Source organism: Carya illinoinensis, chromosome 8 (genome assembly GCF_018687715.1).
Source record: "Carya illinoinensis cultivar Pawnee chromosome 8, C.illinoinensisPawnee_v1, whole genome shotgun sequence".
In the NCBI taxonomy this organism is placed as follows: domain Eukaryota; kingdom Viridiplantae; phylum Streptophyta; class Magnoliopsida; order Fagales; family Juglandaceae; genus Carya; species Carya illinoinensis.
The window spans coordinates 34,874,135-34,998,049 of record NC_056759.1 but is presented as its reverse complement, the minus strand read 5'-3'; the positions used below and the strand labels follow the sequence as shown (position 1 = coordinate 34,998,049).

At 35.1% G+C, this 123,915-nt stretch overlaps 15 protein-coding genes across 30 annotated transcripts; 9 read left to right on the top strand and 6 right to left on the bottom strand.

The window, feature by feature from the left end:
- Positions 1-2,468: 2,468 nt before the first annotated feature.
- On the bottom strand, positions 2,469-11,447 carry LOC122274138 (39S ribosomal protein L45, mitochondrial). 2 transcript variants are annotated; one of them, XM_043083106.1, is made up of 12 exons: positions 11,218-11,447; positions 10,857-10,897; positions 10,595-10,695; positions 10,297-10,377; positions 9,215-9,297; positions 6,048-6,099; positions 4,856-4,945; positions 4,456-4,524; positions 4,265-4,366; positions 3,834-3,902; positions 3,290-3,346; positions 2,469-2,920 (listed from the first exon to the last, which is right to left on the bottom strand). In XM_043083106.1, the coding sequence occupies exons 1-12, from the start codon at positions 11,286-11,288 to the stop codon at positions 2,825-2,827; spliced, it is 912 nt and encodes a 303-aa protein (XP_042939040.1). In that variant the 5' UTR covers positions 11,289-11,447; the 3' UTR covers positions 2,469-2,824. The 2 variants fall into 2 exon arrangements, with proteins under 2 accessions (XP_042939040.1, XP_042939041.1); XM_043083107.1 differs by lacking the exon at positions 10,857-10,897 and having other exon boundaries at positions 11,218-11,432.
- A 2,805-nt stretch (positions 11,448-14,252) lies between these two features.
- LOC122274749 (sodium/hydrogen exchanger 1-like) lies at positions 14,253-20,918 on the bottom strand. The gene is made up of 14 exons (XM_043083768.1): positions 20,613-20,918; positions 20,394-20,512; positions 19,895-19,992; positions 19,677-19,736; positions 19,541-19,587; positions 19,259-19,453; positions 18,523-18,569; positions 17,530-17,596; positions 16,859-16,959; positions 15,988-16,089; positions 15,573-15,711; positions 15,430-15,492; positions 15,266-15,349; positions 14,253-14,706 (listed from the first exon to the last, which is right to left on the bottom strand). Exons 1-14 carry the CDS (start codon positions 20,796-20,798, stop codon positions 14,386-14,388), a joined length of 1,629 nt encoding a protein of 542 aa, XP_042939702.1. The 5' UTR covers positions 20,799-20,918; the 3' UTR covers positions 14,253-14,385.
- Positions 20,919-28,293: 7,375 nt separating this feature from the next.
- LOC122274736 lies at positions 28,294-32,559 on the bottom strand. Of its 7 annotated transcripts, XR_006228324.1 has the most exons (9): positions 32,111-32,559; positions 31,659-31,738; positions 31,314-31,374; positions 30,787-30,844; positions 30,596-30,653; positions 30,151-30,223; positions 29,896-30,010; positions 28,881-28,924; positions 28,294-28,543 (listed from the first exon to the last, which is right to left on the bottom strand). XR_006228324.1 is itself a non-coding variant. In XM_043083746.1 (8 exons), the coding sequence occupies exons 1-7, from the start codon at positions 32,435-32,437 to the stop codon at positions 29,918-29,920; spliced, it is 750 nt and encodes a 249-aa protein (XP_042939680.1). In that variant the 5' UTR covers positions 32,438-32,559; the 3' UTR covers positions 29,021-29,609; positions 29,896-29,917. The 7 variants fall into 7 exon arrangements, 6 of the variants coding, with proteins under 6 accessions (XP_042939680.1, XP_042939681.1, XP_042939682.1 ...); XM_043083746.1 differs by lacking the exons at positions 28,294-28,543; positions 28,881-28,924 and adding an exon at positions 29,021-29,609; XM_043083747.1 differs by lacking the exons at positions 28,294-28,543; positions 28,881-28,924 and adding an exon at positions 29,021-29,513.
- A 759-nt stretch (positions 32,560-33,318) lies between these two features.
- Positions 33,319-36,316, top strand: LOC122318926 (UPF0603 protein At1g54780, chloroplastic). The gene is made up of 3 exons (XM_043136684.1): positions 33,319-33,843; positions 34,280-34,472; positions 35,935-36,316. Exons 1-3 carry the CDS (start codon positions 33,397-33,399, stop codon positions 36,180-36,182), a joined length of 888 nt encoding a protein of 295 aa, XP_042992618.1. The 5' UTR covers positions 33,319-33,396; the 3' UTR covers positions 36,183-36,316.
- A 1,018-nt stretch (positions 36,317-37,334) lies between these two features.
- On the bottom strand, positions 37,335-40,462 carry LOC122318925 (GDSL esterase/lipase At1g54790-like). 4 transcript variants are annotated; one of them, XM_043136683.1, is made up of 7 exons: positions 40,103-40,462; positions 39,914-39,932; positions 39,322-39,560; positions 38,953-39,153; positions 38,711-38,877; positions 38,317-38,587; positions 37,335-37,882 (listed from the first exon to the last, which is right to left on the bottom strand). In XM_043136683.1, the coding sequence occupies exons 1-7, from the start codon at positions 40,335-40,337 to the stop codon at positions 37,614-37,616; spliced, it is 1,401 nt and encodes a 466-aa protein (XP_042992617.1). In that variant the 5' UTR covers positions 40,338-40,462; the 3' UTR covers positions 37,335-37,613. The 4 variants fall into 4 exon arrangements, with proteins under 4 accessions (XP_042992617.1, XP_042992616.1, XP_042992615.1 ...); XM_043136682.1 differs by lacking the exons at positions 39,322-39,560; positions 39,914-39,932 and having other exon boundaries at positions 40,214-40,460; XM_043136681.1 differs by lacking the exons at positions 39,322-39,560; positions 39,914-39,932 and having other exon boundaries at positions 40,103-40,459.
- A 3,412-nt stretch (positions 40,463-43,874) lies between these two features.
- LOC122319128 (cytoplasmic tRNA 2-thiolation protein 2) lies at positions 43,875-56,132 on the top strand. Its single transcript, XM_043137048.1, has 8 exons — positions 43,875-44,078; positions 46,215-46,602; positions 47,113-47,461; positions 47,545-47,631; positions 54,026-54,147; positions 54,395-54,473; positions 54,939-55,336; positions 55,824-56,132. The coding sequence occupies exons 2-8, from the start codon at positions 46,301-46,303 to the stop codon at positions 55,870-55,872; spliced, it is 1,386 nt and encodes a 461-aa protein (XP_042992982.1). The 5' UTR covers positions 43,875-44,078; positions 46,215-46,300; the 3' UTR covers positions 55,873-56,132.
- Positions 56,133-61,020: 4,888 nt separating this feature from the next.
- Positions 61,021-62,723, bottom strand: LOC122318234 (transcription factor bHLH94-like). The gene is made up of 3 exons (XM_043135438.1): positions 62,061-62,723; positions 61,522-61,950; positions 61,021-61,291 (listed from the first exon to the last, which is right to left on the bottom strand). The coding sequence occupies exons 1-3, from the start codon at positions 62,538-62,540 to the stop codon at positions 61,187-61,189; spliced, it is 1,014 nt and encodes a 337-aa protein (XP_042991372.1). The 5' UTR covers positions 62,541-62,723; the 3' UTR covers positions 61,021-61,186.
- Positions 62,724-78,646: 15,923 nt separating this feature from the next.
- Positions 78,647-80,300, top strand: LOC122318601 (E3 ubiquitin-protein ligase ATL6). The gene has a single exon (XM_043136116.1). The coding sequence runs from the start codon at positions 78,727-78,729 to the stop codon at positions 79,855-79,857; it is 1,131 nt and encodes a 376-aa protein (XP_042992050.1). The 5' UTR covers positions 78,647-78,726; the 3' UTR covers positions 79,858-80,300.
- A 1,930-nt stretch (positions 80,301-82,230) lies between these two features.
- LOC122318600 (probable serine/threonine-protein kinase PBL7) lies at positions 82,231-87,044 on the bottom strand. Its single transcript, XM_043136115.1, has 6 exons — positions 86,465-87,044; positions 85,906-86,150; positions 83,866-84,254; positions 83,345-83,477; positions 82,874-82,963; positions 82,231-82,779 (listed from the first exon to the last, which is right to left on the bottom strand). The coding sequence occupies exons 1-6, from the start codon at positions 86,784-86,786 to the stop codon at positions 82,618-82,620; spliced, it is 1,341 nt and encodes a 446-aa protein (XP_042992049.1). The 5' UTR covers positions 86,787-87,044; the 3' UTR covers positions 82,231-82,617.
- Positions 87,045-91,922: 4,878 nt separating this feature from the next.
- LOC122274659 lies at positions 91,923-94,297 on the top strand. The gene is made up of 4 exons (XM_043083675.1): positions 91,923-92,063; positions 92,314-93,045; positions 93,144-93,600; positions 93,723-94,297. Exons 1-4 carry the CDS (start codon positions 91,923-91,925, stop codon positions 94,295-94,297), a joined length of 1,905 nt encoding a protein of 634 aa, XP_042939609.1.
- A 1,034-nt stretch (positions 94,298-95,331) lies between these two features.
- Positions 95,332-95,853, top strand: LOC122274658. Its single transcript, XM_043083674.1, has 2 exons — positions 95,332-95,523; positions 95,614-95,853. Exons 1-2 carry the CDS (start codon positions 95,332-95,334, stop codon positions 95,851-95,853), a joined length of 432 nt encoding a protein of 143 aa, XP_042939608.1.
- Positions 95,854-96,004: 151 nt separating this feature from the next.
- LOC122318598 (signal peptidase complex subunit 3B-like) lies at positions 96,005-99,241 on the top strand. The gene is made up of 6 exons (XM_043136114.1): positions 96,005-96,374; positions 96,481-96,528; positions 98,129-98,191; positions 98,492-98,545; positions 98,760-98,846; positions 98,935-99,241. The coding sequence occupies exons 1-6, from the start codon at positions 96,249-96,251 to the stop codon at positions 99,058-99,060; spliced, it is 504 nt and encodes a 167-aa protein (XP_042992048.1). The 5' UTR covers positions 96,005-96,248; the 3' UTR covers positions 99,061-99,241.
- A 1,669-nt stretch (positions 99,242-100,910) lies between these two features.
- LOC122319314 (nuclear transcription factor Y subunit C-3) lies at positions 100,911-103,907 on the top strand. 3 transcript variants are annotated; one of them, XM_043137327.1, is made up of 3 exons: positions 100,911-101,012; positions 101,208-101,249; positions 102,826-103,907. In XM_043137327.1, the coding sequence occupies exon 3, from the start codon at positions 102,861-102,863 to the stop codon at positions 103,620-103,622; it is 762 nt and encodes a 253-aa protein (XP_042993261.1). In that variant the 5' UTR covers positions 100,911-101,012; positions 101,208-101,249; positions 102,826-102,860; the 3' UTR covers positions 103,623-103,907. The 3 variants fall into 3 exon arrangements, with proteins under 3 accessions (XP_042993261.1, XP_042993263.1, XP_042993262.1); XM_043137329.1 differs by lacking the exon at positions 100,911-101,012 and having other exon boundaries at positions 101,026-101,249; positions 102,766-103,907; XM_043137328.1 differs by lacking the exon at positions 100,911-101,012 and having other exon boundaries at positions 101,026-101,249; positions 102,703-103,907.
- A 1,548-nt stretch (positions 103,908-105,455) lies between these two features.
- On the top strand, positions 105,456-117,757 carry LOC122318872 (alpha-crystallin domain-containing protein 22.3). 4 transcript variants are annotated; one of them, XM_043136583.1, is made up of 6 exons: positions 105,456-105,705; positions 106,844-106,936; positions 107,630-107,793; positions 109,458-109,564; positions 116,255-116,649; positions 117,076-117,757. In XM_043136583.1, exons 4-6 carry the CDS (start codon positions 109,545-109,547, stop codon positions 117,309-117,311), a joined length of 651 nt encoding a protein of 216 aa, XP_042992517.1. In that variant the 5' UTR covers positions 105,456-105,705; positions 106,844-106,936; positions 107,630-107,793; positions 109,458-109,544; the 3' UTR covers positions 117,312-117,757. The 4 variants fall into 4 exon arrangements, with proteins under 4 accessions (XP_042992517.1, XP_042992516.1, XP_042992518.1 ...); XM_043136582.1 differs by lacking the exon at positions 106,844-106,936; XM_043136585.1 differs by lacking the exon at positions 106,844-106,936 and having other exon boundaries at positions 105,460-105,705; positions 116,255-116,625.
- Positions 117,758-120,081: 2,324 nt separating this feature from the next.
- On the top strand, positions 120,082-122,538 carry LOC122318184. The gene is made up of 2 exons (XM_043135372.1): positions 120,082-120,168; positions 120,424-122,538. Exon 2 carries the CDS (start codon positions 120,533-120,535, stop codon positions 122,111-122,113), a length of 1,581 nt encoding a protein of 526 aa, XP_042991306.1. The 5' UTR covers positions 120,082-120,168; positions 120,424-120,532; the 3' UTR covers positions 122,114-122,538.
- Positions 122,539-123,915: the final 1,377 nt, after the last annotated feature.

Here is a 123,915-nt window from a genome sequence, read left to right as displayed (position 1 = left end):
CATCCTTGGCGGTGCTTCAAAAAATAACCATAGGCTAGCAATTACCTAAACAAAACATAGACTAGATTCTTTGTAGCACTAGGTGGCCGGCCCAACTTCAAGATTGGACATGGCATATACTACAATTGTAAAGTTCCTGCTATCCCATTAACCTCTATAGAGCTCTCAACTTTTAATGGTAGATCAAATTAATAGAAATACGTATCTACGTCAAATAACTAAAGAGGTGACATTTGATTATAAAAGAGAAAAATAGAAAAGGTGATGGATAGATTGCGAGGGAATTCAGTTCTACACCATGAATCCTGTTTGGCTCTTTCCCTCTGGTGGATATCATACTGCATGAGTTGAACATGGTTAGGTCGTGATTCCACATCCTGATAAACTTTTCTTGAGTGGTTGGCAAATCCCAAAAAAATGTTAGGTTCTTTGGTCCAAAATCTCTCAGAATGACCCAACTAATGATCGAAGTTGCAAACTCATGAATTTGAAGCTTGTAAAACGAAATAAGAACCTTAATATCTGTATATATAATTCATTTGTGCTGCAATTTTTCAATTGAACGTAATCATATTTGTAAGTTGCAATCAAATCCATATAGTTCATAGTCATATCAGCCAACGCATTATATTCAAATAACATGCATGAAGAACATTGAGTACTCATCCCTCCCTACTATGATTCATAAACGAATCGGACTTTTGATTTAGCTTAGACCCCACCTTCAATCGATCGCAAAGGCTTTGGATCATCTTCCTCACGCTCTAACGAAGTTAAATTTTTGGTATTCTTATTCATTTTCTTGTTCTTCTTGGGTGTGCTCATCTCCTCCACCACGTCATTCATGCTAACCATTTTCTTTGGAGCTTTGGGTTGTGCTACAGCTGCAGATGACATTCCTTCTTCTTCTTCTGACCTTTTTCCAGAATTCACGGAAGAATCAGCGTATTGGACTGGTGGGAACTCCCTGCCATGGGAACCAAAAGGCCCTAAATTCCCTGAAGCATTGCCTTGCTCGAGCTCAGCCTTAACTCCGGAAAGTGCAGCTTCACAGGGTCTTCTTCCTTGAGCCATTGGATGGTCACTCTTTGAGCCAGCTCCATCATGTGCAGCACTGGAAATAGGCACTTGGGGTGAACCGGGGTTCAGAGGAGGGCCCAAAGTCACGATCTTGAAGGCTTGTGATGCAAAGCTTTTCAAGATGAAGTAGAACAGCCTCTGGCAAATGCTCAAAGATTGCATCTGGTGTTCTCTTTGATCCATCCTGTTAAATTACGTCCAAAAATGTATACGGGTGGTATGTCAGGGGTATTATCGGTGGGAGAGGTTACTTTGGAATCGACGCTACAGATAAACGAGTAGAAGCAACTGAAAACTTGGAGTGAAGGGTTTCTTTGGGAGACATCTATCCCTTGCTTTTATTAGAGGAGATGTTAGCCTAAAGTTTTCTGCACCTTTTATATCGTTGTGGTGAAGGTAAAGAAGCTCTAAAGAATATTACTAGACTTTGCCTTGGAAAAATGGCATCATTCATCCTCAATCACACCTACTGTTGTGACAAGTTTTAAGATCTGTCTATTTAAGTGGTTGCTATGTTAAACCACTTAAATATGTGAATAGTAACATTGTTTTTTTTTTTTTTTTGAAGAAAATGAAAAAAAACAAATTCAAAAGGTCCCACTTAGATTCTTACCCATTTTCAATTCTTGAGAGGGACATTCAATATCAACAACAACAATAACAATAATAATAATAAAAGTGTGGCTCGAGGAAATTGTGTGAAGGACAAAATGGAAATACACACACACGAGACAAAACGGAGCTTTGGCGTAGGTGGTAAGGGAGGTGATTCTCCAGTTTATTCTAATAGTTCTTTGGCATTAGTGGTAAGGGAGGTGATTCCCAAGTTTATTCTAATAGTTCTTTCTGTTGGCATTGTCAGGTAAAGCTCCAAGCCATTTCGGTTGACATTAGATGCTTTCCACATCTTTATGTCCCGGAAAATTCCTCACCGGGCATCGACCACTGAATGTACAACCACCAATCTGAGATTCCCTGTAGGCACATTGAGAGAGAGAGAGAGAGAGAGAGAGAGAGAGAGAGAGAGAGAGAGATGGAAACTTCCTTCTACATACACTTCCTTCTTTATGTTGCCCAATGACTAGCTGTTTGATAGGCCCCATCGCAGACCTATCCCTGTTAAACACATTCAGACGCACATCTTTCCAATATATATATATATATATATATTTTCTTTTGCTGAATACATCCTTCCCATATTGCACACTCACTCGGGAAGCATCTGCCCCAGCTAAGGATAGAGACCAAAGAAGTAGTTCCACATAAAACGATAACTAATGCTAATGCCACCAATGCAACTTCAATTGATCATTTAAAGCTAACCACGGATGAAATTTGGAATGAATAATGATCAGTGGCAATTCTTGATGGAAAGGGCATCCATCCTATGAACATAGAAAAATTCTTGTGTATGTAACCTTTCCATTTGTACTGATGAATCTCGACATTCTGCCAAAGGATTGTCTATACATTCCCTACAACACAAAAGGATTCCTTGTTTGGAAGTATTACATTGCTATGAATCTCATAGCTTTGAAAACAACTAACTAACTGTGGCGAAGACAGATGTGGCCTATGTCCTCATTTCATTTATTCCTTGCTGAGTTTTTCTGATAAAACGAATTCATTAAGCAGGGAATTCCATCTGTTTAATAGACCCCATAGATTTTTAATAAGTTCAGAGAACAAAATTGAGTAGCATCAGTTAATCATCCTTATCAGCACGGTCGATCTCAGACTTCAATCAAGGAGATTTTTGTGAAATCCTCCCACAGAGACGCCAATAAGCTCCAGAATGAAAGAGAGATTTCTCAAATATCCAGATATCACGGACAAGGACCTGAATAACATAAGTATTGGAGAGTGTCGGGAATGGATACTAAAAATGTTAAAAAAGGAAACGTGACATAATAAGTGAAAAGATTATATAAATAGAAAATGATGAATTTATTCATTTTATAATGTTCTAACATGTGTTAATACATGTGTACAAGGGTTGCCTGCAATGGATCAATTGACCATCTATTAATGCTTTGTAATTATCACAAACTGTGCTGCGATAAAAAATTTGTAGTTATCATTGCTCAATTTAATATATGTTAGACATAGCGTGTCTGAGCCCAGGATGCTTAGCCACTCTACAAACTACAAGAGAGCTAAAATGAGGGATTGATACATAAATTTGGCAGGACCACTTTATTAATATTACCTCCTTAGATTTATCTCCAGCGACAACAGTGCCTCCTGAATCATAGGCTTCAAACTTCTGTAGGAACGCACACGTAATTGAGAATTTTACATAGTTCTTGATAGATCAATGTATATCAACAATCTAGGCAAAATATATATGGATGGTGAAACCAAACCACAGATTGTGTAAAACTCGGTTGGACTATTACGTATGATTTACCTCTTGTGGGAATATTGTCAGACAAAGTATATATTATGTTATAACACAAAAAAAACAGCATAGATATAGCACCATTAAGTTCGGAATAACAAGTGATTAGACTTCATACACCAAACCGATTTGTATGCCTCATATATTTTACACTTTAGTCACCCCAAACTCACATATCAGCACCTGCTTTGCCAACAACAAATGGTCACAAACTTGCACAAAACTTAATGGACCAGAACTAAGGTGTTTCTCACATAGGTTAGATTACAACCACATGATGCATATAGATTATAGAATACAGACTTCAGTAAACAACAGACTTATACAACATAATAAAATGCATAAAGTTCACCTGCTTTGTAAGAAACTCGAGTGTAAGTTGAATGAAAACCTTGTTGACGTCATTTCGATCAACGCCAATCTGTAATTAAAATTTTTAAAAAAAGGCAACCTATAAATTTAATGTAAAATAACATGTTTAATTTACCACAGCATCTAATATTTAGCTTCATCATTATCAGTTCACACATGCAGGTGGTAAGTAGCCATAAAATGGTCAACACAAATTGGATAAGATTTACCAAACAGGATCAAGCTTTAATATAAAAGATGTCATTGGTGTGTCACCATTTGCAAGTGACCACGCACCACTGTGTATCTAAATACAAATATCTGTGGAAAAGGCAGTTGGGGCAGCTTTTGTCCTGCCAGCCTGATGTTTGAAATCCTCTTCAATCAGAAGTAAATTAAACTGTCCTAAAAATCAAAAAAGAAAGTACTTGCCAGACGAGCTCGCAAAGTTCGTATCTTAATGACTGGTTCAACCATTTCCCAATAGACCTTACTCCACATGGATTCTCTTTGCTTGATTTCAGTCTTGAGTGCCTAAAACAAATATTGGAAATTACATCTCAAGTTTAAATTTATAATTCATGTGATAATCGTTATAGCAGGTCATTGGAAAAGAAGCTTACAGAGTACATTTTCTCCGTAACTGCTTTCCTTAATGATGTTTTGTCACCATTTGCCATTAGAGTGTTTATCTGGGAAAAAATCAGCATTGGGCACAGAAAATTCAATAAGCAGATATATGAGAACTCAAATTATTTGCCTATATCTTCTGAATTAAACACTGGAGTAATGGATCACATTCCCATGTTAGTTTCAGTTTGCAACAAACATTCTTTTTTTGTTTGCCTTCTTCCAAACCTTTCTTTTTAAGAAGTATTTTTTTTTATAAAGTCCTTTCTTTCTAAAAAGCATGCCTACCATAAACTTTCTAAATTGCAAAGACTCGAATATTTTGACTAGAATTGCAGAAAAAACTAGAAATGTAATGGCAAGTCAAAAGTCAAGAACATAACAAAACCATACCTCCTTGTACAAATTTACGGCCTCATTATAAAACTTCTGCTTTGAATATCCAGACTTCCTTAATTTGGAAATGGCATAGGCACTTTTAAGCTGAGAATAAAAAAAAAAAAATCGACAATGCACTTCAGTTGACAGCAAATGCTCACCCATGGCCTTGCATAATCTGCTTTCTTACTCATAACTAATTCAAATTTCCATAACTAGACATTACATAAAAATCAAATCCAAATAAAGAAACTTGTAAGCTGCCACCCATGGTGCAAAGATCATCATAACTTTGTGGAACACACATGCCATTGAAAAGGGAGTGCAAGGGTTTATATTAAACTCTTCCTCTAGACCCAAGATTAGAGGGGGCGGGGTGGACTTAAAAAATCAATTCAAAGAACACGTGATATTTAAGTGGATACAAACTCCAGCATGTTAGAAGGAAAACAAGTAGCCTCAACAGAACTTCCAAATAAATTGAAATATAACTTAAACAAAGTACAAATAACTCACTATAAGCAGACATGCATGAGTTTCAACTCTAAAAGAATATCCTCTTCTGGGGCATGTTTGGGTAATGAGATGAGATGAGAATTTTGTGAATAGTAGTAAATGGTTTGTGAATAGTAGTAAAATGATTTGAGTTCAGATGTTTTATTGAATTTTGGGAAATGAAAAAGAAAATGTTAAATAAAAATATTATAATAAAGTTAAAAAATTGTTTAAATATTATTTTTGTTTTGAAATTTGAAAAAGTTGTATTGTTTTTTGTATTTCGTTTGGAAGTATGGGAAAGTTGTAATGATTAGATGAAAAAGTTGAAAATTTGAAATTGAAAAATGTTTTATATTTGAGTGATGTTTGGGAAGGAAACTATGAGAAGATTTAGATGAGATGAGATGTTCTCAACTCATCTCACTTCCCAAACATGACCTAGTCTTCAACTGGTTTTGTAACCAGTACAAGGTACAAAAACCATTGCATCTAGCAGATGGGACCAAAAGGAGGATTGCATCCAAGGCTATTATTGCATAACACTAAACAAGAAAATGGATAGAAAGGAAACAACAGAACATGGCAATCTTTTATGGTCACACCTGTTTACTACGATAGAAACATGTAGCAAGCATAAATCCAGGAGAAAGGTTGAAATATATGACAGGCAAAGTCTCAACTAATTAGAAGCGGCCCATGATAATGTCACCTCTAGAATAATGTCCTCTTTTGTTCTTTTCCAGCCACTTCTTGTGAACCATCTGATGCATGAAAACATGAAAAGTCTGAACAGGAGGGAAATATAAGCTTTATGATTACTAGAATAACTACAAAATATAAGCCACCAGAAAGAAAACATAAATTAGGGTGTCGAACCAAGTATGATTAATGTAGTAAAAAATAATAGCTACAAAAGTACCATACAAATGGAAGCACCCACATGAAACATTAAATGTGAAAAATCCCAGAAAAAAGTTGTAAATGGGAATCTCCTACATGTCCTCTTTACCCAAGTCTTAATCCCAAGTAAGCAGGAGTCAGCTCAGTGGATCTTTTTCAACTAATTGAGGCCACACTGGTTTGCCCATTCTAATGCCAGACTTTTTGTTACCTTCCTATTGAGGGTGAGTACCAACTGAGTCGGAGTCGGTCCCCTAAATGCAACTCCGACTCCGACTTGCATAGACTCCGATCCGACTCCGCCTCCGACATATCGGAGCATAGTTGGATTTGGGCTTTTTTTTTTTTTTAGCTTCATATTTAGCCCATTTTTAAACAAGACTTTACAGATCTTTTTTGTGGGCTTTAAAATTTCAAGTTTACTAAAAACATAACCAAAACTAAATCACTGCTGATTTACATGTCTAATTACATGCTATTATACTATAATATTATGTGTTATTAACTTATTTCTATGCTAGACTTATACTATAGTATCTAATTACATGTTATTATATTATAGTATTACGTGTTATTAACTTATTATACTAGACTTATTTCTATACTAGTGTATAACTCATTTCTATACTTGATTATGTATAGTAGTAATACTATGATATTTATATATACTAAACTATTGGTCTATTTATATTATAGTATATTATTTTATAATAATTAGCTCAAACTAGTATATTATTTAATTTAACTATATAAGTTCTAGTTATATAATTATATAACTATACTAGTATATATAATCAATATATAAATAATATATATTTTTATAACATATGTACAATATTGGAATCAGAGTCGGAGGGTAAAGTCAGAGTTGGTTAGACAACACGTCTGACTCCAACTAGAAAATTCAAAAAAAAAAAAAAATCCAACTTTGACTCCGTTTTGTCGGAGCTCTAACTTTGACAGTGCGAAGTGGGATTCGGAGTCGGATTTTCAGATTTTTGCTTAGCCCTACTCATGTCCTTCTTTACTAAGGCCTCCCGATATCTCTATGCACTCATTGAATTTGTATAAATTCACTTATGTTGTAAATCTTATGTCTAACTGATCCTTTTTTTTTCAATTCATAATTTGTTAACAAAAGAAGAAAACTTCAGCACAGTAGAATCCAAAAACAGTATGGGTGATTTCAAATTCATGATCACGTTAAATGCTTGACACCTGAACTTTATTACAATAATTTCGTTTTATACTTTTTTTATATAGGTAATCAAGAAATTTTATTCATAGAAGTAGGCAGAGCCCAAGTACATAGGGAGTATACATGAGAATTACCTAATTAGAGTTTACAATCGAAAAAAGAAGATCATGGACATTTAGTCCATTACAAACAATAACCCCACCCATAAGAACAAGTTTTAAAAAAGAAAGCTTTGAGCTCATTCATTGTTCTCTCATGATCTTCGAAGCTTCTATCATTTCTCTCCCACCCAATGCACCAACACATGCATATAGGAACCATTTTCCAGATCGCTACCACTTGTGAGTTGCCTCAGAGGCCTATCCAACTTGCAAGGAAATCCACCAGTCTAAGAGACATGACCCATAACAATTTAGTTCTTGTGAAAAAATCATCCCACCTGGTCTGGCCGCCTCGCAATGTAAAACAAGTGATCTACTAATTCACCATGCTTCTTACACAAATAAGTTGAATAACACCAATCCAACATCATACCCAACAGTTCCTTAAGTTATCTATGGTAAGGATTTTGTCCAAAGATGTTGTCCATACGAAAAAAGCTACTTTTGAAGGAGATTTCTTCTGCCATATGCTCTTCCATGGGAAAAGTCATTCCAGGGCTCATTAGAACGTAAAACGATATGACTGTGAATTTACCTTTCTTGGAGGGGCACCAACTCATCTTATTTGTGGTACCCTCTATCATGCTTGCAGAATACAATGCCTCATAGAACTCTATGATAGTCTCCATCTCCTAGTCATGGGCAGCCCCAATGAATTATACATTCCATTGAGGGGAGCCACTAGAAAAGACCAAGACATCGCCTATCGCGACATCCTTTTCTCATGCGATCTAAAAAATATCAGGGAAGGTATCTTGTAGGCTACATTCACTCCAACATTTTTCATACCAAAATCTGATACGTGAGCCATCACCCACCAAAATATGTTCATGTCTTTGGAAGATCTTCCAATGTCTACTAATGGACTTACCCACTCCGTATGTGCCACGTACCTCATTCGAGAAGCATCCTCCCTAAGCCTCCCCAAACTATGTATCTATAACAGACTTCCATAGCCCCCCCCCCCCCCTTTCCTTTCTCCTCTTTCATTTTGATACCTCCAAAACCATTTACTCAATAAGGCTTGGTTGAATTTCGTCAAGTTACGAATCCCCAAGCCACCCCCAGAAATTGGGGTACATACAAGTGACCAATTAACCAAATGAATTGTGAACTCTTCCCCCAATCCACTCCACAAGAAGTCCCATTGCAGCTTCTCTATACGGTTGGCCACCTGTATGAGGAGCAGGAGCAGGGACAAAATATAGGTGGATAAATTAGAAAGAGTGCTTTTAATCAGAGTAAGTCTGCCACCTTTATACTTTCACCTTGACTATGATATGTCATTCATATATATACTTTTTGATAAGCATTTCAGTATATAAACGCCCAGTTCTCCTTTAGGGTAGAGCCTTTAGGTTTCCTTTCCATAAGCAGATTTTACCTTAAATAACTAGTGTATAATGAAATTTGTAATTTATCGCGTGCACACTCGAGTGTGCAGGTGCACACAAATATCATGAAAACTCACAAGAACTATCTAGAGTTGCTACCAAGTCATTTGTTAGTTCTATAGATTAGATTCAAACATGTACCATAAACAATCTACATTCTGTTTCACAAGAGTTTTTAGAGCTATAAGCTTGATCAAAGTTTTAAAACACTTTCAAATCTGACCTCTTCCAAAATGACATTGGTTCACGTGGCGCATAAGGTTCATAAATGATTCCAGGACTCAGCATTGATACTTTAAGAGCTCCCTACAAAAGCAATACCATAAGCATGTCATCAAATTTGAATTGCATGTTAGAAGAATGAAGGCAGTTATCTTAAAAGAATTTTTATTATGATTTTTAACTGACAAGTAAACCTGTAACCAGTTGATGAGTTGCCGAGACCCAACAAAAAACTAACAAAAAATCAACTCAAATCCTATCCTTGCACTTGCAATGTCAAAAAATTGGGAGAGAAATATATGTCCAGCCATACTAATTGGATTTAAGAGGATGTCATAACAACATTTGGGATTGAAAAGAAGTGACATTTGTGCTCACTGAAAGGGGAGCACCATTGATAAGGTTTTTCATCTCTTAGTTACAACAGCATAGGGCATAATCACTCAATCTGATTGCTAAGATGCTAAGCCTAAAAGTGATAGATATTAAGAAAGCAAATTTCAAAACGATATGTATGTTCAAGAAAAAACTTGAGAGAAATTTGTATGTAAGCAAGGAAGAAAAGTAGTCAGGGACTCCTAATATACAACTACAATTCTACACTCAAGTCCATGGATTTTTATTTTTTTTTGATCGGTCACTTAAGTCCATGGCTTTTTAAAAATCTCTTATACTTACGTTTAGGAAATCATTTTTTCATCTAAAAAGGTAAATAAAATTAATCAAATTTTAAATTTATTTAGCTTGAGAAATCCAAACCAAACAGGCCATAAAAGAACCACTTGAGGATTCACATCTCCTACCCTTAAGGTGCAGGGAAAATGCTACAACTTAATTTGCACACACTTGTTCTCATGAATTTGATGTTTCCTTCCTGATATTTTATTCTTTCTCTGCAGTTTTGTATATCTTGCATGTCCAACCAGTTTATCCTTTGTCCAGATTTAGATCAAATTTAATTTTTACAAACTATAACTTTGAGCATAGCAGTATTGTAATCAAATAAGAACTAGCCACCATTTTGCAATCGCACCAAGAAGAATGAATTAAACTATGAATTTCTAAAGAGTAAAGAAAACACACCATCTGTCGTGCTTGTGGAGGGGCTTTTGTTTGTGTCGATAACAACCTCGTGATGTTGGAGACTGTCAAAAATTCAGCAGCCTAAAATAAACAAAAAAAGATACTTGATGAATACAAACAGACTCTCATTTAGACACCATGACCTCATCCCACAATCCTTGTGGAAGGACGAGATACAGTCTTACACTTTTTTCTTAATATAAGTAGTCTTAAACATCTTTACGCTTGGATTATAGATGTAACAGCCGATGTGTAAGTTACATGTTGAAATCTATACTATACATTTTCAAAAGGTTACCATTGTAGAACGAAGAATCATTGTGTTTCCACGAGTAAACGGGAGAGCATTGTGGGACATATGAAAGGGAGAAGAAATGCTCCGCGGAATAAGTTCAGGAGCTGATCACACACCAAAAAAGAAAAATGCGAGCTGTTAGATGCAAGTGTTGCCACCCATTAAAGCTACAAATAAATTTAAGAAAGAACATGTTCTAGGAAAGAACTGTTGTAAAATAATGTCTCAAGCAACAAATGAAAAATGGCACTAATAAAAAAGTTACCGCGAAAGATAGTATTGGAATAGCTTCTTGATCTTATAAGCCTGAAAATTAAAGAAAAATGCACCTTTCAAAACATATTTCCACCCAAAAATAGAGGCAAAATTTATAGAAAAATATTTATAAATTCTTCCGAAGCCAAGAAAATGCAGGAAGAGAAAACAGGTGGCAGTAAAACTTCAATGTCCAATTTCCCTGTTTATATTTGGGGAAAAGAACCGAAATCTCAAAACCACGAAGCCAAATGTTCGAACGGGTATCTTTTTACAGGCCAACAAAGCGAAAATGTAAAATCCGGCACCGTGATTTCTTTCATTTTCCCAGTAACAAAGTGGAGCATCAATAAAAGATTTTTGGTACTTACAAATAAGAAGATTCCCTAATCCCAACCGTCCTATATACAGCACGAAGCGTTTGCAAACTTCTCAATGCCATCTCTGCTAAAAGAATACGAACTTTCTCCAATCATGAAAACTGAGAAAAACATGCACACGAGGTTTTGGTTCTCAAGGGTTTAAGGTGATGCATCGTCTTCGATACTTCATCAAGTACTGGGCTTGGTGACTGGGTCTGTATTTTGGGCTCAGTTGGTCCCAAACGACACTGCTTACTGGCTGTAAACCAGAAGGATATGTTCCTAAATTTCGAAAACAACACCACCTAAGCACTGTCGCTTACTGGCTATAAACACTGTATTTTGGGCTCACAACGTCATTTATTTTTTAGTGATTAAGGAAGTTTTTTAAAATGATATTATAAATTTTTTCAAAAAAATTATTTAAAGATATAAATAAAATGTATGGATAAATAAATAAATAAATAAAAATAAATTTAAAAGTCTCGTTTGTTTTCAAAGATGAGTTAAAATTAAAGTTGGAAGTTAAATAAAATATTATTAGAATATATTATTTTAATATTATTTTTGTATTGGAATTTGAAAAAGTTGAATTTTTTATTTTATTTTGTGTGAAAAATTGAAAAAATAGTAATGATGAGATGAGATGAGATGAAAAGTTTTATGAAATTGAACATATTTGGTGGCCACCGAATTCATCTGTGGACTTAGCAGCGTCCTTAAATAAATAATTAAAAAAAAAAAGTTTACAAATTGTGTGACTCATTATGATCATTACAATAATAAAAGTTTTATAAATTGACATGTCTTGTTACTTAGGCTACTACCTTAAGTCACTCACTTGTAGGCCTAGCATTTCTTAATCACTAAATTACTAATATAATTATGAATTATATAGAGTATTTATGAATTCGATCAAATTGGATGAGCCAGTACTTCGAGGCGCTCGGATTGTTTTATTTTTTATAAGTAAGAAGATATTTTATTGATATAAAGATAGACATAGTCCAAATATACAGAAAGTATACATACGAAGGCACTCAAACTGTTTTTTGAGCAAGAAATGTATATGTCTTAACTTCACCTGGTTATAAACTCCAAGTTTTTAGGAGAACATAAGTCAATATTAGACTAGATTGATGATTCTAATCTATTTGATTAAGGGTCATAGTAACCTACTTCAAAGGTAAGGAAGGATTATGCAAACAAGGCTTGTTGGTTGGCATTCTTTCTTCTTTTTAATCTTAGATGGAGTGTTCTCCTTTGAACTAAGAAAACATCCTTTTTTAGTTTTCAGATGGTGCATCATAATTAATAATTATTGAACAAGTATTTCATTATTTGTTGTGTTAACACTATCATATAGCTCAATCATAACTAAAATGTTTCTGAAGTTTCGAAAAAATTAGTTCCATTTCGTGATCTCCATTTCATTCAAATTTGTATCATATTTCTCTAATCAGAACTATTACATTTCAATTATATCTTTGGCTCTGAGATGTAAAAGCTACTTAAATGACTGTGACATCTTTAAGGTAAAAAAAAAAAAACATAATTTGTCATGCAGCATGTGGTTCTAGATGTATGCTTTGATTCACATACCTCACTTGTTAGGAAGGCCTTGTTTGGTTACACATATGAGATGAAATAAGATGATAAATTTATAAATACCAGTGAAATAATTTATAAATAGTAGTGAAATAGTTTAAGTTATATTTTTATAGGATTTTGGGAAAGTAGTGAAAAAAAGTTGAATAAAAAAATTATAAAGTTAAAAGAGTATTAGAATATAATTTTTTAATATAATTTTTGTTTTGAAATATGAAAAAGTTGAATTTTTTTGTGTTTTGCTTAGAAATTTGGAAAAATTGTAATGATTAGACAATAATTAGATGAAAATGTTAAAATTAAAAAAAAAAAAAAAAAAAAAAACATATATTTTTCATGCAGCATGTGGTTCTAGATGTACCTTTGATTCATACACCTCAACAAATTGGACCTGTGGGATGAAAGTTCTTAAATGTTTATTTTAAAAACAAAACAACAAAAAGTTGCATTTAAATGCCATCAGGAAAACTGATAATTGAGTACCTTTCTTAGAAAGGCACCTCTCTCTCTCTCTATAGGCAATAAAAACCTTAGCCCACCACTCAGGTATTTCTTTTCGTTCACTAGCTAGAGGGGCTTGAAGCTTCGGCTCCACCCACCCTCCCTTTGTCATCCCTTTGCTGGACTTGTTCTACTGTTGCTTTCTTTGTTTTTATTTAATTTTCCGTCCATAGCATAGAAATATATTGATATGCTGTCTTCCGGCCTCCTTCGACCGACACACGCCCCCACTATCAGATTCTCCAACTACCGATCTACCAGAAGGCAGAAGAAAAGAGTTCAAAAGTGAGACGCATATGTCTCACGGACAGTCGCGCCTCGGAGAGCCTAATGGCGCCACGCATGGCGCCACGCGTGACACCCTTGGGACTAGCGGCATCGAATCTTTTAGATCTGACCTATACTTTCAGTCCTAGTGGGGCGCATGAGTTGCACATGCTGTTACAGCTAACGACAGTCTTTTTATCGGCGATTCAACACAATTTCTAGTTACTACTACCCTATTTTCCGCTTTCCTTAACTAAGGATCAAGTTAAAGTAGTCGTGAAAGTCTCATTCAGCCAGTCCAGACCAATAAAATGCAGCACACAACTCTCCACTGCAACTTATAGCCGTAGTTTTATAATCTATTTATCAAACTATGTAAAAACCATTTCAAGAGGCTTCCCCTTACGAGAAATGGGTGAGAGCCAACGTTTTGGCTCCAAATTCCTCTTTTTTTATTTCTCTTGTATTGTCTATGTTGGCTTTGAGAAGATTGTAGGGGGCTTCCACCCTATCAAACCTTGTGTCCTGTAATCCTTTAGTTCTTATGATATGCTTGCTTAAAGGAAGAGGAAAAAAAAAAAAAAAAGGGCCATTAGGGACATTATCAATCAACCTATTTACTTTGCGCCTATAGCCCTTTATCTGTTAAAACTGGAGAGGTAAAAAAAGAGAACAAAAATCTTGAGCAAATCTCTCTAGAAATATACATCATCCAGCTTATTTAAATCTTGCAGGTTCATTATACATTTATTGTACTGCAAGATAACAACGAATAAAAAATTATATGATCAACATTTGAATTCAAGAAGTTTCATCTCTCGCACCAGAGGGGGAACTAGGAACAAATGGAACAAAACCCCGTCCTCCAAATACTGGTCTCATGCACTTGTCATCAAATTTTCTCCACCAATAATGAACAGTGTAAGTGGGGTTTGTTATTAGCAACCTTAAGCTGTTCTTGCGAGTGGGTGGACTGTTGATTTGCTCACTTGGATCTCCACTTTCAAGGAACAATATGTTCAAGTCTTCTAGACTTGGAATATCAGTTGCATCTGAGATTGTAGGCTTTGCATGACGTAACAGCACTGCTCCTATCAGTGGCTTTGTTATGGAACCAAACACCTGTTTTGCAAAAAAATTATTCTTATTATAATCTCTTATGATGTTGGAGAATATGATAAGTTCAATAAAATATGCAGCCCAATTTGGCGAAGATAATCCAAAAATGAAATAAGAGATTGGACTCGTCATTGTGTGTTTTTCCTTAGAAACTGATGCATAAATGTTTCTGTTCTGAGTAAATTATTTTGTGTAAAATACATGAAGAACGAGTGCCAGATTATTGGACAAGGAGTATAGAGTTTTATTGAATTACCAGACAGACAATTACAAGAAAAAGTTCTTTTTCTTGACCCCAAGGAAAAACTTTTTAAGATTTCTTACACAAATTGAAATGGCCTTTTGAAATTCATTTCCTTAGTTATTTTTTTTTTCAGGGCAATTTGTTTCCTTAACGGCTGTTTTCTGGGATCCCAAACATAATCAGAGGAGAATAAAACACTGTCTGATGTGCCAAAAGGAACAAATGACTTACGGTTCAGTGGATAATGCTAGTGTGACAAGAAACAGTTCACTTATAGTTAACTTGAAAGCTTGAAATCAGAAATGCAAGATAACATACCACAGTACTGAATAAAACAACAATTATAGTGCAGGTGATCATTAGCGCACTATCTTGCGTTGATGTGTTGTCGGAACTCGCAAACTGCATGCAATTGCACAAGTCAATATCTGCGAAGGAAAAAATAATTAAAACATAGTGGACTTGAAATTCCATCAACTTACCCGATTATAGGACAAGGCAATAGTCACTGCACCTCTCATTAGGCCTGCCCACCATATTATGAACTGATATTTTAAAATGTTAGCAGAATTTGAACTAGAATAAACCAACAATAGCCAAGTGCTTGAGTGCCTGTCATTATTACCTGTTGTCGAAACTCAATCTTTGTATTTTCTCTCTTTCTCATTAAATTTGTAATATTGGCAATAGGGAACACAAATGCTGCTCTTCCAACCAAAACTAATGCAAGCAGTGTTGAACTGACAGCAAGAAAAGTTCCTGCACTGAAGAAAAGAAAGCAATACTAGTTATACATGACATTCAATATTATAATGTCCAACCACAGGAAAAACAATGTCTTAGGTCTTATGCTCTCTGAAGGATAATGGCAACACTTAAAACGCACATATCAGCAACACATTTTTATGGCATTGGCAGCATTCAGGACACCAAATATCTGAATGTGGTAAGTCTCATTTCACTTCATTTATCTGTAACAAGACTCAAACTGGCAACTAACTGTGAGCTATATTATCTGAAGGAGAAAAGTTGTAAATTACCTTGCTTTGCTTTCTTTCCATTTGTCAATATCCAAGGCATCCATACCAACATACAGAAATATAAAAGTTTCTGCAATAAACGAAATTGTTGCAAATGCATGCCTGAAATCATAATACCATTTGGAAGTTAGGATTTTTCAATAGAACTCATTTTTCAAATAAAACTCACTCATGGTTATTGTCTTTACAGCCTAACCCGTTAGTTGTTGATCCAACTTGCAAGAATCTTAACTCATCCAAGTAAGAATTATGACCAGGTAGTCAAAATCATAGTTTGCCACCAAGTACCCTTTCTTTCGTGGTTATCTATTTCACACTGACAGATTACATTCTTTTCCCGTCACACTTTTCATTGTAGGTGCACCCTATATCTGGTTCTTTTGTACTCATCTGTACAATTTATAGCTGTATTTTTTATTTTTTTTTGGTGCTTATGGACTAGTTTTAGTCATTAGCATAGTTATTGAGTTTTACAAGCATTTATTATTTACTACACCTTTCTCTAGGTTTCTAAGGAGCGTAAGGATAAATTCTTACAATGAATAGGGATGGACTTGGTTGAAATAGTACAAAGTTAAACAAAATGGACATATATTTTTCAATGTACACTGAGAATATGGAACCTCATATTCCCCCAAAATGACTGTCTCCCCACACAAAGAACAGAAAGACTAAATGAATAGATTTTAGGATTTTCTCTTCCTGTAGGCATTGTTATTCTTGTGTCCGCACTATTAGTAATTTTAACAGCTGTGGTTGGGGCTTCTCAATAATATGACCACTTTACAATTACAATTTCCGGATAACAGTCATCTGAATTTATGATACAGATATCCAACTCGTAATACAGATAAAGGGACTATGTTCTTACTTGGTCGTTATCCTTGAACTTTCTGTAACGTTGTGCCATGTGTAGTGAGACATGACAATGCCACAGAAGAATATTGTCAGAATCCCACTTAGATTGAACAGCTGCAGGAAAGAAAGAAAGAAAGAAAAGAAATTATTAATTTCACTAACATTCACAACAAAGCAATGGATCCATAGTCACCAAATATTCTGATTTTACCAAATGTGAAATAATTAATTTCACTGACATTCACAACAAAGCAATGGATCCATAGTCACCAAATATTCTGATTTGACCAAATGTTATATTTCCTTTCACATATCATTTCTTTTTCATTTATGCTGTCGAATTTAATATCTTCTGTAAATAGTGCGTTGAGCTATACCCATACCAAGTGTTAAGCTATGATGCTATGACGTGACTTGAATAAGAACTTTCAGCAACTGTAATTTATTCTGTTTCAATTGAACGTCCAAAATTCCAATGTGATGAACTGGTGATGCACCGTGAGGCCATCAAAGGAGAATGAACATTAAGTTGTGTCAATGCCCCCCCCCCCCCCCCCCCCCCCCCCCAAAACAAAAAAAGAAATTTTCATTTCCCCCCACCGCCGCAAAATAATAAAAAGAGAAATACTTCCGAGTTAAAAAAAAAAAAAATCGTGACCATTAAAAAGCACGAGTCTTTGGTACCTCAGCCAACATGTATGACAAATAAGCCATAAGCATCATGAGTGCAACTTCACGATCTGTGGAATGCCTGTGATGGGAGAACAATAAATATCAGGGTACTCACAGGCTTACATTCCATTCCATTAAGAATGCAAAACCCCATAAATATAAATAAAAGAAGTTAATTTACTAGAGTAGTATGTGATCCAGAACAACAAGAGGCAGATTTCTAGATGGGGTTGACTACAGTACTCCTTGTTCGCCATTTATCTCAACTTGGAGAATGGATGCTGTTAAATCGTTGGCCTTACTTTCTTTTACCACTCCCCTTTAGCTACATTGTTTTTTCCAACTTTTAATGATTAATTAGGCATTTAGGTAAAACAAGCTTGTAATTATGTTCATCCAGGGAGAGAAGCTACTTTATTTGCACACGTTTGAAGATATTAGGAATCAGATCCTGGACAGAGACATAGAGCTTGTTGGCAAAAAGGAGACTAGAGTACAACTTGTGAGAAATTGAGAATGGACAACTAGATAAATTGTAGTTACTGACAAGGAAAAGACGAAGTGAGGATAGAGGTACAAGAATTTCCTAGGTCACAGACTGATGATGTTAGCTCAACTAGAAGTTGGAAACTTATCCATGTGTAGGAAAGATATAATTCCACACCGCAATTAACTCTTAAGCTTCCTTTTCTTTCTATATGAATCGTACTCCTCTAGTTATCCAACTCTTGTTTGAAACTTGACGTTCCAACTATTTTGAACCTATTTATGAATAATATGCAAAATCAAAGTGATGCAATTGGCGATTCAAATTCATCAATTTTACCTGACAGGATGACCACAATTATGTCAGGCCCTCAGAGGGTATAGAGAGGCAGAGATCCAATATTACCATTAAGGAACCGAATGGAACGGTGACAAATTACAGAAACAAAAAGAAAAATGTAGATTGACAGTGCAACGATTAATTTTGTGAATAATGAGGCGTAATGCATTAGTTTGTACCTTCCAAAGTAAAGTGCCTTAATGATAAAAGCACTTACAAGACCAGCCTGAAACATTACCATAGAGCAAGTTATAAGATAGATGAACAGAAATTTTCCAATAAACACCGTATTAAGATTTACCTAGCCAATAAGACACCAAAATAAGACCAATTTGATAGTAAGTTGCAAGCATATGAGCTCAAAAGTCTATGAAAGGAAATATTTCAATGAGCTGCAATACTGGTGAAACAACATGATAGTTGCTGATTTAAACAAATGACAGGATTCTTCAATGCTTTTGGGAAAAGAATTCAGTTCAAATGTGAAAATTCACCTGGGTTTAGACCGTTGTCCTCCATTAATAAAAATTTTAAAAATGAAAGAAAGAAGTGAAGCTGTGTTAGAAAATATCAGAAGAATTTGTTTTGCTTACTACGATTCTGAACAGAACTGTCAAAATCTCAAGTCTTTCTTCAGTGTACCTATGAAAGGATAAACAATGCCCTTTTCCACGCAAAAGAAATAAAAGTCCAAGACATGTCTTCATACGTATTGCACAAGTTAACATTTTAGCTTATGCTTTTACAATCCAGAACAACGCAATTCCTAACCTTTATTTATGCGTGGTTATTAACAGTGCACTTGATGCAGAGCAACTAGAACAGCTGACAGAAATTAAAGAGAGAGAGAGAGAGAGAGAGAGAGAGAGAGAGAGAGAGAGAGAGAGAGAGAGAGGAAATGAAGAAACAACTTACTGCTATACCAAGAGCAGTACTCGTGAAGAAGAGGTAAAGGAAGGTTCCCAACAACTTTAATGCTGTAAGGATATCAATATCGCTGAAGTTGAGTGTTTGGACTGCATTGAAAAGCACAATAGAGGTGGCATCATTCACCACTCCCTCACCGAATACAATACTGTAAAGTAATGGTGTTTCATCTTGACTGAGAACCTTTGACATGAGAAAAAAATCATGGATTAATGACGTATGTTGACAGCCATATCTAAATTAGCATGAGGAAGGGATAATCAGCTGAACCTGCAGTGTGCAAACTGAATCAGTTGCCGACAATATGGCACCAATGGCTGCACGTATAGGAGGAAGAGATAGTCAGCAAAAAGAATATTGACAACCATTATATGAAGAAGCTGACCCAACATTAGTTATTAGTCACCTAGGTAATCGTGAATATTCAGGTTCGTCACACCAACTCTTTTAAATAGAAAATAAGCACCTAGACAGTATCAAAAGGCAAAAATGGTAGAGTTAGACTCTGTCTTGAGTGAAAAATATAACATCATATGACAAATATGAGTATATGACAAAATATCGGCTCCAATCTGGAAGAGAAAAAGAAAATGGTGGAAGTGGATTGAAGATTGCAGATCTTACCTAGTGATATAATGCAGAATGAAATCATTGTACCAAATACTCCAAACAAAAATATTGTGGCGAAATTCTTGAAAAATTGCTTTTTCTTGACCTGAAAACTGAAAACGGAACAAGAACCAATATCAATATACTTCAATATAAGAATCAGTACATGTTTTAGAAAGAGGACGTTTTTTGGAAATACTAACAACAAATGTTAATTAAAAGTAGTTACCACTAAAGACTGCAAAGAAACACATACTAAAGTTATGTCACAAAAAAATAAATAAAACCATCTATGATATCTAATAACTCGTTCGTAGTTACTCCATAAGAACTCTGGAACCCCAGTCCAGCTCACATAGCATATATCAAAAGTACAAGCAAGTTTTCTTTTCCTTTTTTTCTGGATTTCAGAAAAACTAGGAACCAATGACAATGACTAATAGAGAGAGAGAGAGAGAGAGAGAGAGAGAGAGAGAGAGAGAGAGAGAGAGAGAGAGAGAGATGGATATCATACCCAGCATTGAAAATGATTGGGGGAAGCAAATAAAGGAAGAACAAATCCTCACTAAAGACCAATATGCGCGAATTCTCGAACTTGGTAACAAGCAACACCACCAATCCAGAGCACAACCCCTACATATGCAGCCAACAGCCAAAGACAAGAAGACCCATAACTGAGCAAATCACATATTTTGCCAAAAACCAATCATATAAAAAACAGGGTTCCAAGTACCAGAAGAAGGGCGGTGATGGATTCGTTGGCCCAGAGGTTCTCTTCCAGGAGATGACCGATAACGATGCAAGCGCAGAGGAGCGCGAAGAACCCGGTGAGTGCAATGATGGTGCTAGTGCTTAGAGAAGAAGAGGATGATCCTTGGAGTACTGGGGACAGAACCTGTATGGTTTCGACCAGAGTCATTTTTGGGATTCTGTAGCTGGATTTTGCATTCACAACATGGCGTTACATGAGAGTTGGAAAGTGAATAGTGTAGGGGAGTTTGAACTCTGAAGCTATGGTTTGGACCAATCAGGCTAAAGTCTCCGGTTGTTTGTATATATAGCCGTCTTTTATGACTGTTGATTCTAAGCTGGAACAGGGCCCGGGGGGAAGAAAGGTAGTTGTGTAAGTCGAGGTGGGGTCTCTATTCGTTTTTCCATTTTCTTTTATGATTAAAGTGAAAATGTGTATCTTCTACAGTTAAGACTTCAACTTTTTTTTTTTTAAACAAGTCTTTGCGTCTATATAAATATATATATATATATATATTAGGACAAGATCAATGTGTAAATTACGTTTATATAGTTAAATAAAATAATTATTTTTAAAAAAATAACATATATTTCATAAAAAAAGTTCATTTCAATTAATAATTTATTGCATTGGAGAAAAAAATGTGAATTTTAATAAATAGTCTTTATGTTATATAAAATAATAAAATTTATATAAAAGACAAATTTACACATATGTTATATAAAAATAAGAGATATATTATAAATCAGTTAGTATTTATTCCACACTCCACTAACATGACTTTTTTTTAAGGTCAAACCCATCACGACGATATGAACCCATCTCTCTCATGACATCTATTTCCGCAAGCACTTTCTCTCTCATTCTCTCTTATTTTCTTTTTCTTTTTCTTTCCCCTGCCCCTCCCTTCCCTTCCCGTATGTTCTCCTGCCTATTTTTTTCTTTCTCGTCTCTCTCTACCCCTCTCAATCTCTTTCTCTCTCACAATAAATAAATATCACGATTTCTCTCTCTCAACCAGTTTATCTATACATGAATGAGGATTGAGGACGAGATGTTCCTGTTACCTCGGGCTCGGAGGAAAAGACAATTGCATTATAGCCATGATTAATTTAATTTTCCAACAAATTGAGTTAAATGGTGTATAGTATTTTCACATCCAAATATTATTTATGAATAATTCATTCTAATCACCCTTCTATTTTTTTAATATTATTTTTATTAATTTAATATTATTTTTATTAAATAGATTCTATTTAATTTTAATATTATTAAATATTTTTAATGAATTAGAAATAGAATTCTATCACATAATAAAATAAATAAATAAAAGAAATCTAAGAATAAATAGATATTAATTATAAATCGATATTATTAAATTGATATTTTTATGAAATATTGAATATAAAAAAAATAAAATAATAAATTAACTAAGATAGGTAGAATAGAAACTTCTGTAGGTGTCCTAATTCCTAAACAATCTATTAGTTTGGTCCATTTTAAATCATAGCGTGCCATTAGCAGTGCCTGTTGGCATGGGATGCCATCTCATATGGGTCATTGACATTTGTTGTGACCTGTGGGAGCCGGTATATTGATGGGATCAAGAGAAGTGTAATTCAAATCACATTTCTAGGCTAACAAATAGAGTTAACGGAAAATAATAAAATCTGTTAAAACAACAATTTCTATTAAATAGTCACTTTTTATAAATAAAGATATATATATATATATATAATACTCTTCAAATTTCAATATTAAAATTTTCATGTGCAGTTATTTTTACGTAGTCTCTATGCACTTCACTAATGTGATTAGTTGTATCACTTTTCTTAATATAAAAGAATTATTTTGACCAATCAAATAAGTAGAGTGTATAAAAAATATGTAAAAATAACTACATGTAGCATAATTCTTTAAATATAAATCTCAAGACACTTGGATATATGACTATATTCTTATCTCACTTTTCATCACTCTTAAAATATCTCTTATATGTGTTTTCGAGTTTTATTTAAATTTAAAAATTTTGAATAGAATAAAAATAGATACATAAAATGAGTTCTATAACTTGTAAGATTCAAATATAGAGTTTCACTTCTTGTATCTATCTCTTTCAAATTCGGATAAGAACTTAACAAAATCTTGGTCCATAATACATTCTATGTAAGAAAATCACTTGAAAAAGAATGTATAGCTTAGAGAACATAAGCATTTAAAATATAAAAATAATATTTATACTCTCAGAGAGTGCGAGGAGTTTGTATATTTTAAAATTGTATCTAACATTACTCTTTAAAATATATTATAATATTATAATAATACAATATGGGCATAGCCTCTTCCTAACAAAATATATATTATAATAATAAATTTTGTGTTACTAAAATAAATAAATATTGTAAAATTTAAATAATTAAATTTGAAAATAACATTCTAGAAATGGTTTCGCAACCCCATATAATGGATAAGGAATTGCACTGATGAATGCTTTCATTTTCAAGAAAAAATATTTATTATTTAAAACATTTTGTCTATCCACTTGAAGGTCAAATTAAGGATTTTGTACTTTAATAATCTTAAATCAACCGAGTTTGTATTTTATCATATCAACCTTTTTAGTATCCATTATCCAAATCCTGAAAATATGTATACTTCTGCTTGAAAATAATGATTTAAACGTTAAAAGTTTCACCTGAGATCTAAAAGATATTAAGGACTTGTTTGGTTACCGAGTACAGATGAAAAACATCTCATCTGAAGTTGTACTGTACAGTAATTTTGAATATCCAAACGTAATATTTCATCTCTTAAGTTTTGAAAATATTAATTTAAATGAATAGTAAACAGTAAAAATTGACATAAACAGTACATAAATAGTATATAAACAATATATGAACAAGTACAATTCAAGTGCTCTATAAAACAGTGGGGACCTATACCTTTTTTAAACATAAAAAATTAAAAATTATCTCATCTCATTATCTAAACAGATATTTTTATTATAAATTATTTCATCTCATCTTAACTCAAAAATTTTATTATTATTTAAAATATCTCATCTCATCCTAAACGAGGCCTAATCTAATCGGTCGATAGCATCTTAATGGCCACAAAATATATTTAAAGTATTTAAAAAATATTTGAAAATATAAATAAATAAATAAATTGTCCGGTGAGTTTATTTCACTGTTATGTAAAATTTATTTTCTAAATTAGAAAGTTTTAATACTTTTTGATAATGATGGGGGGCGAAGAAATATTTTGTTTGGAATAAGGCGGCCAGATTGTGTGGCGCATGAATTGACACTTGTTGAATCTTGATTACCTGACCATTTGGTGATTTGTCCGTCGGGTAGTGATAGACTTACTATCCTATCACTACTAATTTATTATTTATAAAGGATTTAAAATTTTTTATTTTCTTATCATTTTCTTTTAAGTATTTTTTTAACATATTTAATTACTAAGAAAAAATTAAAAATATATATAATTTTATTAATAATCACTTCCTTAATCATTAAGTAAAACCATTTTTTTAAAAAAAAATCAAATACAAAAAGAGTAATAAATGGATAATAGGATAATTGTAACTCTATCATTTTCCTTATCCAAATAGGTTGGAGAATCTTTTAAATTGTAACAAGGCTGTGATATCGATAAAAGGATATAAAAAGGTAATGCAATATATAATTATTTTGGCATATTTTCTATACATTTTATTGATATGATTGGTTGAATCAATTTTTTTAAGAAAAATTTTATATACTATACTACTATTCCCCTTCATCACATTAAATAAGATGTGGTACATTTATTATTATTGAATAATCATTTATTATATTTTTTTATCATTAAATAGTAATAAATGTATCATATCATATATAGTGAGATGTAAATAAAATGGTGATGTAGTATATAGTATTATTCTTTTTCTAATACATAACTAATCATATTATTAAAATATATAAAAAAAATATGTAAAAATGACTGTAATTATATATAAAATTTTTATATATAAAATAGAAAATATGATATGTTCAACTACCCTAATGTAAAAATACAAGATTTCTATCTATTCTGTCCTTCCCAAATGTATTTCTGCATTTGAAACCTCAACTCTTTACGGTGAAAGGTGCATCGGAAAGCCATTGTCAAATGGATTGGAATGGCGGACAGTGAATACAGAAGGCTAGACCGGTAGTTCAATATATTTTTTTAAGGATGTTTGCAGAAATCTATGTAGATTCTCAACCTATGAACCTCGTGAGGGAACTAACTGTCTGACAGTATCCTCCAAATGTTCACCTTAAATTAAGGATTATAAATCTGACACAATCTGCAGCAGGATTCCCGAGTGGTTGTGCAGATGAAATACAGTAAAACAACCCAAAAAAAAAAAAAAAAAAAAAAGAAAAATGAGTAAAAAGTAGAGAAACAAGAATACTGATAGGGACAGGCTGCGAACGACTGATAGGGACAGGCTGCGAACGACTTTGACGTTGCATTTGGCCATGTCATTAATTATATTTAAAAAATAAAAGAATAAAACACAAAACTCTAATATAAAAAAAAAAAACAAATTGAACTCTAAAGAAGAAAAATCGCAGATTCAAGCCGAAATGGGAAAAATCGTAATCTCATCCTCCTTCTCTCTCAAAGTCCAGACCTATGCATTGCTCTTTCTCTCTCGTAGATCCCATTCTCTTTTGCAAGGTAAATATCATATATTTTTTAACAATAAACTATTAATGTGGTCTCACATTTTTGTTGGAGTTTTTTTTTTTTTTTTTGGATTCTCTCTAAGTTGTTCTATTTGTTAGTTGCTCTTTTACATTTTAATGTTACGTACCTAGCAAATAAAAATATGGTATTTTCTTCTCCTGTTTCTTTTGATTTCTGTTTCGAAAAGAAAAATGAGCTAGTGAGTTCAAACAGATCTTGTACTCTTCGAGATTTTCTTAGTAAAATGATGCAGAATGAGGCAAGGAATATGTTCAATCCCATGAAATTACTAGTCTGTTCTTCACTAAACGGAGCATATATATGCATGGTTTGGGGGTCAAATAATACAATGTGTTGTCCATATCTTCTACTAGACGCTGCTGCATAGCTTCAGGATTTTTCAGCTTTTGTCTTGTAAGAGAATAGGTAGAGGACACTTGTAGGATTGGGGTAATTTTGATGGTAGCATATAAAGTGAAAACATATGGTAACTTTTAGAGTAATCTCAAACAAGAAGAGTAAGTAGGGAAAAAGAAGATTAAGAAATATGCGAAGGTGGCGAACACCCTACAATTAGATGGCCTTGAATCAGTCATATATTTAGCTTAAAGATCATATCCAGAAAAAACACATTTCTCTTCTCTACATAATGAAGATGTTGTACTTCCATATATAAAATTGCAACCAATATCATAAACAAAATAGCCACAAAATAATAAAATAAGATAGCCTCTCAAGAAATACAAAAGCAAGGAGAGAAGGGCATTGACTTGCCTGCAACAGCACAGATTCAATTTTATTCTTTTATTTTTTTTATAGGCTCTGACACATTCCTTTTTGCACATATATATAGTTTTCTTGGCTGTGTAAACTACAGAGTAATGAGAATGAAATCATCTTCTTCCATTATGTTTTGTTTCCTCCCAAAGTTTTAACATAGCCACGAGATCAAAACAAGGGCAGAAATCAATACTAAGTTAATGCAGAAATCCTACTCTGCCTTTCAATACTAATATATTTTCCTCTCTCTCTCTCTCTCAAAGATATGCCTTTCAATACCAATACCAAGTTTGAGCAATGTTGCAAATAATGATTGCATTGGCAAAAATAATAGAGAAAACAAGCCCAGCCATCATAGCAGCATACATAATCAGATTCGGTGAAAACCTAATTACAACAAATGCATTGCACACAACATTTTGTTTTTGTACAAAGGGAAGGAAGCACGTAACCCATCATTTTATCGTACCTATGAGGGTACAAATTAGGAGAGAAAGAGAGACGAATCGAATGGTGGGAAAACAAGCTTACTTGTCCTGCTGCGATTTGGCCATCGTGCCACCATAAAACAAGCTTATCCCACTGTATTTTGGCCATTGTGCCAATGTTTAGGGTTAGGGTTGGGGATTGGGATTGCTTGAGAGAGGGAAGAGGAGGGAGAGCTTGGGGAGAGAAACGAAAGAGAGGGTGGAGGTAATGAGAAACGCACTGTTTCATGTGGGTTGAAAATGAGGAGTTTCAGTTCAATCAAACGTACCGTTTTACTTACTTCAAAACGATGCGTTTGATGCTATGTTGGAAGCCATTCGCGCGGAGACCTCTCATATTATTGCAGTTAGACTTTTCCAAGAAACAAACAACAACCTCGAACAAGCAGAGTAAGCAGAGGCAAGATTCCCTTTGCTTGCAAGCATGAGTGGTCGAAAACAGGGTTCAAGAAGAGAGGAGGGCTCATGTTTTAATTACAGCATAATTAATAAATCATAGTATTTATTGTTAAAAATTAATCAAATAATTAGGTCCATCATAAGCAATCCCATTTAAATTAAATATAATATCCCAAGTTAGAATTACTTATTGGAGGAAAATCCATTTTTGGAGGAAATTTTTACTAAATTGGTGATAAACAAATAGAAGACAACTTAGAGATCTCATATTTAATTAATAATATAATTTTCTGACATAAAGGTACAGTACCCACTCTTTTGGATAATAGAAAAAAGAAAAAGAAAAAAACAAATATCAACAAAGAGCTGGCGTGTAAGAATGCAAAAAACAAAGGAGACTGAAAAGGACTAATTATGTTTAGAACGAAGAGGATTACTTGGACTTGATTCATTTGGCCAATGTATATTTATGTATCCCCTCTTTTCTCCCTTATTATAGAAAGCTCATTTCTTTTCTAAAAAAGACGGCAAGAAAGGAGTAATCATAAATTAGTTATCAAGATATCATCTCTCTCTTTTCAGGAGTCAGTTTGGAGGAACCTAGATGTCGGGAATTCCTTTCAAGAGTTAGCTTGGAGGAATTTAGATGTCGGAAATGTAGATGCTCCCTAGGACGGACCTAGAGCTATAACTTGACATTCAACCAAGAGTATAAAGGTATGAAATCTATTAGGGACTAAATTGACTATGTCTGACCCTTTGGAAACCTATCACTAATAATAAGGGAAAAGATAAAGCCAAAAGATAAGGCAAATAAGAAATAAATTAAAAGAAGTTGGCTCAGACTCTTAAAAAGAAAATGTTTCACAAGTCAAGTTAGATTCTATCACTTAAAGGAAGAAAACATATATCTATAAAAGGAGGAGATCTCTACAAAGGGGAAGGATTCTCTAGGTACAACTGGGAGGACACCAAGACTAAATTTCTCCATTGTATTGAGCAATATGTGAGGTCATAAGAGATTGTAAAATTACAAATTATAGTAAACTTTACCTCCAAACAACCCATGAATGTATCCTTTATGTCGAACAACGTAAATCTCTATCTCTTTTTTATTTATTTATATTTATTTATTTATTATTTATTTCATGGATGAATGTGAAGAGCACTGTATCAACATTCGAATCAACCTGTGGATCGGGATAATTCTTTTCTCCATTCCGGCATGTTGTGCAAATTTACACATTAACACATAGACATGGATAATATAGACATAATTATAGGTATTAAGATTTTCTGCCATTCTGCACGGGTGACAAGACAAAATCCGCATGTCTTGACTTCCATATCTCTATCTCTTTCTCTTTCTTAATGTCACCTAGTACCTACAAAGAAATGATGCGGAACCCAATCCCTGATTATGGAAAGTCATTGAGCAGAGGTCTTATATTGCCAATGTTTGAATTGCCCATTTTGACAAGGAAAATTCAGCATATAGTCCTTCCTTCCTTGGCTTAAATTCTGGAAGACAAGGGCAAAAGAAAAGAATGTGAACAATAATTTAATCAACTCAAATTTTTATTATTTTTTTATTTTTTTATTTTAACTTTCCCCAGACAAAGGTTTTGAAGCTTTAATCATGACTGTAGAATCTAAAAAGTGTGCCTAGCTAAGATGCCCTACAAATTTTAAAAAGCGCATAGATTTTGTGCCGGCTATTGCTCATGTGATCGATCATGTGAGCCTAGATCATACACACAAGCGAGGCATATGTGGTGAGACATGGACATGGGTAAAATGTTGGGTTTCATATTGTCCTCACTTTCTCCTAAAAAAAAAACATTTAGATTATGTTTACCTGTTCTTTTCTTTTATGTTTTCTCCTTCCAAGTGGGAATATATCTATGGAGAAAGGAAAGATAAGATAGATCAGCCGCTACTCCTCGATACATATATGTATGTACATAAGTAACTCTCTCTCACACACAGACTGTTCTGTATATCAATTGAAGGAATTGCGCTCTGCTCAAAATATCAGATTAACATTGAAGAGAAATGACTTCATACAAAATCAAAAATCTTAGAATTCCCTCAAACCAATTTCCCATTCAACTCTATGCTATGCGGTTTTTAGCTGCCTATAAGGCTTCCCGGGAAGGAAGCTGCAAGAGTAAACCATTTGCAAATAATCATTGGAACCATGAATCTGGAAGCAGCAAAAGTTGATTAAAGAATGGCAAAGCAAATCCAGGATGCATTTTGTATCCCATCTGTAATGCAGTTTCACAGATGAAGAGTGAGAAAACAATCTGGATACCGGAAAAATTGAAAATCAATAGTCTCTTAGTCACAGAAAATCAATACTACTCTTTTTCTCCTCTTGAGTTTTGTCGATATCTCAATCCCCAAAATTTGGCCAAGATTGTTAATTCTTGACTCCCAACCGCTGAACCAGAACCTAGAACTTGACGCCAAGGCTTCAGCCTTTCTGCTGAAAGTTGATCAATGATTGTCAAGCAGTGTTACTTTCTTTATTTCAATGGCCTGACATATATTGGCACAGGCACAAATTGCATGAGGTCCTAACCTTCTCTAGTAGAAAACACTAACTTTAGTAAAAAGATTATGTAAACACTCTAGGCCAATTAATCTTTACAATTAAGTTTATCTACGCTCTGAATGATGCAACATTGATATGCAAGTGTTTGATTGATGCTGATCAGTTTTGCGTTTGAAAATAATTTTGCAACAATGGAAGAATTGTACACAACATAATTCCATTCTACTTTTTTTTTTCTTTTTCTTTTTTTTTTTTTTTTAACCTAAGGAAATTCAAGAGGGTATTGTTTAAGCAGACATTGGATTCCACATACCTTCTATCTTATAGTAGCATGACTAGAGAACTGTAAGTGATATAGCAGCAGAACGAAGCCTTACTCCATCATCATCCCATTTAGACTGTGGGGCAGTTGCTCCGGCAATAATTGCCTACACATGAGAGTTCAAAATCCTGATTTCTAATATATAGGTTCTTCATGGGAATGTACATCTTTTGAGTTAATCAACTTCCAGGTTTATCTCAAGCCAAAACAAAAATTATTCTAAAATGATAAAATATAGAAACACACCTTTCCACTATTAACAGCAGCTACTAGTGCTACATGTTGTTCATCTCTGCCAAATTCGTAGTAGTAATAAGTCCTGAAAAATAAATCGAGCATTAGACATTAGGGAATTATAAATTGTGAATAAAACAGCCATACATTGCTTCAAAGAAATTCTCTGTGTTTGATGCGCCAGCTCCTTTAAGATACTGAAGTAGTATTGTAAAAAAACTGGACTTCCTGCAATGTCTATCCATTTCTATATAATTACCGTACATATAGAGAAGTTGAGTGTATAATTATTTCACTGGAAAAAAAAATGCCTCACTTCCTTCCTAAGGCAATTCCACTTTTGATAGAAAAAATTTTCCTGGGTCCACTTTGATGGTAATAGAAACCATTAATTTTTTTTATAAGTAGAAACCGCTAATTTATAGCAGCCTTGGCATCAACTAGTAATTGAACTCACCTGAGCCCTTCCTCTTCCTTTATTTTTAGAGTTCTTGCAGAGTATAAATTTGCCCCTCCTGCCAATGCAGCATCACTAGAATTAAAAACCAATGCCAGAGATAGCAGAGCAAGATAACTAGTTCTTACAGAGTTTTTGGGATTTTCTTTTCTGTCTCTCCCTCTCTTTATGGGAGAGGGGACTTGATATACCTGGAACAAAAATTTTTGCAGCCTCCTTCAAAGAACCTAAATCAGTAATGTCTTTGGCCTGTTCAGGTGAGCAAATCTCATGTAAGTTTTCAGGGTGAAAACTATTGAAAATAATAATGGAACTAACAAGAATTTTAATAGGTTCATGATAACATGATGGGAAATCTTCAAAGACATGAAAAACATTGTCTTTAATCCAAGGCATGAAGAAGATATTGCCAAATTCTAGTCTTGCAGAGCCAAAATGGTAATCGAGTGTCATTGTCCTCAATAGACATTTTCACCACTCTTGTTTTCATGCATTCTCCTCATACTTTTTAGCAGTCTTTTAAACATCAATTTATTTGCACCTGTTTAACAATGGTTCTATGTGGTTTTTTTTATATTACAGAAAAATCGAATAAGTCCTCCATTACAAAAATCAACAAGCAGTTATTCTATTTGAGCCAGTTGTACAACAAAGCTCTACAGTAAAACAATATATTTTAGATGAAGTATTGAAACATCATGATTGCCACTGCACATACCTCCAAGAAGGTGATCTTAAGTTGATTGGTTGGGCGAATGACAACACTCAAAACTTCAGATCTGCATCAAGCATCACATATAAAAATCAAGTATAAACATACAATACTAAGTGTGGCCCATATGTTTGAAAAAAAAAAATTAATACCTACTTACTATTTTGACACTTACATGAATTTATTCACATACAACATTCCCAAAATGGTTTTATGGCTCTTCGTGCATTGTAAAGAATGTAAAAACAAAAAATATGTAGCTAGAGAAGCAAAAGCTCTCATGCATCTTATCCCGTTGGAAATAGATAAATAAAACAATCTAAGCGAAGGGAAATTATATAAATCATATACCCATCCGGTGACGAAAATCTTGCAGCAAAGGCCTTAGGTTTTGCCTTGTCTCCATATAGAGACAATCCGGCGGTGTAATCCTACAAACATTGATAGTTATAATCAGTAGATTAACAAATTTTCGAGATAAGAAAAGAGAGTGATGTGTGTTTATCATTTTTCTTGAGGATTTGCAACCAAAAACATACACAACAGTAAAGCTGCCCCTTTTTAACTCCTAAATAAGGCTCCACGGCTCCACCTCGATTCACAAGTCCCGAAACCACACATTCCAAAAAAGGATATTGCTGTAAATATGTTACTTCCACATATTGTTTTCTCAACCTAGCATTACTGTGAATTTTTTATTTGACTACCTTTTACAAATGCATGCACACAATAACTTTAAAGAATAGAAATCCTCTTCAACTCTCTAAAAAAGATATGTACAAAGAGATAAAAAGGATTCATACCTCAGGCTCCATGACGTCCTCAAACTGTGGGGGGACACGAATGGCGAACCCATCGCCAAAGAACTGGAACCAAGACTTGGTGTTCGCAATGCCCGAGACAGCCGGTTTCGGTGGCACTGAAGGTTCAGCTGAAGAATGGGCAACTGGGTATGCTGGGGTCAAGCAAATGATGGAGAGCGAAGTAGTTTTAAGGATAAAGTGCCTCTTGGAGATGGTGGTGAAAGCGGTGGGTTTGGGAGCGGGGAGAGAGATGGGTTTGGTGGTGGCAGAATTGAGGTTTTGGGGAGGGTTTAGGGGGTGTGGAGGAAGGGAGAGGAGAATGGCCATGAGAGAATTGAGATGAAGAAGGTATTATTCATGGCTGCTGAAAATTTGGAGGGGAGATAATGTGGGACATGGTGCAGTTTTTTTTTGTAAGCGAGGTTCAAGACGGTAGCTTTAGGAATTCCAAAAACAAATAGGACTTTTTGGTATTTCAACCCATTTTTCTTATGATGCTTATATTTTTTAAATTTTATCATATTTAATCACATATATCAATATATATATAAATTCTCTTAAGTTCTTATTCATCTTAGATGAAAGAGAATTAAATATATAAATGCATTTTACAAAATTTATTATTTATTTATTATTATTCAAAATATTTATATAGACATAAACAAATGTTGCAGGATCTTAATCCCATCTTAGGTTATTTCAGTAGATTAATCATAAAAAAAATCTTCAACCTGAATGATAATATAGCAATAATGAGCAGACATAACATCATATTTTCTTTGTTATATTAAAATAAAAATTATATTGCAGTCACTCTTGCGTACTCTTTTACGCATATTTTTTTTATGTGATTAATTCCATATTAAAAAAAATTAACGAAGTTAATCACATTAGTAGAGTATGTAAAAATTATATAAAAATGACTGTATTTAGTATTATTTTCTATGATACAATATCAAGCCTAATCAATTTATATATTTAGATTTTTTTTTTATTTTAATTTTTTTGGTGAACGAAGCATTTTGGACATATATTTGCAAAATCTTAAAATGAAGCTTTTGAAATTTAACATCAAAATCATCAACGGATAGACTATAATGTCCTTGTGGCTTTTAACAGACGTTATCCAATACAAATTCAGGCAGCCAATCCAAACCACCCAAATTTCCCAGACAGAAAACAGAAAAAGAAAAATATATATAGTAGAAAATCACTTCTTTTTTCTTTGCAACTCTCCCTCGCCCTTCATGCTTCACCATTTGTGAAATTCCTTGCTTGATTCGTTCATGGAAACCATTCTGTCTCCTCGTTCTCTTGCACCTCTCTTCAGCTCCAAAAATTCTTGTCCAAAGACCCTGTCATCGTCCGCTATCCAACCCAGATCAAGTTCTCTTTTTCTCTCCAAAACCGTTAGTTCTAGTCTCAAAAGATACCAACCTCATCCTTTTAATGCATCTTTACCAATACCCAAAAGCTGGTTTTCTTATGCGCAACAGGGACTAGCAGCTCTAGCGCTCACTCTAGCTCTCAACTTTAGTCCACTCTTGCCTAGTGGCAATGCATTAGCTTCTGAATTTGATGTACTTAACGAAGGGCCACCTAACGAATCATACGTAGTTGACGATGCAGGCGTGCTTAGTCGGGTGACAAAATCAGATTTGAAGAGGTTGTTGTCGGACTTGGAGTCAAGGAAGAACTTCCACGTTAATTTCATCACTGTTCGAAAGCTCACCGTGAGTGTTTTTCCACAGCCAAATTCTCTTAATATATGCTGATGTGCCACTTTAACAGCTTGAATTGAACTCTTCTTGGACACCCTTTCGCTTATTTAAGAAATAGAGTTGTTTGTTATTAAAATCATTAACATTTGTTTGGTTTCCGTCAAAACTGAGGGAAAGAAAATCTTATTTTCACGTATCATATACATCCTATCTCAGCTATGCCGCATGATTCTGATTCTACTACGGTCAATGAAGAGAAGCGTCTTATTTCCTCTGGAACAATCATTTAGAAATCCAGATATATGCTTAGTTCTTTTCCTACAGACAAAGAGAACTCCCTGTTTAGTACTACGCCTTCGAAAGTTATGTAAAAATAAAAAATTCAAGAATCAAGTGCGTGGGGTTTATTTGTTTTGGTCTAAAAGCTTTGAGAAACATTTGGTTTCAGAGTAAAGCTGATGCTTTTGAGTATGCTGACCAAGTTTTGGAGCGTTGGTATCCCTCAATAGAAGAGGGCAGTAATAAGGGCATTGTTGTGCTTGTTACCAGTCAAAAAGAAGGGGCAGTCACAGGGGGCCCTGCGTTTGTCCAGGCTGTTGGAGAGAATATCCTTGATGCTACTGTAACAGAAAATCTTCCTGGTAACCTTGCACCTTAAATTTCTCTTCCTTTAAGCAAAAAATCATTTGACTTATCTGCAAATGCGATTGATCTTGAGAAGACAGTAGTTCTGAGTATGTGCACTCTAGTACCGTAAATTTTCCATTGAAACGATGTTTTGCAGAATACAAAGAAACTGGTGGATAGTTTGCAAGGTTCAATGTTGCTTTTATAAAGCAATTTGCTTAGAAAATAAGCAGCATACAACATAAACGGAACATTTAGTGCATCATTTCCCATTTCTTGGAGCTCACTAAGATGCTCGTTCACCACAATGCAGAGCCTAGATTCAAATTTCGACATTTAAAACATGCCGGAATGGAGTATTATTGGATGGAGGTCCATGTGTTATTTCCAGCTCAATTTATCAAATCCTTCCATATAAAAAATTCCTATAAATGGTTGTTGGTTCCTAAGCTTTGAGTTAACCTTTTGATGACACTTTGGGCAAACATGTACGGTAATGCCCCAGTGGAAGGCCCAAGCCACATTGCCTATACTCTAAAAAGACTAGTCAATGATTTGATTGGAACCCTATTGAAATATTATAGAGTAAAAATTTCTCATTCCCAAGCAATGTGAGATCCCATACACTAGCTACCCTTATCACTTATCAGAACGGGGTATCATATGTACTGATGTTCACTTTATCTTTTGTCATTTCATAAGGCTGAAGCCTTATATTTTCATTTATGAGCTGCTAGATATTCCATGGAGACTTTGAGGATTGATTAGCAGGAATACCTGAATGTGGAGTCCTTAACACTAAGGTTGCACTAGAATGTTCCAACAGCTTCCTATGATATTCTAGGAGGAACTACACCATATTTGAAGAAATAGATGTACAGAAATCAGAAGTGTAATACACGTGGTCTCCTTTAATGTTTAGCATACTGAACTGGGTCGTCGATCAATTGCCTGCTCTTTATAAAACCTTACATGATCAATGTTTGGCACCTAAGACCTTCGCCATGTTCCCCTACATTTTCAAAGATCATATTACATAATTGCCTTTTGTGGGGATTTGTTTGGCTCTTGATTGCAAGCTAGCCAGTGTCAAACCAAATCTCTACCCCTGCATAGCCACAGAAGCCAAATCCGAAATTCATGTTTCTTTTTCCCTGAAAATTTCAATGCCTCTTTCTCCGCTGCCTAGAGATGTTATTATTAGAGACATCCTGGCCTTCCATTCCCATTAATAGACCCAGAAATTGCATAGTTTGTGACGCCCTGGCCTTTTGTTGTGGATGACTGTCCAGAAGTTTCTTGTATTAGCCATTTGTGTCCTCTACTCCAGATGATATTAGCTATAAGAAATATGATCAATTGATCGTTGTGCATAAAGTTTGAGACTGTCTGCAAATGATGTGAAGCAGTAAATGTTGATTGCTTATAGGAGATATTGCAGTTGTGGTGATCAAATCGTTGGATTTATAATTGCAGTCCTAGCTACTGAAGAAAAGTACAATGAAGCTGTTTATAGCAGTGCCAAGAGACTAGTTGCTGCCATTGATGGGCTTCCAGATCCTGGCGGCCCCAAATTTAAAGAGAATAAACGAGAATCAAACTACAAAAGCAGGGAAGAGACAGATGAGAAGAGGGGACAATTCTCTCTGGTAGTTGGAGGTTTGTTAGTAATTGCCTTTGTTGTTCCTATGGCACAATACTATGCTTATGTCTCCAGGAAGTGATATTGCTAACATTAGATTTGTCTTCCGAATTATCTCCCTCATAATTACGAGATGATGTATAACGTGTTGTTGTTGAAATCATCATGCTACAATTGTTGATCATAAACTCTTTTCTTTTCTTTTCTTTTTCCAAAGAGGATGGTACCCATTTAGTCCTTACTAATGATGGAGGAATACCGTGGTTACATCAAAATGCTTTGAGTTTACAAAACACATTCTAAAAGGGCATCAAAGGGTAAGAACAGAGTTTTGATTTATAGATGTTGACCTGTTATTAGAACTTACTTCCACCATTTCGATGTTGTTTTAAGATGAACAATAAGATGTTGTTTTAAGATGAGCCATAAGACAGCACAGGGTTCTTACTATTCTGCAAATAAGAACACTAAAAAGAAATGTAAACAGAGTAATTCTTTGGACTCAAATCACTTTTTTTGTTTGGAAGATCATAAGTGTTTTGAGTTCTTCCAAGACTGGAGATAAGTCCACAAAAAATGGAATAAATACCTTGAGGCTTGAGAGATTACTTGTAAAAACGTCTGCATTGCAAAGGCTACAGTATTTACAATTGCCACAATTTTGTTTCATTGGAACATTGAGAAATTAGAACTACCTTACCAAAAATTTATCCAAATACTGCAAATTCATGCACTTTTATATAGCTTGAAATATCGGGGTGCTTTTAAAGGAATGTAAGCTAAAGAGGAACAAAATAACCCACAAGAAATATTGATGTTGAATAAGCATGCCAAAAAGTGTGCGAAGTTTAAACTATAAAACTTCACGGTTTCCAGTGGACAGGCTGTTGTTAAAAGCCATGAGAAGGAACACAAGATGTACTTCCTGGCCAGTTCTGGATACATCTACAAAATCAGCAAGACCTTGTGCTAGTTTATTACCTATGTCGTCCTTTAGATATTATCTCAAGCTACTTAACCATCTTACAGAACGAAGTAAAGAATGATAGCCAACGTAAAGTCAAGCATATGCAGGAAACATTGTACTTACCTCCAATACTAAATAATTTGAGAAAGAAGAAGGATCATGGGAAAGAGTGCGATTTTGGCAATTCCTAATCATGAAGACATGTTCAAGAATGAAGTTACTCATACATGAAGAGCTGCAAGCTTGCACTTCTACCACAAAACCATGTTATCCGAATCGTTTCAAGCGAAACCACATTTTTTTTATTCCAATATTTTGGTTGAAGCACCATCCCATTTAGAAATTACAGTTAAAGCTATAACCTGTTGTGAGAGCTACGCAGCCCACTTCAAATGATAAAGTGCATTCCCTGTATTACTAGTTTCCAGCCACAAGATACTTCTCGTCAGAAACTGGTTTCAAATGATAGCTTACAATTACTTGTTAGAAGTCAACAAATGAGGGAGACAAAGAACAAATAATCATATAATAATAAGCATATTCTTTTCAGAACTTGAGCTTCAGTAGGAAAGGCATCTTTTCCGCGAAAGGAGGATCAGAATATTTTCCAGTGAGTATCTGTGATGAGACATACTGATTTGCAGCCTCAGTGTAATGAATTCCATCCCAATTGACATACTCAGTGCTGTCTGAGCACCCTTTGGCCGTGGCCGAAGTCCCGTTCAAGATCTTTGTTTGGCCACAGCTAATGCGACTGTCATAATTCAATGGTGGACCCCCGTACCCACAGCAAGCCATAATTGGTTGTTCAAATCCTGCAATTAATACCCATTAAAAAATGAATTTTGATATAATTAGAATGGGAAGAACTTTATCTGCGGGGCTTAAAACGAAACAACTTCAGTGAAAAGCAGGTATCTTTACTACAGAAACAAAGTGAAATGGATGAAGAGAATGAACGTTTCTCAAGTATTTTGTGATGTAAGCATCCTCAAAAAATTAATACTCATAAAGTTTATTCTAAATGGATACAGGCAAAGTATAGATCTATACACCAAGGAAGTCTGAGGTGAGAAGAATGCTTTAATGTTTGAGTAAAGGATGCGTCATGATTAAGGGGACAGCAGAGTGGAAGTATTAGTTACAATCCATTTTCCTTCTAGTTTGCTTGAATTAAGTGAATATTCTGACCTACACTGTTGCCGGTCTGGAATACTGAAGATAAAACAAAGTACTGAGACGTACTAACCGTATCGGGAATAATTTGCAATGAGGTTGAATTTTATGTTAAAGATATCAACAAAGGTGACATTGGCATCCACATATTGGGCTTGCAATTTTATGCAGAGAGCATGAAGCTGGATGTTGAAAAGTTTAGCTGCTTGGTTTTGCGCGCTTAAACATCCTAGCTCATCAAGCTTTGATGGGTCAGTTCCAAATCTGGCAACATTCTGAGGCAAGCATCCAAAGGGACCCGTGTTGTGTATCCAAAAATTCCTAGCCCCTTGATCATATAGTTTCTGAAAAATCACGTGGATGAATCAAAGGAACAGTGATGTTCCAATGTTGGACTAATTTAATCTATGTTTGGTTAAGTGTTGGTAAACAAAAATAATTATATGTTTAGTAAGTGATCGATGTACCTTTATTCCATTTTCAAACTCAACCAGGATTGTTGGAATTGAAGCAAGAATTTGATCCAATGACTTGGAATAAAAAGCACCAGCAAGATCATTCTGGCCTATGTCGAACATGTAAAGTGCCTCATCAAAATATTCTTCTTTCGGGAGGTACTTCTCAAATTTCTTGCCTGAATCAAAATTAAAAACAATGTTACTATGACAATATGCATTGGAAGATGGTATACTGTAATCTGTCTACTTACTTTTAGCTATCAGTTCAATAACCCGAGCTTTGAATCGGAGGAACTGAGCCACCTGAATCCCAAATGAGAATGGGCTGACAGATGTTGCGGTTGCTGGAAGTATGGTTGAACCAGCAGTTGCAAAATTACAGCCTTTTCGGAAACTTGGCACTCCAATTGAATCCAGATAGGCATTTAGAAATGGAAGATCCATTGCATCCACTGAAACGTTGCACCCAAAATTAAGGTAAAAAATGGAGCATGAATAGCAATCAATGAGACAATGATACTTAACAACAAAGAAAACAGGGGAATTCAGAGAACTGAAACAGAGTTTAGATGAAACATTGCAGAACAAACAAGCAACTTGGTGGAGCAAAAGGAAATTACTAAGAAAATCAATGATTAGACGGCCATCACAGTATCTCCCAGATGGAGTTTGGAAGTAAGTCTCTCCATTAGGAGGCACGAGGCTCTCAATCCCGGAGGCAATAAGCTCGCCCGTGTCAGAATTTGAGTCACCGAAGTTGAAAACCGCAGGAAAGTTGAAGTGAATGCATTTGGAAAGAGGCAAACAGATGAACATAATTAAGGAAAGAACATGGAGTATGCATGTCTTGGTAGCCATGGATAATGCAAGAGAGCTTCTCTAGTAGCCCTTGTATTATAAGTACGCATTGCAAATTAGTTTGTGAGAACTCTTACAAAAGACGTTTGTTTGGTGTGCCATTGGAGTCTGTTGGAAGCCAAGAGGACCCACAGACAAAAAAAAAAAAAAAAAAAAGAGATAAAGGCATCAAGGTTTGTTTATTCATGTTCAGTTTCCGATCTAACGATAATAAAAGGTGTAAATGCTGTCAGTCTGGAGACACCACTGCATAGAATAGCTCTCATACCTCTTAGCATATATACTTTTCCATGTTCCATGTTTCAGGGTGACATAGAGAAAGTTACATACATGCTTAACTCATTGTATCTGATTCATATCTTGTTGTTAATAACTCTCATTTAATAGATGTGAAGAAACACGAATACTTATGGTAAACTGTATATGAATTGGAAAGCATCAAAACTCTCCACAGGTAAAGATGCTTTAGAAGTAGAAGAAGAAAATAAAGGTGAAATTGCATTGCAGCACGATAAGTTTGCAGAAAATAAGAGAGAAAATTACTGAGGAAGTCTATGATGAGACGACCATCACAGAATCTCCCTGAAGAAGTCTTGAAATAAATTTGTCCATTTGGGGGGGCAAGGCGGAAGCCAAGCCCAGCAGCAAGCCCACCTGTGTCCGAATTCGAATCACCAAAGTTGAAAACAGTGGGATAATGGAAATCAATGGAGTTTGCAAGTGGCAAAATGAATGAAAACAAGGTGAGTATTGGGAGACTAATGATCTTTGCAGCCATGGCTTCTATTGCATGTAGCCTTTTCACTTGATTGTCTTAATCCAAAATACCAAATGGCTCGTACCACCTATCATGTGTCAGGTTGGTGTTTATGTAGCCATGGTCAAAGCTTGCTTTAAATTCCCAGCAAGAGGAAGGTTTGCTTTAAATATTGGGAACGCAAAATGTGAGCCAAACGCAAAGTCTTTTTCTTTTTTTTTTTTCTTTTCTAAAAAAAAAAAAAAAATTATTGGACTAAGACTAAGAGCCCCGTGAACACAGAAATCTCGGGTAATTGAGTTCTTAGTTCTTATGGGACAAAAAAGAGGAATGGAGTTTAGCGTTATGAGTTCACGGGGACATTTGGAAGATTGTGAAAATCAAAAAAAGCTTTTGAGTGAGTTTTCTAAAAGCCAGACCAGATGGGGCACCGTTTTATTTTATTTTTTTGAACGAAAGCAAGGCTTTGAATATCCCTTCCACGGATGGCATGCTTGCTTCTTGCGTCTTAATGCCAAACTGAAACCCTGCTTCTCGAGTACTGTTCTCTCCACTGAGTTTTCATCTGTCATTCTGAGCACTTTATCTCCTCATGACATCTATACCTTTCTACTTTGTCTATACGTCTCCGGTCTCTCTCAGATAAAAGAAAACCCATCTCATTGTCCTACTTAAGAAACATAGATTTCTCATAATATTTAAGATATTCTACCTCATAATAAATCAATTTCTTATAAGATATAGGCATCTTTCGCCTAAAGAATTTATCGTACTTTTGTAAGAAGAGTGCGATACTTCAATTTTATTAATTAATTATATAAAGAACTTTTGCGGGTTAAATTCCAAAACCAAAGTTATGTAAAAATACCCATGTCTAGAAACAAACTTTGCAAAATTATACTTCCAATATCATACTGATTAACAAGTACTAATATGCAAATGATAATTTTAATGAAATTACTGTCAAAATTAAGGGAGACCTGCTTTATCTAGGACATAAATATACCAACCCTGGAGTGAGGAAGCTCAACAGTTGAAGAGAAAACAGCATCATGCCCAGCTGCCCCTTAGTTTGCCTAGCCGTCAGCCAAACAATTACCTTCCCTTAAAGTGTGATGGTGATCAAAAGGAAAGTGCGAGTGAAGAGTAAGCATGTCAGATTTGTGAAGTTGGTACCATAGGAGTAGACCATAGTTGAGAGCAGAAAAGGCCGGCATGCCTTGGTACCTCTTTCCAAAAAGTAAGAGAAACCATAAACAAAACATCCATCGTGAGAGCATAAAACACCACCACAACCCGCTAAGCCCGGGTTACCTTTGGATCCATCATTGATATTAAACTTAAATTTACCTGGAGGAGGAGGCCAGCATTTAACTAAAATTGGCGTTTTTTATCTTCAAGCAGATAGGCTTAATATGTAAGGATTTTAGATTGTCAACATGCCACTTTGATTGCACCTTGGAGGGTTTTAGCATTGGACTCAAGTCTCTTTAGCCATAAAGATACCTTTGTACAGATTTAAGTGGCACCTTTTCTTGTGCCATCGTTCCTGGCTGAATTACGAGACAGCCATTCCCAAATAATTAAAGCTGGGAGTAAGTGGACAGGGAGATGGAATTTATCAGCACAACTGAAGAAAAGATCCACCTGGAGGCACACTTCTACTTCCATGAATGAGAGACTATTCAGGAACTTCTAAACAAATTGGTAAAATGAGCCCATACAGCAGTACCTAAACGGCAAGGTAAGCAAAGAAGATATGGAATTTATCACATTTGACACATGTTAAAAATTAAATATATGTCACAAGCAATTGAGTTTGAAGATAAGGGTTGAAATTGAAAGAAACTATGTAGATTTAAAAGATTGCACCTCTCATCTTGCTCATGCTATTGAGGGAAAGTAAGTCGTCAGACAAAGCTGAGTTTATTCAGCCTGGCGTTTGTTTTGTGGATTTGCTAATTTAAGCATTGCATAGTAATGCCAAGCAAGACAAGTTGAGGACTATATATATATACACATGGATATATGATTTCTCAGTTCAACATATCAAGAAGATAGTTAAATGCTCAAAAAGATTAATTTCAATGTAAAATAAATTTACTGGTTGATGATCAGTACATAAACAAAAGCAAAGCATATGGTTTAAAACTTGGAAGTTATCATTTGAGAGGTGTTGGTCATATTGTGTACTGGTTGAGCATCACAAGGACAAGAGAGAACAAGCATGAGCTGCTCAATCATAATCCTAAATTAACAAGTCCCATATGGTCCATGTTTTGGATGGTTAAGCACATCTTTTTCCATAATATTAATTAATACCTGTGCTCTCTCTGTTTTTTTTTTTTTTTTTTTTTCAATTAGTATTTTGTTTGTGTACTGCCTTACTTGTCTTTAGAATGGATCAGACTATGAAGATGTTACCATATGAACAATTTTCTCTGAATTTTTCTTTGAACTTCGCTCACCATAATACCTGTGCTCTCTCTATTCTAGATACTGACTCACAATTTTCTCGGAATTTATCTTCAATAAATTCTTGCTGGACAGTGAACATGTAAACAGAATGACTTCTACTGCTGGCTGTGTTCATTTCTGCCCATGTCAAGCTTTGAAAACAAGATTTACCTCCACCCAAAAACAGACTGCGGGTATTCAGAAATACAATAGTCGTAAAGGAAAAGTAAAGCAGGATACGGGTCACTCCATCTGCTCTGTTAGCTATCCCAGTTTGTGCATTTCCAAAGTCATCATTAAGAGTAAAAATACATCATATAAAACATCCTTGAGCAGTTCTTTGCTTACAGATAGACTTTGTAATGCTTGAGCAGGGTCTGATATGGAAAATCCAACATTGAAAGATATATCTTTTAAAAAATAAATTAAAAAAAAACAGTAAAAGACATAAATAAAATGAATCAAATTTGACTTGGCATTTGATAGTAAAATAATCACCAGTAGTGATACAATGGGTTTGGAGAATTTAGATGAACTGATCATATAATCTTTCCCCCGACAATGATTTGTAATGGAAATCTTGAACAAGAGAAGCTTGATTGCACTCATGTGTATGCTGTTACGTGTGCATCTGTTCTTGAGTTGCGCTTTTCTATGAACAAGCTTGTCAAATATTTTAAAAAGATTTTCACTGTCTATGACCTCATGATCTATATTGCTTAGTATTCTCCATCTGCAAATATTTCGCCATGACTTTAAAGTTTCGTTTGTTTTCGTAACCATTTATATACAATCTAATTTAATTATTATAATTTTTTTAAATTTGTATATAAAATAAAATAAATAATTTAATTTTTTAAAATTTTAAAATAAAAATAATATTAAAAAATATATTTTAATAATATTTTATTTAGTTTTTAAATTTAGTCTAAACTTATATCATCTATAAAAACATACGAGGTCTTATTTTGAACATCTTGAAATATGATGCGAACGTTTTATTATGTCTTCGGTGATCCGGAACCGGTTTTACATTTGTAAAAAAAATGTTCAGATCCGCAAACGACGTCGTTTTGTCATACAATTTTCTTCAGTGCCCGACGAAACTGACTTCAGTCTTCACTCGACCGAATCAGTTTGCCCTCTCCCTCGCTTCCCCCGCGCGGGAAACCCTGACTTATCTTTCTCTCTCTCTCTCTCTCAAAAGTCCCGACCCTAGCAAGAAGCATCCCTCTCGATCCATCGCTGCCAGTGATAGGTCGCCGTCCGTTCACGTCATATAAGCCCTAGAATCTGCTACTATTGGTTTGTTCCTCTCTCTCTCTCTCTCTCTCTCTCTCTCTCTCTCTCTCTATATGTATATATATATCGCTGCTCTTTCTGATTTGTGAACGTGAATGTCAGTTTGTGTTTCTGTGTTTAAAGTTTGATTATGAGTGCTGGGTTTTGTATTATAAATTATGGGTTTTAGTTAGAGGAACTGGATTTGTTTGTATGGTTGATTTATATTTCGTTGGTTGGAATTTTGTTTGATTATGAGTGCTAGCTAGCTCTGATTGATGCTGACACTACATGATTTCGAATTTATATTTTAACATCTGGCCTGAACAAATTAGCTCTGATGGATGATAGCATCTGCAGCTTTGCTTGGCTCAATATGATTTATTTGTTTACACGTCTCCATCTACCATGTAATAAAAGAGAGAGAATAAAGCCTACTGTATTTTATGTGGTGGGGTCAATTGGTTGTCTAAGTAAGATGTGGTGCATATAGTCAGTGAGGTAAGGGAATAAAAATGAAACCAGCATTTTTTTTATTCATTAGCTGCTAGCAAACAGCAAGTATATATATATGGGTATTAATTAGTAGCTTAATCTCTTCCATTGTAGGCAGAATTAATAGTTATTCTGCTAGAGCTTTATAATAATATTAAGGCAGCATTAACCCCACTTTCAAGCACTACGTCTCCTACTAATGCCAATAGCTGCATGACAATTTTGGTTGCTTACGGGTATCATTGGAAGCAGCTAGCTAATTTAAAGAACAATGCCTTCTAAGTAATTTGCTTTTAATTTTTTTTCATCATGAAATGAGTGATAATTTGCATTTTTTTTATAAAAGTTCCCAAAAAAACTTTTTGTAAAAGAGGGGAAAAAAAACTCTGAATACAATCTAGACTCATAATTTGCATTTCTTGTCAGTTGTTGTGATTTGTATGTGATTTATTGTGATTTCATTTATTTTTCCTCATAAACACCAACATGTTAAACACCAACACATTTACAACCATCCAATTTGATGACAACCCAGGTTTATATTTGTTACTCTGTGAGTCTGAACCACCAGACTGAAGAAGATAACATTAACAACAGAAGCAATCACTGAAGATAATTGAATACGTTATTGAATAAACAACTCCAAGTTGCAGTACTATAAAATGCGCTTCTAAAATCTTCCGAATCATTTACTGTGTCAATGTGGATAATTACAATTTAGAACTGTAAATATATGTCATTATTTGTTAAGCCATTGCTAGCTGCATGCCTTGAACCTGTATTATATTAACAAACAGAATTGGGGGAAGAATTTGAGTCATTTTCTGAGAAAAAATGATCTGGATTATATTATTTGTTGTGCACAGTTCAAGTTTATGAATGTTATTGTGACCCTTAGCAGCCAAAAAAGGGATTGGAACATTAAACTAGAAATGAGGTAAAAGTAAAAACACGCTGAAAAATTCATTCCAGCATTTGATTCTAATTAAAGTCCCTAAATATCTTTAACCGCCTTGGATTCTAAAACATACAGAAAGAATATGTGAACATTTTTATGCCCACCAACCACACAATAAATTTAAAAATAAAACCAATTTAATTACATAAATTGAGCATCAGTATATTCTTTCCCGTCAACTAATATGTTTGAATATGTGTGTGTTGATACTCGCGCAATTTCTATAATTTATCAATGACAGAAGTACCTAAGCTTGAAGATGAGGTGTTTGCATACTGCATAGCTGCAGAAGATCCCCCAACACAGTTTAATTACCAAAGTTAATGCAGCACTAACATATTCCCTGGAGATCTCTTTTTTCTTTCATTGTAATGTAGGCCTTTCTGCCCTTACTAGATCATGGTTCTTAAGTTTGTGCTTCTCAATGAAAAGGAATTGATATTGTCTGAGACAGGGGACCAGGTAACCTCTGTTTCAAGCCCAGTAATCGACCCAGAAATCCCATCCTTGGACCTTGGTTTCTGTTTCTCCATCTCTTGTTTTGTGTTGGGTCTTTCTTGTAAGCTTTAAATTTAAATTTAAGAAAAAATAACAAATAAAATATCTGAACAGTAATTTTGAGGGGCAAACTCATGAGGCCAAGTATCATTTTCTTTTAAAGATTGATTTCCAAGTGGTCTTAACCTCACTCACTTGTGTGATACCAGTTTCAGCCTTCCAGTTCCAGGAGCCAAAAGCCTGAAACCCTAGTAGCACCAATTTCACAGCTGAGAGCCGCTCGAAGCAAATACCAATGGCGTGCAGCGCCTCAAGCTGCCAGTCCAATTGCCATCAACATGAAGAACAAGCACAAGAAGAAGAATTTGGTGGGTCATCTAATTCCATTTCTAATTACAATGATCGGAATCTGAATGTTTGCATCAAGTGCAAGTCCAACGAGCCCATTTCTGGTGGCAATGCTGAAGATGGGCGCTTTTGCGCCGATTGCTTCCGAAGTAACTTGTATGGGAAGTTCAGGCTCGCCGTCATCTCCAATGCCATGATTTGTCCCACTGATAACGTCCTTGTCGCCTTCTCTGGTGGCCCTTCATCCAGGTCCCTATCTCTCCCCAAAATAGTAAACTGAAATAAATACATCTTTGAAGAAAAGCAATTATGCCTGGTTATTTGGTATTTGGTTGTAGGGAACATGAAAAAAAATGGACAATGAAATTTTGGGTCTTCTTCTTGTTCAAATTTGATTCTTTTGATGGTGGATTGGAACATTGTGTTGGTTTTGAAAGGAAAACTATAGAAATCTATATATGTTCTGTACTTGCAATTTAGGGCTTGGGTCAATAGGCCAATTAACATATCCCTGGTTCGTTCGCTTCCCGGACAGCTAGACTATCTATTCTAGTACCGAAACACTCTTTTGTTCTTGCCCACTCGATTATCTTTTATGGGGAAAGAAACTATTGGACACTGTTGCCTATTGGGTGTTTCAATTCATCATCAAAATTATTACTAACCACTATTGCTTGATCTTTGTTATGAATTTCTGCAACTTAAAACCTGTGATAATCTTACCTGAATTAGATTCATCTTCTGAACTTTTTTTCTCAGAGTGGCTCTACAGTTTGTGCATGAGATGCAAGATAAGTCTCAAAAGAATTTTGATGCAAGTAGAGATGGATCATTACCAGTGTTTGGTGTTGGAGTTGCTTTTATTGATGAACGTGCGATTTTACCAATTCCTTCTCATGAAATTGACAAAGCAATCCAAGACTTTAGATCGATTGTGTCTGCTCTAGCCCCACCAAGAAAAGAGTTGCATGTGGTTCCAATTGAGAATATCTTCTCTTCTAGTTCCAGTGATGGAAGAGACAGATTGAAGAATTTACTAGATGCTGTTAGTGATTCCACTGGAAAAGAAGATCTTTTGCTGCATCTACGAATGTTGTCCTTGCAAAAGGTTCACTTCTAGATATCTCAACTACAAGCATAGGAGAAAGGGAAGTAGATTGACTCATCCCTGATGTTTTACTAATTGTGCAGATTGCCTCTGAAAATGGATACAACAGGGTCGTTCTAGGATCATGCACATCGAGCATTGCTTGCCATGTTATTTCTGCCATTGTGAAGGTTTGCTTTTAAACACTCTTCAGCTTACGGCTCACCTGTTTAGAAAAAGATGAATGCTTTATTTTTTATTGTGAATGAAATCGCTTTCACATATTACTATTAGTTACAAGATGGGTACTCAAAAAACAGATTATTTGTGATTTCAGTATGGGATTGTTTTTTTATTCAAAGTAAAATATGAAATTCTAAAACAAGGGTGAATGATTTAATTTTGATGATGATAATTTTGGGAATGAAAACGTTTTGAAAGCAAGGTCAGATACTATTCCTTTTGAACCACTCATCATTTGTGGCCCTAGGAGGACCTTATCTAGTTGAAGCGGGAAGGGTATATCATGTGGACGGCTATTTAAGCAATGTTTTATAGACTGCAGAGAGATCTTACTTTATGAGGAATTACCAGTCACGTAGCTGTGGAGGAGTGGGTTCTTGTGAGCATTCATGAGATTGATTACTTATTAAAACATCTGCCATCTTTTTAGAACACTCAAATTAGGATAGTGATATATAGGTTACTACAGGAAGAGGTATCCTGTTAGACCTCTTCTATTTTTTTATTTTAGATAATTAATAAGAGAAATTTTATTCCAAGGGTGGGCAGGTTTGGCAAGTGGGATGAGACACAAAATTCTCATCTCATCTCATCTCATTATTACACTTTTTCAAATTCTCACATAAAATATAATAAACAATTCAATTTTTTCAAATCTCAAAATAATTATAATATTAAAAGATAATATTTTAAACTTTCATCTAAAACAAAAAATTCTCATTTCATTATCCAAACCTGTCCTAAATAGGCATAGCTCAAGTACACAAGATGTATACAAATGAGAACACCTACTTATAAGCTAAAATAGGATATAACTAAAGCAAAACATTACAATCATTCCCATTCCTTAAAGATTCTTCACCCAAAAGCTTAAAGTACTAAGGAATTTTAGGGGGGGGAGGTAGTTTGTGATACCTCATATGATAAGGTAAGGGTAGGTGGTGTATGGGATTCCACATTGTTTGAAAATGAGAAATCTTGCTCTTTATAAGGTTCCAATGAGGCTCCAATTTTATAATTGACTAGTCCTTTTGGAGTATAGATTATGTGGTTTGGGTTCTCCATTGGAGCGTTACAAATTGTATCAGAGCCTATCCCAACTAGAAATATGGGACTCGACCCATGCCACCTACGACGGATTGGCCCTATGAGGACATTGGGAATTTAAAAGGGGTAGATTGTGATACCTCATCTGATAAGGATAATGGTAAATGGTGTATGAGATCCCACAATGCTTGGAAAGAATAAGTTCTTGCTCTTTATAAGGTTCCAATGGGGCTCAAATTGTATCATTAACTAGTCCTTTTGGAGTATAGACCATGTGGATTGGGCCTTCCATTTGGACGTTACATATTGTGATACCCTCCATATGATAAGGATAAGAGTAAGTAGTGAATGAGATCCCATATTGTTTGGGAAGAAAAAGTTCTTGCTCTTTATAAGGTTTCAATGTGGCTTCAATTGTATCATTGACTAGTTATTTTGGAGTATAGACCACGTGGTTTGAGCCTTCCATTGGGGCGTTACAAATGGTATCAAAGCCTATCCCAATCAGAAATGTGGGACTTGAGCCGTGCCATCTACGATGGACTTACCCGACGAGGATGTCAAGAATTTAAGGAGGGGAGGGAGATTGTGATACCCCATTTGATAAGGATAAAGGTAAGTGGTGTATGGGATCCCACATTTCTTGGGAAGGAGAAGTTTTTGTTCTTTATAATATTCAAATGAGTCTCCAATTGTATAATTGATTAGTCCTTTTGGAGTATAGGTCATGTGGTTTGGGCCTTCCATTGGGGTGTTACATTTTCACAATTGTCAAAGCACCTCCCATTCCTCTCTAACCATAAACACCAAAGTAAACACAAAGGGATCATCTTCAACATTGCAGTTCTTTTACCTCTCCCCTCGATATCTTGCCAACATGCAAAGAAATTCGCCACATGCATAGGCAGCACCCATAAAATGCCAACCCTTGTAAAAATCTCATTCCATAACGATGTCGCTATCTCACAATGAAGAAAAAGATGATCAACAGATTCACCTTCCTTCTTACACATAAAACACCATTCAGCCACCTGAAAACCTATCTTTCTCAATTTGTCTGTGGTTAATATTTTCCCAAGGGACACCAGCCTAAGGCAGCCTTACTAGGCACCTTGGCTCTCCAAATACATTTCTAGGGATAGTCTTTGACCCCATGACTGGTTAACACCTTATAAAAAGAACTCACTAAAAATATGGAATTAACTGTATGCACCCACAGCTGACTGTCCTCCCTGTTCTGGTCAAGCTTCATCTCATATAATCTTCCTAAAAAATCAGAAACTTCACATACTTCCCAATCCTGCATGTCTCTAATAAATTCCACAGACCAGCAAATCAAATTGTTAGAAAAGTTATAGGAATCAGCCACTGCAACCCCTTTGTCTCTAGCAATCCTGAAAAGGTTAGGGTAAACAACCTTAAGAGGTGAATCCCCACACTAGGTGTCATACCAAAAATAGATCTTTGCTCCATCCCCCCACCTTGAATTTGGAATTCTTGGCAAAGTCCCCCCATCCCAGCCAAATAGACCTTCCCAAACCCACACCAAACATCCCACTAACTTCATTTGTGCACCAACTCCCCCACATCCTCCCATATTTAACATCCACAATATTTCTCCAAAATGCATTACTCTCATTATGGTACCTCCAAAGCCATTTCCCAAGGAGAGCTTTGTTGAAAAGTCTTAAATTTTGCACTTCCAACCCTCCACAGGAAACCGGAAGACAAACCTTTTTCCAGCTCGCCAAATAAACTTTCTTTCCTCCCCATTACCATCCCACAGAAAATTCCTATAAATCCTCTCAATTCTTTTAGCAACCCCAACCGGTAAAGGAAAGAGAGAGAGGAAATAAGTAGGGAGATTAGTCAATGTGCTCTTAATCAAGGTAACTCTTCCACCTTTAGACAAATATAATTTTTTCCAGCCAGCTAACCTCATCCTAATCTTTTCAATCACCCCATCCCTAATAGAAACTGATTTGTGAGGGGCACCCAAAGGTAGTCCAAGGCATCTCATGGGTAATGAAGCTACCTTACATCCCAAAATATTGGCCAAATCCAAAATATTCCTGACCGTACCCACTGTAACAATTTCAGACTTGGAAAGATTAATTCTTAAACCAGAAACGGCTTTGAAACATAACATTAAGGCTCTCAAAACACGAAGGTGATCCTGATTGTTATAACATAGAATCAAAGTGTCGTCTGCAAAAAGCAAATGTGATGCTGAAATACTATCCCAGGTCTCATCACCTACCACAAATTCTGACATAAATCTTCCTTTGACAGCCGCCTCAAGCATACGACTCAATGCATCCATCACTATTACAAATAGACAAGGAGATAAGGGGTTTCCTTGCCTCAAACCCCGAGAACTGTTAAAAAAGCCAAACGGATTGCCATTCACTAATATCGAAAACCTGTTCGTCGAAATACAATGTTTAATCCATAAACACCACTTCTCTCCAAAGCCAAATCTCCCAAGTATGTAATGAAGAAATTCCCAATTGACATAGTCAAAAGCTTTTTCCATGTCCAATTTAAATAAATCTCCAGATTTACCCATTTTTATTCTACTTTCCAAGCATTCGTTATCAAATAGAATCGAGTCAAGGATTTGTCTTCCCTTCACAAATGCATTATGAGAACTTTGATATAATCTTGTCCATAACCTCACTAATATGATTGGCTAACACCTTGGCAATGATGTTGTACACCCCATTTACCAAGCTAATAGGGCGAAAATCTCTCAGCTCCACTGCACCCGCCTTTTTAGGAATAAGAGAAATGAATGTAGTATTAATACTCTTCTCAAATTCCAGCAACGAGTGGAATTCATCAAAAACTTTCATAATGTCATCCTTCACGATGTCCCAACATGCTTGGAAAAATGCAATAGGAAAACCATCCGGGCCCGGAGCCTTGTCCTTAGTCATACCTCTAACCACATCAAGACCTTCTTCTTCCTCAAAAGTTCGCTCCAACCAATCTGCATTCATTTGATCAATGGACTCAAACACGCCCATCTAACTTTGGTCTCCATGAATGTTCTTCCGTAAAAAGCTTCTCATTATAACTCACAATGTGATCTTCCATCTCCCCAAAATATCGGAAAGAACATTCTCACCATCATGAAGAAATTCAATAGTATTGAATCTACGATGAGAGTTTGCCATTTTATGAAAGAATTTTGTACAATAATCGCCTTCCTTCAGCCAAAGAATCCAGGATTTTTGCCTCCACGAAATTTCCTCCATAAGAGAAAGCTTTTCAATTTCTGCATTCACCGCTTTTTTCTTCTCTTTCTCATAGGAAATACCTCCCTCAATCTTATTTTTCTAATTTAATCATGATATAGTTGCTTGTGAACCAATTATTTGTTAATGCCATTTGGAGACAAACTGAGGACCTGGTTATGTTGCTGTTACTTTTGTGGCTCACATTCTTTTCACACAGGGTAGATGACTAGTTCAAATTAGTCACATTTATTTGTAAGATGATTTTTTCACTTTTCTCTCAGACATGGATTTCTAATTTCCCATGGTAGTTATTTCCACTTTCAGTTGGGAATGTGAGTAGATCTCGACAGTTGGCTAACATGTTGGGGTGTAAGGTAGCCACTCTTCCTAAGACATATTTGGGTTTACCGTTGGGGGCGGCTTCACGAGCCATAGCTATATGGGATACAGTTATTGAGAAAATAGAGAGAAGATTGGCTGGATGAAAGAGACTGTACTTGTCGAAAGGAGGCCGAGTGACCCTGATAAAGAGTACTCTTTCTAACTTACCCACTTATTTTCTGTCTTTGTTTACAATTCCAGCTTCGGTGGCGGCAAGGATTGAAAAACTGTATCGCGATTTCCTTTGGAGTGGTTTGGGGGATGAATTCAAGTTTCACCTAATCAAATGGGACACGGTTTGCAGACCAATTTCTTCAGGAGGATTGGGGATAAAGAACTTGAGAAAATTCAATCGGGCTCTCCTAGGGAAATGGTTTTGGAGATATAATATGGAGCCGGAAGCTTTATGGAAAGTAGTAGTTCACAGTAAATATGGCAGCCTATGGGGGGGATGGTGTACTAGAGAGGGGAATGGATCGTATGGAGTGGGGATTTGGAAGCAAATAAGAAGAGGATGGAGTTTGTTTGCCAACCATACTAAACTTTTGGTGGGGGAAGGCACACGTATAAGTTTTTGGAGGGACATTTGGTGTGGGGAGGAGGCATTGAAGGACGCTTTTCCTTGTGTATATCAAGTGGCTTGTGACCAAGAAGCTTCGGTCGCGGACCTTTTGGTTCGCTCAGGGGACCATGTACACTGGAACGTCACTTTTTATAGAGCAGCACATGATTGGGAAGTAAACAGTTTTGCAGATTTTTTCAACCTAGTGTACTCTATGAAGCCGAATGGATTGCATGAAGATAAGCTGTGGTGGAAACATACGGGTAAGGGTATTTTCTCGGTTCGCTCTTATTATAAGGCCCTTACAGCTATACCGAATGCTCCCTTTCCATGGAGAAGATTGTGGAGGAATAGAGCACTGCCCAAATCACTTTTCTTCATTTGGACAGCAGCCCTGGGTAAGATTCTGACTACCGATAATTTGCGGAAGCGGCGGGTAATCATTACTGATTGGTGTTGTATGTGTAAGAGAGCTGGTGAGTCAGTGAATCATCTCCTGCTACATTGTGAGACAGCTAGAGCCTTGTGGTGTGAAGTATTCCGTCATGTAGGGTTAAACTGGGTGATGCCAAAGTCAGTAGTTGAATTATTAGCCAGTTGGGCGATGCTGGGGGGAGATCTACATATCAAAGCTGTGTGGAAGATGGTACCTATCTGCATTATGTGGTGCATTTGGCAAGAGCGAAATGAACGAACTTTTGAAGACAAGGAGAGGACAACGGAGGAGCTTTGTATCTTTTTTTTCAGCACTTTATTTCTGTGGTCTCTAGCTATAGACTTTAATGGCCTAAATGTACACGAGTTTCTAGTGACTACTGTAGCTACCTAGATAGGTCTTACCTCTTGTATACCATCTTGTGTACTTGGGCTATGCCTATTATTATTAATACTACCGTTTACTTATAAAAAAAAAAGTTATTTCCACTTTCATCTTGTTTAAAGTTGCATGGTGATTGAAATCCTGCCAATATGTTTGGTTTTTTATTTAACTTCAATTAAAGATTTTGTGTGGGAAAGAAAAGTCTGAATCTTTTTTCAGCTCATTAAAATGCTACAGGTCATTGTAGAAGGCAACCTATGCTGTTATAAATGTACTTTTTCTTCTTACAGGGCCAGGGGTATTCATTGCCAGGAGATATACAATATGTTGATGCAAGGTGGGAGATCCCAGTAGTGCTTCCACTCCGTGACTGTCTTACACAGGAGCTCAACAGGCTTTGCCACCTTGATGGGTTTGTAATTTGTCCCTTTTACATTTATCTACACCAGCCTTTTACCTAAAAAAAAAAAAGAAAAAACAATTATCTACATCCTATTTTACTTAATGAACTCTGTGGCGAATATAATTTTAAGTTTTTTTTTTTTTAAAGTTGTGCATATGATTATAACTGAAATCGTTTATTTAATTTTTAACATGCCTAGACGAGTATGTCTAGTTTATTGCTAACTGATGGTTGTCATCTCATCTTGCCAGGGCAGTCTAAAGACTGTGGAGTTGCATAAAGTTCCTTATTCTGGAATCAATGGCTTGGTATCATCATTTGTGACACTATTGCAGGTGGGTATTAGGATTTGGGTATCTCTTAATCCTTTTATAGGTGGGCTGAAATGTATGTTAGAGAGTGTCTTTAGGTGAAACTCATAGGACTTAGGAGGATTAACTTCTTGTGATTAGATAAGTGCATCATCCTCATGACCTGCTGAAGTGCATGGTTCTTGTGTACCTCACATTTGAGAAGTGGGTGACTTGCTTGAACAAAACCGAGCATGTTTATGGAGAAGTAGGTGTTGAGAGGTTGGCTTCAGAGATTAAAGGGATAAATTGCTTCAGTCCAAGAATATAATCTTACATCCTTTTTAAAAAACTGCATTTGCGCTGATTAGAAATATGAACATGATCAACCACCAATTTGCAATATAACTATGGTCATCCGTTCTACCTAGTTTTTTTTTTTTTTTTTTTTTTTTTAATTAAATGGAACTTCAATTAGTAAGGCTTATGTAAAACTCGTCTTGTTTACAGAAAGAAAATCCTTCTCGAGAAAGCACAATTGTGAGAACAGCTGGAAAGCTTACTCCATTTCATTTCAACAGTATTCCAGAGAAAAGTGATTCTAATACCACCTTGGCAACCCAAAGGCGTCTGAAGAAATATAATCTCAAGCCCAATGAGTCATTATCCTCAGAGTCATTTTGTCCTGTTTGCAATAGCCCACTGAACAAATCTGACTTGCTAAGACAGAGCAATCTTCAGAATCACCAAACAAGTTCTGATATTTTTGGTGCTGCCTGCTGTTCCAGTTGTCGCTTTCAGATACTTCCAAAGGATCCCTCATCGATGGAGCACTTCTATACACATTTACCCCAGCTATTAGTTGCCCGAGCAAAGCATAGTGGCTATGGCAATCTTAGCTTGCTTCGGTGAGAAATTTCATTTACCATCAGCACTGACTATTTAGATTTGTATTTAGGGATAACCTGACTCTAATTTCTTGGTATCTTTTATAAGAATCTTGAAACCTAGATAGATAGAAGTAGATGTGTTGGGTGGAAAATAAAAGCACAACGTAGGATGCCGAGATTAGCATTACTTGGTTAAAACTATTAGAAAAGGAAGATATCTTGGAGCTTATTGTATATTCATCTTTTGTCACCACAAAACTTGAAGATATGGAACTGAAGTTCCAAATTGAATTTTTCAAAATTTTTATGATGAGTAAGTTGCATCCTGTATATTCCATTGTTATAGTAAATGTAACAAGGGTCCCCATGATAATTCAAGGAGCATAAAAACTAGTGGCATGGTTGTTGGATACAAACTTCTAACTTAACATACAGAAAATATCAAGCATCCTAGTACCTCATTAAGTTGAGTTTTTTTTTTTTTACATTGTTTTCAACTTTTCAGGGAGCAGATACAAGATTTCTTGATTTCAGACAGTGAAGATGAAAGTTGAATTGAGTTACCCGTTATTAGGGTCCTCAATTTTCCAAGCATATTATTCATTATTTGTTGTTGGGGTGCCATTACATGTTGGGCCGGTTTGACAGTTCCACAAAGAGGACCGAACAATAACTTGGAAGTAATTTCTGGCGGCTGTCTTAGCTTTTCTACTGTATAAGAGATCAAGGAAAATGATAGACATACAACTATTGACAGCGTAGGATTTAAACCTTTTTGTATTTGAAATGGAAAGACGTTACTGGTTGGTTGCAATGCTTGCTAGTTTTCAACCTATATCACCCCTTTGTGATTGAAAGCGAATTATGGTTGTGAAATGGAAGTAACTTAAGAAAAAGTTAAATGCATTGGAAATAATTCTTGGCTTTAAGCATGGGATTGGCACAACATTCTTCACAAAATGCTAGAGATTAGAAACTAACAGTCACCCACACAAAGTGGTGACTAATTCAATATTGATGATTTTCGGTGCTCTTTATCTAATCAATTTTATTACCAGCCTATATTATCATTGTGAGCTGCTGTAAACACGTCCATGAATCAAACATCATGCTTGCTAGTCAAGAAAAGCTTGGTCATCTGAGAAATAAACAAGGTTTTCAAAAATATTTCAATCACGATAATTCACATGTATGCTTAGGTTATGCTGGACTTGTCTTAAGTTATCTGACTTATTTGACTGGTCAACACATTTAATCATGTTTTTTTTTTTTTTTGATAAGTAAGAGAAAATATTATTGAAGTGAATGAAAAATGCATAAGCCATGTACACCGGAAGTGTACAGAAGAACACCTAAATACATTCTAGCTATGCTGAATTAAAGACAAAAATTCATGAGCATTATCCCCATTTAATACCAACACATTTAATCATGTGTGCAAGGATGTGCACAGGCCTCACATCCCGCTGTAGCAAAGGGAGCCGCTGATAGTATTCTGGTATATTATGGTGGATCACGCTTGAGTTCATGGCTTGCACATCCACCCAGAAACTGCATTGGTACCATGCATCTGAATGACCATCTGGTGATACAAATCTGATCTTATTTTGTACTTGAATTTAGAAAATCTTATGTGTCTTATGTAACGTGAGATGAATGATATACATAACTATAAAATGCTGAATTAACATGATGCGGAATTTAACATGATCATAGAATATGATAAATGATATGCTTGCATAAATTATGACGTACATGGTACATAAAAGACTAACAAGAATTGACTTTAATAATAATCTAATTATATGCTAATCCTAATTCATGATCAAGCTATTTATTTCATTCCACTGCTTCTTAAATTTTACTTTGTAGTTCGACACCTATACAAACTGCAAATCGTTAGTTAATCGTCATTAACGCTTCTAGAAAATTGTGTCAAATATTTTACTTAATTAAATACATGTCAAAGAATTTAATCTAATAAAATATTCAGTTATATATATCAAATTAATAACTAATAATATTATATAATTATTTAAAAAATAATATCATATCTAGTCTTTCAAGTACAATCTAGTAAGGAATATATTTTTATCTAAATCTATAAATCTAATGTAGGCTCAATGACTGTAGCAAGTAATATCTATGGACGACTATCTCACGTTGTTGGGGGGCATGCACGCAGTTCATCTTGCATCCCATTTTTTATTTTATTTTTTTCCAAATAATCTTTAGCATTGTGCATTATATCCATCATGTATGATTACAACATTAATTACCAACTCCGGAAAAGAGTCGAAGTTTACACGTCATGGCTGCAGTGGATGCAGCCAAACAGTGGCTGCTCCGTAGATTTATTCATATATATATAAGCCATGAAAAACAAAATTGGAGATTCAAATAATTCATATATATCAAGGGCGCAACACTACGGATAGGGGTAGGTTAATACAAGAAAAGCGGATTTTTGTGACCAAAATTTAATGACCAAAAGGACTATTTCCTACGGAAAACCGTAGGAAATAGTCCTTTTGGTCATTAAATTTTGATCACAAAAGTCCATTTTTCTTGTAGTGGGCCGGTGTTGAGTATTATTGATAACTAATATTGTGATGTTCATGAGGCATCATCGTCACACTAAAACAACATATTTCATGATGATCTGAGTACCGAAACGATTGTGTACGTAAGAGACTCGATCGAGCTCTATGCTATTTTGATAAAATCATGTGTAAGTAACCCCAAACTCTTTCCCTTGGTTTCAACCGCTCTTTTTCTACAATCTCTTTTTCTATAGGTATAGGTTGTAAGTACCCCATGCAAACGGAGCTAATTAAAGATCATGGATTACACCTTCGTCCAGTAATACCCATTTGGACGCCAAGAAAACAAATTAAAGGATCAATAGAAAGAGATCAAAATTGTTCTATTTCGAATCTCAAATCTCCAAAAAGAAATCATTCAAAATAGAGGCGCAAGAGTAATAATTGTTACTCATCATGATCAGGTCAATATTATTTTTACATATATATATAGATATATGGATATTGTAAATTGTTGAAGATAGCTAGAGACAATCAACAATTGTCATGTGATGTTTGGAGACCGGTAGTAGTATGATTGATGTCACATATATATATATATATATATATGAAATTATATATTCTCTGCTGTTTTTTTTTTTTATTCTTTTCTTATTCAGAAATTAATTAGATACTCAAACCCCACCAGCATATCTTCATTTTACACATGATAGGGATCGTGCATGCAATTAACCGTGAACATATATATATGCATATGCATGGTACGACTTCATGGTCCACATGAAATGTCTAATTCAAAGCGCAAATGATGCTGACTGGATAAAGTCGTATACAATAATGATCGATATATGCTTTATTCTAGACATTAATAATAAAAAGTAAGTTCCATGCCAGTAGTATCTTGGTCGACTTTGGCTTCTATTTGTTCTAACTCATGTGATCATTATATATAGGAATCATATATGTATATATTTTCAATGTACCGTACGTCTGGAATATAATTATTGATCATCATATGCAGAAAAGCTTGGCTAGCTCTGATCTTCCAAAGCTGTTCATGATCATGTCACCGGCCTTCTCTTGCATGCGCTTTAATTAATAACCTTCCTTAAGGGGATAGGTCTCCTTCCAAACTTTTTTGTGATCAAAATCCTTCATTTTCAGACTTCCTCATGACTTTCTAACCTGATTTTGTTCATTAGATCATCACCCTTTTCATCAAGTGTTGCATATAGATGAAAACTTCTATATATAAAAAATCAAGTAATGCTATATACAATTTTAGAATGTGTAAATCTCATGTATTTTCTATGAAAAAGAATGAGACCCACCATTAAAATAAAAAATTTTATGTGAGTCCTACATTTATCGATTTTTTAAAAAAAAAGAAGTGCACGGGACTTAATTATACGCCCCAAAACTATATAGATAATTTTTCTAAAATATATATATGTAGAGAGAGAGAGAGAGAGGAAAATCAATTATATGATAGATAATTGGGTAATTTGGGGTGTCACACACACATTATATATATAATATATATATATATATATAAAGTTCGAAAGTGATAAAGCTGTCATTAAGATCAGCAAGCGACGAACTCCAGCTCATGGAACTTTAACGATAAGCTATATGAAGATGTCATTAAAGAAGGAGATTGGAGACATGCTGTGATTCATATATATATATATATAGGATGCATGCTGGACTTCCCAATTTCATATCTCCCAAAATTTGATCATGCACCCCATTCCACCTTGCTAATGCGCATGATCGATCCTCATCGATGGGTATGACATCATGATCATGTTTCCTTAGCTAGTGAGTTGCCATTAATATTAATGATCCTGCATATATATATTGCTCGATCCTGACTGCCCAAACTAGCTATATTAATGTAGTTTGTGTCTCAAAATCACGTGGATCTTGATCAGGCAATGGAAGACATGGATATATATATATATATATATATATATTAAATCAAGGTTCCATTGGAAAGCCACCTTCTTCAATCACTTCATTATATTGTGGCCGATTGAACATGATATTTGAATCATGTTATCTAGTTTTTTGGTGACCAACATGATCGATATGGTACTATCTTCATCCACAACCAAGTATCAACCCAACGTCTTTCTGACCAATTAATTTGTAAACTTTTGGTTACAAAAGTGTTTTTTTAATTAATTAAGGTTGGTTTTATATAAATGTTTCAAAAGACCCGAAAAAAACTCATGGAAGTGTTGTAGAAATATCTTGTTAACGGAATTAATTAGGTATTTTGACCCAATTAATTAGTTCTTTTCGTTTTATGAGGTGGAATAGAATAAATCTAATTAAAGCATGCAATTGTCATTCATTTCATGTAATGCATTCATGTATGTCACATGATGATGATTAAGGTACGTACTCCAATTCCTTAATTTTGTTGTATGTGCGGTAAAAAGGAAAAAAGACAAAAGGTAGATCAAGAAGAAAAAGAATTTGCAGTCATGAATCATAATCATCATCCAGGTATTAGGCTTTCGTACAGGCTACTCGTGACGATGGATTTGTCATTTTTTGACTAGGAAGTAAGAACCATTGAACAAAGTTACGCAAAGAGTCAAATAAATTAAGATAAAACTTTGTACAATATTTTTCTGCCAAACAGGAAAATATTTTATAAAAAAAAAATAATAGTTAAAATTGTGAATACGTTAACGTCATATAATTATTTAAAAAATAAATAAATAAATACGAGATTAATATTAAATAAAATTTATTTTTTAATAATAGATTATTATTTTTTAAATGACTACATGACATTTAGACAAATTCTACGATTATATATAACATTACTCGTTATAAAATAGGCTCGTAAACTGAGGTTGATTAATTTAAAGTTTATTAATGTTGATAGGCATAAGATATATATAATATATATATATATATATGAGTGTGTAAATTAAACAATAAAAGATTAAAGTAGTACATATTTCACACATATTATCGATAAATTCAAATTTTATTAGATTTTCATTCACAAAAAGGGAACAGAAATGGCCATGAGTGAAGATTTTTATTTTTTTTTTAATTTAAAGAAAAGGAAATAAGATGTAAGAAAAGAAACACACCAAAAATAATAAGAATAACCTGGAACAACGTACGTACGACAGCTAGCGATCAAATCGGAGTACCATAAAAATTCAATAATATGAAACAGCCTAAAAGCAAGAGTGTCGTGCCCACAACGTCGGACGTGGTCTGTGATGGAGGTAATTAAATAAATAGAGATCGATGGAGCCAATATCATGATCTAAAAATTAAAACCAGGTTTTGATGATCAATAATTCAACAATATTGCCTGATCGTCTTGAATCCTACCTAGCATCTGATGCACAGCTGTTGCAATCTCATCCACTGAACTCAGCTTACAGTCATCTTCAACCTGCATCAATCGATCACATGCACCCAATTACATTTTTATAACTTTAGCTCCAATAATACAACCACAAAACAATAAATTAATTCCCATGACCTACAATATGCATTATTATACATATAATTATTAAGTTCCATGTCTTTGATCTGCATGATCATGTTTTTTTTGTCCTTGTAAATACGACATCTTAAGTTCCAGATCAAAAGAAAAAGTGTTTATTGTCGACTAATTATTACCTTGACACTGAGGGAATAAAGAACAACTTCATCTGCGGTTGTGACATTGAGGTGAAGCACGGTGAGGCGCATAGTATGCAACCCAGAGACAACCTTGAGGAGCTGCTTTGGCCGCCTCTTCGATCTTATTTTGAGGTTTGCATGACTCTCCACCATGGTTACTTCTATGTCAGCAATGGCGGCCAACTGAGTCGACTCACCTACTTGCTGATCAGACGTCATGGCCGCCACCGAGTAATTATTATCACAGTAATTAGTACTTGAAGTTGTCGAGTACTGTGGAAAGGTGAAGAACTCGGAGAAAGGCAAAGACACACCGTCGGCTTCGCATTTTTCCTCACTTTCTTTTTGAGCAACAAGCAATTGCAGGCGTTGCTCAAGCTCCTTAACAAAATTAATGGCACCCCCTATTATAGATGCTTGGTCGCCCTGATCATCCGAGTAACAAAAACAAACCATTTTAAAAAATAAATAATTAAGCAAGAAAAAAAAAAGAAAAACTTGCTCAAATTTCGTTTGGAAACATATTATGTACATACCCTTTGGATGTAGGAGTCTGGCATCAAAGAACGAAGCATGGAGAGATACTCATTCATTTGCTTTCTTCGATTTCGCTCGACGGCAATGTGAGTCATTCTCTGGTTCTCTATTTCTTCTTTGTTCTTTCTACTCTTTGCCCGGCGTCTCTTCGGACGAGTAGGCATGGTTGTCGTTGACATATGATCAACATGATGGGATTCCTTAGCAATTAGCAGAGTCTCATTGTTGGCGTCTAAGGATGGATCGTAGTTGTGCAGTTCATTCAGATCATGCGCCGGTACCATTGAAGGAGTTGAGGAGTGGTAACCCCCATATAGGCAGCTTTCCGTTTGGTTCTCGAGAGAATCAAAAGCGCCAGTTTGTTGTTCATCTTCATTTTCTGGCACAAAGTCACAGCTCCAATTCCCTCCTGCAGCTAAAAAGTTGTAGCCACTGTAAGCAAATGGGTCTTGTGGAAAAACCACTGCTTCAAGTGCCATTATCTCTCTCTCTTCTCTCTCTCTCTACTTTCACACTCTAATTAAAATGAAGGAGCCGATCGAGGTGCGTAGAGACCAAAAAGAGACCACTTTTCCTTTTGGGGTCCTCTTAATTTGGACGGAGAAATGGAGCTTTTAAAGGTGTAAACGAAACAAAATCTACAGAAAACTTGCACGTGAATAGAATTCAACTTATTGAATCAGAGGAGCATAATCGATCAAAGCTATGATTTTGTTTTGAAGACCTTATGCTTATATGTTCATGTGTATAGTAGGGTCACTTTGCCATTTTTGAGGCACTCGCGCGTCACATCATTTAGCGAATGTGATAATTACACTTTTTTCACATCATTGCATTAACAAACTCTTAATATTCCAAAAAAAAATTGCATTAATAGTCATGTATATATATAATCACATTTTCACAAAAAAAAAAAAAGAAGAAGAAGAAGAAGAAGAAGATGACCAAAATAAGGAAATTAATATTTGATTTTGAATTTTTACAAAATATTAATTAATTGCATATTTAAACAATAATATTCATAAAAAGTGTTGCACATATTGAGACAAAATTCAATATTTTTATGTATGTTGATATAAGAGGTATATAATAGGGGTATTTTCGGTGAAATATATATAAAAAAGATGTTAATGTTGTAATTAGCACGTTTATAATGCACGTATCTATGGATTTTAATTCAAAACCAATGACACGTACGTATGTTCACGTGTTTCAAAACTATTAGCCACCACATTTTATAAATTATTAGACTCTCGCTTCCACGGTTTTTCAGACCACGTACGTAGTACTCCAATTACTTTACATATTATATATATTTTCTTGTAAGGAAACTAGTACATCAAAAGCTAGGTAGAACGTCTGAAAATTCTATCACAAAACAATTTGAGACTAAGTGCAATCCCATCTGCGCCAGAGGGTTTTGCTTTTCTAGTGATCTCTCTCTCTCTCTCTCTGCATGTGTGAGCCTCAGGCCCTCAGCTTTTCTGATGATCTCAGTTCAGCAATATGGGAGATGTCTGTGTGTTGATCTTCCACCGATGGGAAATCAAACACCTGTATTATCATGTATGGGCCACAAATTTTCTTGGAGTGGCTTACACGCCCTCCCATGAAACTAATTTAAAAACCTTCAAATCAAGGATTCGTCATTTGGAAATAATATGGTCGGACGTACTAGCACACAGAGAGAGAGAGAGAGAGAGAAAAGTTGATGTTGCAGAGATTCTTGCGAAGCGTAGAGAAAGAAAGAGAGAAAAGCCCAAGAACTTTACGAGAGAGAAACATGAGAGACCAGCTACCAAGTGTGGACAACATAGCTTTGGATGTCAGAAATGTACAGAAGAATCCATGTGATCCAAAATAAACAACCAAAGATCAATCAATGCTCACATTTTGTTCCTCTCGGCCTCATGAGATTACTAGTACTGCAAGTAGTGGCTGATCCGAAAAGCATGAGATACCAGATGTTAATTTATAATTGCATATACGGTCGATGATCATCTTCCTTTCATCAAGCTCTCCTCAACGTTTGTGTCGTGTATCAATCATCTCGTACCACCATTTTTCCAAAGCTAGATGCAGGGTCATGATAAAGCATAAATTTACAAACTCGTAAAATGTCAAATCTACTCCAAAAAAATAAAAAGAATTAAGCAAACCTAATTTACAATATTAGATGTATAACCACGTAGTAAGTTTATAAATTAGCATTTAAAATTGTTTTTAAGCCCAATATTTCTTTATATGATCTTTATAATTAGTTTACAATATGATTTGGTTTCATGGTACTCATTTCGTATGATATGTCAACTTCTGCAAACCATGATCTCTTGGATTTTATTCATGGTCAATCAATTGCAAGTTCCTACCTTCTTGGTTTATACAAGCTTTAGTCAACATAAAAATTGTGCTACAAAAAGTCACACCGATCATATATATATATATATATATAGGCTCAAGTTGGCAGTGATCCTAGGAAGCGATTTAATACTCAAAAGAATACATAAATAAATAGAGATCACAATGAATATGGCAATCATGATCTTACATATATCTAGTGCATATTGTCGTTTACACAAAAGAATGGAGTCCAACTCTGAAGGATTACTTGCAAGTTGGTGGAATAAATTAAATAACTTGTTCAAAAAGTGCCATCGATCCCTAGATCCATCTTCATCACCAACCAATCTAAAACTATTTTTAAAGGAAAAATAGACACAACTGGAGCCAGTTGATCACGAAGTAGACACATTTAACTAGTTATTAGCTAGACACAACTTGTTGTATATATATTGAGTGCCCGCGAGCACGCACTCAATGGTTGATCGACTATATTGATCAACTGCGTGAGACTTGCATATTTTAATTAACATCAATTTCTTTCATTTCCTTTTTTTCGATATGGTAAAATATTTATCAATCACACCTATAATTTTTCAATATACTAATTTTATAATAATTAAGGCCACCCTAGCTAGTATACGACATGATATATGTATATATATAATATTGTACATGCTACGTGCGTGCCATCCTTGTGCTTTGCGTGGTCCTCTTTGCCATATATATATATATATATATATAATTAGTTGGGCATGAACTGGTAATTGGCTAATTTAAATTAAGGTTTCAATATTTATACATATTAATATATGATCTTCTTGGCCAATCATTGGTTTTTTTTATACATTCATCAATCATGACGAAAACTAGTACATATATGGAAGGCTTTACATGCATTTATATGCAGATTAAAGGGGGGGAAAGAAATTATATATAGATATAGAGGCCGGGAAAAATAAAATCATATAAGAGTACTACCATGATCATGCTGCATGCATGCAGCTGCTAGATAGAGTGGATGATAAAAATCAAATTAAGAACCGCATCCAATGATCACAGACATTGAGTAGGTAAATTAAATGATTAAATACCTTCTAATTAATAGAAGAAGGAACTGCTAGTACTGGCCGTAGTTAGGGCTAGCTAGGATGTGTGCCAACTGAACGTCCATGCATGGTGGTGGGGAGCTGCATTCTCGATCGATCGGTTCCTGGCTTGATTATAAATGGCCGGTGCCAAAGAAGTCAACTCATTAGTTTCGTATTCACATTTCAATTTCATTCTTAATCAGCGCCAAAGCTAGATGTTAAAATGGTGTGTGATAATCAAGTCAACGTCCATGATATCTATATATATATATACATAGAGAGAGAGAGAGAGAGAGAGAGAGAGAGAGAGAGAGAGAGAGAGAGAGAGAGAGAAGGAAATGACAACTTCTTACGTAGATGAGAGATAAGATGTACTGATCATTATAATTATGCAGGCTATCGTAGACTTGATCTTTCCAGTCTTTAATATATATTTAGCTAGCTAGGGTTTTGGTGAAGTTAAATTTGAAGTTTAAATGCATGCATTCCAACCCCCGGACCCCAAGGGAGTATAGTATAAAATAGTGGTGGGGGCATATTAAAGCAATTAGGCCAACCAACATTGCTGGGCGGGGCTGGGCTGGGCGAGGGCAGGCATATACAGCTAGCTGGCTAGGTCTGAAGATCATGATTAATTAGTGGAGATCATCGGGATCGATTCGGTTCTATATATTAATTATATGAATGGTGCCCTAGCTAGGGGGTACCTGAAACTTTGTCAGTATCAAGCTGGTTCAAGGTATCATGAATGAAAACAAAGAGATAATTTCAAGGATTTAGATTTTGTTGTTGCCGACGGTGGAGGAAACACTATCATCAATTATTTCCCAGCTCTCTGGTCTATTTTAGGCTTTGTCCCTTGTTGAAGTGTATATATTTATGATCTGATCTGTTTCACAGCTACCTAGCTAGCTTATATATATATATATATATGCAAACGTAATATTGATTGATCCTATATATATATATAGGTAATTAACGAAATAATAGAAAAGAAATATATATAATATAATATTAATTATCCTATGATAATTAGCTAGGGTCTATATACACGACACTGCTACTAGTACTTTAATTATCCTATGATCATCAGTTTTACCTCGGCCACTAGCTAGCTAACATAAGTAAGAGGTAGCTGTAATAATTGGTACAGTACTTATAAATCTATGATTTCAAGAATTTATAAAATTTGAATCTATAAATTTTATGATTATCTCAAATTCAAAATTTTTATCTTATTATTATAATTTTTTTAAATTTTTATATAAAATATAATAAATAATTTAATTTTTTTTAATTTTAAAATAATTATAATATTAAAAAATAATATTTTAAACTTTAATCTCAAATTTAAAATTCTCATATCTACTCTAAACTTGCTCCCTCCATATTTTTTGGAAAAAGCAGAAATTAAGCACGTACGTATATACTAGGCTACTAATTACTTCAAATGCACGTAGCTAGATCCCACGTCCTAATTATTTTATATATATATATATATATATATAAGATCAGGCCGGAGTTCTTCGGTCTTTGTATATATAGATCAATGCATATATATAGATATATATTTATATAATATCAAGACTGGGATCGGTCATCCATCTTTTTTTGAAGTTATCGAGAGGGAGACGGCCGGAAGATTATAGAAATATACTAAACTGGTAGGGGAGAGCAGGGACCCCATGCAAGCTAGGTTTGCGAATCCAGAAGCTAGTTAGACGTTGAAATATAATTAGCTGCCTGCAATGTCATATATTATATATATAGTAGTATATAATTAAGTAGATGCGCGGTAAAAGAGAAAGATCAAGTATATATACATGTAGTAATTAAGTAGATGCATGGTAAAAGATAGAGATCAAGTATATATACATATACATACATGTATATATATATGGAGTCGACGTAGTTAATTAATCTCAAAAAATGTGTTCCTGATCGATGAATAAAATGCAAAAAATAAAATTTAAATTACTTAAGATAACGTACAAGTTAATCTGCCCATCAATTTCTTAATTACGATCTATATATATAGTAGTAGTAGTGTAAAATTATTATTTATTTCAAAAGTTTAAACTAATAAAAAGAATTAAATTTTATTATTTATTTTATATCTTAAAACTCTCTCTCATTTATGAGACAAATTTTTTTTTAATAGGTAACTCAATATATAAAATATTTAATTAAATATAATAGAGTATAGAGTCAATATACTAATTCAAAATTTATATTATGATATCATATAAAATTGTCATTTATTTTAAAATTTTAAATTGATAAAAAATTATATTTTTATTATTTATTTTATATCTTATGTGTAAGTAGTACTAATTATACTTATCCTGGACATGATTCCTATGCTAATGAGGGGGTAAAAATCATAAAATGCTTTTTTAAATCTGTTGTGTACTGAAGCTGGCCGGCTAGCTAGGATGCACGCATGCATGAGTGTCAATTAATTCACATACAATGCTTCCGCTCGACAACTTGGAATGTTCATGCATTTAATTTGTTGTCACATGCAGGCAGCAGATGAACCGAGCAGTACCAATTAAATTTGTCAGTATTAATGGTCGCTTTTTACGGGTTTCGCTTGATAACGATGTTAATTTCATCCTGAAGGGTTGTTCATTTTCCAAAAGCATGATAATTTAGTCGACACCCAGATGGCCATATATATATAATGGGAAATAGCTTTTTCACAACCTTAATTAAGACAACGAGGAGGCTCATGCGTAGAGTCCACGAAATCATCAAAATATCACCGCCCAAGTTATATATATAGAGAGAGAGAGAGAGAGATCATTTTCCACACGGTTCATGAAGTAATTAATTATAAATTAAGGGGCTCCACATGCATCTCAATCTCTCTGATCTCTCTCTCAGGGTATCACACCCGAAGATGATTATGATTATACCTTTGCATTACTTTGTTGTCTTGCTATATATCTATAGGTGCTAGCTAGAGAGAGAGAGAGAGAGAGAGAGCGATCGATCACTTAATGCTTTAATCTTATCATCATGTGAAATAGCCACATCGATCGCTGCGGGCTCCCATTATAGCTTTATTAATGATCCCTTCATCCAACAGTAAACTCAGAGAGAGAGAGAGAGAGTTTTGATCATCCTTATATTTATATACAGTTCCAAAAAAACATTAGTTATTTCAATGAAGGGTCGAAACCCTAGCTACTCATGATAGTCGATCGGAAGACGGACGATTTATAAGCTGGAATGAAAATGATGATGATGATTTGCAAAAGGCAAATACTTTTTCAAGAATTATATATCCAAACAAAGGGGCCGGCAAAATCGTTTTCAATTAAAGCTCAATCATCTCTATCGATCGCCAACGTCAATCGTACCTACGTACCCTACATTTCATTACCATTGGATATCAATTATCATGATTTTTACAGCAAAAAGTTTATGCACACATCCTATCAAATTCTTCTCCAGGCTTTTGGATGCATGGGAAACCATTTTCCCACCTTTTCTAAAGCATATATATGTATGAGCAATATATGGATGATGTCAATATATATGAGTTTTCTAGCCTGCATGATGATGATCTGGCTTCACTATATATCATGAGTATTTGTGGCCAGAAGACAAAACCTTATGAATGAATGGTTGGTGGGCCAGCTTAGTCATGCATGGTTCCCACCATGCAATATTATTATAAACATTGATGAAAGCAATTCAAAGGATACATAGAAAGGACTTCTTAATTTAGTTCCATCCACCAATCAAATAACCCACCCCTGTTTGTAATCGAGCTAAATTAGGATTACATTAATAAACAGTACAACCTTTGATTTGGTCATTTGTCTGCTATATATTGCATGCATATTATATATATATATATATATATATTTCCCACCTTTGTCAGAAGATTTATAATTTGAGAAAGTCAACAAAATCAGCTAAAATAACGTCGAGGCATAATTAGTAGTACTTCATGTGTAATCAATATACATTGAAACGTCAGTCATGTCCTTCTGGGACTTCTTGTTGTTTAGCAAACATCGTAAGTACTGAGCTAGGTGCAGTTTAATTATATAGAACTATATATATATATATATATATATATATGTGTGTGTGTGTGTATATATTATATATATAATCAATAAAAAATATTGAATGGCTAAGCTTTTTACTTGCGTTACACGCAATATTATTAGATGGCCATGATGATAGATCATGGACGACGAAATCGTGTCACATTTAAAATGGAAAAAAAAAAAAAACAAATATTTGAGAGAGAAAATTAATTAATGTACATGAATATGAAATGCATTAATTTTTATTTCCTCAGTTAGGGGATTGAGTATTATTTTTCCTCTATTTTAAGAATAGAAAGTAATAATTAGGTTTATTAATCTGTCTCCGAAAATGGGTGACATAATTATAATGTGAATTAGGGTTTTCATCCGCCCTAATTAATAATGCCTCTTTATGCTCGATCCACTTCCATATTAATGTACGTATATGCTTGAATTAATGTATCTTTAGCGACTTATGTTCCCCATTTTAGGGTTGTAATTAGCTGTTTCCTCTTTGATGGAAATTAGTTTGTAATGCTGCATTAATAGGATTCTAAATCCTTAAATATATTGCTGTACGTAGAGTGTCACTTATATATTATATATCTTTAACTTTTTTCATACAGTACTTAATTACCTTATAAAAAAAATTTCTTAAAAACTGAAAGTCGGGATTATGATACCTCATTCTGATAAATTATAAGAGTAGACAGAATATAGAATCTTATATTATTTTGTAAAAAGATTTTTTTAATTTTTTATAATATTTCTATCAAGTTCTAATTATATTATTGATTAATTATTTAATTTTGAAATGAAAAATTATATTCATTGTCTCTACACATTACACATTATTTTTTTATTAAATATGTGATATATAGATGATAAGTAGAAGAATTTAATTAATTTAAAAATAATAAAATTAAAAATATATTTTTAAAAAAAATTTAGAAAAAATAAAAATATATTATATGTGAAGATAATAAGAAGTAAATTTTTTTAAAAAATATAGACCATATTATAGACTTTCCACTGTTACAAAAGTGCATGAAAATCATCGCTACAAAAGAAAAAGAATACGTGTATATATAAAGTCAAAGTGGAAAAGAACTGCTGAATGTTGTAAATCAGTACTAATTTTCAACCAAGAGACCAAATCAAATCCCCAAAACCCTTACATGACACTTGCAGACACGTGTACATATATGCATGGATGCATGCATGCAGATATGATATCGACGGGCCATCGTAGGAAAGATGCATGATATTCGATGTTTTTGTGTTGTTGAGATCAATTGTTAGTAGTAGTAGTAGTAGCTAGGCTGTTCGATTTGACATAAAGAAATTGGTCGTTTGTCATGGTGCTTTTGGAAGAGCACCCAGCTGCTAGCTAGCTGCTAGGCAAGACAATCTTGGGGTGGGGAGGGGGCGTAGACGTATGCATGTGGCATCTCATGATGATGGAACGTCTTCTTCATTAATTTCACCCTCACAATTCCCTCTCCATGCATTCCCTCGTTATGGAGAAACAGCGGCTGCAACCACAAAAACCACTTCCTTCTACATAGCGGTTTCGATTTGGAACCCACACCCCTAAAAACAAAAAACCATAAATGTATTTCGGTCTCGATCATCTTCTCCTGATCGAACGTGATGGACATTGACATAATATATTTCAGGCAATGTAGATCAAACGTCATAATATATTTGAGGCCATGTCCTTTTACAATTTCCCTTTTAATTTTTTACCAATAAATATATATGTATGTTTCGAATTTGGTCATATTAATGAACTAGCTAGCTAGCTGTATGTACACTACATAATTATAAGATATGCTCATATCTTGCATGTTGACAAATTCAAAGGCCTAATTGACATTTGCGTACCATATTAATTACGAGAAAGAAAGGTGATTGTTACCCACAATTATTCAGCATGTTGATTTTAATTTTTTTTTTTTCCTTTCCTTAATTTTTTTATTTCTTTGTACGTATTTTCTTTTATTTTATTTAATTTTCGAATTTCTTGATGACAATTAGCTAGCTAGCTAGCTGCTTATAAATTAAGCATTTTAGTTTTGTATAAACTGTTGATAAAAGTTGATGAATTTTAGAAGAAAATAAATTTAGGCTAATTACTTCCTACCACCCATTTATTATTTTACAGTATATTTAAAACTTTCTTTTAAATATTTTTTTTAACATCCTTAATTATTAAGAAAAAAATATTAAAAAATACAACTTCACTAATAATTATTTCTTTAAATATTAAGTAAAAAATAATAAGTGTATCATTATCCCAATTATATTATATGACTGTTGATCATGATTAGAGTTAATTTGACACACTACATGAAAAAGTGTAGCAAAATTTACTAATTTTATATCCACTTTTAACTGCATGCATGCCCTTCACTCAAGAAGATGGTGTATATCTAATGGAAAATGCTTCTTGAACCGAAAATCTTAATGGATTTTATTTTTTTATTTAATGATTAAGGAATTGATTATTAGTGAATTAGTATTTTTTTATTTTTTTTAAATATTTAAATATATAAAAAATGGTTGAAGATAAAACTAAAAAAAAAAAAATAGATTTACACTAGTACTCAGTCTATTCTCTCTATCCATTTCTTCGGTCTCAGTAGCACTACTCTATATAATATATATATATATATATACATAGTGCATATGCCATTTATAAAGTGCCCATGCTGCCCAATAATATTAGATCAATTAGGGAAGCAAACACATGACTGGAAATGATGACAGGATCGATGCTAGGTCACTTGTCATGTTACAAGCAAAGGACCAGTGCTAACAAGATAAGTTCTTGGGCCCCATGACTGACAAATATTTTACTTGATCCAGGAATTTCTTTTACCTAGCAATTAGGTAGCTAGCTAATTATTTACGTAAGTAGAATATGTTAATTATGATTAAGGTGGATTAATGTTAAATGCGTCCTAATTTACTTTGGGGTAAAAGTTGATCAAAAGGGCATGCATTACTGCTGGATAAGTTAATAATTCTTTACTTCAAAATTAAGCATCATGATTATATAAATTATAATAATGGTTGCTTTGAACCCAAAATAAAAAACTCCAAAGGCCTGCATGCAGATCATCAGAATTATAAATCAGACATTAATTACGCATATTTCCAATATTGTTGATGATCAATTAGGGGTGAAAAATGACCCATTGGCCGTAGTATTTTGGGCAAAACTGATGCTAACCGACAAGAGAGAAAATTGTAAAGCAATCCACCATAACCGGTCGGTGAGGAGGAGAAAAACTAGCCGTATTGATTCTGACGGTTCATAATCGGTTCTCAGTTCTCTCTAGCAGTAATGGTCGTCTGAGAGAATAGACAGAGACAGAGTTGAAGAGGAGGGAGAGGGAGAGAGAGAGAGAGAGTAGTGAAACGGGAAAGAAAAATGGAAGATAGAAGACGTTATATAATACCAAACGGTGCAGTTCTCCTTATTTTTTTTCGTACATTATAAATAAAACGATACTGTTCGGTTTAATTTGTTTTGTATTTAAAACACAAATACATGAGTAAAATGACACCGTTTATTTCATATTGGTATAATTTTAAAAAAATAATATATTGTTGCATAGGCCGGTGCAGCGGTTTGAACTAGCCTCAAACCGCGACCAAACCAACAACTATAATGTATGTATGCATGTTTTTTATATATATTTTAATTATACGTACACACATACATATTATATATATATATATATATATATTTATAGCTTTGCATGCATTACAAGTCGAGCGAGCTTGATTTGCCTCATCGATCAGGTAGGAAGAAAAATTACATAATTTAGGTCTCATTAATTTATTTTACTTGTGTGTGGCATATAGCTTAACTTACGATCGATTTGGTTAGATAAAATTAAATTATATTATTTTATTTTATATAATTATTATAATTATTTTAAATTTTTATATAAAATATAATAATTAATTAATTTTTTTAAATTTTAAAATAAATTTAATATTAAAAAATTATATTATAATAATATTTTATTTAATTTTTAATAATTAAATATCTTTAATGAAACGATACGCACGGAAAACAGACAGGCAGCTGCTGATCTCTCCATGTTGAAAATAATGAACAAAGAATTAGCCTGCAAGTTGCCACGTACCATTGGAAAGCTGATGATCTATTAATTTATCTAATTTCCAGCCATGCATGTGTTAAAAGTTGTGCAATATGGATGTCTGCTCATGTGTGCATGTCATCACATGAAATATATCTATAATACAATAAATTATTAAGTTCCATTACTTTTATAAATTATGTATATAATAGAGTGATTTGATCTCTAATTCCTCTTTATTATTAATTTCTGTCTAATTTTATAATTCATAGAATTATTATAATCATTAGTCGACCTAATTAATTAAATTAATACTTTTTTTGGAAAGTGTAAACTTTAATTTTCCCAGCTTTGAGAGTTTGTATACCAATTAATTTGTATATATATTTCAACCTTAAATTCATGAATGAAATTCTTCTTATTAACTCCTATATATCACTCTTGTGGATTTCAAAAGATTAATTAAGATTTATTTATTTTTTTAATTTATTTTAAGAGTTGAAAGTCACGCGTCCAATAGTGACTCGTCCCAATTTCTTTAATAACCCTCACTTGATGCATAGTTATATAAATAATTGTAAAAATGATTGTACGTCTATAATTTTCTTCGGGAAATTAACTAGATAACAAAGTTAATTTATTAATGGAGAGGGATGAAAATATAGGATTATAAGTTTACAATTTTCATTTTGCATTGTTTTCAAAATTTATGAGCATTAATATATGCATTAATATATGCATTAATATGCTTGTGCTTCCTTCCTTCACAAAATTGCATTGGTTTTGGGCTTTTGTAATAGTCAAAAAGTAAGAATTTATAAATAAAATTATATAAATACCGCGTACTCTTTAAGAAAATAAAAATTGATTTTAATGTTTAATATTTTTTTTCTAATTAGAATAGGGTTTTTATTGGACAGCTGAAATCATGTATATTGTAGTAATGTGGAAAAATCATGTCATTGAGGCCATATATGTATACCTTTTTTTTTTTTTTTTTGTTTCTAATATGAGAGAATGGTAAGGCAAATGTAATAACTATGAGAACTGTTAATGATATAAAAAGATTATACAAATGCAAATCTACAAACTGACGTGGTTTAATATGATTTGTTAGATCTATTTTATATTAAAATTAATTTTACAATCAGACATACTATATTAACTATATTAATTTATAAATTTATTTTTATATAATCTCTTTGTGCTAAAGTATTAATTATATATGATGTCTGGGAATTGAATTAATTAAGGGTACGGGCTTGAAGAAGGATGAAAAGTTCATTAAATCCAAGACCTCAGAACGTGCCAGCCCAAACTGAAGAAGCCCTAGATGTTATGGGCTAGCTCTGTCCTGCACTCTCATTTGATTGTGCCGAAGTCACCCCCAATATTGGAATTTGGGGTAATATTCCTCCTACAACTGCGTGCGTGCGTGCGTGCGTGCATTTACCATCATGAAGGGATTTTCCCGTAAGGCAAATTATCCTCTTCTTTTTTTCATACAATTTTTTTTATCTTTAAATTAAAAAAAAAAACATTTACAATATCAATAAGAGATACTTAGATACTGTTTGAATAATGAGTTGAGATGAGATGAGTACAAATAAAAATTGAAAAATTAAATAAAATATTGTTAGAAAACTATTTTTTAATATTATTATTGTTTCGAGATTTGAAAAGTTGAATTATTTATTATATTTTGTATGAGAATTTTAAAAAATTATAATGATGAGATGAAATAAAATAAAATGAAATATTTTCACTATCCAAACAGAGTCTAAGCAAATAACAAAAGAAAATAAAAAACATTATCGAAAGAAATGCTCGTAACCCACATATGAACGTGTAGACACACACATTTATACATCTTGAGCATCGGAATTAAATTAACAATCCGTGCATATTAATTTGTTATTCAAATTTAAGTATAAGGCTGTATTTTATATCTATATCTAAATGATAAATATATATATATATATATATATATGTTTATATGTATGTATGTATAATGGGTGAGTGAATTGTTGAAATGATTGGCCGGAAGCATGAATGTCTGATCATTCTCAATCATTAATGATATAGTTGAATATATAGATCATCACTATATGACTACTCTTAAAGAGTTTTAAATATTGTAACGGTGATTAGCTTTTTAGGGAAAAAAAGAGTGCGGGGACAAGTTAGGTGTTGTATTTATTGTAGCTATAATTAGACTTATGACGAGGGAAAGAAGTGACAACACATGCATGCATGCTGCATGTATTCTCCTAATAAATCATTTTCCTTGGCCCTTTATGTTATTTAGGGTTTAGATGTACGTTGTGTTTATCTCTTAATTAAAATTATAGAAAAATATTTATATAAAAATATTAAAGAAAATCCTAATCGATATTAATATGCATGTGGTCCTATATAGATCAGTACTTACGTATTGAAACATGCATCGCCCTAACATGCAGCATTTATCATCGACAGCTACACTACGAGTCGATTGGTGAGGCAATTTAAATGTTTTGATACTTTGTGCTGGCCTTTGGACGGCTAATCGTGCTAATTATTATTATTATTAGGAAAATATTTTAGTCGCAAAATGATTACATACAAATAAACTCACAAACTGATGTGACTTGATATGAAACGTCAGATTATAAAGTAATTTTTATTTTAAAGTAGATATAATAGATTTTATAAACCCACATAAATTTGTGAGTTTATTTTGTGTAATCTTTTTATATCTGTAATAGTTCTCTTATTATTATTATTATTATTATTATTATTATTAAAAAAAAAAAAAAAGAGAAAAATATCTTATATATGTGCATGTAATTACCACACAAGGCTCACCTTCTTTGTATGATTAATTAGATCAGTCTCATGTCATGTGTTAGGAAGATTGATAATTAATGAGGTTTAAATAAAGTAATTGGTCAAAAAGTAGATTTTATTAAAAATAGTGATAATTTAAATTTTAAATATGAAAAAATTAATATTGATACGCAGATTAATATACGATTTTACTTGTACATAACAAAACTCTAAGTTTAGTTAGGTGCTAGCTTTTAGAATTTAATTTATAAGTGATCTCAAACTTTTTTTAACAACGTTCCGTTTAGATATTAAGAGTATTTTAAATGATCTATGAATAATAATGAAGTAATTTAAAAATATTTAAAACAGTTGTGTTTCCAAACGTATGTCTTTTATTGGATTAGAATACGCTAATCTAATATTGGATTCAATAATTAATTAGAATTAGAATATAAATATGCACGAGTAGTGATCAATACATCCAATTCAAAAACATCACGAGTTCCTTAGAATTAATGTAGTTTGAACTTTGAACAACGAAAACCACTTGGCCGGATAATTCTTTAATTTGAATAATGTGGCTGCTGCTGATGCATGCGGGAGACCAACGGTCTACAGCCAATATCTATCTCCACCATTAATATTTTCATTCAATTGTCAATTTTTTGGTCTCTGGATATTAGAGATCAATCGTATTCTTCTAGAAGGGTATCCATTTATTTTCACATGCATGATGCCAACCCCTTCCTTTAACAAAAAAATATTGGGAGATTTTTTTATGCAAAAATGCGTTGAATTAATACTTTATTTATTATATAAAAAATGGGTCTATGGTGACATTTAAAAGCTTGTTGATTAATTAGAAACTTGGCTAGGTTCGATGTAAAGATGGTTTCAACTCATCTTATTTTATTATTATAATTTTTTTAAATTTTAACACAAAATATAATAAATAATTCAACATTTTTAAATTTTAAAATAATATTAATATTAGAAAATAATATTATAATAATATTTTATTTAATTTTTAATTTTTTATTTAAAATCTCCTCATTTTATCTTGTTATCCAAATCTCACCTTAGAAGAATATTAAAATATAAAGCCTTAAAGTAAAACACACACAATTACTTTTGACAATCATTGCTTCTAGATTATTCCAAAGGAAAATGCTTTAGCTACCCTCCCGTTGGAGGTCACTGCTGGCCTTTTTTTTTTTTAATAATTAAGAAAAAATTTGTTTAATATTATTATAATTTTTTTTTATTTTTTAGATACTTAAAAGTATTAAAAATGATTTGAAAACAAAAAACAAAAAAAAATATATTTTTTTAAGCTTAGCAGTGGCTCTAGCATCATCCATTGCAACCATTATTAATTTTTCCTCCAAGCATCCCGATATAATAAAAAAGAAACAAATTAAAGAATATGATATGAGAATTATTACAGATATAAAAAGATTATACCAAATAAATCTATAAATTGATGTAATTTTTTATATTAATGGAGGTTTGCTTATTCTTAAGAGATTAATGAATGATGTAGACTTGGGTTTTGGGTTTGTCAACAACATGCCAAATCATATTCAAACTCAATTTCCACATTTCAACCTTTTCAAGCAAAATGAGTAATGATATTGTCATGAATTCAATTTATAAATTAATGTACTATAATGATTTGTAATCCAAATATTTTTTAATTTATAAGGGTAATATGACAGTATTTTTAAATTATACATCTTGATCAGCATTTTTTTTTTGGAATGAAAATAAAATTCAAATATAACAGAAATTACAATAAAAATATGCTGACTTGAATATGAAAACATTTTTTTTTTTCTAAATCATCACATATGAATTGAATTCAAAGGATTTGGCTGAAGTTATTCAAGCAATGTTGTTTGAATTTAACAGTCCCTATAAAAGTCAACATTAATATGTTCAACTACAACCACCAATATTATCATATTATAGACCAAAATAAAGAAAAAAAATAAAGAAAAAGCTTCACACACAAATATTAGTCCACGGTTTGCCTTTCTTTTTTCTTTTCAATCAGAACCTTCCTAGGCATGACATTAGCCCACGTGTCACGACAGCAATGACGTCATACCTTCCGTGTTCAAGAAAAGCCCAATAAACTCTCTCCCCTCTGTACCCCCACACCCCCAATCTCTCTCTCTCTCTCTCTCTCTCTCTCTCATTTATAAAGCTTCGTCTTCTTCCTCCTACTGCTTAGTAAAAGTACTGCGGCTATACATGTACAGCATGAGCTTCTTGACGCTACAAAGCTTAATTCCTTGTACCGGTAAGTATGGAACCGTTACTCTCTTTTTGCTCGCTCTACTCTCCCCGAATATTCCTTGGGCGGTGGCCCAGACCAGTACGGACGAGGAAAACTACGGCCGGTACGCCAAGCTCAGTCCCTCCATGGCGATAATCGTTGTCGTTCTTGTTGCGGCTCTATTCTTCATGGGGTTCTTCTCCATATACATCCGCCGCTGCAACAGCGGCCAGTCCGCCAACAGTATCCGTGGTGGTATTCTCTCGAGGCGGGGAGCCACAGCCGCGCGTGGGCTCGACCCGGAGGTGATCGAGACCTTCCCTACCCTGGTCTATTCCGTCGTCAAGGGGCTCAAGATCGGGAAAGGCGCCCTGGAGTGCGCCGTGTGCTTGAACGAGTTCGCCGAGGACGAGACGCTGCGTCTGATCCCGAAGTGCGACCACGTGTTCCACCCGGAGTGCATCGACGTCTGGTTGGCTTCCCACACAACCTGTCCCGTCTGCCGAGCAAACCTCGTCCCTCAACCTGGAGACTCAGTACACCCTTTCCCCAGGTTGGACACCGACTCAGACCTCGAAGCCCAAAACGAAGTCGCCGTCGAATCATCAAACGCAGAAACAGAACGAGAACAAAGAGTACCCCAAGAGACGGTGGTTATAGACGTAAAGCAAACGCTGAATCGGAATCGGACCCGGGGGTCAAGGTCGAGCCGTTGGTCCACCCGGATGTTCCCGTTTCCACGTTCACACTCGACGGGTCACTCTTTCATCCAACCGGGAGAGAACACGGAACGGTTCACATTGAGGTTGCCGGTGGAGGTGAGGAAACAGATAATGAACCAGAAACTGAACCGGACCACGAGTATGGTGTTCTTGCCAAGGGAAGGGAGTTCGAGGCGGGGATACAGAACAGGTGGGGAAGGTAGTAGCAGAGGGAAGAGGATGGAGAAACCGGACCAGATGAGTAAATCGGACCGGTGGGCATTTTTTACGAGAGCATGGTCGATGAAGTCACCAAAGGTGGCGGCTAATAATGATGGAGAGGGCACCTCATCTCAACCGGCGGGCGAGGGATCAGTGAGTGACTCGGTTCGACCCCATGTATAGGAACAAATTAAATTATATTATGTGTAAATTTCTTTCAAATATCTTTGCTTTTTGTTTGGTTTATTTTCTAGAGTTATGTGTATTATTATGGAATGTAATCGGAAAGTGACCAATATCCTGAGACGTAAGAAAGTCGACATGAACAAGGGATGATGCCTTTACTGCACAGCCAGCAAAGTTTGACATAAAACAAAAAGCTCAAAAGCAGGCACCTCCTAGATAGTTTAGGTTGATCCCCACGGGGCACCACCATATGTAACGTGAGATGCAGGGCATGCTAGATTGTGGTCCGAAATCTGTGTTGTAGCAAGGCAAGTTAATGGGTGTAGGGGAGCCAGCAGCATGCAGCAGCTAAGTACGTAGGCTGTGACTTTGCAGCTCTTCATCATTTGCCATCTTTGCATTGCTTGTTTGCCCATTTTAAGTGGCTTGCTTCTTGGCCATCCTTTCTCCGAGCATTTTTTTTCTCCCATAATGCATTCGATGCTTAGAAAACAACAATACAAAAAACAAATAAATAAATCCAAAACCCAAGTTCATGTAACATGGCAATCTTGTTAAATGGAACAAAATGGGGTTGCATCCATAACGAGTTCAGTTATTTCTTTGAAAACACGGATAATTCTGTGCGGACTTCTCACAAACAGGGGAGAAGCTATTATTTTTATCAATGGGAGCCGGAAACATGTAGCCGGAAACAGGTCTAACATAAATACATATACGCATACAATGCGTTGAATACAATTAGCATGACTGATGCAATTTTTCTTGTCTTTTTTTTTTTTTTAAAGAAAAGTTTTAGGCTCATAATAAACGTTATATCACATAGTCTAATAATTTTAAAAAAATATTTGTCAATTACACACATAATATTTCTATAAATTTGGCATAATTAATTAAACAGGTAATCAATCGTCATGAATATATCAAAATTGATGTTTGAAAAGGATAATCCAATATTCACATTTTTTTTCTTATCATAAAAATGGAATACAGAGTTATAGGTAACGAAAGAATATGAAAGATAGTATAATTTAAATATAATTGATGTCGTTTTCCTTGCGGTATTGGCATTGATCTATATCCATTAAGACCATTGTCAGGGGAGGCCTAAACAGTTTGCATTGACAGCTTGACCTGGTCTATACTTGGACTATTTGGTAGAAGATTTTCTGAATATTTTCTCTCAACATTTCTTTCGTTTTTATGTCACTGTTAGTACTGAGGTTCATTCTGCTCCATGCCTTGTTGAGATCAATGACTAGACCCTGTAGGAAATCTAATTTTTTCACTTGAATAGCTCCCTTTACATGCAACTGTCTCAAGACAAAAGGACAATCATAAGGTTCTGATCTCCTAGTTATTCACGCAAGGCAGCAACCTAAATTGTCTCGTGCAATCTGTCATTTATGTAACTTTGATCATTAGAAGATTTATCACGTATTGTACAGTCATGATGAGATGATCTTACTCCAGATGGGAAACGAAACGACATCATAGCCGACTTAAAGCAGCTGGCTGTATCTTTGGGTGCTCATTTTTTAATGATGAACAGCTGAGCAATTGGATTTTTGCAAGGGTTGGTTCCCAAGATGCCTCCATATGATCCTTGCTTTCATCAAATCCAGTAAAAGCATCGTGGCTTCTGATTGTACTATGTCCCCCTTGTTTAAATTGCCCTCCCCTGTTTCAACCTATGAATAGAATGAGGTTTTACATCGCTTTCATTGTTTATTGTTAGAACATAAAAAATTTCAGGATTTATGCTTGGTCTCCAGTGTGACTCTCTTTTTTGCCAGGCTTGGGATGCTGCAGCCGTCGGATATGTATGTTGAACCACTCTAAGTGTGAATGCAAAGGATACACAACTGCTGCACATGCACCGTTCTTTGTTTTGTTGTATTAGGCACTCCCCCACACAGCTTCTGCAGCAAATCACCCACCCACTATCTCTGCAGCAAGGTCGTAAAATTCTGCACCTAACGCAGAGATTGTATGCTGCTCTCTCCTATAAATAGGAGAGCTCAATTGTGAAGAGGGGAGTGGGGCAAATATCATAGAAAGAGAGTACGTGAGAGAGAGAATTTATAGAGTATTTTGTAAACCTCATACAAATTCAGTAAAAGAAGCTCCAGTAGATATAGGCAATTTGTTGAACTACTTAAATATCGTCTTGTGTGATTTTGGACAGACCGGAGTGCGCAACAATGTATTTGTATGAAAATAGGTAGACAGTGATTATCGTTCCCTTCCCTTCTTCTATTCGAATACCAATCGAGTATTTACAATTTTCGGTCACAAAACAAAGAAATATGTTAATTATATCAAAATTCGGGAGCTTGCCTCCTCTGCACATAGATTTGAACACATTCATGAGGCGCCAAACAAATCCTTGTCATTTTAGTTGTTTATTCTCATCTATCTTCTATGAAATTTGGGTTCTTGACACAAGCAAGTACCTTTACAGCATTTTTTTAAAATGTGGAGAACTAAAAGCAATTGATGTTGCTGTGGGTGCCACTGTTCTACAAAATGTGCCAAGGCCAGGCCTCAAAGAAACTGAGTTACTGAAACCTCAGGCTAGCCAGCTATGGCTTTTGTTGAAATCAGGGAACTTTCTTTGGTTAGGTAGACATTAGAATATAGCACTTCGCAGCTTTATTTTTCACAGAGAAATGGTCCGAGAAATGTCTTTGAATTCTGCCTAAACCAGCCCAGGAGGTAACTGGAAGACTTGAGTTTACTGTCTTCAGATAGTCACTAACACCTGGGACTTCCTGCTTGATTTAGAAATCTGGAGGAACCAGAAGAATTGATTGAACAAATGTTTTTGACCAGAGGGATCAGTGACTGTACAACATCAGTCATTAGAGGCCGATAATCTGCTTCTGGTTGCACACACATGGCTGCTATAGCGGCTATCTGCAAAAACAACATAGCAATAAGGAAAACAGAGTTATTAGGATATCAAGCATCAATATTAATGCTGGTGATGATGATAGAAAGCAAGGCTGACCTGAATCAGATCCTTTTTGGAATACTGGCCTTGTAGAGATGGGTCAACCATTTCCACTACTTTTTCTCTGTTAGATAACCTTGGAAGAGCCTGTTAATTTACAGAACAGATATGTCACACATCAAACCCTTTGGTGAATGAAAAAATTTGAACGCTTTTTTTGGTGAAGTTATTTGAATTACACACCAAGTACTTCACAAAGCTCTATATTGGCTCCATCTCCCTTACATACTTTTTGAGCATGCGACATCAATCAATAGGAATCAAATAACTTTTCAGTGTACAGTGTAAACTTCTCAAAATTGCCCCATAATGCTTCTGTGTCTAATCTCACTCTCGTTGCTAGTAGTAGTACTACTGTGTTAATTTGCTAATTTTCTATGTACCGCCTACTCTTTTATAGTTCCCTTGTATGATATTTGCATTCATCTAAAAACACAAAAGAAAAATCGGAGGAGTTTGTCAACTAACCCATGAAACAAGAACATGTTCTCCAAGTGGCCGTCTGGTATCGACGGGTACACGGCCGGTTAGCAGCTCTAGAAGTACCACACCAAAGCTGTATACATCTGATTTTGTAGTAAGCTTACCCGTGGAAGCATACCTACAGCACCCACAAATCAAGATGAAATAAACTCCCAAAGGAGCTAATGATTTTTATCATATATAAATATTTTCATCTTTAATTATCTGCCTGTCCATGGAAACACACCCCCTTTTTATCTTGGAGTTGCCCAGCTGGGGTTTTGGGGACTCGAACCCAGATATTCTGTACCGTTGCATACTTGGGATGGGTGGAGGTGTCATCTGGTCTTAAGGGCACTTGGCCCATAAAATGGCATTTAAAACGAAATCAGGACTACCAACAAGATTTTTGCATTGCCAAGAAAATGTCATCCCGCCTATGTGCATGCTTGCATAACACTGCATTTTTACAGGTTCTATTGTGATAAATGAAAGAGAGGGCGAATAATAGATGATAAATGACTCACTCTGGTGCCAGATATCCAGTGGTCCCCAGCACACGTGTTGAAATCTGACCAGTGATTTTGTCTGAGCACATCTTGGCCAATCCAAAATCCGACACCTTGGCACGGAAATTTTGGTCTATAAGAACATTGGTGCACTTAAAGTCACGGTGGATAACAGGGGTTGGGATTGACTGCTCATGGAGGAACTCAAGGGCCCTAGCGCAATCAAGAGCTATCCTCAGTCGGGTCCCCCAATCCAACTGCTTTTGTTGGTTGTTAGAGGGGTGGAGGTGGTGTTGGAGAGTGCCATTGGGCATGAACTCAAAAATTAGAAGCCTATGGCGTTGGTCAGCACAATACCCAAGTAGCTCCACCAGATAAGGGCAGTGCAAGCGGCTTAATAGATCCACCTACATCATATACAAAGTTTCTTTTTAAAAAAATTGTCATTTAGTCTTCTATCAATGTGCAAGGATGAAGATCACTTCATAAATGGATGCAACCAAATGAATAGATAGAAGGAAGATGATTAATATTTCTTAAGTCATAGCTCAAAGAACAGCCCTTCCGTATGCTGGAACAAAGTTGGATTGTTGAAATTCTCTTTAGATGTTTGATCGAATTGAATAGTCTAATGCAAAGAGATAGATACAACATTAAATGGTTATGTGAAATCTACTATTAAATGTTATGGAGTTCGCATGATGTATCTCTCAGAATTGAACTATCTAATTCGGGTTAAACTAGCAGAGAAGATTTCTACTTAGGAACAATGGTATTTACCTAACACTCGTATCTATATGTGAGCAGGCATGTGTGTGTGTGTCAGAAAGGAACAATTATAAGTCAACACTAACAAATTGCTTATGCAAATGAAATTGTAAGGTCGAGGCAAACTAAGACCCATCTTTCTCTAACTAATATGGTGCAATTGCAGAGCATCCTAAATTCATCTTCAAATTTAGCTAATATAAACACTTCTTTACATTTATCTATTCCATCTAAATTCAATCCCCACATTGGATTAGCTATTTATTCTCTATATAATAATAATATATTATTAAATTAATATTTTTTAAAAAAAATTTATTTTTATCACATTTTATAATTCTACCACTTTAATATTATTAATAATTAAATTAATATTAAAAATTTTTTTCAAAGGTCATTTAATCCTTTGAAATGAAAGTGTAAAATATTTTAATATTTTAATTGGTGAAATAAAAGTCTAGAAATAAAAATGTAAGAGTGAGAAAGTAATATTTTAATTTTTGGATAATGAAAGTTATCTTCCATATTTAGCCAACCACGATAGCAGAAATGTAAATTGTTTTAGCTATGCCTAATTCAATGTGAAGTGTTTTTTATATAAATTATGTAAATTTTGGCTAACCATCCCATTTAGCCAAGCAATGATGCTCTTAGAGCACTGGCATTGGTTTAGCCAAATGCCAGTGCTTTTTATAATTTAGCCAATCTAGTGAAAAAATGATCTACATTGAATTAGTTAAATTATTTTCATTTACAAGATGAGCTACAGTCTTTTTAAAAGAGAAGTCATATTTGAAATGAACTGTAGCTTTTCATATTGAATATTTAATCATTTTTCAAGTTCACTCGTACAGTTGATCCCTTTCATTTTTCCACCAGCGGCTAAGTTTCCTTCACATTCTGTTGTGCAAACTGAAATATATGATTCTTGAATAATATTAGATATTGTGAAATAAAAATAAAAAGTATTAAAAAAATAAAAAATAATTTAAAAAATATAAATAATAAAAAATAATAATATTTTATTATTATAGAGAATATAATAACTAATCCAATATAGATTTTAACTTCTGAGTGATTAGCTAAAATAAAAAAAAATTACATATTAATCAAATTTTAAAAAATAAAATAACTAAACCAATGCCAATCTTCTAAGAAGCTGCAAAGACAAATTGACAACTTCTTTTCAGACTGTTTACAAAAGTCATTGTAGGAGAAAAAGAAAGAAAAGAACAAAATTAAGGAGAAAGAGCAGATAGGAACAAAAAGTAATAAATGAAGTCAATTCACCTTAATCCTGAAAGCACGTTCCCCTTGCTTTCCTTCCCTACGCAACATCTTAATTGCAGCCACGGTCCCATCACTTAGGACCCCTCTATACACCACACCACACCCTCCATTACCAATTATATTCGCTTCACTAAATCTATCAGTGGCCACTTCAAGCTCCTTGTATGTATACACTTGAACTCCTCTGAATTTAGATGGAGGTGTCCTTCCCATATGCCCTCCATAAAGACATCCGCCCTTCACATCTGCCAAAATTTAAGACATTTACTCATGAGATTTATTATATATGATTTGAATGTAGGGGACTTTTTTTGTTTGCAATACTGGACTTCTTGTTTTCTTCTTTCTCGGGGAAAGTGGATAAATCATGTGAAAGCACATTTGGTTGGTTGAAAATGATTTGGTTTTGTGAGAATGAGATAACAATGGAGGGGTAAAGAAGTGATAATGATAAAAGGACGTTCAAAGCTTAGATTCATTTTCTATAGGCCAACTTGCCATAATTAAGAGCAAGATCTATAATAATAGATTAAAAAAAACTTTGAAAATAGGGAATCACCTGGGCTAGAATAGAAGTTGACAGTGGTATGAGCAATGAATCTGCTGTTTGTGTTGTTGATGCCATTGTGTTCCTTGCAAGAGCCTTTGCTTTTAGCGGATTTGAGTCGTCGGAGCATTATGATGATAAAAAGTACTACGGCGAAAAGGATGGCAAGGGAAGTGATGGATATGATGATTATAAGAGCAGAAATGGAGGGGGAAGTGCCATGGTGGCTGTATGTTTGGGAATGTGAATGATGGTGTCCTTGGGTGTTGCCGTTGTTTGCTGTATTATGATCAGGTGGCCTTGCAGGTGCCTCAGCAGTCTTCTTAACTTCCATGAGCACAACGAAGCAATGCAAGAGGGAAGAATGGCAAGAGAGAGAGAGAGAGAGGAGTGTTGGGAAAAGATGAGGTGAAACTTTGTATCAAGGAGAGTTGAGTATCCCTTCCTAAAGGATCATCTCTCTAGCACTCGTGAGCGTGCCAAACCAACTGTTTTTGTCTGCTTCCTTCGTCCGTTTTAGTCATGTATTTTCTGTAGAATTGTCTTTATCTTTGTATCAGAAAAACTTGGAAGCTTTTGCACCTTTTTTCACATCCAACAACCACAGCGTTGTAGCAAAGCAAAAAATTACCATTATTTTGATCTATTATGAACCGCACGGGTTGCAAAAGTTGCAGCATTTCAATCCTTCAACAAGTTTGTATATATTTTTGGACAATAACTTATATCGCCAGTAAGGGTGGACTAGGAAACCGTGCCTGCTATGTCAACACCAATACATTGCTGCTTGACCCCACAAAGAAAATTATATAACAATGAATAATCTTTCTGTTCTTATCTCCAACCAAATTTCTTAGATTTCCCCCCCTCTTTTTATGAACAATTGTTCAATCTCAGACTATACATGTTTAAGGTTTTAGGTTGAAGTTGTCTGTGTTATTAGATATTGCAGACTTATAAATCATACTATATACATACATCTTCATGAAAGATCATTGGCATGTGATGGATATTCCTTGTGTAAAGAGTACAGTGTTTATATATACATATAAGTGTCAACGGGTGGATAGAAATAAGGTAAAGGGGACTCAAAAATTAGACAGTTCTATTGGTAAACTACTGAAAATTGTTAATCATTAAGGGAAAGGCCAACTTTGTCTAAAAAGGAAGACGGTAAAGAATTCATTTCAGTTTGCCTCTCTCTTGCACCAGATAATCTACATTTTCGACTGCAAGGCCTAGCAGGTGAGCTTGACTCTTCAGCTGATCTGATATCTATTGCCAGTCTTATTTCATTGTCAAGGTCATGGAGTGTCTCGAAAATGAAATAAATGCAGTGGAAAACACATTGCCCAAGTTGTCACACTATTTCAGGAAAATGAAATAAATGAGTAAATCTCTTGCACCAGTCTTATTTGCTTCTATCCTGGCGCAGTACATGGTTTACAAAAGACAAAAATGGTACGAAAAATAGGTTCTTATATGTCTATGAGAAAAGTATGTTGCATTGTCACTGAAAAGCTTGCAGAGGGTGCAGCAACTCTGGATTTCATTGACACTCCTAGAGTGGTGGACCAGTGAAGATCCCAAAACATTCAAATGAGCTTCTTTGCTTGGTGGAGATTGTAACGGTTGGATATACGGGTCCCTGAGGCCTGGAAATGGCCACAAGTCCAACTCAATAGCGGCCCACAATTGGGCAAACAACATTACTGAGAACAAAAATTCTATAGATCACACCCCTTTGCTAGCGCAAATAGCACGTAGGGATGAGTAAAAATTCAAAAATAAGATTTTGAATCTGGCTCTGTTTGGAATCTAACAAAATAGAGTTAGAGTCGGATTTTTTTTTAATTTTTTAGGTGGAGTCGCAGGTATCATTGGACCGACTCCAACTTCGATCCAATTCCGACTTTATCCTCCGACTTTGCCCTTCAACTTCGACTCCGACTATGAATCTGACTTCAATATTATACATACGTTATAAAAATATGTATTTATCTATATATTTATCATATATATTAATATTTATATATATATTTTTTTAAAAAAGTCAAAAATCACATGTTCATGAGTGACCCATTTCCAATTTTATTAAAAGCCCTCACTTATGGCTGAGGAATACTATAGAAACTAATATAGTTATATAGTTATGTAATTAGAACTTATATAGTTAAATTCAATAATATACTAGTATGAGCTAATTATTATAAAATAATATACTTATACCATAATATAAATAGACTAATGATCGTTTAGTATATGTAAACATTATAGTATTACTATCATATGTAATCAAGTATAGAAATAAGTTAGACACTAGTATTTAAATAAGTCTAATATGTAAAGTGTATGGTGTGAGATGAGAAATAGCATCCCTTAATATAAAAAGTTCAACATCTGAAAATGCCAAATCAACACATAGACTACTAAGACTAGTGTTCAGTCCAATTATTTGTATAATATCTCATGATTTTGCATTTGACTATTCTATTCAAAACATATTCTCACATTAGATTATCTATCTATTAGTTAAAATAATAAAAAAATATTAATAATATTTTTTCCCAATTTATTTTATTAATATTTTACAATTCTATCAATTATATGTTAATTAATAATCAAATTTTAATTAACATATGATTGGTAGAGATAAACGATAAAAAAATCCTAACAAAAGAAGATAGAGACGGATTGTAAAATATTTTAATTATAATTAATATATAATTGGTAGATACAAATGGTAAAAATCCTAATTAATAATTAAAAGATGCATGAGGGAGCTAACCTTTTGAAAGACAATTGGAGAAAAAGAAGATAGAGGTGAACATTATGGTGGTTTTAAAAAATTGATTTTAGAAAATTATTCCCAAAAACAATGTAATTTCTAAAAACTCAAAATAATTTTTACACTAATTACTTTGTTTCCCAAGCAATCAAAGCGCAGAGAGAGAGAGTGTTTATGAGGGAAGAAATAATTCTTTAATGCTTTTAGTCTAGCTACATTAAACACCAAATATGATCAAAGAGCATCCTCAAAGGAAGAGGCATAGTTAAAAAAATAATAAATAAAATAATAAATAATAATAAATAAAAACCACCTATTCCCTCCTATATGTACAAAATGCACCCAACAATGGAATGAAATGGGCAAAAACTTGAATGTCTAACTTTTACTACAATTAGGTTTGGATGTTGAGATGAGAACTTTTAGTTTGAGATAAAAGTTGAAAGTTGAATAAAATATTATTATTATTTTGAGAATTGAAAAAGTTGAATTGAGATTTGAAAAAGTTAAATTGTTTATTATATTTTATGTGAGAATTTAAAAAAGTTGTAATGATCAGATGAGATGAGGTGAGAATGAGAATTTTGTGTTTGATAAAACTTCCTAACCTAACCTAAATGTAAAAAAAATATCTATCTTTGATCTATACTATTCATCAACCAAATCTTATTTGAATTATATTTTTGTACACTCGCTTCTCTCAACATCTCTGTTTGCTCACATTTGCTCAGCCCTTAATTTATTTAAAAAACTTTATTAGTTGGATGGAAAATATAGAAATTTAATTTATAATTAATACATTTATATTAAATTTTATATGAGTTTAATTAGTGGTTTGTGTATATTAGCATTAAATGAATATTAAAAATATGATTTTTTTAACCATCATTTAATTATATTTTGATTAGAAATTAATATATAATTAGTAGAATGGTAAAAGAAGATAAAAAAAAAATAAAAAATATTATTTTATTATTATATAATTAACAAATAGATAATTCAATATAAAAATTTGATATGAATGGAACAGTCAAAGCCAAATTGATCTCATATTAGTTAAAACAAAGATTTGACTTTGGTAAATAAATCAACATGTCCTCTCTCTCTCTCTAGGGCTCTAGGGGGATTGTGGAGGTTTCTGCTACTGCCTGGGTGCAGTGTCGTCCATTCTTGGATATTATGGAGGGTGATTTACATGAGTTGTATAAGCGAATGTCGATAACGGAAATGGAGAATGACGAGGTGGTTGTTGATGTTAGCCAGTTGGAGGATTTGAAGTTGCGGGGTGGAAAGTGCTTGGTGATGTCCCTATTTACAAATAAGCATTTTAATAGGGATGTTTTAAGGCAACGATGAGAAGAGCGTGGAGATTGGTAAAGAGTGTACGTTTTAGAGATCTTAATTCGACTTTCATCCTATTTGAATTTGAAGATCTTAGGGATAAAGAGAAGGTGGTGCGGGAAGGCCCTTGGTCTTTTGATAAACATCTAGTGCTATTGAAGGAGGTGGATGGTCTTCAACAGGTAACCGATATCAATATATCTACTGCCCAGTTTTGGGTACGTCTTCATGACTTGCCACTCAGGGCATGCAATGTCTATGTTAGGAAACAGATCGGAACTAAAATTGGTTGTGTTGAAGAAATTGACTTGGAGGATGACGAGTTGGCTTGGGGTGAGTTCATGCGAGTTCGTGTTACAGTGGATGTTACAAAACCCCTGCTACGGGGTACAAAGTTTGCTATGGGATGGTCTGATCTTGTCTAGTACGATTTTCCTATAAACGTCTACCAAACTTTTGTTATTTCTGTGGATGACTGGGGCATGGTGAGAAGGATTGCTCTTCCCGTCCTTTGATGGAGATGGACGATGGCATGTTCCCCTATGGGTTATGGCTACGGGCTTCACCATTTGGTGAACGAGCAAAGGATAGAGAACTCTGGGATCGGGATAATAGGAATCACTCTTTCAGGGGGAGTCTGTCGGCTGGACGCTCATCGGAGGCAGTTGGTGAAAAGACCGGTACGGTTGGTGAGCCTGTTTTAATGGTTATAATGACAGAGAAAATTTTGCCGCCTGTTTTGGATCCGGAACTTAAGGAGGTTGTGGATAAGGCAGATAAGGTGGCGGTTGTCCAAGATAAGGAGATTTCGGTAATGACCTCCCTTTCGTTTCCACATTTAACTGAAGGGGCTTACCAGGTGGGTGGTTCGGGCATTGTCACTGGGCCAAACTGTGGTCCACAACTTGGCCCTCAGGAGGCCCAATTGGGTCGTGCCAAGCCTGATGGGCTTGTTAGCCATAAATGGAAACGGTTGGCTGGGTTGGATGACCTGCAACCTCTTTCTTTTGAAGTCTCCTGTCGGTCATCACTTGTGAAGAACAGAAAGAGGAAATCATGCCCTAGTGGTAGTGATTCTGCATCCAGTGCCTGCAAACGTGGCTCTGTCAATGGTGCTCCGAAGCAATTGGAATCGGCAGCGGCTGGTGACCAGCCCCACCGGGATCAATGAAGATCTTAAGCTAGAATGTCCGTGGGCTTGGGAACCCACGGAGCATTCGAACACTCTCTGATTTAGTCAAGAGAAAAGATCCTGATGTCTTGTTTTTACAGGAAATAAGATTGACAGCACGTGAATTTGAGGTACGTAAATTTTGTTTGGGGTTTTCTAATTGTTTAGCTATGGATTGTTGTGGGCATAAGGGTGGGATTGCTCTGTTATGGGGGCGTGATGTGGACATGTATGTCTTGAATTACTCTCATTGCCATATTGATGCTGCTGTTAAGTCCGTTTCGAGGGGTGGTGTGTGGTTCTTCACTGGGGTTTATGGGTATCCTGAAGTGGCGTTACGGGATCAGACTTGGGCTTTACTCTGAAACTTATGTAGAAAGCAAGGGGAGGTTTGGCTAGTGCTTGGCAACTTTAATGAAGTGTTACATTATCATGAGAATTTGGGGGGGGGGGTAATCCTAGACCAGAGAGGCAGATTACAGCTTTCCGTAATGTGGTTAATGATTGTGAACTGAGGGATTTGGTATTTATAGGCTAGAAATTCACTTGTAGTAATCGTAGGGGGGTGGACAGTGTGTTTTGGAGAGATTGGATAGGGCCCTAGCGAATGACCCATGGGGTCGTCAATTTCCTTTTGCCTCTGTTGTTCATGGTTTGGCTACTTATTCGGATCATGCCCCAATTTGGATAAATACTGATTCTAAGGAGGGTTTTGTAAAGCATAAAAAGCTTTTCCGATTTGAACCTATGTGGGTAAGGGAAAAGGGCTGTGATGATATTATTGCTAGTATTTGGAGGAAGGGTGGGTCAGGTAGTTTTATGGATTCTTTGGTTGATTTCATTAAAGATAGTAGAGTTAATTTAAAGAGGTGGAATTCAAATTCTTTCGGGAATGTTCAAAAGCAATTGTCTATGGCCAAGCAGCGGATGACTTGGTTATATGAGAATGACCCACTGGGAACTGATAAGGAGGCTCATGATGAGGCTCGTGAAGAGGTGCAAAAGTGGTTAGAAAGGGATGAGTTGATGTGGAAACAAAGGTCAAAAGTGTTGTGGTTGAAAGAGGGCGATTCCAATTCGAAATACTTTCATATGAAGGCTTCTCAAAGGCGTCGAAAGAACAGGTTAGTGCGAATCAAGGATGGTCATGGGTCTTGGCATACTGGTGATCAGAGAGATCGAGTTATTGTTAGCTATTTTGAAGATCTTTTTAGAAGTTCCAATCCAAATGGTTCTCTTGACTTTTTGAGGTCCCTTACTGGTAAAATAACTGCATCAATGAATGAAGATTTTGTAAAGTATATACCGAGTCTGAGGTGTCTGCTGCTCTGTCACAAATGCATCCTCAAAAAGCCCCTGGTCCAGATGGCATGTCTCCCTTGTTTTATCAGAAATATTGGCATTTGGTGGGTCCATCGGTCATAGGTGCAGTACTCAAAGCCCTTAATTCAGGTGTTTTCCCAACATCTATTAATCATACTCATATTACTCTTATGCCAAAAAAGAAACATACTGAGTCAGTTGCTGATCATTATAGGCCCATTTCTTTATGTAATGTGATTTATAAGTTGGTCGCAAAGGTTATCTCTAATAGACTGAAATCTATATTACCGTCTGTTATTGAGGGAAGTCAATGTGCTTTTGTACCTGGGCGTTTAATCACTGATAATGTGCTGATAACTTATGAGTTGATTCATTTTCTTAAGCATAAAAGGAAAGGGAAGAAGGGATATATGTCAGTCAAATTGGATATGAGTAAAGCATATGATCGGGTTGAATGGGGTTTTATTAAGGCTGTTATGAATAGGACGGGGTTTGAGAGGACTTTTACAGATCTGGTCATGTCTTGTATAAGTTCAGTTTCTTACTCAATTTTAATTAATAGGGTTCCTAAAGGACCTATTCTGCCTAGTAGGGACTGAGACAAGGGGATCCATTATCCCCTTATCTCTTTCTTCTCTGTACAAAAGGGCTAATTGCCCTGCTGAAAGAGGCAGAGATAAGAAAACAAATTTCAGGGGTTCAAATTTGCCGAGGGGCACCAAAAATTACTCATCTGCTCTTTGCAGATGACAGTTTGATTTTTTGCAAGGCAAAGGTAGAGGAAGTCAGAAGATTACAAGCTCTTTTAGCCACTTATGAAATTGTGTCGGGTCAAAAGATTAATCGAGAAAAAACTAGTTTGGTTTTCAGTGCTAATGTAGAAAGGGTGAGGATGGATGAGATTAGACTAATGTGGGGCACTGGTGAGGTTCAACAGTATGAGCGTTATCTTGGCCTTCCCCTATCGTTGGTAGATAAAAAAAAGAGGGCTTTTCATACCATAAAACAGAAATTTTGGCAGAAACTCCAGTGTTGGAAAGAAAAATTGTTATCTCAAGGCGGGAAGGAAGTTCTTTTGAAAGCTGTTGCACTCTCGATTCCCACTTATGCAATGAGTTGCTTTCTCTTGCCTAGTGGCTTTTGTTCTAAATTGGAGGGGCTTATGGCAAACTTTTGGTGGGGCCAAAAACATGAGGAGAGGAGAATCCATTGGGTTAGTTAGAGTAGTATGTGTCGTGTTAAATCTCAAGGGGGAATGGGTTTTAAGGACCTTAGGTCCTTTAATCTTGCTCTTTTTGCTAAGCAAGGTTGGAGGTTATTACAAGACGAACACTCTCTGCTTCATAAACTTCTCAAAGCGAGGTATTTTTCAACTTCTAGTTTCTTTGAAGCTGGTTTGGGACACTGTCCTTCTTACTCGTGGAGAGGTATATGGGCAGCTAAAACGTGGTTGAAGGAGGGGTGTCGATGGAGGATAGGAGATGGGAAAACAACCCTCTTATGGACTGATAAGTGGATTCATCTACATCAATCCCTAGCAGCTGAGGGATATGCTGTCACTGAGGAAACTAGGGAGGACTTGGTTGAAACTTTATTTGACAGCTCCCTTAGAGGTTGGAATTTGGACAAGCTTAGATCTTTCTTCAATCCAAATGTGATCTTGGATATCTGTAAGGTGATGATAGGACCCGAGGGTACAATTGACAAATGGATTTGGGATTTTGAACGAAATGGCTTGTTTTCAGTTAGAAGCTACTATAGATTTATTCTTAAGCAACAGAGGGGTGTGGTAGCAGAGGCTTCAGCGATGGGTAGTCAAAAGATGGTTTGGAAAGCTATATGGAATCTGCCTGTGCCAAATAAAATTAAAATTTTTATTTGGCGAGCTTGTAAAGATGTCATTCCTACAAAGTGTAATCTTTTGCAGAAAAAGGTGCTGTTAGATATTCAATGCAGCTTTTGTGCTTTTCCAGTTGAGGACTTGAATCATGCAATCCTTAGCTGTGTTCTACTTCGAGCGTGTTGGCAGCAGCTGATGCCTGGTTTAAACATAGATACTTCTGCTTCTCTAGTTGATATAATTCTACATCTATGTCAGAGGAAGGAGTTTGACAAGATGGCAACATTATGCTCATTGCTTTGGGGTTTTTGGTATAGAAGAAACAAAAAGGAATTTGAGTAGCTTGAGTTGCCACCACTGCAGGTTTAGGCATATTGAGAAGGTTCAAATCTGTGAAGGGTCAGCCTCGTTTAGAGATGCAGCAGTCTTTACAGTGGTCTCCTCCTCCAACTGAGTATTTAAAGCTTAATACTGATGGTGCTCTTTTCAGTGATGTTAGAAAGGCTGGTATTGGGGCTATTCTAAGAGATGTTGCAGGAAAGGTGGTTATGGCTGCTAGTATGGCTACACATGAAGTAGATAAGCCTAAAACTATTGAATTGTTGGCTGTGTTTCGGGGCATGCAGCTTTGTATAGGAATGGGAATTCGGCATTTAATTGTTTAATCGGATTGTCTTTTACTTGTTGATTCATTGCAGAAGAATGACATGTTGGATTCGGCTTCTGGTTCTCTGTTTGCTGAAGTTATACGCTTGCATACATGTTTTGCTTCTTGCTCTTATACTCATGTTTACAGGGAGGGTAATGTGGCAGCACATAGACTTGCCCGTCATGCTTGGAATGTTGAGAATGTTGAGATGTGGGGGATTGTATTCCAGACTTTCTTTCTCAAGCTTTTTGGTTTGATAAATGTATGTAATCATCTATTATTTCAATGAAGTTGTTATTGCATATAAAAAAAAATATATATATATATTTGACTTTGGTCTAATGAGAATGCAATTAAAAGAAATTTTTGTTTACATTTACATAATCTAATGGAGACCATACAGCACATTTTTATGTTATATTAGCCAAACTACTCACTCTATTTAGATTTGCACAATTCGACGAGAGTCCTCAGTCCTCCGAAAAGCAAAACATAGGCCAACCCTGCAAAAACCAAAACATTCTGCTCCTATAGAAACCCATTCCCCTGTCTCCTCAAGAGGCGAACTAGAAGGTCCAGAACTATTACCGGCTGAAGCATTTAACAGAGTAGCCAAAACAAGAGGGTCGGGAAGCAAGGGAGAAACACCTCAAAAGACCCAAAACCCACAAGGAAACAAGCAAAATGCATTCCTTCGGGTACAGAGCCAACGCTTTGCTAACCTTCGCGGTGACCATCCTCGCCCTTATGTGCGCCATGGCCTCCATCTCCGACAATTTCAACCACCCCTCGCCCTCTGCCCATGTCGAGGTATCCATCTCTCTCTCTCTCTCAAAAACTTACTTTTCTTAATTTCAAGCTTTAATTATTATTTTTAGATCCACGATTCACTTGATTTAGTTCTTTTGGTTTGTAGGTGTTGAACATTAACTGGTTTCAGAAGCAATCAAAGGGTAACGACGAGGTAATTGTTTTTTTTTTCCCTGATTTATCTGCGTTTGTTTTTTTGACACATACGTATTGGATCATTTATGAATCGTGCTGAGAATTTGTGTGAAATATGCCTCAGATGTTTAAGGGAATTTTGTGGGATTGGGTTCTTTTTTACTTTTTGTTGGTAATTGGTGAGTAAAGCTTTCAAATTTGCGCAAAATATGATGGAGTTTTTGATCGATTTTGAGAATCCCAGCTTTTGATCCTAACTGTTACTTTTCTTCATTTTTGGTTGATTTATCTGGTAGTGTCAGATTTGTTTTCTTTTAATAAGTAAAGCAACACTTTTTAGAAGTAAATAGGTATAGCCCAAGTACACAGGAGGTATACAAACAGCATATACCTAGTTAAATAAAAAGGAGCTAGAAAGAGATACAAGAAAGTCATTGAAGCAAGCTCCTCCAAGTACACAAGAGGATGCCCATAGAAATAAAGTATGAATAAGAAACTTCTTAGTTCATCCGGAGAACGCTCCTTTTTTTTGGTCAGATTTGTTTTAGTGTAATGGGCGTTAATGGGTTTCATGGGATTTGACTATTTGAGTCATATTCATGTGAATTGATTGTGTAATATATAGTTGAATCAGGCCGGATTGTATTATCTCTGGTGTTTATTTACATGTTAATAAGATCCCCATAACCTTCAAGGGAGAATGCCATAGAGGTTGGCTGTTTCACTGGGCACACCTACATAACATAAACATTCTCGCAAGGAAGTATGAACTGATTTATTATAGTTTCTACCACATTTGGTATTGATGCATATGTGAAAATATAATGGCAGTTGACTTGTTTGTTTGCAACTTTCTAGACCAGGGATTTTACAGATGGCAATGCTTCATTTGACCATACAATCTAAACAGATTTACTGGAAAGCAACCAGGAAAAAATTATTTTGATGAGTTTGAAAGCAAAGAATCATAATATTTAGAGGTCAAGGATATATCTTGAGGAAGAAAGAAGGTTTGAGAGATTTTTGGGGGATTTTAGAAGAGATGGGATTCTTTTGCTGCTTGTTAGGCTTATGATACGTTGGTCAATCCTGTTGTAACTACTGTAGGATTTTATTGTTGAGTGCAGTTATTGACAGTGTCAAATTTAGGCACAATGATATTGATGGATTCAATGAATTCTTTAATTGTATTTCTGATAGAAAGACAACTTTATACATAATGTGATGGATTAGGGGAGGAGGTGAGGAACTTTAAATCCTTTGGACCAAGATTTCTTCTATGGCAGATGACCTTTATGTTGAGAGATCAAAACTATATATGATCCAGAATTAGAAGTAGGTGCACTTTTGTGTTTGTCCCATTCTCTTTAATTACACCCCGTCATCCTGCTAATATATTTTGGCAGTTTCCTTTTAAATTTATCGTTATCAGTTGTAAAAATATAAATAATTAAATGTCTATATTCTCTCTCTCTCTCTCTCTCTCTCACATACACGTATGTGTATAAATATGTTAAGCATACAAGTTCGCATTTAGCTCTGACATGTATACTCTGGATTGTCAATTCATTGCATTGCTATTGGCTGTATTTGATGTGGTGTGTCTTCATTTCATGCAGGTCAGCATGCAATTGAATATATCAGCGGACTTACAGTCATTGTTCACATGGAATACAAAGCAGGTTAATTATTTGAAAAATTCTTGTATTTCAATTTGTTGATGATCCTTATTAAGCTATGGACTCTGATGATGCTATTGTGAGAATTATGACTATTTGTCCGTCTAAGAGGATTGGGGCATGCCATTCTAGGTGTCCCATGAATTTTCTTAAAACACTCAGTAAAATACAACAAAGTAATTTACATAAATAGGATCCTTTATTATTTTTGAATCTTCAGTGAATTTTCATTGAATTATTCTTAAATGTTATCGCTATAAGTTTAAAGATGATTTAGGTTTTTAATTTGCTACATATTGGCAGGTTTTCGTATTTGTAGCCGCTGAGTATGAAACTCCTAAGAATTCCTTAAATCAGGTAAGCTTAGGCATTTTGTTGTATTGAATGTTTTAAGTACCTCCATATCTTTTCTTTTTGGATTCATTGGTCTCTTACCTGTTCCTCATCAAATATATCTATGCTATTACAGATTGTATATAATGCGCCTTTGCTAGTGTCTCGTATTCCAGCTTTTTGCTGCACATAAGCTGTGTCCAATCAATTTGACTGTTTTTGAGATTTCATTTTGCAGATCTCCCTTTGGGATGGCATCATTCCTTCTAGAGAGCATGCAAAGTTTTGGATTCATACCTCAAACAAGTACCATTTCATTGATCAGGTATGCCACTTCCATATAATGGTCTTAACAGTTACATTCACCGCATGAAAGTTAACTGTTTGAGTTAATATTTTCCACCTCTGAACAGGGAAGCAATCTCCGAGGTAAAGAGTTTAACCTGACATTGCATTGGCATGTCATGCCCAAGACTGGCAAAATGTTTGCTGATAAAATAGTCATGTCTGGATACCGCTTGCCAGAAGAATACAGATGAGATTGTCTTGTGTATTTTGTTGTTATAACTTCTGCCCTTGTTTTATATGGACCTTTAACGTTCAGCTGAATTAGCAGGCCAAAGCAGGCAAAGTTGCATGGTTTTTAGAAAACGAATATTGCTCGAAATTTTAGACCCCACAAAAATATTATTGGTAGTTATAGATTTCTTGTTTCTTGTTCTTGCTTGAGAGGATTTCTTTCCCATTTCCCCACCAGACATACCCACAAACCTTAAATGCTGGAGAGGCTTATGTATAAACCAAGATTTGTTAAGCGTTACGAAATTTGAAGCCAGCAAGAGCAAAATTTAGAAACCCATGTACAAGTTTGTTTCTGCAGACCTTTATAGGCATAAAACCTCCATTGCCATTTAAAACATGATATTTTAATTGGCAGAATTATGGTTTTGCATAGCTGTCTGGTGCTGGCTTTCTTCTGTAAGCCAAGTTTCGCAAATGGTTCCAATGTGAAACTGTTCCAACGAGTGAAGTTGCTGTTGCAAACTACTATCACAGTGGATTGGTCCCGGCCATTGTGACACGAATTATGTGAGAGAAGATGAGAGATGCTGACGTGGATGAAAACAAACTATATATTATAAATAGATAAGCAAATAAATACAATAAAAAGTAGTAAAATATAATGACTCTTAAGTTCAGTATGGACATTATGAAATTGCAGACCAAGTTTTGAAGCAAATGTCACCTTTAAAAATTGAGTGAATAGAACATGATAGGAATAAGAAAGGAAAACGCTACTTCTACAGAAGATTTTCACCGAAAATTTATACCAAATTTCATTTAAAGGTCTTATGTTCCTATAATCATCCTCACACGGTTTTCTTTAATTTTTAAATCATGGGTTGATTGAAGCTCTATATTGGCATGTGACATGAACAGTGTTGAATATAAATGGATTAAGACATATAAGGCCCATGTAGCAATATTTTTTGGCCATTGATTGGTTGTACTCAAATGGAAAGTACTGGGCTGTGCTTTCATGCTTCTCCGAGCTTTAGTTTGGTTGGTTTGCCAAACTGGTCACCATTTGAACTTGGCCTAACATATGCCCATTACATTGTTATTTAACCTTTATCACGTCTTAGTAATAAAATAAGTGTCAATGTGATATATATAACATATCCTATTAAGAAATCCCATTCTAAATATGTCCAATTATTATCTAAGAAAAACTTTTGGATAAACACAACTTTCCCCTTTAAATTATACTTAAGTTTTGCATTAAAAATTATAAAAATTGAAATATTCCATCTTCAATCTATCACATACTAATATAGTAAGATTTCATACTCACGTTCCATTATAACCATTGAGACAACCAAAAAATAAGTAAAATGGTACAATTGAGTACTGCTATTTGAAGTCCTTTGTACTATATATTATATAAATTTCCTTTTAAAATTAAATTATATTTCGCGAATGGTACACAGCGTAAAGATTTTCAAATAAAATTTATAAAATTCTGTGTCTGATGTGATGTCTATGTTTAAACAGGAATGAGAGATGTTTTGGAAATAAAAAATGATCAATGGAAGAAATTATGGATTTTTTCCTCAAAACACCATGCCTTTGGGTTAAGGATTTTGTAATGAATAGTGATGAAGTGTTGGAGATTTTCTTGTATACTTTCTGTGAATTTGGGTTATGCTTATTTATGGTAATAAAACTCTTAATAATAATAAAAAAAATTATTAATTCGGTTTGTAGTTTGATTCCCAAATGCTGTTTGAAAAAAAAAAAAAAAAAAAAAAACAAACAAACACGCCGTAAAAAACTAATAGCAGTAAAAACCAATGGTAAAATGGGATTTTAACGGAGGGCAACATTGTCAGAAAGGCACCCATAAAAGTTAATAGATTCCGACTCCCGACAATGCAACTCAGAATCGCAAAATACAGACTTTTCCTTTCTTTGTTCCTTCCTCTTCTAGGTTCGTTCGTACCCAGGAAACAATCTAAACGTTTCAAGCATTTCAATTATTTTTTTTCACGAACACTATATTTCGGATAAAGAAATTTGGGATCGTTTGGCTTCGGAAAAAACCCCCAAAAATAGCTTCGACCTGAATGCATAGAACGGATCTCTGTGAAGCTTTTCTGATGTACTTTTTTCTTTGTCTTTTCAGGACCTCATTCTTGCGAAGCAGAGCAACGCCCGTCTGAAAAGGGTACCGAAATTCTCTCTTTCTATATATACATTATACATGCACATATATAACGTATGCATGTTTGCTTGTGCATATTTTTTGCGACACGCTCTTTTTCTCACATTTGTTAGGAATATCTATTTTTATTACTTTTTTTCTTGTTTTAGGGTCTTCTATTTTTCTAGGAGGGGGGGCACTGCTAAATCTTGTAGCTTTGTGTTGCTGGGTTCAATAGCTATATAATTATTAGCGTTAATTTCATCATAAAATTGCCTGCTTCTCTTTGTTATCTAGTTACTCTGTTTTTTTTTTTTTTTCCTTTCATTATTATTTTTATTATAATATGTTTTTCTTCTTACAACTTAGCTTGGAAACGATATGGTAATTGTGCCTAGTGTTTACCCTTTCGATTCGGTTTCTTCCCTCTGAAATTTTAACGTGATGATACTAATGCTATTTTTTATAGTCATTTTGATAAGTAGACAGGAAAAGAGTCCTAGTCATTTTGAAATCAGTTTCTTGGCTATGGTGAACTTTTTGGTTGAAAGAACAAAACTTGTTCTTCTTTTAGAGAAAAATTTGTGTGTGAGCAAAAATTGGGCTTACAAGAACATATAAACGTCTTATTAAATTAAATAGCCGTCAACATCTAAAATGCGGGGATTGAAAATCCTCATTGATGGAGTCGTTTGCTCTATATTAGATATCGAGAAATTTTGGGGTGGTACCAAGTGCCTTTAAATATGTTGGGTGGTCAGATATATATGAATTCAGTCAAGTTGTAAGGCTACTGGTTTGGGCATGCTTTGTGATGAGCTAGGAATCATTTAGCATTACTCCTGGAATTCTGGATGATTAGTATTATTATTATTATTATTTTTTTTTGCGAGTGTTTCAACTGGGTTTGCTTGAGTTTGTATTCCTCAAAAAATCCAACGGGGCTGCTCCAATACCATCAAGCAACATATTTTCATGTTGTATTTGATCATTAGGGCATTCTTTCAATTGAAGTGAACTTTCATATATGTGCAGAGTTTCTAGGGCTCAGATTATCAAACTAGAATCTTGGTCTTGTCATGTGAGAAAATTCAATATAATGCTTTCATAGGTTCTTATTAGAGAATAAACTGTTCTGGAACTGATGTTATAATATGTGCTTGAAGCATACTTCATGCGAAGCTGGTGTAAGACATAGATTTTCTGAGGGAAGTGCATCGTGGTCTGAAATGAAGGTGTAGAAAGGCCCTTTTTATATCATGTTTTTGCTTGTTGGGGATGAATGTCTGACCCTTCATCACCCTTTGCATGATATAATCGGTGTTTATTTCCCTGATCTGAAGCTTGTTTCTTTTAATTTTACTTTTAATTATTACTTGGTTGTGAATTATGAAGCAAGAGGTTATAAAAATTTTTGACGATTTTTCTTATAATTTGATGAATCCAGATCAAATTGACTTTATGTTCTCTGTTACAGTGTTGACGTGCAGTTGATGGTGCAATAATCATTCATGCATTTTATTTTGAATAACAACTGCAGTATACATTCTATGTGTTACAAAAGATGCGCCTGACTCTACCTTCTATGCATTAAAAGCAGAGGCATAAACTTTTTTGTCATTTAGTTGGATCAGAATGTATCAGCAAGGGCAGAGCCAGCCCCCACCAATGGGAGCGGTTGGTGGTGGATCCCAATTGCCATATGCCATTAACTCATATCAGACGAACCAAATGACCGGGCCACTGACTCATCCATCTGTTGGGGCTCAGCCTGCTGGAGTTCAGCTTGGACAACACCAACTTGCTTATCAGCATATCCACCAGCAACAACAACAGCAACTTCAGCAACAACTCCAATCTTTTTGGGCAAATCAGTACCAAGAAATCGAGAAGGTAACCGATTTCAAGAACCATAGCCTTCCTTTAGCAAGGATAAAGAAGATTATGAAAGCTGATGAGGATGTAAGAATGATATCAGCTGAGGCACCAGTAATATTTGCCAGGGCATGCGAAATGTTCATCTTGGAGTTGACATTGCGATCTTGGAATCACACAGAAGAGAACAAAAGGAGGACACTTCAAAAGAATGACATTGCAGCGGCAATCACAAGGACTGACATATTTGATTTCTTAGTTGACATTGTGCCAAGGGAGGATCTGAAAGATGAAGTACTTGCATCAATCCCAAGAGGAACAATGCCTGTTGGGGGTCATGCTGATGCTCTCCCTTATTGCTATATGCCACCTCATCATGCACCACCAGTTGGGACTCCTGGGATGATCATTGGTAAGCCTGCGATGGACCCAACTATGTACACCCAACAGCCACATCCCTATATGGCTCAACAGATGTGGCAACAGGCACCAGAGCAACAGCAATCACCTTCAGATCATTAGTACCTGCAGCATAGAGGTTGAGAAGTGTAAATTTGCTTCTTTTTAATTTGTCGTTGGGTGCTTGTTGAAAACTAGAATGGTGAAGGTGGCCATTTAAATGTTTTATAGGAAAGATCAGTGTAGTTGCTTGACTTTCACTTTTCCTGCCTTCTCTTCTCAAAGTTTGTATCTTCTGTTTTATATTTATTTTGTTCTGGTTAAAGTAGGTGGTGATGATGTAGATAACCAAAGCTAATGCTTTGCTCACTTATTCTTTGTGGTATATATGCCTTTTCATTGATCTTAGCATTAGCATCATGACTGATTCCATGTCCAATTCCTATTCTTTTCATTGATGTTTTTCTTATGAGAGATGGTAGTAATAAGGAAGTGCAATCAATATTTGAGCTCAAGATAAGCAGTCTTTCTTATATGGCATGCTTGAAATGTCAGAGAATCTTGATTGAGCTGGTGTTCTTTGTTGTTTACGAACCTCTATTTATCTGGTTTCATCCACCTTCGATGAGGACAAATGAAACAGTAGTTTTATGCATATTATGGAGATGATGTCTCCTTCTACCCCCCGCTTTCTCCATGCTATCAAATCTCATATCTGGTGAATAGCAGTAGTTCAGGTTGTTACTTGTATTAGTAAAAAGAACAGTAGCTCAAGTTGTTAGAATATTAAGAGTATTTTCATGCTGAATGAAAGAAACATTATTAACGTTTTGGACCACCCCGGCAGAGTGCAGACAATGGACCTCGTATCTTTTAAGATGTGCTGGCATCTTTTAGATCACTACAACCAGTGAGAGAGGAGATGTTCTTATTCCAAACCATTATACAAATCAATTACTTATTTTTCATAAAAATAATTTTCTCCCTCGAGTGAAAACATATTCTATATTAAAAATTAAAACAAAAATATCGTTCGTACATATTCTTTTTTCTTAACGAATCTTCAAATATCCACTCTTAATTATTTTGTTTATAGAAGACTATTCTAGATGATATGAGATTGGAGTAATTCTTTCATTGTTTTAAAATATGATACAATGACTGAAGGTCTGAAATAATTTTGAAAGCACAATTGAGTTGTGAAAAAAAAAATTGAAATTAATTAATCTCCTTGAAAAATATATTTTTGAGACATGCCCAAAACAAATACAGTACCAAGATCGTGACGCGTGGCAAGATTTTGTCAAAGGCTGTGTTTGAACATTGAACTGAGTTGAGATGAGTCGAGTTCTTTATGAATAATAGTGAGTTGAAATGATGAAATAATTTTTCTAAGACCCACCTAAGATGAGTTTAAATATATTTGGATGTTAATATGAGTTTAGATTTATTTATGGGAAATTGAAAAAGGTTGTGGGTCTTACATATAAAGAGGTGTTGAGTTGAAAAAATTATGGATCCTACATGTAAAAAGGTTTTGGATTGAGATGAGTTTAGTGATTTGAGAGTTATGTATTTAGATAATAGATTTAGCTTAAAATTAAACTGAACTGAGTTGATCTTAATGCACTTCAATAACCAAATAAGGCCTAACTCTCAAAGGTCAAAGACTCAAAATTTCATGGTGTCTTCACCATCCAGACCGATCATATTTGATAGAAAGAGTTCCGCTACTGTACCGCCTGCACTTGACTCCTGTATAACATCTAGTCATATATAGCTAGTCTAAAATTACTTCACTATTTTTTTCAAATTTTTTATTTTTAAAATATTTTTTTACAAATATAAAAAAATTAATATACTAATAATTATTTTTAATTAAGTAAAAAGAAAAAAATTAAAAAGAAAAATCAAAATGCATAAAGTGTCAAAATAAAGTGTCGAAGCGAATAGGAAAATTAGCATTTGTCTTTGACAGAAAACTGTTCACTAACCAAATAAATATTTTACTAAAAAGAAATCCTCTCCCTTTTCCCTCGTATTCCCGAGCCTCCCCTTCTCTGTCTCGGAGTACACCATTTCTCTCCCTTTTCTATTTGATTTTCTTTCCGTTGGCTACCAAAAAATCTGAGAGCACCATTTCCTTCGCACGAAAGCAAGCCACTCCAGCCGTTACCCATCGACGCAGCACCATTCAAGCCATCTGGTAAGTATGTGATTTGAGATTTTGTGATTGTACCTTGTTTGTGACGATTTTGACAAGGGATTTTCAGAATATGTGACTGATTTGTTTTATTGTGATTGTGATCAAAGGATTCGATTTTAGGGTTTGTAATCAAGGGATTTTCGAATATAGCTCAAGTCTAACAAACATTTTTTCTGTTGGGTTTGAAAGGATTTTATTAGCTTTTAGTTTGAATATACAGAGCTAAAAGATTTCTTGAATTGAAGTAAAAACTCTGAATTTTTGTTTCCAACTCTGTTGTTGTTTATTGTGGCTGCTAGTGTTGTTTATTTGAAGTATTGTGGCTGCTGTTGTTTATTTGAAGTATATGTACAAGTAGAGAGACACACGAACCAACCTTAAAGACATAATGTGTACAAGTAGAGACACATTTTCCCCTAGGAGTCACTTCTGAGCTCTGTATCCTTTTGTTTTAGTAGATGCTCGACTGACCGAGGGTCTTCAAATTGATACAGAGACAAAAGAAGTCAATTATGGTCTTATACTGACATGGGGCTCTTATTTTCTTCACCTTTTCATTTTCCTAGATATTCTGGCATGCATCTGCAGGCTTCCTTTTTCATTATCAATGCAGAGGTGACATGATTAGTTATCCACTTCCTGATCATCAATACCATTACATAGATCATTATCGAACTTTTTCAATAATGATTTAATTTCCAATCACTTGAATGCAAACGTTCGTACTTCCTAGCACAGGACTTTAGTACCTGTTCTCTTTGTCAGCGTACATGCACTAACAATATCCCAAGTGAGAAAATGGTTAAAAAAGAGTGAAAGAAAAGCATACAACTTTAGACAGCAGAAAGCTTTTAAAGGTTCATTAGCCTTTTTATTCAAGAAATCTCAGAACCCACACTCTCATTAGCCTTTTTAAAACTAGATGTGCTGAAATGTGATGGGCTGAAATTTTTGTGATAGTTTTGTGATGATATGTTTGTGATGGGCTGAAATACATGGCTTTGCGTATAACTTTTCCTTTATCCAAATGACTGCTACCTTTAAGTTAAGCTTCATCCATTTATTTGTATTATTTCTTCTTAACGTTTGTGATTATGCCATTTCTTAATATATGTTTAATTTATTGATGTTTGTACAGTCGATGCTTTGTCCAATGAGCAGGCTCAGAGGAGATTTTTTTCTGACAAGATAAATTTTGCAGTCTGTGCAACTGATTGTTTGTTGGAATAGGGTAATTATGTGGTTCAAGCGCTTGGGATTGTTGAGCGATGCTTGTAGTATTGATTCTTGAATTCACAAATATGCTTTCTAAAAGATAGGATTTAAAGGCCAAGAAAGCAATTCTTGAAAAAAGTGGAGGTTACAGTATTGCAGAATTAGCTGCAAATAAGAGGGTTTTAGGGATTTTTTGGTTGTTCATTTGATGGCTAAAGAGTATTTCAGTTTCTGAAGAACAATTCCTTTAGCCATTAAATTTAGATCCCTTCAGGGTGCTTCAGTTTGATGCCATCCAGCTCAATTCAGCATGTAGAAATCTGCGGAAGCATCTTATGTACTGCAGAGTAAAACCCAAATGTGACCTTCGTGATGACTTGTGTGATTTTCAATGGTGTTTTTTTGAGGTGAAAATGTAATAGACAGATGTGCTTTTTTCAATGGTGTTGTATTAAATATTTAGAATGTATTTGCTGCACTCCAGAAATATTGCTCTGCACTTGTATTAATGTATTTTCATGTAGCTCTTAATTTAGAAAAAAAATTATTAAATTTATAATATTTTATTATTATTTTGACTAATAGATAGATAATCCAATGTGGGAATAAGTTTTGAGTGAAATAGCCAAATGCAAAATCATGTCATATTATGCAAATTTTGCATTTGCATAATCCATTGCTAATGCTTTACCATCGGGTATCAAAACAGTTCCAAGTTCCAACCCCAGCTCTTTATCCATAACAAAAGCCAGCCTCGTGAAAAAGAAAATCCACTAGATTTTCTGGTCGAAGAATCTTTCAGAACCGCTGCAAAGATCGCCGGTGCAGCTAACAATCTCCGCTCTGTACGTCTCCTATGGCTTCCCCTATTAGGTAAGGGCATACATAATTATACATATAACTCGATAAAAGGATATGCTTTTGAATGACCAACTTTATTCTATATAATTTGGGGTTGGTTTTTTGGGTCTTCTCGGTGAATGCTTGGTCTGTGGTACTGATTTCAGTGATGGGTTTTATTTTGTTGTTCTTAATAATTACAGTCGTTGCACTTGATGGGTTCTTTCCTTTTTATCCCATTTTTTATGTTGTTCTTGTAAAGAAAGCATCTATATCACGAAGATCTTAATATTTAGTATTGTTATTATTATTGTTGATGTTGTTGATTCTATACGGAGCAATTTGCAAAAATTTTATTTAGATAAAAAAAATTGATTTTGTTAGTGTTGTTATTACTCGTAAGGGGATTAGGAAATGATGCCATAAGTGTTTTTGGCGGGTCAAATTTGGAAATTGATTTTTATAGTTATGCAAAGGGTGCCCACTTTTGGGGAGACTTAGGGCTTTTTTAGCATTTTAAAAGAAAATGAAGAATCCTCCTTACCTGGTGGAAATAAATTTTATATCATCATGTCATTTTTGGATCCAATGCTTTGGTTAGTCGGACATAAGATGCAATCCTGCTAGAGAATACAATTGTGAAAGAAGAACAGCAGGCTGCACGATGTGAGATTTCCTTACAATTAGTAAAGAGTAAATTTACATGATTTTCTTGTTTCCACTACTGTAACCTAGATAGGTATTATCTCTTCTATATCATCTTGTGTATTTGGGCTATGCCTATCCTATTAATACTATTGTTTACTTATAAAAAAATAATAATAATAAAGAGTTGCGGCCCACGCTCATAATCTGTCTGTAGAAAAGAAATTAGAGGTGCCAGATTTTCCCGAGTGGGTAGTGCTACCATGCCTCCCGAGTGGGTAGTGCCAAATGGCATATTTTTTTTTTTGGCTTTTTATTTCAAACATTTTTTTAAATACGTTTAATATTTTTAAAAAATAAAAAAATACCAATATAATAACAGTCACTTCATTAAGCATTAAGTACAAACAAATATTAAAAAGAAATAAAATACATGAGCGGTCAAGGTCAAATTGAGGGGGCAAACTCAGTGGGCATAATATCATTTTCCTTTACAGAATACATGGTTCAAGCTGTAGCTTCCGTGTTGCTGGACCACTACATTGAATGATGCGTTGAAGACTAGTGATTTTACAGCTCTGGTTGAAAGAGTGATTTGTGTGGGTTGTTGGCTTCCTGCTAGCTTATGTGATGGTTTGAATAAAATTTTAACGTTAGATGGATCATTGCGTGCTTTGTGTTTTATAAAGTTTTTAACCCCTTAGGTGTTAACGAAAGGGGTTCATATAAGAGTTCATCTTGTGGATTCCATGTACCCAGTTCGAAATCAGATGATCCTGCTACTTTGCCATCATCTGAACATCTTCTTTGTTGTTATTTCTGTTTTTAAATGCACAAATAAGTACATGTTTTTTATTTTTCCATTGCATCTAAATGGCATGGCTGCTTCATTTTGTGTCGTTTATGCTGTATGCCATGATAATAGAAGATTTGAAGCCTAATGGATGAGCAAATAAGGCATTGTATCTTTCCTATATATTGGTAGGTTTCCTTCACAATGTTTCGTTGGAGATGGAGTTCCTTAAATTTTTCATATCAATCAATTTGATCAGGTAACTAATTAGGAAATTGGCAATCAAGGATGTGCTTGGAACTATGAGTAACTTCCATGGACTTCAAAAATTCCATATGTAGTTTCCATGGTGATTACTTGTCTGAGGTAAGTACTAAAATGGTAAGATTGACGTGAAACCAAGATGGATCAAGCACTGGTTGCCTTTTTTAATGAGCAAGATACTTTTTTTTTTTGATAAGGAAACGATAGTATTAAAATGAATAGGCATAGCCCAAGTAAAACAAGAAGTTATACACGAGATAAAACCTATCTAAGATGCTAAAGAAGACAAAAGGAAATCGTGCATATTTTGGACATTAAAATTTACAGCAATGGCCCAAAGGACAAGAGAGGTGAAGAAAAAAGAGCGAAGCTCCACTAGAGTGCGCTCTTTGTCTTCGAAAGTCCGCTCATTCCGCTCTCGCCATATGCACCACATAACACAGATTGGAACCATTTTCCACACGGCTTTGATCTGTGGTGGTCCGCCCGGCATCCCCCAACTGGCCAATAACTCAGTCACCGTAGCAGGCATCACCCAACTTAAACCGATTCTGGAATTTGGAGCTGGTGGGACCTTCCGTGGTGCATAGGTGGAGACTTTAACATCACAAGATTCCCTAGCGAGAGATCGGGAGATAGTCGCTTAACCCCAGCAATGACTGAGTTCTCAGATTGCATTTTTGATCTGAATTTGGTGGACCTCCCACTTGTAGGTGGCCTTTTCACTTGGTCTAACAACCAAACGTATTCTCGGCTAGATAGATTCCTAATTTCGCCGGATTGGGAGTGTCACTATCCAGAGGTATCACAAAAGAGATTACCACGTATTTGCTCGGATCATTTCCCCATTTTACTGGATGGAGGTGGTATTCAAGGTGGTCGGCGTTCTTTTAAGTTTGAAAACATGTGGCTTAAAAGTGAAGGCTTTGTGGACAAGGTAAGACTCTGGTGGTCTTCTTATCAGTTTCATGGCACCCCCTCTTTTATTCTTGCAGGAAAATTAAAAGCTTTAAAGAATGATTTAAAGCTTTGGAATGCTCAAAGTTTTGGAGATGTGAGAGAACAAAAACAAACCATGATCGAGGAAATACAGAATCTTGATAGAATCACTGAAGACAGAGTCCTCACCTCAGAAGAGTTATCACGTAAGACAGATCTGGTTTCAGAACTAGAGAGGACATTATCCTTAGAAGAGATCTCATGGCGTCAGAAGTCAAGAGCCATTTGGTTACAAGAAGGGGATCGAAGTACGAAATTTTTCCATAGCATGGCTAATTCACATAGAAGAAATAATACCATTGAGATGCTGAAAATCAATGGTAGAGAATGCACAGAGGCTCCAGCTATCAAGGAACATGTGGTGAATTTTTTTGAAAATCTTTTTTCAGAACAAGAAGGATGGAGGCCAACAATGGATGGGCTTGACTTTGATTCGGTTGAACCACAACTAGCTTCATGGTTAGAAAGAGCCTTTGAAGAAGATGAGGTATATGAAGTGGTTAGGAAAATGGGGAAAGATAAAGCGCCAGGACCGGATGGCTTTTCGATGGGATTCTTTCAAACGTGTTGGGAGGTTGTAAAAGGAGATATCATGAATGTGTTTCAAGAATTTTTCCATGCTGGAAAATTTCAGAAAAGCCTTAATACTACTTTTATCGCTCTTATTCCGAAGAAAACTGGGGCCTCGGAAGTGAAGGACTTTAGGCCCATTAGCCTCATCAACGGGATCTACAAAATTCTGGCCAAGGTGTTGGCGAACAGACTAGGGAAGGCTTTAGGAAAAATTATTTCTAAGCCTCAAAATGCTTTTGTAAGGAGTCGTCAAATTCTGGATTCCGTGTTAATAGCCAATGAATGCCTGGATAGTAGACTAAAATCTGGTATTGCAGGGATCATTTGCAAACTAGACATGGAAAAAGCTTATGACCATGTAAACTGGAACTTTCTCCTATATTTATTGCAGAGATGTGGCTTCGGGGAGAAATGGCGCAAGTGGATAAGGTGGTGTATCTCAACGGCAAAATTTTCAGTCCTTATCAATGGCAGCTCGGAAGGTTTTTTCAACAGCTCTCGAGGTTTAAGATAGGGAGATCCTTTGTCCCCACTCCTCTTTGTTATCATCATGGAGGCCCTGAGTCGGATGTTGACGGCACTGGTTACAAATGGCTTTATGAAAGGTTTTTCAGTGGGTGAGTTGAATAGGGGCATTATTTCTATCTCTCACTTGCTTTTTGCAGACGACACACTAATTTGCAGCAAGATACTTAGTATTACTAGTGGAAAGGTTAGTACATAAGGAGTGGCTGTGGATCCCCCAACATACACCCCAAATATATATAACGCAAGAAACTAAAACAAACTGGTAATCTATAAAAAAAAAAAAAAAAAAAAAAGCCTAAAACAAACTGGTAGATGGTACTAATTAAAAGGTCCAGTATAGTTGGCTGCTTTGAAGATGCTTATATGTCGAATAATGGATTGCTTTGAGTCATCTATTTTGGGTGGATCCAACAATAGGAAGGTGCACACTGATTTTGATTGCGTCGAGACGATTGTTAAAAATTTTCAATCCCATGTCCTATGTATTCTTGGATCTACTCTCTCTTCCATAGCCACGGGGTGGGGTTGCTACTGTCAGAGGACAGTAGTGGATCTACCTTCCAGACACCCTCCAAAACCTGCACAAAAGCTATGGAATAAAAGAACGAAGAAAAGAACAACTCTTAAGAAGAATGAAGGGAAGGAAGATGAAAATGGTTGATAGAGAAAAGGGCTGCTTTCGGTGGGGCCAATGGCTTAAAGTGCCGGTGGAAATGATGGAAGCTGATGTTTTTTGGCAGATCAGGAGGAGATGATTCTGATGGTATGAGACGTGTACGTTGGTAAGGGTGGGTGACAACAAATCTGAAGAACTAATTTCAACAAAAAATGAGAGCAAAATCCATGAAATGGGGAAGGAAACCTGAAAAGAGAAGAGGGAGGGGGGTTGTAGTCGGGCTTGGCAGTGGGGGGCCAGAATGGAGGAACTGGAGCTCCTTCACCCTGGAGTTGACTGCCTGAGGAGATCAGGCGGTTGAACTTTTTGGCGGATAGAGAAGCTTACAGGAGATCAGGAGAGCTTCTCCCTCTGGGATGAAGGGCATAGACGCTACTCACCTTTAGAAGAAGTAGAAATGTGATAGCTCCATCTTAGAGGTTAAAAGAGACTTTTTTTGGATCCTGGAACGTATATCTGCTACCATTATCATTTCATAGTCATTGCACCACTTTCAAGCATGTAAGGACATGAGTGCAAACACAGGCGCACACAGAATTGGAGGTTCTTGCTTCTACCTAACTCTCTAATGTGTGCACATGCAGACTAAAACACACTTGCATGCTTACAAGTTACAACTTGATTTCCTAGGGGCTGTAGCTTTTGATTTTAATGGACTTAATTTGCACCATTTTTTGGATCTATTTTTACTTCCTAATTAGATGTTTCCTCTTCACTTCATCAATAAAATTGTTACTTGCATTAAAAAAAAAAAAAAAAAAAAAACTTCCTAGGCATGTGTCATACTCACATTGACCCTTTTGGCTACAATGAATCAACATATTCGTTAATATGCTGGTCCAACTCTTTAAAGGTTAGAAAGCTGAGAACCTTTAATAAGGCACCTTTAGGAAAATGGTTGTGGCAGTTTCACCAGGAGGGGGATGCTCTTTGGAAGATTGTCATTCACGCCAAATTTGGGAGCCTTTGGGGAAGATGGTGCTCAAATGAAGTGAGAGGTGTGAATGGTGTGGGAGTGTGGAAATTTATGCAGAATGGATATTTTTTTTTTTTTTTTTGGTGTCGGGGGGGGGGGGGGGGGTTTGGGGGTTCATTAGCAATTTCAGATATGTGGTGGGTAGAGGGATCTCAGATCAGATTTTGGCATGATATTTGGTGTGGAGATGTTTCTCTAAATAATGCTTTCCCTTCTCTTTTTAGGATTGCATTGGATAATGGTGCTTCTGTGGTTGACGATATGGACAATTCCAATGGCTTTTTATAGTGGAATGTGAGGTTCATTTGGAGCTGTACAGGATTTGGAGGTAGGGGATATCTCAGACTTTTACAGCATGTTGAATGCCCTGAATATGGAGTGTGGTGGTTAGGATAGATTGCTTTGGATTCATCCTGGGAATAAGAACTTCTCAGTTAGATCATTGTACAAGGCTATGTTGACCCGATCATCTAATGATTTTCCTTGGAAGTGCATTTGGTGAAGCAAAGTGCCTCTCAAGGTTGCTTTCTTTGGTTGGTTTGTCTTTCATGGGAAAATTCTAACTATTGATAAGCTGAGAAAGCGTGGCCTACTTATTATGGTTTGGTGCTTTATGTGCAAAAGGAATGGTGAATCGGTGGACCACCTGATTTTCCATTGTGAGGTGGTAAAGGTTTTGTTGGATGAGATTTTTGATAGGCTTGGTATTTGCCTGGGTGATGCCTAGGTGAGTGGTGGATCTATTAGCTTGTTGGAGAGGAACTCAGGACAATTGTCAAATTGTGGCTGTTTGGAAGATGGTACCATTATGTCTTATGTGGTGTATATGGAATGAAAGTAACGGAAGTTTTGATAATAGAGAACATTCGTTGGGAGTGATTAGAGATTTTTTCTTCCAGCCGTTGTTACTTTGGGCATCAGCTTTTGTATTGGATGAGACTAATTTTAATAATATCTATGCTGCCTTTTCCAGCGCTTAGCTTGTAATTAGGTCTTTTCTCTTGTATACTTCCTGTGTACTAGGGCTATGCCCTAATTGTTTGGATTAATAAATTTTCTTATAAGAATTTTTTTTCCTTCTTTTAATAAGAAAATTTTAAAAAATTTCCTTTAATCAGTCTAAGTGCTGAAATTGGACGCAATCTTACACAAGATTTGTTTGAATCACTTATTTGAGCAAAAACTAAGGGCATGTTTGGTTTGGCCCTTCTCTCAAAATTTTTTCTTGACTTTTCAAAAATAAAAAATAAAAATCAAACTAAACATCTTTAAATCTAAAAAAAACACTATTTTAACTTTGCAACTTTTATTACCCAATCACCATCCAAACACAAAAATCAAAACAAATTTTACAAAATCCAAAACAAAAACTATGCTTAAAAATTATATTCAAACAAATTTTCACCCCCACCATCCACTTTCACTAACCCCAATACAAAAAAATAAAAATAAAAAATAAAAATTTTTCCTCCTTTCAAAACATATAGACAACGCATCTCTATTGTTTTTGATAAGTTAGAAAATTTATTTAACCACATAATTAGGTATAGCTTAAGTAGATAAGTAGATAGGGAGTATACAAGAGGAAACACCTAATTACTAGCTAGGAGCGGGAAAGAGCAGCATAGAAATCAAGAAAATAATCCTGTCCAATATAATAGTCGATGCCCAAAGCAACAATCTATGGGAAAAAAACACTCTAATCCCTCCCAATGATCATTTTCTATTTTCAAAACAGTGTTTGTTCCTCTCATTCCATATAGACCACATAATAATGGCACCATCTTCCAAACAGCCTCAATTTGACGATTACCCTAGATTCCTCTCTAAAAGCCAATAGATCCACCACCCTCCTAGACATCACCGAGGCAATACCGAGCCTTTCAAGAATCTTATCACATAGAACTTTTATCACTCCACAATGGATAAGAAGGTGATCCACCGATTCACTATTCCTTTTGCACATAAAGCACCAATCCATGATAAGTATACCACGCTTTCTCAACTCCTAGGGGTTAGCTCAAGTGGTAAAGGCCTTGGTCTTGGTGGTATGCTACCTCCAATGTTTAAGGTTTCAATCCTCTTGGGTGCAAACAATCTCTAGGGGTTATTGGACTGGGAGATTTTTTCCTTGAATTATCTGAGGTGCACTTGTGGGAAACTCCTTACTGAGGGCCTATGCACCCTGGGATTAGTCGGGACACTGTTCTCGGACACCCTGTGTACACAAAAAAAAAGTATACCATACTTTCTATAATTATTTGTAGTCAGAATTTTCCCATGAGCTGCCAACCAATCAAAAAAAGCATCCTTGAGGGGCACTTTGCTTCTCCAAATGCACTTCCAAGGAAAATCATTAGATGATTGGTTCGACATAACCTTGTACAATGATCTGGTTGAGAAGTTCTTATTCCCAGGATGAATTCAAAGCAATCTATTCCACCCCCCGCTCTCCATATTCAGGACATACAACATGCTTAAAAAAGTCTGAGATGCCCCCATTTCCCAATCCTGAACGGCTCCAATATAGCTAAAAAATTATTAAAATTTTTTCTCTGAAGTTGTGAAACCAAACGTGCCCTATGACTTCCAATATTCATGTTAAGTTGGGTATCTTATTGTATATTGGCTGTAGGAACTAGTTCTACTCTTTGGTGCTTATGCCAAAGTTAATTTAATCACATTAGGGATGTTGGAGAGGGGAATTAATGATGGATGTTGGAGTTAAATTATGGTGCAAGCTTATTTCATACAAGTTGGTAATTCTAACTTTGGAGGCCTAGAAATAAAAGTAATTTATATGTTTTAACTTTGCAGAACTCAGTGTCATCTAAACAATTCATGCATTTTGATATTTGGGTGGCTCTATGTTGTCTTTTTTTTTTGGGCGCCGGGGGTGTGTCAATTTTGTAGCTGGTTTTTCTCTTTTGAAATTAATGCTGGAGAGTCGAAAGGTTTGGTCTAAATTATACTACATTTTTTAGTGGGAACATATTACACTTTATTTACTGTTCCTGATGGACTAAATATCTTCTTTCAGGCGTGGGGTATCAAGAAAAGAAAATAATGAGTCAGAGCACTTAAATTCCCAGCAAGCCATTCTTGATGTGGCACCTCTCAACAGTGTTCCATACATTGGTCCGCCTACTCCTCATAGCTATACTGCATCATCTTCAACCAAAAGGTCTGGTGAGACCGTGGAAAAAGTTGGGCCAGCTCTAATATTTCTGCCTTCACTTTCCACTCAGGAAGGGTGGAATAATGTTGTTGCTGCCACAAGAGTAAGGGTTGAATTGACTGGGAGTGCAGCTATGGGGAAGATTGGACCAGCAATAGGACTAATGGACATTGGTGAATCCAAAGATTCTTACTGTTTCCGTGTCTCATTGCCAGGGGTAGCAAGGAATGAGAGTGAGTTTCAATCATCCTGCAAAGGTCCATTAACTATTGGACTATCAATATCTTTACCTGCTAGTAAAATCACTTATGGATACATATTTTAATGCTAAATATGTTGCTGGAACTTTATGGTTGTTAGTTTGGTCTTTTCTGGTTAGTTTATGATACATGAAGGAGATCATTGTTGATCCTGCGATTGTGGCATTAACTCAAGCGCAGTTGCTGGCATAGGGGTTCATTTGAACCGCTGAAAATGGAATCAATCTACATATGTTCTATGTGACATCAGTTCATTTGTTTCAATAATCCCTTCAGGCTTTCTAGAATTAGCTGATTTACTTGTTATAAACATTGAGTTTCATATGCTACCAAATCATGATTTAGTTATACCATAGTACTGCGAGCTTCCAGTATTCATCTTTCTACAGTTAACTGAGTCTGGTCCTCTATGTTTTACTGCAGATGATTTCAATTGTGACGTGGAACCTAATGGAAAAATAGTAATAAAGGGAGTAACAACGACTGGTGAAACAATAGTGTGCAAGAACTCTCAAATCTTTCAGATGCAGACACAAAATCTGTGCCCACCAGGGCACTTCTCTATCTCATTCCAGCTGCCAGGTCCAGTTGATCACCAACAATGTTCTGGTTCCTTCGGGATTGATGGGATTTTGGAAGGAATTGTGAAGAAGAGGTGACTAACAAGTCATACTCTTTTAGTCGAGAGCTTAAGAAGGACAAGAGGAACTATAAAAAGAACGTGATTCCGAGTGATGTTTGCCTGTGATTTTGCAGATATACCCTAGATAGAGCCATGCACAGAAAAATGAATTGTGCTGTTTGCAGAACGTGATTCCGAGTGATGTTTGCCTGTGATTTTGCAGATATACCCTAGATAGAGCCATGCACAGAAAAATGAATTGTGCTGTTTGCCCCAAATATACAGATTTCCTAGTTTTTGTTGAGTAGAGTGTCTTCCATGATAATGTAGAATCATGTGTTACTCTCAGGATATGCACAGATCTCTATTTTGGATATTATTAAGAATTGTCTTTGTATGTGAGAAACATATTCACTTCCTAAAGCTTAGGTAGGGCGTGCTTTCAGAAATTTTCTGCATGAATTGAGACCTTTCCTTCCATTATCTACATATTCAACTCCACCTCCATCCACATTCACAATAACTACACTTGTCACACGCCGGAAAAGAATAAATAAGCTCATGCTCGTGACCAGCAAGGATGAAGCTGTTGGAAAGCCAACCACGATGGAGATAAGGATGAACTCAAGTTCGTCACAATAGAATGAGAAGTCATTACGCAGACAACCACAGATAGCAAATGGGAATGTGCCTACCTTGGATCAGTGAGTGTTCCGCCGTGTGGTGAAGTGGTTGCTTTTACTTTTCTTGCAATTCAACACAAAATTTGTAAAGAAAACGGCTGCACGAAAGGTAACATTAGTTATAACTTAGAACCCAACCCAATTAGAGAGTTCAATGAACTTAAGTGGTTACTACCATTAGTTTAAGGTGACTCTATATTCCAACTTAATTAGAATATGGTACATGCCAAACCATTTGTGAGTAAGTTAAAGATCATTGAACACCACCCTTGATAGCTATATTTATACTATGAGGAAGGCTCTACATTCCAAAACTTTCTTGTCTTTTGAGTTTTAAGCACTGCTATGGTCTTGGTAGGACATCCACCATCGAGGTGGCCTAAGAACAAACGAATAAATGGCATAAAAGTAAAATTCATCCTTAGATTATTCTTAAACTTGCCCAAAACAAGTATTTACTTTAATTGGTTCCTTACTTAAAAGGGAAAGCAATTCTTTGGTTCCTTAGATGGCAGCACGTCACCTCCAATTCTGCTTATGAAGAAAAGGTACACGCAAGAAATCAGGTCAACAATACACCATGACAACCACTTTGTCTTTTGAGTTTTAAACACTGCTATAGCCTTGGTAGGCCATCCACCATCGAGGTGGCTTAAGAACAAACAAATAAATGACATAAAAGTAAGATTCATCGCTTGATTATTCTTAAACTTGCCCAAGAGAAGTATTTACTTTAATTGGTTCCTTACTTAAAAGGGAAAGCAATTCTCTGGTTCCTTGGATGGCAGCACGTCACCACCAATTCTACTTATGGAGAAAAGGTACACGCAAGGAATGAGGTCAACAATGTACCATGACAACCACTTTGTCTTTTGAGTTTTAAACACTGGTCTTGGTAGGACATCCACCATCGAGGTGGCTTAAGAACAAACGAATAAATGACATAAAAGTAAGATTCATCCATTGATTATTCTTAAGCTCGCCCAAAACAAGTATTTACTTTAATTGGTTCCTTACTTAAAAGGGAAAGCAATTCTTTGGTTCCTTGGATGGTAACACGTCACCTCCGATTCTACTTATGGAGAAAAGGTACACGCAAAGAATCAGGTCAACAATGCACCATGACAACCACTTTGTCTTTTGAGTTTTAAACACTGCTATAGCCTTGGTAGGCCATCCACCATCGAGGTGGCTTAAGAACAAACAAATAAATGGTATAAAAGTAAGATTCATCCATTGATTATCCTTAAACTCGCCCAAAACAACTATTTACTTTAATTGGTTCCTTACTTAAAAGGGAAAGCAATTCTTTGGTTCCTTGAATGGCAGCACGTCACCTCCAATTCTACTTATGGAGAAGAGGCACACGCAAGGAATCAGGTCAACAATGCACCATGACAACTACTTTGTCTTTTGAGTTTTAAACACTGTTATAGCCTTGGTAGGCTATCCACCACCTAGGTGACTTAAGAACAAATGAATAAATGGCATAAAAATAAGATTCATCCCTTGATTATTCTTAAACTCGCCCAAGAGAAATGTTTACTTTAATTGGTTCCTTACTTAAAAGGGAAGCAATCCTTTGGTTCCTCGGATGGCAGCACGTCACCTCCAATTATACTTATGAAGAAAAGGTACACGCAAAGAATTAGCTCAACAATGCACCACAGAATCACTTTGTCTTTTTTCTCTCTCTTTCTTTCTTTTTCTTTAGTCCCTTAATTTTGGTTTTAGCCCATCAAATATGTTCATTCATATATTTTTATTTATTTATGTTTATTTTTTCATAATAGTTAAGGAAGTCACTGTTTGTAAATTTATTTATTTATTTTAAATGGTTAATTATGTTTAAAAAATACTTAAAGAAAAAGAAAATTAAAAAAAATTCATTTTGTAGTCATCCTAGCAGCATCACAAAGAATATCATTTGAAAAAAGTTACACGCAATGCTAAAGACAAAGCAGAGATACATAGAGGAATCCATCATGACACGCACCATGTACGACAACAACTTTTTATATTTCTTTCGTCGTTTTGAAGTGTTTTGACCGGGTGGCCACGTAGTCATGTGTTGGGAATGAAGGGATCTGGCATTAGTCTTTCCGTCCATATATATATAGAGCAGCAATAATATGTGAGTGAAATTGGAAGCTTTCATTTAAATTCTGATCAAGCCAAAATCTGATTTATGTTGATACTTATATGATTTGTGTATGATTTCTTTCCCCCTAATTTCTTTTGATCTGTCTCTTTCTTATATTCTGTGAAATATTGGGGTGCATATATATATAGCTGCCTTTTGTATATATGCTGAAAGAATTAACATACATGATGTTGGAACTCATATTAATTCTGTTCTAAGATGTTGGGTTCTCATTTTTAGCTATTATTTATACTTCTAATTTGTACCCAAAGCATGTGCATGATTTTTAGTTTAAATTGATTAATTGTCTTCTTTTGATGTAGGGAATTAATTAATGCTGGTTGGACGCTGCGTTCTTAATTGAGATAAAAAGGTACTCACAACAATCCCACCCAAATTTCTTCAAAGCATTTTAGATAATTACCCCGAGAGATGCAGCATCCGTTGCACCCGGAACATACCCTTGAGATCACTGAAAGATATTATAGGAAAGAATGCCATGGCTGCGGTGAAGAATGGACCGGCGACTTCCTATATGAGTGTTTTCGCTGCAATTTTTATCTTGATCCAAAATGCGCTTTTCTCCCCCTCACCATAAAAGCTGAAAGTCATGACCATCATTTGATCCTCCTTCGAAAATCATTCCCGTTCACTTGCGATACTTGTGGGAAAGAAAGCAAGTGCATGTCCTACTTTTGTATCACCTGCTCATTCGTAGTTCACACGCAATGCGCTTTCATTCCATCGACTCTCAAAGTAAGAAGTCACGACCATCCTTTGAGTCTGAACCTCAAATACTCTCCTCAGCTCAACCAATCCGAGAATCAGCAAATTTGCCAACTTTGTGTTCGAAAGGTGGACACAAAATACAAAGCTTATTATTGCTCGAGTTGTGATTTTGCTGCACATCCACGTTGTGCTGCAAAAATCGACATCAGGGATCAGACATTTGATCCGGAACTCAAAGATGATCAGCCTATTGAGACCCACCCTCTTGGGCCTGATGAATCGACTGACACATTAGCTCAAATTGTTGACAAGATCAACCCGGGAAACGGAAAAGCTGAAATCGTCACAGTGATCAAACATATATGGCATGAACATCACTTAAAGCTTGGAGTTGAGCTAAAGAACAATGAAAAATGTGACGGGTGTGCACGGTATCTTTCCACTCCGCAATATTATTGTTGTTTACAATGCAAGTTCTTTCTTCACAAATCTTGTGTTGATTTACCCACAAAAAAATTACACCCACTCCATAAACATCCGCTCACCCTCCAAACACCCCCAAGCAAATACCAAAATTTAGATTATTATGGCCCTGAAATCTTTAATTGTGGTGCTTGTGGACGATTAGCTAATGGTCTCGTATACAGTTGTAAAGACTGCCGCTTTCAGCTCAATGTCCCTTGTAGTTTGATACCAACCAAATTTACCCATGAGGGTCATGAGCACCCACTTTTTCTTTTGAGCACAAACGCAGGTGAAGGCGAATGTACCTCATGTGGCCAGGATATCCCTCTGTTAATACGTTGTGCTGATTGTGAATTTTCTATGGACATGAAATGCGCTACACTGCCGCTTACCACAAAATATGGGCTCTATGAGCAACCCTTCATACTCTCTTACACTGTTGAGGATCTTAACTCTGCTGGCTATTACTGTGATATTTGCGAGAAAGAGCGGGATCCAAAGCATTGGTTCTACTATTGTGAAGATCTCCAATTTGCTGCTCATCCAGATTGTATTATGGGTAACTGGCTACATATGAAGTTTGGGCGCACTTACACATACGACGTCCACGAGCATCCTCTAACTTTTGTTGAGAGGACCAATTATCATCCTACTTGTCGAGCTTGTGGTGGATCTTACGATCCATTGATCTATGTATGTGACAAATGTGATCATTTCGTTCTTGATCATTGGTGTTTGAGTAAAATGATCAAGAAGAAAAGACATATATATAATAGAGCAATGCTACACAGTAGGCCCCCACCCAACACACCAGTGTAAAATAACAGAGGGTAAAATAGTAAATTCATATTTTTCAATGGTGTGAAAAAGTGTGAGGCTGCTGTGTAGATTTATTCTATATAATATATAGCTGTTGCGCGAGCATGGAAGGATCTAGTAGCTACCTGCATATTGAAATTGGAAGCAAGCAGGTAGCTAGCTAGCATCTACAGTACTACTCTGTCTTGGGCGGGTGAATAAAATCCTCCATCATGAGGTTATTGATGATGATGAAGATCGATGAGGCTGATCTGAAAGAAGAATGCAATATTATGGATTTTAGACATTATAAATTGAATGGTAGGTAATGAAGATGATGATATGATGCATGGATGGTTGTAAATCAATATTATTATACATATGGTGTTGTAACGTACTACTAGTACTGGTATTTAATTAATAAATAAATTATTGTGTTTGAAATACCTTTTTATTCATGATGATGATCTTCTTGGTCTCAGTAGTACTGATCTTGATGATCTCATGATATATAATTATATATATATATATATATTATATTAATATTGAATTATGTTACTTAATTACGTATGGGTGTCCGTCCTAGTTAGTTAGTTACGTATAATTAGCAAATGAAAGCTTTATTGTCCTAGTTAGTTAGTTAGTTGTTGGGGGAATTCATAATGACCATGGATGGCCCGGCCGGTACATGCAGCTTCGATTATTTCTTAATTTCACTTCTCTTCATATGCAGCCAAATGTTTCTATATTTTGATCCAACTTATATATATATAAATATCTTGCATGTCATCATGTGGCTTTTTTTTTTTTTTTTTTTTTTTTTTTTTAAATAATGATCCAAGTAAGTTGTAATTTAGTGAAAACAAAATCATTCCTTGATTTATATAAACAGTGCTCTATTTTGTTGATTTTTTTTAGGTGGAGCTAGAGATCAGTAGTGACATCGATCATGCCTAGCTAGCTAATATATAGATCAGGAGAGAGAAAACTTAATTTTATTATTCAAGTCTGAAAAAAATGATCTGATTGTTTTCCTAGCGATCTTGAAAAAATAAATTGTACGACTATTGGATTTTAATTATTCCCAAGTGACAATTAGCATCAATAAGATACGAGAAGAAAAATCAACGACATATTTTATATCATTACAAGAAAAATTGCATTACCTGAAAGTGTCAAAACGTCGCGTCTTTGCTACCTTCGAGATAGCCCCCAATAAAATGAGACTGATGTTCCAAGGTCTTAATGAATGATTAATTAAGGGGATCGATAATTAAAATATCTTACATCTTTTGCTAAATTAATAGATAAAGTATGATAAGTATTATTAAGCGTCAATCTGCCCACTGCAATAAAAAGACAAAACATAGAGTTTGTTGTGACAAAAACAACAATAAAGACAAAACAAGGCTACATGCTGATCATAAGAGAAAGAAAAGGGATAGTCGAAAGGAAACATGGAAATATGTCTATGAAGTTGGATATTTCTAAAGCTTATAATAGAATAGAGTGGTCATATAATAGAATAGAATGGCCATACATGGAAGCAATCATGAAGAAGTTGAGCTTTTGTAACAATTGGACAGAATTAATTATGAAGTGTGTTTCTTTACTAATCTATTTAGAGTTGATACATGGCAAGTTAGGAAAAACAAATATATCCCTCAAGGGGTTTAAGACAGGGAGACTCCTTGTACCATACTTATTCATACTATATGAAGAAATATTAAGTTCACTGCTTAATAATTTTGACCTTCAGGTGCCACAAGAGGAGTAACAGTGGCAAGGGGAGGAACCAGAATAAATTACTTGTTGTTTGCTAA

Bases quoted from the DNA above. Each gene is read 5' to 3' on its own strand.
- LOC122318184 (XM_043135372.1), top strand. From the start codon at position 120,533: ATGCAGCATCCGTTGCACCCGGAACATACCCTTGAGATCACTGAAAGA.
- LOC122274659 (XM_043083675.1), top strand. From the start codon at position 91,923: ATGGATTGTTGTGGGCATAAGGGTGGGATTGCTCTGTTATGGGGGCGT. The intron at 92,064-92,313 runs GTTTATGGGTAT...TAGTAATCGTAG, and splicing joins GTGTGTGGTTCTTCACTGGG to GGGGGTGGACAGTGTGTTTT. The intron at 93,046-93,143 runs GTAAAGTATATA...TTGTTTTATCAG, and splicing joins CATCAATGAATGAAGATTTT to AAATATTGGCATTTGGTGGG.
- LOC122274736 (XM_043083746.1), bottom strand. From the start codon at position 32,437: ATGGCCATTCTCCTCTCCCTTCCTCCACACCCCCTAAACCCTCCCCAA. The intron at 31,375-31,658 runs GTATATGATTTA...TGCTTGATGCAG, and splicing joins AGATTTTCGTCACCGGATGG to ATCTGAAGTTTTGAGTGTTG. The intron at 30,224-30,595 runs GTGAGTTCAATT...TTTATTTTTCAG, and splicing joins AAGGAAGAGGAAGGGCTCAG to GACTTATTACTACTACGAAT.
- LOC122318926 (XM_043136684.1), top strand. From the start codon at position 33,397: ATGGAAACCATTCTGTCTCCTCGTTCTCTTGCACCTCTCTTCAGCTCC. The intron at 33,844-34,279 runs GTGAGTGTTTTT...ATTTGGTTTCAG, and splicing joins TCACTGTTCGAAAGCTCACC to AGTAAAGCTGATGCTTTTGA. The intron at 34,473-35,934 runs GTAACCTTGCAC...TTATAATTGCAG, and splicing joins TGTAACAGAAAATCTTCCTG to TCCTAGCTACTGAAGAAAAG.
- LOC122318872 (XM_043136582.1), top strand. From the start codon at position 109,545: ATGGTGATTACTTGTCTGAG. The intron at 109,565-116,254 runs GTAAGTACTAAA...ATCTTCTTTCAG, and splicing joins ATGGTGATTACTTGTCTGAG to GCGTGGGGTATCAAGAAAAG. The intron at 116,650-117,075 runs GTCCATTAACTA...GTTTTACTGCAG, and splicing joins GTTTCAATCATCCTGCAAAG to ATGATTTCAATTGTGACGTG.
- LOC122318601 (XM_043136116.1), top strand. From the start codon at position 78,727: ATGTACAGCATGAGCTTCTTGACGCTACAAAGCTTAATTCCTTGTACC.
- LOC122318598 (XM_043136114.1), top strand. From the start codon at position 96,249: ATGCATTCCTTCGGGTACAGAGCCAACGCTTTGCTAACCTTCGCGGTG. The intron at 96,529-98,128 runs GTAATTGTTTTT...CATTTCATGCAG, and splicing joins AATCAAAGGGTAACGACGAG to GTCAGCATGCAATTGAATAT. The intron at 98,546-98,759 runs GTAAGCTTAGGC...TTCATTTTGCAG, and splicing joins CTAAGAATTCCTTAAATCAG to ATCTCCCTTTGGGATGGCAT.
- LOC122318600 (XM_043136115.1), bottom strand. From the start codon at position 86,786: ATGGAAGTTAAGAAGACTGCTGAGGCACCTGCAAGGCCACCTGATCAT. The intron at 83,478-83,865 runs GTGAGTCATTTA...TGGGTGCTGTAG, and splicing joins ACTGGATATCTGGCACCAGA to GTATGCTTCCACGGGTAAGC. The intron at 82,780-82,873 runs GTCAGCCTTGCT...TTGTTTTTGCAG, and splicing joins CCAAAAAGGATCTGATTCAG to ATAGCCGCTATAGCAGCCAT.
- LOC122274138 (XM_043083106.1), bottom strand. From the start codon at position 11,288: ATGGCATTGAGAAGTTTGCAAACGCTTCGTGCTGTATATAGGACGGTT. The intron at 4,946-6,047 runs GTGACATTATCA...TTTTATTCTCAG, and splicing joins AAGAGGACATTATTCTAGAG to CTTAAAAGTGCCTATGCCAT. The intron at 4,525-4,855 runs GTATGGTTTTGT...ATTTTTTCCCAG, and splicing joins CCGTAAATTTGTACAAGGAG to ATAAACACTCTAATGGCAAA.
- LOC122319128 (XM_043137048.1), top strand. From the start codon at position 46,301: ATGGCGTGCAGCGCCTCAAGCTGCCAGTCCAATTGCCATCAACATGAA. The intron at 54,148-54,394 runs GTTTGTAATTTG...TTGCCAGGGCAG, and splicing joins AGGCTTTGCCACCTTGATGG to TCTAAAGACTGTGGAGTTGC. The intron at 54,474-54,938 runs GTGGGTATTAGG...TCTTGTTTACAG, and splicing joins CATTTGTGACACTATTGCAG to AAAGAAAATCCTTCTCGAGA.
- LOC122274749 (XM_043083768.1), bottom strand. From the start codon at position 20,798: ATGACTCTGGTCGAAACCATACAGGTTCTGTCCCCAGTACTCCAAGGA. The intron at 19,588-19,676 runs GTGACTAATAAC...CTATACGTGCAG, and splicing joins GAATATTCACGATTACCTAG to CCATTGGTGCCATATTGTCG. The intron at 15,712-15,987 runs GTAATTTACAAC...TCTTTTCTTCAG, and splicing joins TGGAAAGAAAGCAAAGCAAG to TGCAGGAACTTTTCTTGCTG.
- LOC122274658 (XM_043083674.1), top strand. From the start codon at position 95,332: ATGCAGCAGTCTTTACAGTGGTCTCCTCCTCCAACTGAGTATTTAAAG. The intron at 95,524-95,613 runs GTGTTTCGGGGC...GATTCATTGCAG, and splicing joins AAACTATTGAATTGTTGGCT to AAGAATGACATGTTGGATTC.
- LOC122318234 (XM_043135438.1), bottom strand. From the start codon at position 62,540: ATGGCACTTGAAGCAGTGGTTTTTCCACAAGACCCATTTGCTTACAGT. The intron at 61,951-62,060 runs GTATGTACATAA...TCGGATGATCAG, and splicing joins CAGACTCCTACATCCAAAGG to GGCGACCAAGCATCTATAAT. The intron at 61,292-61,521 runs GTAATAATTAGT...CGATTGATGCAG, and splicing joins TTTATTCCCTCAGTGTCAAG to GTTGAAGATGACTGTAAGCT.
- LOC122318925 (XM_043136683.1), bottom strand. From the start codon at position 40,337: ATGGCTGCAAAGATCATTAGTCTCCCAATACTCACCTTGTTTTCATTC. The intron at 38,878-38,952 runs GTAAGTAGACAG...ATTTTGATTCAG, and splicing joins TATTGAACTGATAGCTAAAA to GCAAGAAATTTGAGAAGTAC. The intron at 38,588-38,710 runs GTACATCGATCA...GTGATTTTTCAG, and splicing joins AGTTTGAAAATGGAATAAAG to AAACTATATGATCAAGGGGC.
- LOC122319314 (XM_043137327.1), top strand. From the start codon at position 102,861: ATGTATCAGCAAGGGCAGAGCCAGCCCCCACCAATGGGAGCGGTTGGT.